At 44.1% G+C, this 144,179-nt stretch overlaps 5 protein-coding genes across 6 annotated transcripts in view; 1 reads left to right on the top strand and 4 right to left on the bottom strand.

The window, feature by feature from the left end:
- Nucleotides 1–42,441: 42,441 nt before the first annotated feature.
- Nucleotides 42,442–72,824, bottom strand: ncf4 (neutrophil cytosolic factor 4). Its single transcript, XM_030094406.1, has 10 exons — nt 72,701–72,824; nt 71,885–71,969; nt 71,643–71,802; nt 65,794–65,864; nt 65,287–65,414; nt 61,204–61,255; nt 51,238–51,336; nt 46,849–47,000; nt 45,426–45,491; nt 42,442–43,697 (listed from the first exon to the last, which is right to left on the bottom strand). The coding sequence occupies exons 1-10, from the start codon at nt 72,727–72,729 to the stop codon at nt 43,490–43,492; spliced, it is 1,050 nt and encodes a 349-aa protein (XP_029950266.1). The 5' UTR covers nt 72,730–72,824; the 3' UTR covers nt 42,442–43,489.
- LOC115390510 (parvalbumin-7-like) lies at nt 51,402–86,551 on the top strand. The gene is made up of 5 exons (XM_030094404.1): nt 51,402–51,493; nt 85,732–85,800; nt 85,906–86,035; nt 86,108–86,217; nt 86,469–86,551. Exons 1-5 carry the CDS (start codon nt 51,487–51,489, stop codon nt 86,492–86,494), a joined length of 342 nt encoding a protein of 113 aa, XP_029950264.1. The 5' UTR covers nt 51,402–51,486; the 3' UTR covers nt 86,495–86,551.
- A 1,246-nt stretch (nt 86,552–87,797) lies between these two features.
- On the bottom strand, nt 87,798–95,973 carry baiap2l2b (BAR/IMD domain containing adaptor protein 2 like 2b). Its single transcript, XM_030094806.1, has 14 exons — nt 95,920–95,973; nt 95,759–95,834; nt 94,894–94,980; nt 94,078–94,139; nt 92,608–92,679; nt 92,097–92,186; nt 91,744–91,875; nt 91,003–91,107; nt 90,679–90,781; nt 90,367–90,574; nt 89,820–89,885; nt 88,748–89,051; nt 88,623–88,666; nt 87,798–87,873 (listed from the first exon to the last, which is right to left on the bottom strand). The coding sequence occupies exons 1-14, from the start codon at nt 95,971–95,973 to the stop codon at nt 87,798–87,800; spliced, it is 1,479 nt and encodes a 492-aa protein (XP_029950666.1).
- Nucleotides 95,974–98,670: 2,697 nt separating this feature from the next.
- On the bottom strand, nt 98,671–138,233 carry LOC115391150 (extracellular serine/threonine protein kinase FAM20C-like). Its single transcript, XM_030095269.1, has 10 exons — nt 137,767–138,233; nt 136,449–136,624; nt 133,844–133,922; nt 133,314–133,406; nt 133,096–133,211; nt 132,746–132,926; nt 131,564–131,673; nt 99,237–99,318; nt 99,078–99,137; nt 98,671–98,929 (listed from the first exon to the last, which is right to left on the bottom strand). Exons 1-10 carry the CDS (start codon nt 138,231–138,233, stop codon nt 98,671–98,673), a joined length of 1,623 nt encoding a protein of 540 aa, XP_029951129.1.
- Nucleotides 138,234–142,356: 4,123 nt separating this feature from the next.
- Nucleotides 142,357–144,179, bottom strand: part of aurkb (aurora kinase B) — a 3,779-nt gene continuing 1,956 nt past the window's right edge. Inside the window, exons 4-9 of one of the 2 annotated variants that reach the window (XM_030094807.1) lie at nt 144,163–144,179; nt 143,905–144,093; nt 143,304–143,442; nt 143,066–143,214; nt 142,806–142,980; nt 142,357–142,712 (exon numbers count right to left, since the gene is read on the bottom strand). The exon at nt 144,163–144,179 is cut by the window's right edge and continues 29 nt beyond it. In XM_030094807.1, the coding sequence (XP_029950667.1) occupies nt 142,539–142,712; nt 142,806–142,980; nt 143,066–143,214; nt 143,304–143,442; nt 143,905–144,093; nt 144,163–144,179 (843 nt within the window). In that variant the 3' untranslated portion in view covers nt 142,357–142,538. Of the gene's footprint in view, nt 142,713–142,805; nt 142,981–143,065; nt 143,215–143,303; nt 143,443–143,904; nt 144,094–144,158 lie in introns of both variants that reach the window. The other variant, XM_030094808.1, reaches the window with a different exon arrangement.

The raw sequence follows: 144,179 nt of genomic DNA, 5'->3' as shown, positions 1-144,179 counted from the left end.
GTTTTATTGCATATTTTTATGGGCGAGGAAGTGAATCTCGTTGAGGACTGAAGTGATTTACTGTGTGGCAGAGATCCAGGATGAAGAGACTGCAATGCAATGAGACACGTATATGGATCAATTCTTAGCAGTAACAGTGAGTTCTTTAGCTTTTCAGTGACAGAAATAAAGCATTAAGTTGACAATGAAAGTGAAAAAGAGCATAAAGATAAATATGAAATGGAGCTGGTTACTTAGTAGTTTTCCAATCAAATTAAGAAAGAATTATCAGGGCTTTTATTGATTTATTATTCTAACTATTCAACAGAAAAAAGGCAGAATTGGTACACATTTTGACAGGGAAATGAAAATGTCAAAAATATCATGAAATAGTGACAATAATTGAAAATCAACTTCTAAAGGAACTTTAAAATGCGGACTTTTTTCAGATTATGTCAATATCAGTGATCAGTCCTACTAACTGACACATGTACTTTCAAAAATCCGGATTTTTTTTTTTCACTTTAGACATTATTCCAGCTGATCTGAAGTTATTTCACTGGCAGCACCATTTGAAACATGATCAGATGACCAGAGAGTGTATAAATGAAATGTTTTCATTAACAAACACAATAGCTACACATAAAAGACAAAAGATTGCCTGATCTTTACTGATAAATTATTGATTGCAGTGTGATTTCTAGAGGCTGTAATTCAATCAATCAATCAATCAATCAATCAATTTATTTTTGTATAGCCCAGTATCACAACAGTTGCCTCAGAGGGCTTCAAGATGTTACATTGGTCGGTAAAAGTAAAAACAGTGAATAAGCATAATGGTAATATGTCAATATTTACAGTAACGAGACAGAACGAAGCAACCACAGCCTTCGACCCTCACATCCGGCAAGATAAAACTCCAAAAACCCAGTGGGAAAAGAAGAAATCTTGGGGAGAACCACAGTATGGAGGGATCCCTCTCCCAGGGACGGACAGCTTTGGCAACAGCTAGCATGAGACAATAAGAAGTAAAGCCTAGGACAATGTTGAGGACAGTCCGTTGGACGGTCCAGCACAAGAACCACAGATCCCAGCAGTAGAATTCAGTAACCAGTCATCAATTTTCACAGTTTAAATTAAAAAAAAAAAAAAAAAAAAAAAAAAAACAACCCACAAGCTGATTTTGACCGCAGTATAATGGGTCTCATATTCCAGATGAAGTAGCATGTTTACCATCAGAGTTTCATTTGTTGTTTGTCAAAAAATTGAATGAAGTTTTCCCAATGAAGCAATAAAGTTAGGACTGAGTTTACTGAAGTACTGTAACTGCTACAACAGGGAATGAAAAGCTTCTTCATGACATTCTGTGACCAAAGAGTGAACATGTCTGGGAATAATTTTAATTCAGAAAACAGTCTGCGGCAGCCAAACACTGACGGACTTTAGAGGAAATCAGGAATCTGTCAGATATTGCATGAATAAATGAGAAAGGCATCCGTGGTTCTCATGTATGTTTCTTAGGCCACATTTACAGGAGGATTCAAGTGAAAAAGCAATATTTTTGTGTTTTTGTTTCAGGGAAATTTACACAGGAGTCTTTGAAAAATGATGTCCTTATATGCAGAAAGGGCAGAAGGGCTGAGAACGCTGTAATTACCCTGAATGCTGCTTACATGCTGTCAAGATATTGCATTTCCAGAGGCTCCAGTCACAGTTTTAATGTAAGCGAACCTCCAAACAGCAGAAAAGTTTTCTGTTTTCACTTGAAAATGTTGTCAGTGCTTTCGTTTGTTCTTCAAAAACTTGTTAGAGCACATTGCTAGATTCTGCCTTCCTATGGAGCAGAATCAAGGTCAACATGAAAAAATGGTTCGCAACTCTCAAACCAAACCGAAGGAATCAACATGATAGCTTCTTATTTAAATCATCTTCTTCACACACTGACGGCTTCCTCCCAAATCCACCGGGACAATAAAAGAAAATCCATCCTATAAAACCTCCCAACAAACGATCAAAGCCTATTTTCATCCAAATGGCGGCAGGAGAAAAAGGGCGAAAGATGAAAAATAGAGTATTTCCCCCCCAACAGACCTTCTCTTTCCTCCCCAGACTGAACTTGATTATGAATGGCTGCCCCGAGGAGAAGAGGAGGGGAGGAGGTGAAGGGAGGAGGGGGGGATGAAAGGAGGAGTGGGGAGGAAGATCAGAGGCTGAGGAATGTTTGCCATGGGGGGGGGGCAGAGCTAAACACATGAAACTTTGACTGTCCACATGCAAGTGCCTGCACACACACACACACACACACACACACACACACACACACACACACACACACACACACACACACACACACAAACACACAAACACACACACACACAGAATGCTTCCTCATGTTACTCTTCATCAGTCTACAACATCCTACCTCATGCTATGTCCCACCCTCCATGTTCTGTGTGTGTGTGTGTGTGTGTGTGTGTGTGTGTGTAATAAATCCCAGGGCGGACTGCAGTAGACACAGCTGTTTCACGCCTGTCCAGATGTCGGCGAGGGGCGAGAGAGAGAGACGAAGTGAGAGGGTGTGAGACGTGCACAGACCTATACTGTACACATCAAAGACAGCAGAGTAACACGCGTGCATGCATTTGCACACACACACACACACACACACACACACACACACACACACACACACACACACACACCACAGATGGCGTTGGGATTCATTGAGAGCGTCGGAAAAAGCTTTGAACTCAGTGAACGTGCTCCTCTTCCTCAGCGGCGTTTAGGCGTCGGAGGCTGCGGCCGTAAACGAGAACAAATCCAGCTGGACGCCTTCCAAGTTCAGCTTCTCTTTCTTCAGGTCATTTATTATATCGAGACGTAATTCATTTTTCATAAAAGTACAATGAATTTACAACCTTGAATGTGACGGAGGTCACACTGACTGTTCTTATAAGCTTTTATCTAAACACATATTTATGTTCAGTTGGTTTGATAAAATGTACTTTACAGCATTCATTGCTATATGATGAGGGTTTGTTTTGTGCATTCTTTCGTGGATAAAGCAGACTCACTGTATATTATACTTTAGTCATAATGTTTTCTTTTATTTTGAAGGTGTATCACACCTATTTTGTTTTGTGGAATTGCAAAAATGTTTTTTGCAGATTGTTTTTCTGAATGTGAGAAACACAGATATGTAAAATGTTTTACAACATATCATGTCTGTGTTAGTGGAGGTGTTCCAGATCCAAACCGTACATAAACTTGACGTTTGGCTGCGGACTAACAGGTGTGACGCCGCCTCCCGTCTCCTGAGCAGGTGGGTGACGGCGGACGATCACAGAGCCGCTCGCACTTCGGCCCTCTTCCCAGGAACTCGTTCATGGAGCAGCAGAGCGTGCCTTCCTTCAAGTCACAGCATGCAGGATGCACGAATAACTTTAGGGCGAACATTTCCATCACACACTAACAAACAGCAGCATGTTATTTAACATACCGGGCAGAAATACTTTCACAGGCTGCATTTTGTCCTCAGAATGATTCGTTCTCGGTCTGTTAAGTCTGGACGGTGGACACCACTGTCCCCTCCGCTTTCTGTCAGATACAGTTCTGAAAAGGACTGATCATTTCAATATGGAGTTCCACAAGGTTCTGTTTTAGGATCTATACTCTTCACATTATACATGCTTCCTGTAGGGAACATCATCAGGAAACACTCCATTAACTTCCACTGTTATGCAGATGATACACAGATCTACCTTTGTTTTTCTTTTTTATATTTATTTGCTACTGTGGTATTCTTCTTTGGGCTGCTGTAACAGTGAAATGTCCCCATCGTGGGATCAATAAAGTCTTATCTTATCTTATCTTATCTTATCTTATCTTACCTATCCCTGAAACCAGATGACACAGATGAACTTGTTAAACTAGAAGCTTGTCCTAATGACATAAAAACCTGGATGAGTCATAATTTTCTCCTCCTAAATTCAGATAAAACAGAATTTATTTTATTTGGCCAAAAACACCTGAGGGAAAAATTATCTAATCAAATACTGACCCTAGATGGTGACCCAGTAACACTGTGAGGAACCTGGGAGTGACCTTTGACCTTTAACTCCCACATTAAACAGGTCTGCAGGACCTCCTTCTTTCACCTGCGTAATATTTCTAAAATCAGGAACATGCTGACTCAAAGCGATGCTGAGAAATTAATCCATGCATTTGTTCCTCCAGAGTAGACTACTGTAATTCCTTGTTATCAGGGGGCCCCAATAACTGCCTAAAAAGTCTCCAACTCGTTCAAAATGCTGCAGCAAGAGTTCTCACAAGAACCAGTAGGAGAGATCATATCACCCCAATATTAGCTTCCCTTCACTGGCTTCCTGTTAAATCTAGAATAGAATTCAAAATCCTCCTGTTAACCTATAAAGCCCTGAACAACCAGGAACCATCATATCTTAAACAGCTATTAGTCCCATACTGTCCCAGGAGAGCGCTTCGTTCTCAGAGTGCTGGTCTGCTGGAGGTTCTCGGTTCTCTAAAAGTAGAACAGGAGGTAGAGCCTTTAGCTATCAGGCTCCTGTTATGTGGAACCAGCTCCCAGAGTCTGTAAGGGAGGCTGACACAGTCTCTGCTTTTAAGACGAGGCTTAAGACCTTTCTATTCAATAAAGTTTACAGTTAGGGGTCGTGTCTTCTCTCTCTCTCTCTCCCAACTATTATGTAACTGTTCTGTAAGGTGATGTTGGGAAAATAAGTCGTGGATTTATTGTATAAATCTGTGAACCTGTGTCCACTTCAATGGAAATAAAATGAACTCTCCCCCTCTCTCTCTCTTTCCACTGTGGGAGACCAAAAAGTCAGAACACTAAAACCCTGGACGAAGAGGCTGTCTCTTAGGTGGACTAGAGCCGTGATTGAGGGATGGCAGACAGAACATCAATCACAGCTGATCCATTGAGACAGCCTGGATCCAATGGGTGCAATTCTAATTGGGCATCAAACAAAACAGCTGCTCCACTGATTACTCGAGGAACCCGGACCCAGAGGGTGTAAGCGTTTACTGAACCCCGAGCTCCTACCATGTGGAACCGGCTCCCAGTTGTGCTCCTTCTCTCGTTTCAATGTAATTTCATTGTACTACTGTAATTTCATTGTATTGCTGCATGTCATTGATGATTGTTCCTCATGTAGCCTATGTACCCTGTGTTTATATATGAATTGTATGTAGATACAAGAAACTGTCTGTCCTATCTCCTTCTCTTTCTGTCCCCTCACACCAACCGGAACAGCAGAAAGCCGCCACCTCTGAGCCTGGTTCTGCAAAGGTTTCTTCCTGTTAAAAGTGGGTTTTTCCTTTCCACAGTCGCTTATGCTTGCTCATGTGGATCTGTTGGGTTTCTCTGTAAAAGTGTCTAGAAACGACCATGTTGTAACTGGCACTTCATAAATAAAGCTGAATTGAATTGAATCATTTCACCGTCTGTTAGAGTGAGGAGGTTTTTCCAGTTCTAGAGGAGAGAAGGCTTGATGTTCTTCATTGGCTACAGAGCTCCTCACAGGATTACCTCCCTGCTCATTTGTCAACACAGTTTCATAAAACGATTGCAGAGTCTGAGCGGGCCGTTGAAGGCGCAGAGGGGAATTTATTGAGCGATAATGATAAGACGTTCTTAACAAGGGAAAAAGTTACCAAACTGGCCGAGGACTCCAAGAGAAGGATCACAGGTGCTGACGGATCAGCAGCGACTGCAGGTTTTTATATAATCCGGGACTTGAGAGGCGCTGAGGATCTCGCTGCTATAAATATCTCAATATTTGGCCTGTGACATAAGGCTGGGAGGGCTCGGCGGTTCAGGCACCCTTTTGTGCAAACGTGGGAACCTAAACTGTGACAGCGACCACAGAAAGAGATAAATCGCTCCTGAACTGACGCCACAGCAGATCCTCCCACGAACAGCTCGGTGCTGACGGCGTCAGAATCATCAGCCGGGCTCACCGTCTGAACTGACAGCCTGAGGTCCATTCTTCTTATTTATTCTATTTTATTTATTTATTTATTTATTGCATATAAAGCACAACACTGTGCAGCTGAATCACCTGAACGAGTCGTCCTGAAGGTTCACCTTATTCCAGGTTGAACGCCGCCGATGCTGAGCGGAGGTGCAGCGTATTGTGTTTGCAGAAGAAAATTGGACTCATGAAACCCATCCATCACCCGGACATTATTTTTGTCTCATTAAGTGTGCAATAAATAGGTCGGAGCAATCTGAAGGAAAGGTCAAGCAGTTCACTGCTCACCAGGTTTTTAACCCCTTCCCTCCATACAACTGGAAAACAAACGCAGCAACCTCTTGACCATCAGACAGGACAACTGTAGACCACAAGTCGCAGTTCTTTTAGTGATCCGGCTGGTCGGGTGACTTTCAATAATCACACATCCCATCCAGGAATGCTAGATTTCTCCTGTAAATGCATCATTTTTGCATTTTCATTTCAGTAAAGTTTAGCATTCAAGTGTTTCCTGACACTTTGCTGATACTCAGATAAAGAGAGAAAGCAAATAAGACATAATCAGCCATTTTTACAAGTTATTCAGGAGGAAGAGAAGACAATCACAGAAATATGCTATAGAGAAAAACTCTTTCTAAAGTGGAAAAATTACGTTCACATCTTTGAGATAATCAGAAGAACTGGGAACGTCAGCGTTACCAGATTGCTTCCTGAATGATTTCCACAGATTGTCAACATGGAGATAAACCTAATCTGATGTTTTCTCAGTGTGAACTTCATTCTAACGTTTCGGTACAGAAAACATGTTGGTAAAAAGACTTCAGAGAAGCAGATCTTCAGCAGTAAATATCTCAGTGAATCTGTAATTACAAGTGAGGAGATCTAAACTTGAACGTAGTGATTTATACATACCGTTCAAATGTGAGAACGGTTTAAACCAGCTGCAGAAACGCCTCCCGTGTGTCTGGAGCTCGGCCAGCTGCTGTGATCAGGCTGCTTAATGTAGCATGTCATCAAACAGTACGAGCCAAAACGTCTACGATGGAAAATGATGGGGTGCATGAATGACTTTGCACTGTTCTAATAAGAATCAAAATAAAAAGATAAACCCCGGTTTAAAGCTGCTGGTCAAAGGTAGGATAGAGTTTGCATGTTCTCACTGTTGGCTGCATGCCTTCTCGATTAATTGAGTGATTAAATATGGGAAATTTGAGCCTTTGGGCTGACAGAGGCAATACAGGAATATAGAGAAGATGTTTTAAACACAGCACTTGTTAGATTCTGCTCAGATGAAGGTTTCAGATGAAGGAGTTTCTTCTCCAGCTGAAGGTCATGTTCAGGGTAAAAAGTGAAGGTTGTGTTGTATATGCAGGGCCTGTATGTCAGTATGTCCTGTTTAACGTGAGAAAAGCTCTTCTGGAAGCGAGTGAAAGAGGATCCGCCTGCCGTCACGTCGAGCTGTTGATAGGGGATGAGTGCTCTTTGGCTCACCGCGGCCCTTCACACACTCCCGGGCTGTCACTTTAGAAAGACTGTATCTGTTCCCCTCTTCAGGATGTTTTCAAAGCGAAAGTGGAGGCCCCCCCGCCCGCCCGCCGTCGTCTCTTCCCTGGTGTGTATGTGGGCGTACGTTCCCTCAGACGCACACAAGCACAGCGGCATCCTAACCTGCATCTGTCGCCGCTTGAAGTGGAAAGGAGAAATTGGTGCAAACGCAGCTGCATGCTGAGAAGCGAAGGCGGAGACACAACACAAAACACACATGAAAGAAACGAGACACCGAAAAGTTTCCTCGTTCAACCGTAACCGTCAGCTTTGAGGAGATCCGTGACGCTTCACTCCACGCCACAGAAAATCCCTTTTTACAGGTTGAGCAACATCTGAGCAACTATTACAGGTAAACACAGTCCTACATAACTTTTTACTGTCTTCACGAAGCAGCTGGTGTTCACTCACTCCAACGGAGGAACGCAGCAGGATCAGGACATTGAAAACTGCAGCGATCATAAAAATCTCTTCATTTTTGTTATTTATGATCAGCATTTACTACTCTGTGCTCAGAAAACTGTTTTCCCTTAACCAGCCTAGCTTTAAACCAAGCTTCAGTCTGATGAGGAAGTAGTTTTTACTGGTGCCAGGATTTAGCCTGAACAGATGCAGGTCCATGTATGGTTCTCTTTCTTAATGCTTATCCTGGCGGGAACGGGATCCTTTGCGGTATTCAACACACTTTTGGACTGGTTCAGATTACCCGGTCGTACTCAGGTTATTCCTGTTAAATCTTTCAAATCTGTCCTCTGGTGTCCCACAGGGCTCTGTCCTAGGTCCCATTATCTTCTGTCTCCTTCCTTAACATATTATCTGTAAGTACAGAGTTCCATTGCTTTGCAGATGACACTCAGCTCTACTTTTCAACCTGCTGACTCTGTTGCCTTCTTTATGAGTTTTATTATCATATAGTCCTCTCTGTCATTGTCACAATGGCCTTCATACTTGCACCATATTCCATCTAACTGGCAAGATAAAAGGACAAATGCTTCTTAACGACTACAGCTGTTTAATATGTCATGTTCATGCGAACCACAGAGATATATTACAATTAGAGCGCAATACAGATTTACTGTAACTGTCACTGTAATAACTTGTCAACTCCAGAGCTGCAGTAAAAATAGTCAAGCAAGAGAGAGAGCAAGAGCATTAGATGTTACTACTGAGAAGACATTTCTCAGAATGATAGAATACTTATTGAAATCAAAATTGAGAAGAAAACAAATCATCATCGTTTCATACATGTGCAGCCAGACGTCCTTGTCAAACTTCAAATGGTACAATGCGTGTGTTTTTAGCCAGGATTTAAAAATAGGGAGACGATTTATTCTTCTCCATGAAAAACTATTTGAGCAATAATTCAAGCTCAAAATTCATTGTCAACCTTGGGGTTGAATAATACTATAAAGCTTTGTTCTACTGTATGCAGATGATGACATTTTTTGCATTAACAGAATTCAGACCTTTAAATAACTTCTAAAAGTGTTATTTTTAAATCAAAATCAGCATTTTTCAAAAGTAAAATATAACAACAGTCCTCACCTATCCTTTTTTTTTTGTACTAAAATGCTTTTCTAAGTACGATAACCACAAATAAAAACATCACACAACTATGTGACAGTTTAAACACCAAAGACCTCCATCGATGAAAGGCTGTTGATTCAGCTTTGTCAAACCAGCTGAAAGGCAGGTCGGTCACGAGCTGCCGATCCTCCACCGCCTCCAAACAGCGCCGAAGGTGTGAGTCTCTCCGCAGTTTATCCACAAAAGGCCCATCAAGGGCAGCGGCTCATTGTGCGCGCAAACCCTAATTACAGCTTGGACCGTCATGAAAAAGCTTCCGCTCCGACATCAAATACAAAGTCAGAGAAGTACAAAGGCTTTCATTTTTTCCCCCTTTGTTTCAGATGCCAGCGCAGCAGAACGAGCGCAGCGGCGAGCAGGAAACGGCGGACAGATAACGGGATTTAGAGCGAGCTGGCAGAGAAACGGAACGGGATGGAGACAATAGTGGAAGGCGAAAAATGGCTCAGCGAGACAAGGGGACAGACAAGAATGAACAAAAAATGGAAACATGATAAGGATGACGAATGCGGGGCGGGGGTCTCCACGTATGCATCGCGCCGTTAGGCCGAGGGACGAGACGAAACACAATCCAGCTGTAAAACACCGACTTCTTCCCGTTGACTCCATAATCTGACCGCCTCAGACAGTGCGGGGCAGGAGGGTGTTTTCCTAATTGTTCTCACTTAAAGTTAACAATAGTCTATTTTCTGTCACTCTGGACAGGAGGCCGGCTCGCCCACACCCACGTCTCCACACACCGAGTGTGTTTGTGTTGGATATTTCTGTGGCGGTTATTCAGATGACAGGGATGGCATGCTATAAAGATAACAGTTTATTCTTAAGCCTGCATGCGCGTTACCAAGAAATCTGGAGTGTGTGTGTGTGTGTGTGTGTGTGTGTGTGTTCCTGTTTGTCAGTGGATGGGACAGACAGTTCCTGTGAAGGTGAGGATGCCTGTGTGTTTCAGTTTGTACGTGTGAGTTTATTTAGAAAAGACGTCTCCGTGTTTATGGTGTGTTTCTCCCACACGATATCCGCTCCTACCTTTGTACTTGGACTCCAGTTTCGTCTCTGTTATGTCTCCAAACACGGGACGTATGAAGGACGGGAGCAGGATGACGAACGTCTGTCTGTTTGTTGAGACGCTTTCCTTCAAATCTTTATGGAAAAAAGATTCGCCATGAAAAAAAAGAGAAATACACTTCATATATTTTAGAGTTCACCAATAAATCATTATAGTAGTTTGAGATCAAAGAGAATTGATTTTTATCTTATATGACAGAAAATCACCTGTTAAAAAACATCTATTATTGGATATTTTTCCATCTATGGTATGAAAAATGAATTCAACCCTAAATAACAGAAATGTTTAGAAAATAAGTCACTTCTGAAGTGATTCTGCAGTCAGCCCTGCTGGAGGCACAGATCAAAAACTTTCAGGTCTGCTGGCAGAAATCCAACATGAAGGTCCGGAGAGAGAAACACCAGAGACTACAGGAAGGGGACAGAATAATAGAGACATGGAAAGCAAATACACAACTGTGTGAAGAGGGAGAAAAGTGGAGATGCTCGGGGAGTAAAGCTCTCCAGTCATGTAAACCTCGAGCAGCTTCAGGAGAAAGTGATCTGAGCCAGCCTCCAACAAATACAGAGTTTTAAACCTGATTTTAAAGACTGCTGGATCCGTCTGTCAGGTTCCATATGAGCCTGATAGCTGGAAGCTCTGCCTCCTTTTCACGTTTGAGAAACTGGAGGAACCTCAAAGACGCCAACCTCAAAGCGCTGTGAGAACAAAGACTCCTGCAGGTATAATATAGGACTTACAGCTCTTTACGATGCGATGGACCCTGGTTGTTAAGAGCTTTATATGGCCGGCTGGAGGAGAGAAGATGATATAGGAGGGATTTGATCTCTTTTGCTGCAGCATATGGAATCCATTTTTAAAGATTTTTTGGACATATTGACGACCGGAAGCTTTTTTGATCACATTTGATGCAACCAAATCAAGCAACTTAGTGTAACACTCAAGATAAGCTTTAAGTTCAGACTTTCAGCCTTAATTTTTTAAGTCACTTTGTTGCACATCAACGATTGTCTGGAGGCTTGAACCCAACAGACACGGCTAGAGGTAAGAGGTCAGGTTTCATCCATAGTGATGTTGTGGTCGTCTGCTGAATTCGCTTCATCTCACACAAGACCTGTGACTGGACCTTTCGGTGGGGAGTCTGCATGTTCTTCCTGTGCTTTGTGTGGATGTACTTTGGGTTCACTGGCTTGAAAAAGTCAAAGATGTGCTTGTTGGGTTTAATGGAGACTGTCCAGGCTGTGTTTACAGGATTTCTTCGAGTAGGAATAGAAAATTACTGTTGACTTTTGGATGTCGGTGTTCAGAGCAGGTGAAAATGCAACTTTTTAAAAACATTATTGTTAATGTTTATAGCATATTGTTGTCTGCCTTTGTGTGGTTTCATTACTAGAATGATCAACAGCACCTACTAGTGGCTTAACATGAGAACTACATGATTTTCACTGTTTCTGCTGTTCATTTCCAAAACACTGCCAAGTAAAAATGAAAGAAATGAAGTGATATATAATCATCATACAATCATGTCCAGAGGTTCTTGTTGTAGAAAGCCATGTGGAAAATAAAGTAGAAACATGAATCTGCAGCTCTGTGCTGCTCAGTCTACCTGCTATCCTCATGCCTGGAACAGACGAAATGCTTTTTGTTATTAAGCGCTGTTGTTTTTTGGACTTTTTAATCGCCTTCACTCTTTTTTGTTGTTTCATTTCGAGTCAGGAGTTTTGGGTTGTTTTTTTTTTCCCCTAAAAAAAATCCCATCACTCACTGCCGTCCCTCCACAGACCCACAATACACACGAAAAAACAAACAATTTTCAGAGCTTACTGTAATCCACGCAAACAGATTTGTTTCTGTAAACCTCTTGACGTCGTCTTTTTTTATTCTCTCTCTCTCTCTCTCTCTCTACCTCTCATCCTCCACCAGGCCGTCTCCACCTCTTCTCAAATTCTCTTTCATATCTTAACAAGATTTAAGATCCACTCAGAAACAAAACACACACACACACACACACACACACACACACACACCCTTTGACACAAACACACAAGCAGACACACAGTATCCTCGCACCCACATCTCAAGCCAAGTTTTTGACAACAGACTCCGAGCAGTCTCTGCCTCCTCCACAGCCTCATAATTGACCTTCTGTGTGTGTCTGGCCATCTGTGGGACTCCTCCAGCCGCCCCGCTTCCACATTTCTGCTCACTGGGCCGTCGCCGCTCATTTTCTCTGCCCTCTCTTTCTCCTTCGCCGTCCGACAATCCCTTCAAACTCTGCAGTCCTAAACAGAGATGGCAGTATTGATCAATTTCACCATGAAAAAAAAAAAAAAGAAAACTGGTCCTCCCCCTCCTCCTCCTCCTCCTCCTCCTCCTTCTCTCCTGTCTGATGGAAAATTTACTGCAGTGAGATCCAGATGAATCCACTCATGCTGCTGCTCTGCAATGAGGGCTGCGTTATGCAGGTTTGGCGTTAAAGTTCTGCAGGAGAAAATAAAGTTCATTGTTTTTACAGATGTAACTTTATGCACAGTGATGCAGAAACACAGTGACGAATCTCTGCCACTGAAAAACTCCCTGGAATCATGAACACTCCGGCGTTACAGTCTTTAACCTTTAACCCGATCTGACCTGCAGGATGCCGCTCAGGGTGAAGACGCTGCAGGTTGCTGGTGACCCTGGAGTCTGTGGTTACGCTGATGATCGTGCTCAGTGGCACTGCGGCACAGTCGCACCGCTGATCAGCAGCGCCACCCTGTGGCCAAGAGGACCGTCAGGAGTCCAGAATGCTACACAGAGGGAACTTTGTACAGGATTTACATGCAGGACGACACAAGCATGAAGTGATTTGTTGTCTCTTGTTCTCAGAGTGGAACCTTGTTGTTCTTTAAGTTTAAATTCTCTAATCTAATTTCCACTGTTGTAAAATTGCTGAAGTCAATTCAGACTCCAGTCTTTGTAGTTAGTGCGCAATTTCTAACCACAAAGCCAACACCACTATGTGGCAGCTGCTTCTTCTAATGTCTCAATACACCATCTTGTGGTAAAATCTGGCACTGCAGGCCTAATCGCGCTTTAACGGGTATTCCAGCTGCACACCGGAAAACTGTCTTTGAGACGTTATGAGAACCATTTTGGACCATTCAGCCTATTTGAAGTTTTATTGATTTGATATTGAAAAAGATATTTCCTGCTTTTTGATACTTTTGGTGAATTTGTAGTCACTTTGTGGGATACAGGCTGCCAGACAGCTGTGTTACTCTGTAAAAACATCTGTATTCTAACTGAGCTGTGGTTTCTTATCGGAGTGGACGACTGAGGGCTCAAGGTGAAATTGGGACCAAAACATCGTCTCTGCAGCAGGGATCAGTTTGGAGGGAAGATATTTTGAATTGCCTTTTTATGTAACACTCACAGTCACCTGTGTGAAGGATAGTCCCGGTTCCTAAACTTGACCTTTTGCCCCTCTGGTCATTTTTCCATCCCGTTTTACTTTACTGTGTTGCTGTTCTTCTGGTTTTGATGAAACTTGCAAGTAAACAACAGAATAATCCAGAAAACAGCCCGTATACTAATCTTATTTCAGTTTCTTACTGTTGAAAAAAATATGATGGTAAATTCAACAATTTCACACATAATAGAACAGTTTGTACAAGTTTAAGCTCTCTGCAGTAATTCCCAGTGACAAGTTGCAACGCGATCATTTCTCTCTTTGTTTGAAATGTGCCAAGACCTGAGAGCTATAAAACAAACAAACAAACAAACAAACAAACAAAAACCCATCTAAATTCACTTAAATCAGATCAATGAATTCTAATATGTTGACTTTTCAGGCTCCAGTAAGCAAACATATTTATCTTTCACATGCTTGAATGAGAATGTTTAACTTTCTCTGTGCTGCATGTAAATTACAAATTTACATAATAAAGACAAAACCAGGATACTCCACTGGTCATATTAAGTAACTTTCCTGGAAACTAAACATGATCATTTAACTGATGATCACAACAGAGATGCTGTTTGTTTGATTTCTAAGATCTGTGAAAATAGTGACTCTTGTTCTATAAAATGTTCATATATTCACAAAATCACTTTTTGCTCAGTTCTTTTCCAAAATAACATTTATTGCCAGTTATTAATCCTGACTGATGCATTTATTTAGGATATATGATACACTGATACTGTATGATTATCAACCTTTGACGTGAATAACTCATCTCTCCATCAAACATTTTAGCAAAAACAGTAAGATATCATTTAAAAGGGACATTTTTGAGAAAATTTTGATTTGATGAAAATTGAATTGGGGCAATTTTCTCAGATTTATTAAATTTACTTTTGTGAGATAAATTCACTTAGAGAAAGCAAACCCAGCAGAACGTTTCCTAGAAAGATAAACAGCGCCCCCATGTGGTGTACGTTGAAAAAGACAACCTTACAAAGTATATAATCCAAACCAGTGCACATGCTCACACAACAACAAATCAACTTCCAAATTAGACACTAATCTGTGAAGGAAATTACAATTTTGGCATGTGAAGACTTGTTCCAATGTCAGACTGATGTGTTAAAGATGAGTGTGGTCTGGGGTCAGGTTAGGAGCACTCAAAGGAAACGCATGAAAAAAAAAAGTATTTTGTTCATATTATAACATGAAATTAAAAAAAAAAAAAAAAGCTTTCAATTTCTTATTGAATATTTTCATTGTGATAATAATAATCTTGATCTCAGAAAAAATTCTCATGTCTCGCCAACTGTATTTTCAGTACAATAATAATCTTAGCTTATCAGGAATCAGACAAAAAATGCTTGAAATATTTAAATTTCTGCGAAATAAATGTAAGATAAACAAAAGCATCGCTGCTGAACGAACAGTGTTTTGGACCACCGACTCATGAGGACCAAAAGTCCGACAACATGTTTCATGATTATGAACTTAGATCTGTACAGAGATCTTAGATGTTCAAATACATTCATGAATGTATCATAATTTTACATTTCTCTGTTACTTTGAAGAATAAACTGTGAAATTCTAATTTAAACTTGTTAAATAATTAAAAAAAACCATAAAATTCCAATTAAAAATAGTAAAAGAACTAATTAGCATTTTCACTAGAACTTGCTTGGTATCTTTATTGAAAATAACCACAACTGCTGTATTTTCATTATTTTAACATTTCTTATGAAACAACATCTGGAGAGAAAAATGAAAAGAGAAAAAGGGCGAGCGTCAGTTTATCAGCACGGCCAAGTTATTCACAGATTTATCTTTTGTTTTCTAATAGTTCTAAAGTTGATTTTAACAGTCATCGGCTGTTGGGACACAAAGAAAACCTTTTTGTTTCATATCGCTTTTCCTGAGTGATGTTATTGCTGATTGTTTTTACTGTTCATACTGTCTTGCTGTTTTCAGTCGTTTTTCTCATTGGTTTAATTGTTCTGTTGACTGTGCACTTTGAGATCCGCCCTCAGATATAAAGTGTGTTATAAATAAAATTAAACCTCTAAAAATTAAAAACTAAACCTCACCCTTCTGTCCAGGGGAGGCAGCTGCTCTGCTCGGGTTTAGCATCTTGGACAGCTCAGGGTGCAGCGGTACAGAGCTACTGTTGAAAAGAAAAGTCAGACAAGCTGATTAAGTTTAAGTCCAGAACTTCCTCTGATGAGAACAAGGGCAGCCAGATTTCCGAGGCAGTTTTGTCTGGATCCTGCAATGACCGTCAAGAAGAATCAGCAGAACTTCAGTCAAGTCCAAATGCAAATGTTGGTTTGCAGAGTTGTCTGCAGCTCATCTTATCGACTGCTACAGTACTTACTGCACAGAACACTGATCTGAAGGCCAAACATGGACTCATTCATAAACAGCAGTGTTATGAGACGATGATGTGAAGGCTGTGGAGCCGGTTCAAACTGCTCCCATCCTGATCAGCATGTCGGACACGTGCTGCCCTGACCCCTATAGGCTGAGGTATGTAAACGTACCTCTTCATGCCTCACTTTTCTCATTGCTGCTGCTGCCTGAGCAGCTCTTGGTTTTCATGGAGTTTTCTATCTCCCCAGCATCCGCCTGTGGTGGTCTGCTGTGCATTCCCTGTAAGATCTGTCAAGCAGATCATTATTCAGGGAATGATTAAAGTGAGCCTGATGCCAAACCTGCTGCAGTTCATGAACCCTCTGTGCTTGGTCCAGTTTTCTCCCAAGTTAAAAAACAACCTGCCGTATAGAGCCCATTCCCACCACTTTAAAAGATGGATTCCTAGAGGAACAAATTTTTAATATCATGAAAAGCGTTCTTCAAACATTTTAGTCAGAATCAAACTGTTTCTTGTTGGTTTCTATCCCATGATTTACAGTCATGTGACCAAGTAAAGGATGCTCTGCAGAGAGACGGTTCAGCAGCTCCTGAGCTTTCCCCCCAATTCCAGTCCAGACATTAGTACTTGTATAACAACACTCATTTACTATTTATTGGGACTTCCATGTGTTTTAAAACATGTAAACGTATGTGATTAAATGGTATAAGCAACCTGAAAAAACAAAATGTATATTTGATGTGATTGATGGTAAATTGTTGCAATTGCAAACCCAATATCCAGTTTTTCAACAAGTTTTCTTTCATAACTTTTGAAAGATTTTGTGTCATTTTGTGTGTTTTATACGGTTATATTGCATCAAATACAGATAAATGTACATTCTTTTTACATAAAATGATGTCATTAAAACCAATAACAGCATATTTCTATAAATTCAAGCATTTATTTATTTTAGATTATATATATTAGATATATAGATGTATTAGACAAGCAGCAACTATATAAATATTTCTATTTATTAAAACTGTGCATAGACTTCCAGAGAACCCATTAATAATTTATTTACAATTAGAACAGGAACACAGATGAGGTTATTAGTGGGGAAGATATGACTGAATGAAAAACCTTTCAGAGACGACAGTCAGAGACGTGGCTACAGGGTGGGCAACACCGGTGTTTGCCTAGGGCCCTGAGCTGAAGGGGGCCCCGAGGGACGGCTGACATCAGTCAATTTCAATGACAAATTAAAGGCGCTGCAACGACAGTGTGTTGAAAATCCCCCTCATGGGGCCCTTTTCCGAGTAGCTACTCACCGATTAGTTGCTAGTAGGGGGCCCCGACAGACGGCGAATATCAGCGACACAGCCCCCACCCCCCCCCCCGAATACGTTACAATACCTAATGGGGCCCCACTACTACCCGGCTTGCATTGGGATACAGTCAAGTCGGCTCAAACCAGCTCGGCCCAAAGCTAAGTCGGCCTATAGCAAAGTCGACTCCATGCCTCAAGTCTCATTTGCATATCTATGTCAAATTAGATGATGACGTCATTTAAAATGATACATTGTTGCAAACTCCTCAGTCAGGAAAGTTCTAAATGACATTTTCGTACAGAAAGAAGGAACCTGATTGGTGCAAAGTGAGTCACGTGAAGTGAAAGAGCTACAGCCACAGAGTCCTGACTCCTGATCATTCAAAGGAAGTACAGATATCTATTGTCATACATCTGTAGAAATGCTATCTACAGTTAGAAATCAAATTTGATTGGTGCCTTGTCTCATGTTGTCACACAGCGACATTTGAATAATTTAGATTGATTTGAATTGATTGAAAGTCCTTTATTTGTCCCACAGGGGGAAAATGCAGTGTTCCAGCAGCACAGAGAAAAGAAATATACATGGAATAGAAATGTGAAATGTGAAATTTACAAAGCCCAACCATACACAGAAAAATTTAATATAATTCAAATATAAATTTAAGACACATATAATTAAAAAAATATATAAACTAACAAATAAATTAAAAATAATTTACATATACATCTAAGACAGATAGAATTAAATAAATAACAGATATACAGTAACAGATATCAATTAAATATAATTTAAATATACAGTTAAGACAGACAGATATGTACGATATAATAGAAAGACGTGAGAAACAAAAAATTCACAGATCTGAATGGATGATGGATGATGATTAATGATTGCACCCCCCCCCTCCTTTTTTGATTGAGAGGTAAGTGAGAGGCTTGCAGACATGAGTCTGCGTGAGAAATACAATGTGTGGCATGAGTGCATGACAAAAGACCGAAATGCGTGACTGTCACACTCAGTGAGTGAGACTTGAGAGCCCTGCCAGTTTGCATGGGGCTGGGGCCGACATGACTGTAAGCCCTTGCATCAACGTGCAGTCAGCGTTGTCAAACACACAAAACGAAGCGGACATATCCCTCAGGGCACGCTAAGAGAAGAAAAATCAAGACGAGGATGAAAAGAAAAAAACATGATAGTCGTAAGTGAGAATGTGTAAGCTATGTGTGTTACATTATAAAGAAGTTAGTCCCAGTTTGTCCAAGGGACTTTGTCCCAAACTCCCAGTCATCCACCACCAAGCACCAGAAAAGTTAGCTACGTCCATGTAAAGTGATTTCAACCATTTTCTTCAAAACACATTAATAAAGTCTGTATATAATCATTCACATTATTTGACAGCATGGTTAACAACACACTTCTGTGGCATGACAAACTTAGAGCACATATTTACCTCTGCCAGCGGAGGTACGGATTATGACCACATTTTCACTGTTATTAACTAAAGTATTTATTGGCTGATCCTTCATCCTGGACTTCATTCATCATAATTCTGGGCCTGAGAGGCCCCATAGTCCCTCTTGCCTAGGGCCCCAGGGGGTCTAGAAACACCCCTGACGACAATAAGCTATGACAGTAAGACAATAATAATAATATTAGGTGTGCAGGGATCCCGGTCAGACGAAGGCTGATTCAGATAATTCTTTATAATTCTTACTTTTTGAGGAGTCAGATGGATGAACTGTCAGTATATTTTTTCATGTTTTCCACAATGTACTGGATCAGAATTTTTACTGATATCCTCCAGAGAGTCCAAGAATTGATTGATGGTCTGAAAACAGTCACATGTGGGAGTTTTCTCTCCCGTATGGTGATTAGATGTTTGTTTAGAAGTGTTTATCACTGCAGGCTCACTTAATGAATGTACTGTGTTGGGTCGCTCTTTTTGATGGCGAACCTTCTTGCAGAGATGAAATGTGATGAACAGGATGCTGTTAAACCAGCTGGACACGGAGAGAAGAGGCTTCTGGAAGACTCACTGCTAATCTGAGTTGTGTACATGAACCCAAACCCTCCCTTCATTCACACCGATGCTTGTCTGTTCAGGAAGCTTCTTTCTTAGTGTGCATCATTCTGTTTATTTTAAATGGTGAAAGGCAGATTTTAAAAAAGGGGATTCGAAAATAGTTTGGCCCACCGGGGAAACTCCTGCAAAACTTTGCAAAAGAAATCTCTTTGAACTCTTAAGACAGGTGAATGATAAATACATCCATTGGACAGAAAATAAGGGAGACATAAAAAAAATTGATTGAAGATCATCGTTCTGAAATAGTTAAAAACAATTCTTAAAGTTAAAATGAAACAGGAGGCTGTTGAGTTTGACTCAGAGGAGAAGAACTAGAAACGGAGCAGCCAGAAGATGATCAACACATATACTGAAGCCACCAGGTGAAGACCATCAAGCACTCAGGCTCAGCTGAAACACATCAGACTGGGAAACGCAGGCGGGAGGCTGAACCTGAGGTCAAGGAAGGTCAAGAAGGGTCAGGAAGGGTCAAGGAGCCCGAAACCAGAGACAGACTCAGAATCTCAAAATAACTCAAACACTTAATATGAATCAAACTGAGGTCTAACAGAAGCTGAAAAACCAATAACTTTATTTTCCTGCAGGATTTTAAACTCAAGTCATTTATAAAAGTGAGGAAAACAGTGTGTGTTAGTTTGACTCTCTCCTGTACTAAAAGCACGCTGACTTTTTGGGGACGATGGTCATTCAGCCCGCTGTTGTGTTTGATGTTGTAAACTGTTGAATGAAGATTCAGTGACTAATTTACAAAGTCACTGCATCCGTTCATCAACACAGACAGAGAGATGATATCAGTCATATCTGCCTCTGCTCATTCTATCAAAATATTGAGGAACAGAGAAACTGATGCAAAATTATTTGAAATCTGTGAAATTATTTGTAGTCTGGAGGAAAGTGAACAAAAAGTCAGTAAATGTGTGTGAGCTGATTTAGAGCTGATTTATCTCTTTATAACAAAGCTTCTTGGTGAAAAACCTCTTGTCTCAGCAAAGCCTCAAAGTTTCTATTCTGAACGGGTTTGTGTAAGGAGCAGCGATCTGATTTAAAATTTGGCAAATGTTTTCATGGGCACACCTCACCTCCATGCAGCTCATCCCACAAATGCACACTTATTATTATTGCGCTTTCCTGTGGCACATTTCAAAGAGAACGTTCAGGCGTTGGTTGTTGACAATGAAGAAATAATCGACTAAATATTCAGTGTTTGTGTGGAAGCAACGTTACAACCAGAGCCTCAACAACTTAAAAACAAAACAAACAAACAAAAAAAATCAAACTTACCAAGTATTGAATGATTATTTTGCTTTTGCAGTTTTGCCTCACATCAGGAAAATAACTGGTTAGATTCCGGGATAGACAATGTCTGAGTGGATTTTGCTTCTAATCCTCCTCCTCCTCCTCCTCCTCCTCCTCCTCCTCCTCCTCCTCCTCCTCCTCCTCCTCCTCCTTCTTCTTCTTCTTCTTCTTCTTCTTCTTCTTCTTCTTCTTCTTCTTCTTCTTCTTCTTCTTCTTCTTCTTCTTCTTCTTCTTCTTCTTCTTCTTCTTCTTCTTCTTCTTCTTCTTCTTCTTCTTCTTCTTCTTCTTCTTCTTCTTCTTCTTCTTCTTGCATTTGAAGACTTGGCTGTATGATCTCAACCTGCAGTTCCTCTCAAGGCCACCAGGTGGCAGCATTTCACAAAGCTTTTGCACCTGCTGCTCCAGTTTAAAGAGTTTCCCTTCAGGATGCTGCTCCTACAATCCATAAAAAGAACCCTTAAAGGTATTTTTAATACTCTTTATAAAGTTTTGTCAACTGAAACTAAACTGCTGGTAACATGAGCTATGAGAAGCTGTGTTTGAATTTTTCCACTTTTACCAGCCATTTATTTATTAGTGTGTCTTCAAAAAGCACTCAATGAAAGATTCTTGTGTTCAGATATTCAGGAAAGTGAAAATTAAGTTTACAAAAACTCCAAAAATAGTTGTTTTTACATGTAAAAGAAGGACGATGCTCTTTTGAATCTCATCTGAACCAGGTATAAAATTAAAATGATATAGATCTCTGTATTATTGATCCTCCTTCAAGGTCAAACTGATCAGATGCTCAATCATTAAAATTAGAGACACAAAAACTGAATATTTCATGGTGTTTCCCATAAATCTCTGTGTTTACGTCCTGTTTGACAGTGAAGGAGATGTTTTTATGCCACTGCCAGTGATCAGAATTCCCCCTCGCTTCACTCAGGGATCACAAAGGCATGAAAACTATGCTATAAAGGCAATAGTGAGGGACATGGCCCCTCTGGAGGTCACCGGAGAGCTTCAGAGGGCCTAAAAGTATGGATATCATTAAAACACATTTTTATAAAGAATTTGCTGAAGGAGATGTAATAATCTCATATAATCTGCTTCCCAATAGGAAAAGACTTTAAGTAAATTTACATATTTAAAGCTCCCGGTAATACGTGCTATCAGCTGAGAGAGCCTCCAAATATCTGGACACTCAGTTTCTCATAAATGTATAATGATCAGTCGTGCTCTATATCAAATGTTCCCAAAAAGCTTTAAAAGGCTCCAAACAGCATTTTATCAGCTCATCAGCGAAGCTCTCCTGTGTTTTCTGTTCACAGTCAGGCTTGTCCAAAAGCTGTTTGGATCTTGTAATAATGTGATTTTTTTTTTTTGCAAAAAAGCAATCAAAAAAACAACAGCAGTAAGAAAACAACAAGAGCTGCATCCGGATGAGTGCTAGGATTTGATTTATCTGCTCTACGAAGTGGAAAACTGAATTTATTATTATATTGAAAAAGAAGAAGCAAGGTGAGAGAGGTCAGGAAGGTCAGTGAGGTAAAGAAGAGAGGGAACCATCAGGGGAAAATTTAATACAATTAATGTTACTGAACAGCAGAATTTGAAATTTCCCTGTTTGTCTCGTCATTCAGGAAGATAAATAAAGACTCATTTTAATATTTTCACTACTGTTAGGTGTGTCACAGTTTACTCAAGGTTAACTTTGCTTGACTTGGCTCCGTTTACACAACATTTGAAGAGAAAACTCGTTTTTAGGTTTAGCGCTTAAAGTCCATGTAAAGCAGAAATAAATTTGTGTTATGACTTTGTCACACTGCATAAACATGTGTCATTAACCACTGAGCCAAATCTGAATGATTAAAAAAATAGCTAAGTATATAAAATAAGGTCTCAAAATCATTGAAAAACAAGCACTTCTCGAGGCGGGCCGCGGGGTTTATTTAGCTTACGAGATGCTATCCGAGACTCGAAAGCGAGCGGGAAAACCACCGATGCTAATGCGCTAGATGCATTTATATCGCTTCAGCATCCGGGTCGGGTTTATGCCAATGAGGGCCGCGTTACGTAACGCGGCCCTCATTTCTGACCCGCCCATTAAATCCTGAAAACAGAAGCGCTGGAAAAAGCCTGTGAAGTCTACCTCCAAAATTAAATCATAAATGGAGGAATGGCTTTTATATGTTGTAAAGAAAAACATTTATGAACTATTTAAGGTGTTTAGAAGAAAATGGCTGATTTTGCTTTACTCTGACTTTAATGTCCATTTACATGGAAATGAGAGAAGTGCTGAAAACGATGTGCTTTTGGCCAGGAGGTGGCGCCGTTGTTTGTTTGAGTGAGAACACCAACACTGAGAGAAGACAAGGTTTTCAGCTGGATCTATCAGGGCCGTTTCTAGCTTCATGGGGGCCCTAGGCCAGATGTTGTCTGGGGGCCCCTATTTTGTCAGACTGTAAAAAAGAGATTCCTAACCCTTTAGATGGTCTACTGAGCCGAGGCTACAGTTAAAATCAAACGTCTTAAGCGTTGAGCCACTCAGGCAAGTTAAACAGATAAAACTATAATACGAGGAAAACCATCCTCTATGTGTCAATAAATAAAACAGATTGAGTCTTTACAAAAAGAAACACGTTTATTTTAAATAAACTGGACAGAAGGGGATACCTGATGGCCCCGGGGCTTCCTGGCCAGGATGTTTGGACGATCCCTCAGGCTCGATGTCTGGAGCTCCGAAATATTTTAGAATTGCTCCTGCAAAGACAAAGTTCATTAGGCTATCAAGCAAAAAATAGATCCTGAGTACATATTCTGTTTTATTATTAGTGTTGTTGCAGTAATACAGAAAATTAAAATGACCAATAATATGTTTTTATATTAAACATTGTGATGTACAGTGTCCCTTTAAAGTTTGTGTCCAGTTACAAAGTTGCCACTTCTAAGAGTTTTCTGCAATAGTTTACAAATTGTACTAAAGTAATAAAACTGAGACAAATAAACCACTGCCACAGTCTGAAATAAGAATAAAATGCCATGAATAATATTTATACATCAATTAAAACACAATAATCAAATACATTTCTTGCATTTGTTTTTATTGGTTTAATCTTGCTTTATTATTTGCTTTATTGGCTTTAAATGATGTAGTTATTTTTATTCATACGCTTTAACTTTATTGGAACACACTTTGGTCACTGTATGTGTTGTAAAGGGCTCTATTAAATAAATGTTGATTGACTGATAGATTAAAAACAAACCTTTAAAATAGTTCTTTATATTAAAAACTAAACAAAACAGTAGCAGTTTTAAGAACAATGTAGAGATCTTGCCCTCCAGGCTCGGTCCCTAATTAGAGCCCTATACAATACACACTAAACTTAGTAAATGAATTATAACTAATCATAAAATAAAGTGTAAAGTATGTGAGACAACTTCGACTGAACAATGACAGATCAGACTGCTACAACAACATGCCCTCCTCTCCTCTCCTCTCCTCCTCTCCTCTCCTCCTCTCCTCTCCTCCATCCATCTGAATGAACGGGTCTATGGAGTCAGCCAATCATTCCCACGGCAAGACACGCCATGGGAAGGCTAACATTTATCCGAAGGCTAACATTTATCCTACCTAGCTGGCAAGTGGGAAAAATAAATAAACTTGCAGAAAAAAAAAAAAAAAAAAAAAAAACTTGGTTTCACCTCCACCTCTCCAGCCCACATCACCAACAAATGACTTACCTTTATCCTTTGAACGTTTTTCTTCCTCAGTCTTCTTTTTCTTCCGATTTTCCGCGCCGCTGGGATCATTTCTTTCTGATGCCATTATGGTTTGTTTTGCTGATGACGGGCAGCTGGCAATCATTCCCATCGTACGTGACGTCACTTGCTGCGTGACAGAGCGGTCCAACAGACTAATAACGCCACAAAAGCACCAGCCACAGCTTATCATTGCAGTTTATTATATCCAACGTTTATTTTTAAGCATATAAGAGATGTAATAAACACAAGAGCTAGCTACAGATAAAAACAGGACATTTTAATTATCCTCAGAAGAGGTTGAACATGCAGCGTTGGGGCCCCCAGGTGGCTTGGGGGTCCTAGGCATTCGCCTAGTTGGCCAATAGGAAGAAACGGCCATGGGATCTATACTGGAGAGAAGCCTAAACGTCGCTAAACATCTGGTAAGGTCAGAATCGTTGTTTTGCATGAACTAAAATACTTTTTTTTTCCTCTCATATCTTCCTATTAATGGACTGAAGCAGCTTCCAGATGCATTTCCAACAGTTTGGTTCAGAAAACAACTGACCTTTATTCACTTTTCATTTGGTTCTGGTTTGAAAATATCATGTATCACCTTAGAGTACTGTTTTTACCTTTAAACTTTTACTGGATTTTTGACTGATAGACTGATAGGTGATTTGAGGCTGTTTGTAAAGTTTCCAGATTCCTGTCGTCTCGCACAGCCGTTAGTATGACGGTAAAGTTTCTGTTCCCTTTCTGATCCGTCTTTCAGATTTGAAAGCGTCGCAGGTTCTTTCATACAAAGAGCTTGAAGCTTTTGACAAATTCTTCTCATAGTTTTCCTTTACCTGCAAACATCTCAAAGTGTTCCAATTACTTTCAAATTCCATGCAACGCGACTCAAGGTCAATGTTGGCAAAACTTAGAGATTTGGAGGAAGCGAGCCTGAAGGCAGCGGCTCCTCGCCGGAGCCTTTCTGAGGTGGCTGCGCTTCATTGCCTGCCTCCGTCCCTCTGGATTCGACCCACTCGGCCCCTGAACAGACTGACGGTGCAATATGGCATCAGAGTGTGGCATCAGCTGGGTGTGTGTCCAGAAAACCCGGGACTCATTTAACCCTCAGTGGCTTGACTCTTATTAGAGCCGCGGAGCTTCATCGGTTCGAGCTGCTTCTTCCTTCAGACGACGTCCCAGGTTCCGCAGCCTCGTTTGACCAGCATGTCTGAAACGCTGTCTGATCGTTTTAATTCAGGTCCTGTTTAACCAACAACGTTTCAGGAGGAAATGTTTTCGTTTACATGGCAACAGTTTGAGAATGATGTGGTTTTCATGCAGGTCCACTATGAGTGCAAATAGTGTTCTTATTGTGCATCATTTTCCACGGAGACGCTGCCAGAGCCTTTTCAAAAAGTTGCCTTTTCAGTGACTCGGAGCACCGCCGCCTTCCACCTTTAGATCAGATTGAAAATCTTCTTAACTGAAGGCTTTAATGCTTTAACTACAGTTTGTTCACAAAGGGCTGAAGACGAACTGCCTCCATGCAGCTGAAGAGAACTTTCCAAGTTTTCGTGATGCAAAACAAGTCAATACCAAGAGAAATCTGCAGATCAATCACAAATAAGCTCAATATCACCCTCTTAAGCCACCATATTGATCAGCCTGCTAAACAGCACCATAAACACTTGACGCCTAAAAAAAAGTGTAAATCAATGCAAAGTAAAAGCATGCAGACTCTTTTCTGTCAGATAACAGGTTGTTCTGTTTTATTCATCTCCTTTTTATCCTTTGTCAAGATGCATAAAAGCTCCTCCGGGGCCTACTTACTCACATTATGTATTTCATGTCTCTATTCTATCAAGCCCATGTTAATTAAACTCTTCAATTCGGGCATCGAACCAAAGGCTAATTAGGGAAAAAAGATTTGGAGACTGAAGACCCAGAAGAGCAAAAACTCTTGGCTTATTTCTGAATTTCAGGACTCACACAACTCAACCTGGCAGCATGTAAAATCTACTCCCAGTAAAATTCAGCTTGAGCTTCACGTTTCACGGCTGCGTTTTCAGATTAGCATGATTTTTTTACATGATAAGTTTTATTAAAAACCTGATTATGATGAATATGGTTTATTATCTTAAGGGTGAGGTGAACGGAGAACATGCAAAACACACGCTTTCTTACAAAGATGGCAGAAAAACTTTTTAACTTTTTTTTTATCATTTTTAAAAAAAATTGAAATCATTATTATTCACCATATTTTAAAGATAAATCATCGTGAATATTGTTTCATATACTTTCATATACTTTATACTCAATATACTTTCAACCAAAATTGGAAAAAAATACCCCCAACTGATTCAGAAGAAAACATAGTGGAAAGCAGTTCACAATGAATTTCCATCTTTATTAAAAGAAATAATTAAATGTGCTGAGTGTAGATTTTGTTGTATATTAATAAAGATATTGACAGAACGTAAACAAACAAATGAAAACAACCTTCTAGTTAATGCTACAGCTTCCTGTATCCATTTGTAATAAAGTTCTTAGCTGTGTATTCGATCAGTAATAAAAGTGAGAGATAAGTACTAATATTTCACCATATAGGAAGACACCGATGCAACATTTTACATTTTTAAACTACTTTTTAGAAAATCACAACAGAAGTGTAATGACATATTTGAGCGTTTGGTGAAATTTCATTTTAGATTTCTATCTCAAAAAATATTTAAAATATTTAATAATAGAGTTTTCTCATTAGAAGTAGTTTGCAAACTAATGACATGCTGTGATAACATCCCAGCAGGCTGGGAAACTCCGTCCTGTCAGGTAACATCCAGCATGCAGTCCAGACGTCTCCAGCTGTCAGTCCAGCTGACTGACTAATGGTAAGCCCCGCCCACTCTTCACACACCCCTCTCTCTGTTATTATCTCCAGCAGACAGCACCTTCACCAGAGGAGAGGAGTGAATCTTAAAAACCTAATCAAAATTAAAACTAAACCTGCAGTAGAACAAAAACCCACAATAGTCAAATGTGGACTGTTAAATATCCGATCCCTCTCCTCCAAATCCTGCTTATTGGTGACTTAGTAACTGATCATAATTTAGATTTATTAAACCTCACTGAAACCTGGCTAAGGAAGGATGAATATCTCAGTTTAAATGAAGCAACCCCAAATACACATGTCAACTATCATATTCCCCGAGAATCTGGCCGAGGTGGTGGAGCAGCGTCCATCTATAGCTCTAAACTTCTAATCAGTCCTGGAACTAAAATTAAGCATAAAACCTTTGAGAGTCTCACTCTGAAACTCACTAACTCCAGCTGGAAAACACAGAAGCCAGTCCTGCTGGCTGTAGTGTATCCCCCCCCTGCTCCATACACTGAACTTTTGTCTGAATTTTCAGACTTTCTCTCCAGTTTAGTCTTAAGCTCAGATCAAATCATTGTAGTGGGAGACTTTAATATTCATGTAGATGTTGACACTGACAGCCTTAACATTGCTTTCAGTTCACTACTTGATACAATTGGTTTTTCACAGAAGGTGAATAAACCTACTCATCACTTTTAAAGGTGCTGTTGGCAGGATTTTGCTAGTCAATGCTAATTTTTCTGTGTTTTCTTTGGACTAAATGTTAGAGTATCCATTAGGAGTGTAACGGTATTTGTATTCGTCCCGTACCGTCACGGTACGGGGGTCACGGTTCGGCACACACAATCACACGACGAATACACCAGTGAGTAAAAAAAAAAAAAAAAATTCCAACCTTAGATGGCGGTAATGAGCCTAAAAGCTGCCGGCAACCACCATTATCACAGAAGAAGAAGAAGTAGAACAAGCAGGTCCAAACATGAACAAACAAAGAAGAAAGTACAAGCGGAATGAGCGCTGCAGCGTGTGGCGGAGCGGATTAAAACGGGAGAGTATTTGTTCCGCATACGTTCCCTCATACGGAGTGATGTGTGACGTGCCAGTAAACGGGAAGCAGCACAGTCAAAAAACCAGCAGAGAACGCCACGGTGGTGGAAAAACACTTTTTTAATACAAAACCCCGACATAAAAAACATTGGAGAGGCGAGATGGAACCAAATCGCGCAACAGCGAGTTGTATAAAGAGCTCCATAGCAGAATACGAGCGATCGCTGGCTGGTGTTATGGATTAACTGGTTCCCGTGTTAACGAATGACGGCGGAGGTCTGTGTAAACACATGCTGATTACAGCAGTTGTTAAAGTAAGACTCACAAAAGACTTTAAACGTATACACTCACTGTAACTGTCGATAACCGACGTTCGCAAGAACGACTAGATGTTTCAGTCATTATTGGTCACAAGTTAACACGGGCACCAGTTAATTCGAAACATCGGCATGCGGCGCAGAGCTCACACCGAGACGTGCTGCTCCGCACGGCGGTGCTGCGGTCAGGGGAGCAGCCGCTCCTTCAGCAGCATATCATGGAGATTTTGGGACATTATTTGAGCAGATATCAGCAGATAAAGACTCTCTGCTTGGCGCTGAGGACTGCTGCTGCAGAGAGGAAGATCTGCAAGTTCCTCGTGAGACTTTGTCACAGGGTCCTTGTAAACGAGGATTCATCGTGGATGCTTTGTATGCTGTACATGAATACACTCGCGTTTAATACTATTGTTTACAATCGGATTGAAAAAACACCATGTAAACTGGGCCAATAATGTGTCGCATGGGAAAGCTTGGGAAAAATGTTCTGGTACATTTGTGAGCTTTTTTTACTTTTTCCCCACTGTACCGAAAAACGTACTGAACCGTGACCCTTACACCGAGGTACGTACCGTACCGTGGCTTTTGTGTACCGTTACACCCCTAGTATCCATTGATAATCCTTTAGGAGTGTAGCATAATTGCTCTACCGCGAGGGCGCAGCGTTTCCATCTGTCTCTGTTCTGAGCTGAAAAGGACTCTCAACAGCTCCAGGTATCTTTGACCAATCAGAAGAGCCCCTGAGGCTCTAACCGTGATGGGTTGAGGGGCGTTCCTTGCACGTTCTTGTGGGAGGAGCTTAACTTGCGTAAGGGCATGATGTCAGAGAAAACAGGACAGGATTGGCTGTACTGGGTTTCAAATCGCCATCTTGCTTAGGTAAACCTAAGCAAGATGGCGGAGATGCGGAATCCTGCCTACAGCACCTTTAATCACACCCTCCACCTTGTTCTCACCTATGGTATTGACATTGACCAATTAACAGTTTTCCCCCACAACCCTGTACTGTCTGATCACTTCCTGTTGTCATTTGAGTTTACGTTAACTGGTTTTAAAGTATCTGGAAAAAAAACTTAAACTTAGAAGATGTCTGTCAGAGGATAATGTGACCAAATTCAAGGAAATGATCCCTTCAGTATTAACTTCACTCCCATCTGTTGCCCCAATGGACAGCAGTATCAGCATTAGCATTAGCATTAGCATTAGCATTAGCAGCAGTATCAGCCCCACTCTGGTTGATTTAGTCGTAGATGAAGTGACAGCCTCACTCTGCTCCACACTGGACTCAGTTGCTCCCCTGAAGTTAATATCATGAACCCTCAGGAGACGAGCTACATGGTACAACAAACAACTGCAAACATGAAAAGATCAGCTGGAAAACTAGAGAGGAAATGGCATCTAACCCAACTAGAAGTATTTCGTACTGCCTGGAAAGACAGTCTGTTAACTTATAAAAAAACTTTACGTAAAACTCGAACTGCCTACTATTCATCTTTAATAGAAGAAACCAGAACAACCCCAGGTTCCTCTTTAATACCAGAGCCAGGCTGACAGGAAGTCACAGCTCTGTTGAGCCTCAGATCCCCTCAGCCTTAAGCAGCAATGACTTTGTAAACTTCTTTAATGACAAAATCATAACTATTAGAGATAAAATTGAAAGCACTCTCCCCAAAGTGGTCACAGACCAACCAACCACATCCTCAGATTTGTCAGTAGAACCTGACTCACAACTATTTAGCTTCCATCCTATTGAACTCTCTGAGTTATCCTCAACTGTGGCCTCATCTAAACCTACAACCTGTAAATTAGATCCAATCCCAACAAGACTGTTTAAAGACATTTTCCCCCTCATCAGTACATCGATATTAGATCAGATCAACTTATCTTTAGTAACAGGCTATGTTCCACAGGCCTTTAAGGTTCTGTTATTAAACCTCTCCTCTAAAGCCACCCTTGATCCAGGAGTTCTAACAAGTTACAGACCAATATCCAACCTTCCCTTTATTTCTAAAATCCCAGAGAAAGCTGTTGAAGTCAGCTTAGCGGCCATTTATATAACAATGACCTATTTGAGTCTTTTCAATCAGGTTTCAGAGCTCATCACAGCACACAGACAGCTCTGGTAAAAGTCACTAATGATCTTCTCACAGCCTCAGATAGAGGACTGGTCTCTGTTCTGGTCCTGTTAGATCTCAGTGCTGCATTCCACACTGTTGATCATGATATTCTACTACAGAGACTAGAATATACTATTGATTAAAGGTTCAGCATTAAACTGGTTTCAATCATATTTAACAAACAGGTTCCACTTTGTTAATATTAATGATGATTCTTCAGCCCGGATCAAAGTTAAATATGGAGTCCCACAGGGTTCTGTTTTAGGACCTATACTCTTCACATTATACATGCTTCCTGTAGGAACATCATCAGGAAGCACTCCATTAACTTCCACTGTTATGCAAATGACACACAGATCTACCTATCCCTGAAACCAGATGACACCGATCAGCTGGTCAAACTAGAAGCTTGTCTTAATGACATAAAAACCTGGATGAGTCATAATTTTCTCCTCCTAAATTCAGAAAAAACAGAATTTATTTTATTTGGCCCAAAACACCTGAGAGAAAAATTATCTAATCAAATACTGACCCTAGATGGTGTTGCTTTAACTCCCAGTAACACTGTGAGGAACCTGGGAGTGACCTTTGACCAAGACTTATCCTTTAACTCCCACATTAAACAGGTCTGCAGGACCTCCTTCTTTCACCTGCGTAATATTTCTAAAATCAGGAACATGCTGACTCAAAGCGATGCTGAGAAATTAATCCATGCATTTGTTACCTCCAGAGTAGACTAATGTAACTCCTTGTTATCAGGGGGCCCCAATAACTGCCGAAAAAGTCTCCAACTGGTTCAAAATGCTGCAGCAAGAGTTCTCACAAGAACCAGTAGGAGAGATCATATCACCCCAATATTAGCTTCCCTTCACTGCTTCCTGTTAAATCTGGAATACAATTAAAAATCCTCCTGTTAACCTATAAAGCCCTGAACAACCAGACCCCATCATATCTTAAACAGCTATTAGCCCCATACTGTCCCAGGAGAACGCTTCGTTCTCAGAGTGCTGGTCTGCTGGAGGTTCTAGGTTCTCTAACAGTAGAACAGGAGGTAGAGCCTTTAGCTATCAGGCTCCTGTTGTGTGGAACCAGCTCCCAGAGTCTGTAAGGGAGGCTGACACAGTCTCTGCTTTTAAGACGAGGCTTAAGACCTTTCTATTCAATAAAGCTTACAGTTAGGGGTCGCGTCCTCTCTTTCTCTCTCTCTCTCTCTCTCTCTCAACTATTATGTAACTGTTCTGTAAGGTGATGTTGGGAAAACGAGTCGTGGATTTATTGTCTAAATCTGTGAACCTGTGTCCACTTCAATGGAAATAAAATGATCTCTCCCCCTCTCTCTCTCTTTCCACTGTGGGAGACCAAAAAGTTAGAACACCGACACCCTGGACGAAGAGGCTGTCTCTTAAGTGGACTAGAGCCGTGATTGAGGGATGGCAGACAGAACATCAATCGCGGCTGATCCATTGAGACAGCCTGGATTCAATGGGTGCATTCAATTCTAATGAGGCATCAATCAAAACCACTGCTCCACTGATTAACTGAGGAACCCGGACCCAGTGGGTGTAAGCGTTTACTGAACCCCGGGCTCCTACCATGTGGAACCGGCTCCCAGTTCTGCTCCTTCTCTCGTTTCAATGTAATTTCATTGTATTGCTACACTCAAAAAAATAAACTTGGGCATGTCTTTGTTCATATAAGTAGAACTATGTTCACCTTAAATGAATTAAGAGTATTTATGTTTAATAAATGGTTCATTCATGTCTGTTGAACATGGATTTTTTTAAAAACTGGATGAATTAGCTTCACTCATGTCAATCCAACGAGAATAAGGTCCTTCAACGCAACATTGATTATCATGCGCATGCGCAATTGTGTCGCTGCCAGTGAAACAGTAAGTAATACAATATTTACCCATCAAATAATTTATTCCAATAGGGTAAGTGTTAAATTATAGTTATTAGACCTGTTTGAGACAATTCTCAGACCGATAGTTTTTTCCAGAACACGAGTTTTCTCATTTGTCTCAAAGTTAATAGTTGCTGAATATTTATACAACCATAAATTTCAACTGTCGGTTGTATAATCTTTGAAAAGTGCAATTTTCATGCTTTGTGTGGAAACTGGGGAGCCGTCCGTCGCGTCAAAACAAACTTGCAGCCAGATAAAAAATAATTAACAGGAGGTGCTCCGCCATGACAGATTCATGTCGTGTTCCTGCAAGTGCGCATGAGGGAGAGTGTAGGAAAGAGGTAGCGAGTGGACAAGGCAGGCTTGCTAAATCATGATTTGGTTTATCACACAGATTGTTTGGAAGTTCTGTTTTTTTTTCAGTTTCAGTTGTTAAAAAATCGCATATATACTTACGGAAGAGGATTAGCGCCACTGGAAAAAAAAAAAAATTAAGGTGAAAAAATGGTTTTACTTTTCTGAGTGTCAGAATTCATATTTTTTAGGTTAAAGTCAGAACCATTTTTGACTCTTTGTCTCAATCAGACTTTTTAATGTGTTTGTAATGTTAAAAATTGTAGCACTTACTCATAATGTTAAGGTAAAGGATTGGGGCCACTGGAAAAAAAAAATATGGGTTTCATTTTCTGAGATTAAAGTCAGAAGTTCTGACTTTATTCAGAACAGTTAAACAAAACTTGTTACCCTAATCCTCTTTTGTGTCACTGAGACATTTGTGGTGTTGTAAAATTTATTTTAAAAACAATGTTTGGACTACTTTTTCAACAATGTCTTCCTTTGTTTTCCAGAAATACATCTTAAAAGGGACCAGTGCCTCCATGCTTTAAAGATTTAACCTCCTCTCCATGGTAAGGTATTATATTCGAAACATTATTGCTTAGGTGTTAAAAAAAGTTAAAGTTTACTTAAAATAAAAGACTTGAAAGAATTGAGAATGAACTCAGACAATGTTGTCTACTTGTAAAAAAATACTAAAATGAAATCACTATATACAAAAAAATGTCGTCGTTATTATTTGCCGTCCACACCAGTCTGTTGGGTCTTTGTATTAAGCGTTTCTATTTCATTTCATCATTTGCTAATGTTTTTTTCTTCTTCTTCTTCTTTCAGTGACCTCTATGTGGCAGTGCAAACATTGTACAACCAGGGAGAGCAGCAGGTACAAACTACTAAAACATTACAGACTACACCACCATTACGGACGAGGCCAATATTATGTGTGCATATATGTAAATTGTCCATGCACGTTCAAGACATGGAGTGGACTTGCCACCCATGTCCATAAAGCTCATTCTTCTCAGCTTACTCAGACAGCTTCTAACTCTGTGACGTTTAAATGTGAGTTATGTGAATGTGCTGAACTCGCAAGTGAGAGAGATTTTTTTGTTCATATTGGAGCACACCTGCGAAGTAACGAGACAGTTAGTTGTGTGTTTTTTGGTTGTCCTTTCAAAACAAATGTTTACTGTACTTTTTACACACAAAAAGAGGAAGCATCATCCACACACACTTTAAGATTTTAAAGCCAGTGCAGTTAGATTGGTGGAACCAGTTCAAGGATCAGATCCCTCTGATATCGTGAGGGCTGGCTGTTCTGCAGATGTGTCGTGTGATGAAGTTGAAAATGAGTCATTGACAGAAAGCAATAGTGCTGTTGAAAACCTGCCAGAAGTAATTGAACAGAAAATAGCATTGATATTGTTGAAATTGGAACATATTTTTCATATTCCAGCAAGAGGAGTTGATGAGTTATTGGAAGAGTTTCATTTTTTGTTGAGTTCAGCTTGTGCACCTGTAAAAAAGCATACAGTTTCTGAAATTTTCAAAAGCCATAACCTTCCTATTGATGATGCTGTCATTGAAGAACTTGCCAATTCTGTGTGTGTTTCTAATCCTGTAGCTAAAATATTGGGAAAGTGTGGCCCTCTTGCCACATCTTACAAAAGAAACAAACACTATAAGCAACTTTTTAGGGTTGTTGAGCCAGTTGAGTATTTCTTATCTGCAGACCTAAGACAGTCATTTCAGTACATTCCTTTGTTACAGTTCTTGCAGGAATTATTAAGTCACAAAACATTACTGGATAAAGTGATCGAAGAACAAGTAGCTCAAGCAAATAGATTGGAATTGCATGGTGATCAGCGTGTTTACAGGTCTTTTTGAGCTGGTGAGCATTATAAAACAAATAGTTTTCTAGCTGTTAGGGAATTGAGAATTTCCATAACACTTATATTGACGAGTTCGAGATTTGTAATCCTCTTGGGACATCACGCAAAAAGCACAAGCTTTGTGGTGTATATTGGATCTTGGGGAATTTGCCTCCTGGCTGTCATTCTGCTCTGTCATCCATTTATTTGGCTGTGCTTTGTAAAAGTGAAGATGTGAGGACATTTGGGTTTGAACAAGTGTTGGATCCACTTTTGAAAGATCTTGTCGTTTTGGAGCAACGTGGTGTGTTCATCAGTCAGTTGAATGACTTTATAAAAGGGACTGTTAGCTATGTAGTAGCTGACAACCTAGGTGTTCACGGGCTGGCAGGTTTTGTGGAAAGTTTTTCTGCTGAACACATCTGTAGATTCTGCACAGCTAAGAAATCAGAAATTCAGTCATTGACTGCTGGTGTTTTTGAGCGTCGAACACAGCAACTTCATGAAGCTCATTTGAAGTGTGCACTGGAAACACAGAGTGTGTGCTGTGGAGTTAAAAGGAACTGCGTTTTGACTAAGAATCTTACCCATTTTCATGTCACTGCAGGATACCTTCCGGATTTAGCGCATGATCTGTTTGAGGGTATAATACCCGTGGAGCTTGCTTGTTGTTTTTCTATTTTGATCGGAAAAAAATAGGGGTGTAACAATACATGTATTTGTATTGAACCGTTTCGGTACGGGCCGTTCGGTTCGGTACAGGACTGTGCACGGGTGAGTTCACGGGCCAAAGTTTTTTTGTTTTTTTTTCCCCGGCTCACTGGCCGGATGGTGCGTGTGTTTACGTTCTGCCGCTAGCATGTGCAGCTACACCTGCAGCCATGATTGCTACTGCTAGCAGCTTCGTCCATGCTTCACATGTCCGCGTGGCGCATTGGTCCCTGGGACGTAATGTCATGAATTTCTGTCCACGGACGTCCGCGCGCAGGACAGATTTTGTGACCGCGTAGCGCGTATGCGCACGTCGCGCCGGTACACGCATGCGCCAGAGCGCCACAGCAAACAAACCATGACAGACGCTAACTTTGAAAAGTGAGTCTGTGAAGCGAACAGGCTGCAACTCCGTCTGAAGAAACTCAGAGAAAAGCTGGTGGACGGAGAGAGCAGACTCTGTCAGGAGGGAGGAGAAGGTCTGTCACAGAAGTGAAAGCAGTGTGTGAACTATACCGCGGCTGTCGGGGGGGGGGCTCACTTATTGGGGGGGATGCGCGTGCCTCAGAGGGAATATGTCCAAATACCCCTGACTGCAGCCCGCAGATCGGGGCGTGCCTCAACGTGGGCGGAGTTATTTATTTATTTTTTTTCCCCTTGTCCTGTTCAGCAGCTGGGGCGTGCAATATTGTATGATTGTAGCCTTTTACTATCCGAACAGATTTTAATGTTGTTTAATGCAGCTTCAGACAGCGTGAGGGACCTCTACTTTCTCCCTGATTAGACGTCACATTAAAAAAAAAAAAAAAACGCTCATACCGCAGGAATGGTATGACGGAAAATTTTAGTGGTTTTGAAACCTTGACTTTTTCCTACCGTGGTATACCTTAAACCCGGTAACCGGCCCATGCCTATTTGAGAGAGCATGGATCGTTCAATGACTGTTATGGTTGGAAGATTAGCCTTAAATATAAAATGGCAAACTTCCGGACCAAACTAAGAGGTATGGGATGTGCTGAGGTTGCGATAAATTTTCTGAAGAACAAGGCCTACAACACATCTCAAGCAGCGTTGAATGTGAAAAAGCCCAAAAGAGCAGAAGTCAGTTACTGTCCGGAGCACCCCAAAGGAGAAACTGTTGACAGCCTTGAAAATGAAAGAGTTGCTCTGCTTTCAGAGATCAAGAAGAGAAACAATGACCATGTAATTGCAGCAAAAATGGATACGACTTTCTCATTCAGGAGGCAAGAAATACTTCAAGAACAGCCTTTGGTTGCAGACTTCAAAAGCCGATGGCCAGCTCTGTTCACAGAGAAAGAGGTGCTTGTTTTATATGTGCCAAAGTTTTTTTTTTTTTTTGTAGGACCTCTAATGTGCACACAAGAATGGGAAGATAAATGCATTAGTGATGACCATTGTTTAGCTTCCTGATGATGTCATAATGATGACAGCCAGTATTTCATTGTTCATCCTTCCTGTGTTGTATATTCTTTGATAGGTGGAGTCCTCTATGCGTTGTTCATGTTTTTCAGATCGATGAGGAGTTCATGCGCGTATCAACTGTTCCTCTGATATCTCCGTTCTTTGCTGAACTTGACCGGTACACGCCACGCATGATGCAGCTCTTTCAACACAAAGGTGGGGTGGCTGGAAGAAAAATAAGACGGACCATGGCGAACGCTTCCAAGGTTTGTCTGGGTACACCTATGCTTAAAAGGCCTTCATTCCCTTGTCATGACAATTGCGTGATGATAAGAATTTTTTGTGCAGGTTTTGACTTAATCAAAGTATTTCATCCTGCTGAATCTGGATCCGCAGAGATTGTCTGCCAAGGCACAATTTCTGAAAAACAAGCTTCTTGAGTGAACATTACGGAGGACTAACAGAAGCCTTTGGGCAAATCTGTGCAATTTAGATTTGTTTGTTGTGTGACTCTTCAAGTTTGGAATTAGAAGTCCCGCAAGGTTTGTTGGGTTCAACACAATAAGCTGTATTGCAATACACTGAGTGATACCTTTAAGAACACTTACCAGAAGCTGTCAAAATAACAAGGATTGATGTCTTTTCGTTTGCCTAATTGACAGGGTCATTTACATTTACATATTTTATGTTGTTAAGAAAAGCTTGTGAAATGTTACATCCCTGACTTTTAAATATGGATGTGTTGATTACTTTTGCACTGTAATTTTCGAAACTTGAGATGTCAGGTTATGCAAGTCCTGAAAAAGTTTTTTTTTCTTCCCCCCTTTACATTTGTTTGCATCTATTTGTTAGCAGAGTTGCTGCATGTTTTTTGAAATTTGGAATTACAAGTCCTGCAAGGTTCAGTGGGTTCAACACAGTATGCCATATTACGATGCTCTTGAGAGATACCTTTAAGAACACTTATCAGAATCTGTCAAATTAACAGGGATTTATGTATTTTCCTTTGCTTAATTAACAGGGTTAATTACGTTCAGATATTTTATGTTGTTGAAAAAAAGCTTGTGAAATGATACATCCCTGACTTTTAAATATGGATGTGTTAATTACTTTTGCACTGTAATTTTTGATACTTTATATCAGGTTATGCAAGTCCTGAAGAAATGTTTTATTATCTTTACATTCATTTAAAGAAAACTTGTTCTAAATATTTGAAAACCTCAAAAGACGCAATTTATAACACTGTTAGTGTAGAGCGCGAGTTCTGAACTCCAAGCACTGGACATTCTGTTTTATTTTCATAATTTGTTGTTCTTTGTCTGTTTGCAGACTTGTTGACTATTGTCAAATTCAATAAAAAGAAATGTTAATGCATTTGGTCCTGTCTCTTATGATGTTGGTACCATGTGGTTATATTGGCATAAAAATAATAAAAATAAAAAATGTTAATTAATTCATTTAACAAGATCAAAACAAATTAGTCAGATGAAACCCATATTAGTTCATTCAACAAGGTTGAATTTTGGTAATTTAAAGTGTTTCACATTTATGGACTAAATGTGAATCAATTTGACTGGACTGACTAGATGCACAGATGCCCATTCAATGAAAGGCAAAATAAACTGATTGTACATATCCATATAATGCTGCACCAATCAATGAATTTGGCGTTTAAACAACATAGTAAGATTATTTGACTTAACTTGGCTTGTTTTGATGGAATATAGGTGGCGTGATAAAATCAAGTTCATCCAATGACTTATTTTTTTGAGTGTACATGTCATTGATGATTGTTCCTCTTGTAGCCTATGTACCCTGTGTTTATATGTGAATTGTATGTAGATCAGTGGCGGACCGTGCATTTCACACTAAGGCCTTCAGAACAGATCCGCCTGAACCAATCCACCTCTCTGTCAACACTATTTTATGTCTGTAAAAAAAAAAACTCTTATTATGCAGATATGCACATAAAAAGTTGTTGCACAGCAGATAGATACTTGTGCAGCCAGAATAAATGCCTTTGCTGAAGTGCACAAGTCTCCTACTACATCTGTGCACATACAATGAGCATCAACAACTTAAAGCGATACTTCAACATTTTGGCAAATTGGCCCATCTAGGGCAATTCGGTAGTCATTTAGAACAGCATACTTACTTTTTTTGTGAGGGCGAGCTGTTGTTTATTCAGCGGTGCGTCTGAGGAGAGCTTCACGGCGGACATAATGGAAGTGGACGGTACAGTTGCTTCCCTCGTCAAACTCATCAAATACACAATCCAACAACCCCAAAACACACTTTGGTGGACACGTTATAATCCGCACATTCACTACGCTGTGAAACACCAACAAATAATATTGTAGCATTACGACATTGAAGCAAATATTGGGAACTACTTTTTCTTTTGAGATCACTACGCCCAGACGCCATGTTTAGTAAGTAGTTCCGTCTTAGCAATCTTCGCAAAAAAACGCTCAATCTCGTAATTTTGCATTAATATTTCACAGCGTAGTGAATGTGGGGATTATAACGTGTCCACCAAAGTGTGTTTTGGGGTTGTTGGATTGTGTTGGATTGATGAGTTTGACGAGGGAAGCTACTGTACCATCCACTTCCATTATGTCCGCCGTGAAGCTCTCCTCAGACTCACCGCTGAATAAACAACAGCTCGCCCTCACAAAAAAAGTAAGTATGCTGTTCTAAATGACTACCGAATTGCCCTAGATGGGCCAATTTGCCAAAATGTTGAAGTATCGCTTTAATAAAACAGCAATATTATTTAGGAAAAGAGGAACATTTTACTCACCAAAATCCCAATTATTTGTAAACAAAATCCATCCTCCTTTCTTTCCTCAAAAAGAGTTCAATTGCTCTGTCATATAGATTATCCGTGCGTTTCAGTTCCATAAAGCCAGGGCTGAAAGTCCAGCTTGCCCTGTGGTATTTCTGGCGTAAAGTCTTCTTCTTCTTCTTCTTCCTTGGAATAATTGAGGTAGGCGACTACTTTTCTAAATTACAAGCTTAGAAGAAGAAGTTCCGCTGTTTATATTCTGCTGAGTGACCGAGCTGTGGACAATCACAAAAGTGATTGGCTACTGTTTTAAAACTTTGACTTCGGTGTCCTGCTGAAAGCGCGCAAGCGTCTGGCTTGGTCTGCCGCAGCTTCCGTAGTTCAAGGTGCGCGCGCAGACGTGCACTGGGGCAGTAAGAGAGAGCACTGTTTGGGCTCTTAAAATGTACTAAATGACCTCGTTAAGAATTAATTATGGACGTTACGCGCTCAGGACACTTGGATTACAGCGGACGAGCAGTATGAAGGAAAATGGGCACGCTTTGTGGACTTTATGGACCGTTTTTTCTTTCGGGCTCTGTCGGTCCCTGTTTGTTGACAATGAAAATCCCCTTGAATCTCCAGCTGCATTTGAAACATCAAAAAAGTGCTCCAGAGTGTTTCTCAGCATGAGGGTGAGTAGAAAATGAGGCCAAATCGTTTTTCGGGTGGAGTATTCCTTTAATGCAAATCCTTCATGTGGCAGTGGGTAAAGTTAGTTTCCTGCCCTGTTATTTACTGAAGCAAACTGAAGAGATGCCAAACACAGCAAAGCTGCAGATTTCAGACATGCAATGCAAAAATATTTTTGATGCATGAAAACTTTATTTTTCTTTCTGAATTATTCGGCTATTTTAACTGATTTGACAGGTTCCAGCCGAGAGCCGGCTCAGTAGCCTCGTAAACCAGTCCCGCCCACTCCTCATCCACACTTGGATTTTGGAGCTTGGGAAGGTCTGGGGACGAGGCAATAATACGAGAATGCGACGGAGCAGTGAAATGGCCGAACCAATCAGCATTGCCGCTTTTTGTTTTAAAATTTTTATGGCGAATTCCGAATTTGCTGGTGGCAAAACCGGAAGTGACGCCATCACTGCGCGTAGCTTCTTCCAAAACAGACATAGCGGAGATTAGAGATGAACATTAACTACTGTCAGTTGTCAGTCAAATGTGTAACCGACACCCCCTGCACAGAGTTTGTATTGGATTGTCCCACCCAAGCTCCACAATCCAAATGTGGATGTGGGCGGGGCTGGTTTACGAGGCCACCGGCTCAGAGGAAGACCCTCCAACATGGAGGACATAAAGACTGGAGGGAATATCACATGGACCATTATTTTACCAAAAAAAAAAAAAACGATCATGAAAGCTACGTCTTCTCAACTTTGAAAGCTTTTAAAGCTCAAACTGAAACTGAAAAGTCCTAACCTGCCGTCCTGAGAAGCATCTTGAAGCTCCTGAGGCTCGGCGCTGCTCAGGTTTAAAGCTTCTGTCAACACTGAGAGGAGAAGCTGCCGGAGAGTCGAGCTCACGACGACGGCAGCAGCAGCAGCGAGGAGCTTTGCTCTCTCTTTTTCTCTCACAACAAAGCAGAGGTGGAAGAAATCTGAGAGCTGAGCGCTGGGTATAGGAGCGATTGTGTTTATGAGGCCTTCTGAGGAGCATCAAGGTCAAACACACCGAGCCTCCATCGCTGGGAAGAAAGCAAAGCAGGAAACAGAGCCTGATGTATATCAAGTTATCAAACAGACAAACAGGCTCATCAAGGACTTTCCCTCGCTCTGATAAACTGCTTCAGTGCTCGAGTCTCGCCTCCCTCGTCTCTGTGTGGAAAGCTTTCAGTCCCCAAACAGCAGAACAAGCCTCTTTTAGCACAGGCGACTCATCAAAGCAGCATTAGAGAGGGCCGCACGGGAGCGGATCGCCACAGAAACACCCATTAACACCTGAAAAAGCACCATTTACACTCATATCTGCGGAGACGTCTCAGCTGGCCTCTCGGAGACAGAAACAGAAGAGGCAGGCTGAGATCGAGCTCCACTTTATCGTCGCTTTGGATGCTGGTCGAGAACAGCTTGACTCCGAAACGATATAAAGATGCTTTCATCACCAATCAGCATGCAGAGATTCGACTGTTTTCCAGCTGTAATGCTGAGTCTGAGCTGCTCAGTGATACTCAACTTTTAAAGAGGCGCTTAAAACGGAATTTGAGGGGAATAACTCTGCATTAAAGATGAGGAAAAAAAAAAGAAAAAGAGTTGTGGAAGCGAAGGCGATATGTGAATTTCCCGAGGCGAGTGTGAATGAAATGCAGACACATGGAGGAAATGTGAATGAGGCGGGAGGAGCCAGAGAAACTACGAGGATTTAATCCAACGTCCGGGAGGAGCTTCAGAGCATCGAAGGGGTTATTATCAACTCTGCAGCGTTCAGGGCGACGCAGACTGCTGCAGAATAAAGTCTGCTTCATAAACAATAACCAGAGGTCGCCTTTTCCCAGGGTTAAATAGTAGAAACAAGAAAAATGCATGGATCTGAAAATTAAAAATGAACTCACTGTTCATCTAACGAATTTTAATTGAAATGATAAAAGAAGCATCAGTGAGAATTACAACAGCTGGACACCAAATCTTCAGACAAACAGGAGTGTTGTTTATGAACCGCAAAGGAAGAATTCATCAGCAATATCAGGGGTGTCAAACATAAGACCTGCGGGCCCAAACAGGCTCACAACAGGCTCCAGTCCGGCCCACTAAAATGAGAAAACTAGCGTCAGCCTCAAAGCCACGAGAGTCAGTGTTTTAAAAAAATGCATAATAAAACGGCTTTTTTTTATTATTATTATTTCACTGTATTTTGCACCAGAACATATCATTAAAGCTGACTTCATGTTGAGATTGTATCATTTTTTGTTGTAACTGTTTGTTTTTTTGTGACAATATAATTTTCATCAAATGTCACTGTTAATAATAAAAACCTGTTGGATTGTCAATATTTTGCTTTAAAACTTGTGTGATTTGCCTGAAAGTTTAGTTTTGAAGCATATAAATGACCTTTAAAGCAGTATTGTGTGCAGTGGCAGCGTTTGGAGTCCAGACCGAACACACTCTGTCACGTAAAGCCACTGCGGACGTAAACACTTCACTTCTCTCTGCAGCCTTTCACCACAGGGACCTTGAATATGAGCAAGAATCCAGAACTGCAGAAAGGACTCGGTTCACTCTGACGACAGCTGGATCTTACACAACTGGACCGGCCTGAGTTCAGGGAGGGATGTGAAATGCAGCATTGAACGGATTCTCAAGGTCGCCGGTAACAAAAAGCAGATGACAACAAATTCCTGCTCTTTCATTATAAAAGCTTTTTTATTCGACCAAAATGTGTGTTTTGGAGGAATCTAACAAAAAATGATACTAAGAACAAGTTTGTTCTTTAAAGGTCACTGACTTAAAATTCTTACACACACGTCGCCCTGTCTGTATTTATCATCTTCACTGAACATAATCCAGAGAGGACGAAGAATCCAGGAGAGCAAAACGCAGAAATGTTGATTTACAGGCTGAATGCTGAACTGAAATGCTGAACTGCTACAACGAATTAAAAAAAAAAACAAAAAACACCTGGAACAATCCTCACTCAGGCTTCCACATTGTAAACAGAAAGGTCAGAGGTCAGGGTGACGTGCAGTTGCCATGGAAACTGATTGACGGGCCGGTCGTCCTTGCCGGGCCGGCCGCGGCTCTCCCGGATCATCAGCTGCACGTCGTCGTCGTCCAGGATGCGGATGAGGTCGCGCTCGTGGTCGCGGTAGTTCAGGGCGATGTCGTCCACCTTGAAGACGTCCCTGGAGGGGACGGACCGAGACGGGGACGGGCGGGGGTTAAAGGTGGAAGATTAAAACCACCGCCGCATCCTGCCTTGTTGATAAGTTACAGATTCTCCCTCCCTCCCTCCCTCTCTCTCTCGTTCTCGTTATCATTGCTGAGCTATATTAAAACTCACGGCCGGGGTGTCATCCATCCAACTCCAGGGCACAATAGTCCTCAACACACACACATTCACACACACACTCCAAAAAACAATAATGAGCAGATAAGCGGCGGAAATGAGGTGATATGAATGGGGTGGGCTAATCATCGCTGCGCTCACCTATCTAAATTAGCAGATAATGAGAGACAGAGGGAATGAAAGAGAGAAAGATGGAGTAACGAGCGCACGCTTCCGGAGACGGCGGCGCTTTGGGGACTGAACGGATTGAAGGAGGGAGGTTTGTTTGAGGGGGGATCTGGAAGTCTAACAGAAACTAATCTGGCCTGTGTTGATGCAAACACACAGTCAAACATCCTCACTTCACACACAGGAGCAGCCGGTAAACTCAAATGTCTGCTTTTGGATTGTGGGAGGAAGATAAAGTATGCAGAGGAGAACATGCAAGATTCCAAACAGTCTGGATCTGAACAGGAGAATTGTCACGCCCCGTGCCCCTGCGGCCACGTGGGGGCGCTTGGGTCCTGTTTGGTGTTTGTCTGCCCTCATGTTCTCCTGCCTCGCTACTGCCCTAATGTGTGGCACCTGTGTCCTCCCCCTATTTAAGTCCGGCTCTCCTGGTGTGTCGTGTCGGCTCCTCGTGGGTCTGTCTGCGTGCTTCCGTGTCCCTGCCTGCATGTCTGCTCAGCTCAGCCTTCCCGTGTCCCTGCGTTCCCGTTCCTGTTACCCACAATAAAGAACTGTTTGAACTCCGCCTGGCTGCCTGCGCGTGGGTCCTTCCACCTCAGACCGTGACAAGAATATCTTCAGTCACTTTTATTACGCCTTTAATCTGGTTGTTCTTGAGGTAAGTGGGCTTTTAGAAACATATCTTTGACACTAGATTCTTCTGTCTTCATCAGAAAAAGAAAGAAGAAACCAGAAAATACCAATAAAAAGAGACAATGTGTCGTGAAAAAAAATAGAGTTTACTGTTTAGAAGCAGAGTCTGAATCAGCTGAAAGGTTTTGGATTCATTACTGTTTGTTTCTGTTGATAAATGATTGTCTTAGATGTTAAAGTAGAGTTTGACGGTACAAGGATGCTGGAATCCCGAGCAGCTTCATGAGTTTCCATGTTTAACAACACTGCAGTTTCTGCACTAAATGCTGTTTTTAGAGATATTTTTGCCCAATATTAATTTCTCCATGGAGACATGAAGCATTGTGCTTCTGAAAGCCGTCCAGAAACTCCAACACACACCGCTCAGGTGAAATCTGACTAATCCACGTAGGACTGAGGAACGACGCCTACTGCAGGTCGCCGGGTCTCCAGAACCCAGAACCCGTTCTCTCTCCGGAGCCCGAGACACAGATGCTCCTTTAACTGCCAACCTTTCCTTTTCATGTACCATTAACACACTTTCTGGAAGGTTCACTAATCCTCTCGCCGGTGTGAGGCCGTTTCCTTCTCCACAGCTCAACAACACAAATATTAATTGCTGCTAAACATGCAAAACAAACATGACAGGAAAACCTCTCTTTAAAATCAACAAAAACAACCTCAAGAAGTGAAAAAATGGGAGTTTTTTTTGGTGAATTATTACCTCATGCGGGCCAGAAGGTCCTTGTAGGTGGGCTGGATGCTGAGGTCTTCCTGCACACACACATCTCTGTTCAAAACAGAAACACACACAACTCCAGGTTAGGGCGGATGACCTGGATTTGACTTTCACTCTCAACAAAGTGATGCTTTTTCTTAACATGCACGGTGTGAACCTGCCTGGTTTGCTGTTATTATTCCACAAATAACACTGCTAAGAGAACATACAGTAGATCAGGGCAATCAGGCCAGAAAATACTGAGTCATAATAACATTCAAATTTAAAGGTGTTCTTTGTTGTTTTCACAACACCAAACTATTCCTATGAAAAATTACTACAATCTCAACATAAAGCTAAAATTAAAGACACATTCTGGAGCAAAATACAGACAAAAATGTTTTTTTTTTTTTGAATAAGTGTTCTTTGAAGTTTTTACATTTTGTTTGATTGCGGCCGGTTTTGGGCCACGGGTTTTATGTTTGAATCCACATATTAAAGCAAAGTTTTCTCTATTGATTGAAAGTAAATTCATGTTTCTGGCTAATTCAGACCACACATTTTTAAAATCTACATAAAGCAGGTCACGTATGAAGACAGAGACACTCAAACATGAACTCAGAAGTAACATTTTCATCTAGTACTCTGCTCTTTCTCAGTTTTCTGAATGATCTGGATGTAAATGACGGCTTCGGCGAGTCTCTCTGAATGAGCTGCACCAGTCACACCTGTTCCACTGGCGCTTCGATGATTTAGATTTTTGATTTGTTCGGAGTGTTAATTGCATAATCTTTATTAAACAATCAGCTTTCCCCCACTCTTTATGGCTTTTTAATCACAGCGCCGCCTCAAACGTTAGCAGCTTCCCTCGACAGGTTCACAGCAGACAGACAAGGAAACACGACCGCCGTTCCAGGATCCAGTCTTCAGAGTTTACCTTCATCAGGACTCGTTTCAGTCTCCAGATGCAAAAATGCAGCCTGGCTCCTTCCTCGTCTATAAGTATGATCTCAAACCAAACACTGATTCGTCAGTGCAGCCTCACTTAATGTTATGTCCATTTCTTTTCTTTTTTTTTAAAGATCAATTTAGAGCTTCAACTGAACATCCGCCATAAATCCGCTTCGCCGTGAGGAGTTTTGATGTGAAATACTCATCAGCAGATTTCAAGCATTTTCCCATCATTCATTTGTTCTGCTTCTTGTGTGTAAAGGCTGTGAGTCCTGTTATTTCCAATAAACTCTTATTAAGTACAAGAGGGGCCAGAGGAAATGTGTAATCCCAGCACTGTGCCTCATCCTGATCATCTCTCAGTTATTGAAGAGTTGCAGATCAGCTGGAAGCCCTCCGAACCCCTCGCAGCAGGATGCTGAGACGTGGCTTCCTGTTTCTGAGCCACGTCTCGTTGGGTCGGAGGCGCCGGACAGACCTGGTGTCGACTCCGGAGGGGGTGAGCAGGAAGCAGCGCAGGCAGCTGTACGGACGGCCTCCGCCTTCGCCCTCGGAGTCGCTCTCCGGGAGGGGCTTGATGATCTTCACAAAGGATTCTGGGAAGATGCCCGTCTGATTGTTGACCGTCCCCTGAAAAGAAGGACGGAGACGCAGAAGAGGAAGACGGACGATGAGACGACGGGTCGGTGATTCACTGGAAGCTGCATCCAGAGAGACGTTCTCGGGCTCATTATCCCGCTCATCATCTGCTGCCGACGGCAGAAGCAATCCAGCCTGTTTTACAACACCTCTGGTGTGAGCGCGCTCGGCTGCAGAAAGCATCCAGCAGCTTCTCACATTCACACAACAGCCAGGCGTCCTCTCAGAGCAAAGAGGCTTTTATTTCATCCAAACGCTCCACAGTGATGAAAACGTACAGAGAGGCTCTATAGAAAAACCCCACAGCTGAGGGAAACAGCCCTCATGTAATAGGATTTGTTTAAATACTGCTTTATTAAATTTAAGTTCGTGGGTTGAAAACTAAATTTACAGTTTCTCATATTGTTACAGCTCCCAGGCTGGAGGAAAGTTAAATAGAGAGGTTATTATACAATAAGAAGGGGGGAAAACATAAAATACTTAAAGCAATGAGGGAGATTTAAAGGTGAATTAAAGCTCTCAGGTTCCCTGCAAAGATGCAATGAGTTCGACTCTTTTAAATTTACAGTAGATGGTAGAGCTGATATTAAAATGATTTGTTGTGCCTCACATTAAGCAGCACATTAGCTGTAACTCCACCATGCATCTGCTCGACCACAGTCAGGGAAACGCAACAGCTGGACAGAAGCTGCTGAAGATCAAACTGACAGAACGGAGGAGAAAAGCTGCTTTAATCGACTTCAGACGTGACATGTTGGTGCCAGACGAGCCTGTCTACTTGGATTTTAACACACAACCTTTTCTAAGGCTCAATAATATCCAGAGAACTGCGCCTAAAGGCCTTCTGGATGCCAGAGGTCAGAGGTCAGAGTCATGAGTTTTCGGAGGCAGTGGCGCACAGGCTGTGATTTTTTTTGGATTGTAATGGTATTTAATAAATACTTGTATCAGTACTCGGTGTCATTGGGCACGAGGATGAGTTCACCGTCCGTCAAAGTCAACAGACGGCCATAAAATGAAGTACCTTTGTGATCTGGGGGGGACGGGATAATAATATCATGGACAGTCGACAAATCTGCAGCATGACAAATGAATCTGGAGATCCATCCTGGAACGAGCTCAGTGAAGAGGCCGGTGAGTCATTTCGTATGCTTTCTCAACCAATCTTTTCAGGAAGCCCTCGAGTGTTTTCAGACATACTCTTTGTCTTTAAGTGTTTCTAATGTCAAGTACTCAGGTGAAATCTCTGCGAGAGTCTCAGAGTCATTTAACCAGGCGTGACAGAGCTCCTCCAGATGCACGGAGAGCGTCACTCCCAGTCTTTAGAGCCTGAGTGCTTCGCCTCCAGCCAGTAAGCTGAGTCTGTTTCCTCTGAGCGCAGAGTGGAAGAACAAGCGGAGCATAAGCGCTAATTTCTCAGCTCAGCCTCTCGTCTTACTGCCGGCCGCTGAGCAGCATCACCGCGAAGTCGGCTTCTCGCTGGCAGCCCCGCCGCGGCTGCAGCTCCCAGTCTCCGCAGGACACAAACCGCTACTTTGTTCCTTCGCTTGAATCGTTTACCTTGATGCGCCCGCACGCCAGTTGGATTCGTCACGTTTTCCACCCACAGCCGCTCTGTCCGCCGACTGAATTAAAGGCACTCACTCAACTTTTCACAACTTTTTTTAAGTGTTGCGTTAACCTCTCCCCACCTCCCCCCCTAAAAAAAAAACAAACCCAAGCACTCACTACCACGGGCACAACGCTGCCAGGAGACAGAAAAAACACAGCGAGCTCTGCTGTTGCATAAGGTTTCGCGGATCAGATCCCTGGATCTGTGCTGAAAGCCAAGCGCAGGTGAAGAGCATCCTCCTCCTCCTCCATGTTGGTTCTCACTCCGTCCCTCTCCCACCACAGCAGCTTCCACCTCCTTCCTCTCGTTCTCTCCCACTAACTCGCTCCCTGCCTCTCTCTCTCTCGCTCTCGCAGCTCAGCGCTTCACACGATTCCACCCGACACGTTTCCTGACCTTTCTTCAAAAATGAAATAAAAGCAAATGGAAGAACGGGCGCCGCCTGCACCTCGGTGGAGTTTCGCCGGCGAGCAGCCGATGGAGAGTCCGTTTCTGGACGGCACTCGTGGAACGTGACAGGCTGTAATCAGGTCACCGGCTTCATTAAGTAATTGTTCCTTAAACAGAAAGTAGAGCAGGACGCTTCCAGTGACACCAGAGGCATCCCGCGGTCGCCGTCGTGGACGATTCCTGTTTTAATCTGCCTGTTTTTAGATTTATAGTATTCTATAATTAAGCGCACTGCTCCAGCATGTGACAGGAGGCTCCGCACCAGTGTGGCATTTAATCAGGTCAAGGTTAAAGGTCACGGTTAGGATAAGACAGAGGTTAAAGTGATAATAGAAAAAAGAGTTAACTCAAGGGTTCTCAAACTGGGAGGTGGGAAGTGGAAACACGCCCGTGTAGCAGAGTTGGCTTTTCCAGACTATATATAAAGCTTCACCAGAAATACCAGCACCATGATGAGAGCGCTGGGTTTTATTTCCAATGGAAAAATGCTGCTCAGAATCAACACGTGCATGAGCAGAGGAACAATTTATTGCAGCTGGAGTGTGCATGTGCAGCAGCAGCATTTCAGCATAGCTGCGTTTACGCGACGTTTGAGTTCCTGTATTTGGGCAGAAGGTTGCAGGTAAGAGTCGACATAACATGGAGACCAGCTTTAATTTTAAAGTAGATTAAACACATTTAATTCAGTATGAAGCAACAGTTAGGTTATGGTTAGAATAAGTGTTTTTAAATGAGACCACTAAGACATTCATGGTGGTTTTACCATGATTGGTAGTTGAATAAGTCACTGTTGTGGGTGAATTTAGAGTTCAGTCTGGAGGAAAAGACTGAAGGTCCTTCGCAGATATGAACATCAAGTTTCCACTGCAGTCTGTAAAGTGAACAGGAACAGTATGTGGACACTCAAAATTATTTAACATGAACCGGAGTGTTCACTGGTGTTTCAGGTCATTTTTATTCACTTCTCATCCCCATCATGTTTCAGGAGGAAACAATGGAACTAAACACAAGTGGCTTTTGATCAAAACGGCTCACTGTGACCAGTGGTAAAAATAAACCACAGGACAAAAGATTCTGCTGACCAGAGGTTTCAGGTCCAGGAGGAGGAGGAAGCTGGGACGGGGAACACATCTGGCCGCTCCCTGTGAGAGTGTCTCCACCTCAAAGAGGCCGGAGCACCGGGGACCGGCGGAATTAGAACCGAGGCCCGGTCCCGCACCGTTCTGGGATCCAGTGGGTCAGTGATCCCTGACTGTCAGTCCACGAGCGAGAAAATGAACCCCGGCTTGATCCCAATGAGGAGCAAACTCCATGAAAGATGCAGCATCACAGTTAGTCAGTTCACTAATGCTTTTTGTGAGAGTTCGGGCTTCAGCTGCTCGTATCGACCACTTCTAGGCGCTGAACAGGTGAATCTGATGTTACACGACATGAGCACCGTAAACGTGTCACGACATTTCCCCACCAATCTCCCAAATGGAGACGAATCCATCTGCCGCTGCCCTCCTGCAAGAATTCAGTCACGAAAGCATCACGGAGGTGGTGAAGTGAGGCGGTAAAAGCAGGAGTTGGGCCGGCGCTCGGCGGGCCGACGGGCAGAAGTCTGGAGTCGAGCTGGGAGAAGAGCGCCGACGCTTTCAACGGCCCGAGAGACCGGATGGGAGGAATACCTGGGGATGGAGATGTAGTGTAGAAGCAGATGGGTGGACGTGCACGCGGCTATGTGTGGGCGCCTACACACACACACACACACACACCAGTGTGTTCATACATTAGCTGGCACATATGCTCCCTCCATACAGAGTCACACTACTACAGCTACTTCTCTCTCCATTCAGCTTTTCTCTCCTCAGCTTGATTTCTGTCAAACTATTCTTCATTTCACTCCTTCTTGAAGATGATATTTCTCTTCCTTCTTATCCATCATCCTTCCATAAAGCTCTCCCCTCCCTTCCTCCACCATCATGCCTGCTTTGAGTTGCTTCTTTCTTTAACTCTCTTCTCTTGCACTCCTCTCACTCTGTCTCTATTATCCATCTTCTGGCTCCCACTCTCCTGCCTCTCGCCTCCTCTGCCTCACTTCTCTTCCTCCCTCTCTCTCTCTCTCTCCCTCTCTCTCTCTCCCTCTCTCTCTCTCTCTCTCTCTCTCTCTCTCTCTGTTCTTACCTCCAGCCAGTCTGCGTTGACTCGTCGCAGCAGGAAGATCACCTCTCCCCTCTTCAGGTTCAGCTCTGCCTTGCCGTTCCCGCGAAAGTCAAACATCGCCTGAGACCCACACACACACACACACACATACACACACAGAGACACGCACACACGCACAAAAGAAAGAGCACACGCACACACACGAGTTAGTGAGTGAAGAGAGGAACGAGAGAAGAGCGGCACGGACGGAATCGACAGCAAACAGGAACGATGACGGGTAGGAAGGACTTTTCACACTTTCTGATTATCCATATTTGAGTCTGTGATTTGAAGAAAAGGACATTTTCAAGCAAAAAGACTGAAGTCTGTTGTGGGAGCAGAGTTTCATGTGCAGGTGTGGATAAGACAGAATGACAGAGTGGAGAAAGTGATGCTGGGAAAGGTTGTAAAAGCTGCACTTCTTCATACCGGTGGATGCATGGAGGAGCGTTACAGTACTGTATATCAGGAGAAGTGGTTTCTAATCCAGGTCCTGGGACCAGAGGATCACACTGGGCCCGTCGCTTTACCTGATCTGAGACTGTCAAAAGTGTCATGCTTCTGGTGATTCCTTCGTCTTGAAGTTTCCTGTTTTTGCACTATGGGGAGTGTGTGTGTGTGTGTGTATCTGCCGGGTTTTGGCTTCACTGCATTGTTTGAAGTTTACTGAAGTTTACTGTCACATTCGGGAGCCGCTGTGAGTTTGACCACGTTGATGCAGTCATGCACGTGACCGTCCTGTGTGTGAGTTCAATATGTGGACGCTGTGTGGGCTCGGCTGGTGTTGGTGCGTCTGTGAGGGTGCGAGTAGGCATGACGATGCTGGAGAAGTCAAAAGTCGCGCAGCCTGAGGAGGCAGTGCTGCACTGCAAAGGTGTGTGTGTGTGTGTGTGTGTGTGTGTGTGTCTGTGTGTGTGTTTGGAGGAGAAATTGGATCATCTATAATAATGGTTAGCATCAGTGCATTGAGAGTTGTGCCTCAGAGGAGTCGTTAGCGGTGTCTTAACCAGCCGCTGTCGTTTTGGAAAGAGTCTCACAACAACCTGCAAACTCCAGCTGCAGGAATGTTTCCTGAGCCGTGGAGAGAGGAGCGCACGGAGCGTTGTGCACGCAGCATCGTGCACGCAGCACTGTGCACACAGCGCTGTGCACGGCACCGTGCACGGCACCGTGCACACTCCTGCTGGAATTCAACACAAGCAGCCCAAGAGGCGGCGAAACTCCGAGAGAGCTGGAGAATCAGAGAGGAACAGCAGGACCAAAAAAAGAACCAGGAGCGGTTAAACCAGTGGGAGGGAGGTGAAGAGAGGAGGAGGAGGAGGAGGAGGAGGTAAAAGAAAGAGAAGAGGAGGAGGAGGAGGAGGAGGAGATAAGAAAAGTTGAAGTGAAGCTGATACTTGACTGCTGCCTTTGTGTCGACGGTTTCACACTGACTGAATGTGAAAAGTCCTTGAGTGCAGAAGCATCACCTCTGTGACGACAAACCGGACAAACCTGGACTTTCACAGACTAAAGCGGCGCTCATCAATGTCTCTGACGATACTGGAGACACAGCTTGACATGCTTAACAACATAATATCTGCCATTTCAATTAGAAGTGGTGAAGACATTAGTGCTGACCAGAAAATTAATTCTTCTCCGTTTCTGGCTTCAGGATGAAGATAGAAGTGTTCTCCACTTCAGACGTCAGTTGAACGCTATAAAACTCTCAGAATAAGAAGCTAAAGAAGAGATCGACTGAGGCCGAAGCTTTCAGACTGATTCTCTAAATGCCGGCGCAATCTGACATATTTCAGACCACTTTGCTATTTGGACAAACACAAAATGATCAGAAGTTTGAACAAATGTGAAGGTCACATCAGAAAACCCGATCAGAGAACCCTTCCGGTTCTCTGCATGGGATTAAAACTTGTACTTGGTTAAAGTTCATAAAAAACCTCGCTCTGACAATGTTTGATGTGGAAAAACTAACGGTGTTTTGACTTTGTGTCATTTTCTGCAACATAACCTCCACAACGAGTGGAAAAGTCTTTTTGGGGCTTCTGCAGCTCTTTGTGTTGCTTTCAGACTTCAGTCGTTCTTCAAGCCAAATGCACCACAGCTTGTTCGCATGTGGTGAAATGGTCACGCTTATTTTTTTTTTTTTAAATCAGGGTCAGATTGCCCCATAATGCTTTGCACTGTGAAGTCATGGTCACATGACCCCACCTCCAGTTTCACCCAGAGGTTACGGTCTGGACTCAACAAATTCATCTCCAACATCTGTTAACTTTCCACCGACTTGGTAGAAAAAAGTCATTTTTATCAACTTTTCGTCCTTTGATCCGATCGACTTGAGCACGTCTGAGAGCAGCGCTGCTTCCTGCTCTGACCAGTTATGCATCACATGGTGGTCTGTAGCAGAGATGCACACAAAGCTCTGACTGGCGTGGCGTTAATACCAGCTCCAGACCATAAACAGGGTCATCCCGACTCCTGCTAACAGATGTGACCAATCATATACGAGAGTTTACATCTTTAGTGCTTAACCGGATGACAAGCTGCTCTCAGTGCTACACTGTGTCTGAGTAGCAAGATGTGCGCAACAAATGCATGCATGTATAACTTCACTTTAAATCCAAAGAATGCGTTTAAAACACTGTGCTTTTGTCCTAAAATCTGGTTTGAGCTGTTCACTAACGCACTGGACCACACTGATGTTTATTTTAAACAGCATGGGGGCTGGATGGATCACAAGACTAACATCTAATATAACTCATGGTTTCCATGGATACTCTGAGGTCCAAAAGGGGGCTCTATGGCAAATATTTTTTGGAAGAGGTTTTCCATTGAAATCAGAATAAATAGAAAAGTGAGCAGCTGCATGTCAAGCATCCAACGATCCCTCTTCTGCATCGCTTCCTCCTCCTGGAGCTAAATTCCAGGAAGGTTCAGCAGTTCATCGCTGACAATCAGCCTCATGCAGGAGGACCAGAGAGAAAACCAAATCAAACTAGCGACCCTGTTTACGTGACAATGTTTTCAAGTGAAACTGAAAACCCTGGTTGGGTCTTGGGTGTCTGTTTCCATGGCGACGATGCTCGGAGTCACTGAAAACTCAACTTTCTGAAAACGCTCCTCGTCTGTCGCCGTGTAAACGGGGGAAAACGCAACTTTCGGATAACGCCGGGGCCCCGTCTCCGTGGAGACGTGGAAACACTGCCACTGCGTGTGTGCGCCACAGTAATGCGTCGCCGTCTGCACGTGAACAAGCAGCTGGATAACAACAACCATGTCTGCCTCCAGAGCGTCACGACTCCCAGTCCAGATCCTCCTGCTCATCCAAGTTTTCCAGGAAGAAAAGAAACAACGAAAAGAAACAAGAAACATAAAGAGCTGAACAGAGATGAGGAGATAGATAAATGCTCACATCATGTTTGGTGTTTGTGTTGGAGACAGTCACTTATCACCTCTCGCACAGTTTCACTTTAGAAATTGCAGCCAGCGGCGGGTCGGCGCTCTAATGAATCTGCGTCTGGAATAAAGCTTCAAAAATAGCAGATCTGAAGACTCTCACACTCAGAGTGTGTGTCCTCAGGGTCGGGGTAATCTCAGCAGATTGTTAATCCAGCTCCCTCTCTCCCTGCGTTCATTAATCTACCATCCCTCCATTTCTTCTCTCTCTCTGTTTATAAGATTTATTTAGTACAGTTCATTACATTCCTCTCTAATAACCCTCCATGTATAAAACTTTAAACTGTTAAAAGGCTTTTGCTGCCCCCATACGTGCCTTTTTAGCTGTACTGCATCAATATTTTCTCAGTGGATGTTTTATTGGCTGAAGAAGGTGAAACACACCAGGAGTCTGACTCCACTGCTCTGAAAACACTTGTTGTGTTGTGAATATTTATGTAGAGCAGAGGGGAACAGATTACTATCACATAAGTAGAACGAAAAAAAAAAAAAAACTGACAAGACAACACAATACTTCGAATACGTCAGCATGCAGAGCAGGAATGCGACATGCAATATGTATGAGGCATGTTTCACATCTCCAATGACAACATGTTGAGCATGAAAACTGCTCTGCTGTCGGTTTCGGCCATGTTTCGGCGTCATCCAGCATATGCAGCATGAATTCACTGAGTGCTTCTTCTTCTTCGGGGTGTTCAAGGACAGCTGCGAGCGTTACTCATCGGCTGTTTAGAAAAGCTCACGGCCCCGAGCACAATGACTGCGGCTCGGCACAGAAAACACAGAAAAGTGTTCCTGACAGCCAGAAACACGCTTTGGTCTTTAGACTGAATGGAAAGAGTCTGATCAATTCAAATGTGATCCATGAAATCAGAGCGCAGCGACTCGTACTCTGAGTCAGGAATAAAAACTCAAAGGAGGTTTTACTTTTCGTCACGTCATTGTCCTTGAAGTGACTGGATTCATGACACTTTTCTGATATGTGACTGTATGATGTCTTTCTGTCCGTGTTAGAGAACAGAACTGAAACAAAACACAACATTTCAAACTAAATACGGAGTTATTTAATCACCTGCTGTCGATCACTGAGCTCCCATATGTCTCGTTCAGAGAGCTGAAATAAAAAACATCCACGGTGAAACCAGGGAGTGTCATTTTGGGGCTTTTATGTAAATTCATGCTGATAATAACTGGGTCATAAATTTTTAGTAGTGGCTCGAAACAAACAGGGCAGTCCTGAGGGGGTTTCACGGTAACAGGAGGTCAGAGGTCAACTCCAGCCTCCAGCAGATCTCAGCAGAGCCGAGCCGGTATCATGTGACGACAACACACCCTCAAAAAGTAGATTTACTGAAACATGGTCGGAGAAAAACCGTCTTTTACTGTTAAATTTGCTGTAAAATATCATCAGTCTTTATGTCATTCATTTGCAGAATTAAAGAGGAAAGGAGATGTGAGACGGTTACATTTTCATCTCCATAAATCCTCCACACAGGTCCAACACACACACAATCCTCAACATACATATATATATATATATATATATATATATATATATATATATATATATATATATATATATATATATATATATATATATATATATATACACATACATATACATATATATATATATATATATGTATATATATATATATATATATATATATATATATATATATATATATATATATATATATATATATATATATATATATATATATGTATACATATATATATATACATATATATATACATATATGTATATATATATATATACATATAGTATATATATCTCATAAAGTATATGTGTGTGTGTGACTACACACTACTACTTGTCACTACCGTGCACTGAGCTCTGATCGAGCTCATTTTCCTCATGAATCATAATGTCGGGACGTGTCTCGGTCTTTAAATTCAACCTTCTGTCAAACCGTGTTCGTCTCTCTCGCTCATTAACGGGATGAAAACATGAACAAGTCCTCTCCGCTCACTGGAATTACGCCTCATTAAGACAATTATGTGTAAGTTTAGCAGTGGCAGAAGCAATTACATTACCAGTAATACGGCCTCATTTCTCTGCTCATGAGGCTGAAATAAAGCTCCCTTCACTGTTAAAGCAGCGCTCGAGCAAGGAAACGATCCACAGCCGCAGCATATAAAGCTTTGATCATTGTGATTATTACTAATATCATTAGGAATTGTCTTGTGTTGAAAATGCTCCACAATACATTTGAAGACTGTTGGGATCTTCGTTTGCAGTGAGGAGTCATGACGATGTACATATGAGTCCATCGGTACATTTAGTGTTTGGTACTTTCTGCATTTATGCAACAGTTGTATTTTCTGACGTTTGTCCATCGATGTGTTGTGAAACATGAGATTTTCCAACAAGGACAAACTGGAAGCTGAACTTCTGGAGGAGAAACGACACTGATAAATCACCGACAGTCGTCTAAAGACGATCTTCAGGAGAGATTAGAAGATCAGGTTCTCTGAACATAAGTCAAGAATTTGAAAGCTGCTTTTGATTCAAGTTTAATACAGAAACGGCTTAAAAGACACTTCTTCCACCTTTGACTCATTTGTGGTTCCAGGAATGTTTTCACTTCTTCAAACACACAACAGGATGAATATTCAACATTCTGGGCTCATTCACACAGAGTGGATTAGCAGCTCTCTCCATATTTTGCCCTCTGACTGTTCTGCCGTCCTGACTGAACCATTCAGGACTGTTCTCCCAACTGCAGCCTTCTGTGTCTCAACTTTGAACTTCTTGCTTCTGTATTGTCAGTTAACAGCGTGGTTAGTGCTGCTTCATGAATGCTGGAGTTAAAAAAGGGTAAAAAAAAAATGGATTATATAATCAAAACAAAAAAGTTTTCTCACTTTAGAACTTCATGTTATAGTCAGTAAGAGGTGGACCTGGATCAAAAGATCACTACAGTTTTCACAAGTGCAAGCCTCCAAACAGCACCCGTCAATGAACGATGTTATAAACGCTGCGTTATCTAGAAAAAAGTTGAAATTCAATCAAAAATAAAGGAGTGTAGAGGAAATCACAGCAGTTTGAGTTTAATGAGCATCACACTCTTTTTCTGAATGAGCAGATAAACCTTTCCACTGAGGGAATCTAATGCAACGACACAAATAAACCCCATTTATTTGAGCGACATTTTGAGTGAAAACGCTCCGTTTGAGTTTTCGTTTCAGAAAAGTTTAACTTTTACACTTCAGCGTTTTGAAAACGATGTCCGTTCAACACAGAAATGGCAGAAACGTTAAAAACGACGCAGGCGGCGTCAAGAGAGCAGAGGAACGTCCGACGTGATGCAGGGGCAGCGTTTCAGGAAAGTTGCATCTTCCTCTGTTTCCGTGGAGACGGCGCGTTTCTAAAAGCTTCCACCTTGAGAGATGTTTTCAAAAAGTTGCGTTTTCGGCGGCTTCCAGCATCGTTGCCGTGGAAACAGACGCACAAAACACACTGAAGGGTCTCGGTTTTCAGCTGAAAACGCCGTGTGGGGCATTAACCTCCGGAGCTGTGAGAGACGCTCAGAGACGTCCCGCAGTCCAGGATCAGCTCCATGTCTCTTTTTTCTCACCAAGGTGAGTCTTTATCTAAAGCGGCATCTGATTCCTGCTTTAACGGCTGGATCGGGCTGGATTAGGACCTGCCTGGTTTTCAGTTTCTACCTCTGTGGGGTTCTGCTTTCACCTCGCTCTAATTCCTCCTGTCAGACGCAGCGGCCCTCCGGCGAAGTCCTGCTAACCGGCAGCAGCCTGTCCCGTTGACCTTGTTTGAAGCTGGCCGCGCGGCGGCCGTCGCCCGTTAGTCATCCTGCTGCTTGGGCCGAAGCCCGAGCTCGTCCCAGGTGGAGCGGAGCGAAGCGCTGAACGCTCCTCCGGCTCCGCCATGACAGAACCATCGGGGCTATCGGCCACCTTCACGTGCCGAGCAGCACATGCACGCACGCACGTGCACGCAAACGTCTTTTTTATTCCGAGCCCGGAGAGAAAACGAGAGAGAGAGAGAGAGAGAGAGAGAGAGAGAGAGAGAGAGAGAGAGAGAGCAAAAATAAACGTTGAGTAGGCTGACGGCTGCATGAGTGGAGCGCAGCGGAGTTTTACTCCTGTGTGGGAGACGGCGAGGAAAGGCGAGAGCGAGAGAGTGTAAAACCAAGTTACTGCTCTCAGCTTGGCAATAAAAGACCACTGAGGTGTGCAGTGTGTGTGTGTGTGTGTGTGTGTGTGTGTGTGTGTGTGTGTGTGTGTGTGTGTGTGTGTGTGTGTGCAGTTTGTGTGTGTGTTTGGAGAAAGGTTAGGAAAAGTTAAATGTTTTTTAAGAGCACACGGTTCAACAACTACACAAATAAACACTTCACCTGCAGACAGATATGGACTCAGATCACTGCTGTGTAATGTGCAGACCTGCACACACACACACACACACACACACACACACACACACACACACACACACACACACACACACTCACACACACACACACACACACACATATACAAATGCAGCCTGACAGGTGTCCATCTCAGAGCGTCCGCTGTCCATGGTGCTGAAAACTCAGATAAAAAACTCACTGGCTAAATCTGTACCATCTTTGATACAGGTTAAATATTAAATGAACACAGCTGGTCTAAAATTACACAATCTATTCAGATATAGACACAGTTATGACACACACACACACACACACACACACACACACACACACACACACACACACACACACACACACACACCAAAATCCTATCATCACCTGTCTGCTTTACAAGCTACAGAAACACAGAAAAAAAAAAACCTGCAAGTTTCTTACATTTCAAACGATTGTTGGTTTCTGTCCACTGCCTGAATCATCAATAACTGCTGCTCCAGCAGATATTCCTACTTCTCTCTAACAACCAGAACGACCACGATTTGGAACGTTGTAAAGAGTAAGAAACGCAGTGCGTGAAAAACAGCTCGATTACAATTTGACTTGCAAAGTTATTTCAAATTCATCAAGTTTCATATCAGGCAACTAGAATAATTCGGCTTTGAACAGTATATTCAAAATGAAGAGATAACAAGGTAGAAGTCACATGGATGAAATCTGGGTTTTCTTCAGCTTTCGTTTTGCTTTGTTCCTTTAAATGACAGTAAAACTGATCGCTTTGAGTCTACATGCAGGTGGAAACGGGCCGTTTCTATGATCTGGTCGTGGCGTTCATGCACGGTAGAAGTGTTTCCAGTGACATTTTCCATCGTCTCCTCAGACACATATGATGCATAAAGTCATTCAAAAAACTGCAAATTTCAGAAAAATGAAACTAAAAAAATCTCCTTTTTAAAGCTTTAAAAGAATATACTGTATTTTCTAGACTATAAGTAAACATGCAACATGAAGAGGATTAAACATAAGTTGCACTAATTTTTTCCGTGCACAGACATAAACGCACCGTAAACCATCCCATCCCACGACCAAAAACATCTGATCAGACGCTTGATTGAGTATAAAAATAACATTTTGCGCTCCTGCTGAGCTCGAGCATGTTTGTCTCTCGCATCGTCTTGGAGAGAAGAACTTCTTCCCTCTTTTGTCAGGAAGTGAGGACAGTGAGCGACAGTTCAAGGGATTTTCTAAGAGGAAGAAGTTTCCCCACCAGATTTCATCACAGCTGCTTTCAGGTCTATTTTTGCACCATAATAACAAACTCTCCAGTAAATGACGGTAACGTCTTAGAGCTTCAGGGTTTGTTCTAACAGTGCTCTTTCTCTCGCCCCTGATTCATGCCACTTGTGACTTTGTTGTTTTTCCTCATTTAGTTAGTTGATTGTTGTGCTTGTGACTTCTTCCCTGTGGCCACAAGCAGAGAATTAAACCTACTGATTTCAGAGGAATCTCAGGCCGTATTTCCATCACGTATGCATGAAAAACGCCAGGTTAGGACGGTGCTGACCGTGCAGATAGAAAGGCTATTTCACGTCTCGGAGGAGGATTTAATTGGAAGGTCGTCTCCGCATTATCGTCTGACCGGACCGCATTCACACCTGCCTCAAGACCGCACCTGAGACGCAGCCTCAAAACCCCGCAGAACGCAAAGAGAGTGTAAAACAACACGGGAATAGAGATGAGACGAGCTGAGAACGAGAGACGGAGGCAGCCTTGGAAAGAGTCGAGTGAGGCGGATGAAGAAGAGACGATGGTGAAACGAGGATGGAGGCAGCGGAGGGAGAGACAGAGATCCAGAAATTAGGAAAAGAAGTGAAGCAAGGCGGAAACTATCGATGGAGCCACAAGGAGGAAAAAACAAACAGATCATCTGCATTGATCGTCACGTCGGGGAGACGCTGTGTGTCACGAGCCGCAGTCATGTGGCGTTTCTCGGGGTGACGCGGTGCAGCGCGCGTGGTTGTTACCCTGTGGGTGTCCATGGCAACGGTAACCAGAGCAACAACAACAAAAAGAAGCACACACACACACACACACACACACACACCTCAGCCCTGGGAGAGGAGAGGAGGTCCATCTTCGGGGATTTCACTGTTTTCCTGAAGAGGGAAGAGAAGGAGTGGAGATCAGTTTCAGCAGGAACAAGATGGAATTACATCAAGTCTGAAACGTTGCTTTGTAAAATAGATATTTCCGACGGTGAGAACACAACATTCGACTATCGTTTATGGAATATTTTACATTTTCACTTGAAAATGTTTAAACGAGGCCTCGGTTTAGCTTGGTTATACATTCTCAGCCACGACCGGAATCAACGAACAGCACCTTTAGTCTGTCCTTGATCCAGACTCGACTGGAGATTCGGGCTAAATTTCCATTTTATGACACTTTTTAACTCACATCAGCTGTGAAGCGTGAGCACAGGAGATCTTTAATTCATCAAACTTCAGGAGTACTTTTCCTCTGAGGTGAACGTATCAATCAACCTGATCCCATTTTCAGCTCAGGAGACGAGAACGTTCTAATAAAGATCTGCAGTGATGGATCACACATGGAGGGGCGGGGCTAAGAGCCCTGGAGCCCCCGAGTCGGAGCCTGACCATGGAAACAGCACAGTAGCGTCTGCATTGGAGACAAAGCTATTCGTTCAAATCAACACCAGAGGATTAAAAGGCACATTGATAATTTCTCTCAGTGCAGGATGAGGGATGGTGGCTGCTCTTCCAGTGCTTCTGATGGATGTGATTGAAAGATACACTTCCTCAAACAGAGTTATTATGAAGCTTACAGTCAATTAACTTGATGCAATCAGTTGAATCACAGCTGCTTCAGCTGCAATAATGCATGGAAACTACTGAAACAACAGTTTGTTTTTTAACCTTAAATACCGCAAACTCTGTGACGGCTGGTTTCCAAAACAACGCCAGCATGAAATGAAAGGTCAAATGTCACATTTCTCAACCCACGACTGATCCACGCTCATCAGAAACAAGAGCAGAGGAAGTATTGAGATTGTAACTTTGCATAATTTCCTGTTGGGAGACTACCTCTTTAGCAACCTGGCCTCCAGGAAATGGGCCAATCAGAGGAGGCATTATGAAGGAGGAAGTAGACCGTAGAGCAGGGTAATGAGCCTCCATGGATTCTCCTCACATGCCGGCATCCCGCCTGCACTGCCCCGATTCATCCATCCATGAACGCGAGGGGGAAATATTTTCCCCTTATCTTCATCAGGACGAGATGTGAGTCGCTCAGGCGGCGATGGGAAGTCACAACTCCGTATCACCCGATCCCGGGCTGGAAGGCCACCGCCGACCCAGAAGCTGCATGTCACAAAACTACAACCGCGAGGACGAGCAACAAGCTGCCGCTTCACCTCTGAAACTCATTATTCTGAGTCTCACACACCTAGATTTAATAAGAACACCCTGTTTGCACAATGTTTTCATGTGAAAACACAAACAATTTCATTTTTTTTCCCTTTCTTTTCCCCCAAACGGGAAGTTTTTGACAACACTCAGACTCCGTCTCCATGGAAACAGCAGACACACCACATAATAGTTCTTCTTCACAAGCACCAGTAGAAAATACAGACAGTAAGAGTGTTTTTTATCGAGAGTATCGTGACTCCCGTCCAGATTCTCCCTGAATAACAATCCAGCGTCTCCCTGTCCGGAGGAATCCCTGAACTCGCTGGATTGAATGTTTACAGCAGATTCTTCTCGGCGAAGAACAATCAAAGCCTCAGCTCAGGAATGTCCGGCCGTCAGGGATCATTCATGTATTGATGAGTCAGTTTGATATAAATGTGTCAGTCCAGATAAACATATGGTTTAAAAGACAAACCAAAATAAATAATCCTTCGGTTTTGGAGCATCGTAAAACTCAGCGAGGAGCCGTGTGAAGGAAGTCATGTTGAAATAACCGCCGTCGTTCAGGCAGAACGGTGACTCATCTGGAAGACGTCTGAGTTACCGGCTGACTAACAAGTGTCTCCATACATCCCGGTGATTCTACATGGCAGCCGCTCCCGCCGTCACTTCCAGCTCGCCGCCCGGCCGACGTCTCCTGGCTCGACTGGTCTGGTCTGGTCACCAGACACACACCGACTTCCTCTTTCTGGGACTAGCTAACGGTTTGGTGATGTCGCAGACATGAAACAGTTTTCCTGCTACGACTAAACACATCTTCAGTTGATGGTGGCGGATGACATCCTAACCCTCTGAGTGCAACCTGTCACTTCTGCAAGTAAAATGAAAAGCAGCCCAGCAGCATGACTGCGCCTGGCACAGCGCTCCCATCTCCTCTCCTTCCCTTCGCTATTGTGAAAAGAAGGGAACCTTGAAGACGCTTCAGGTGTAAAATGAGTCATTTTCTTCTACTATCTGGCTTAATAGTTCTTTTCTTCTTCCAAACAGCAATTTTCTCACTTTTACGCTGAATAATGACGCCGATCAGTGCAGAGGATCGTCTTGATTCTGAGCTGGAAACAAAGACTCGAGCGCCATTCATCTGAAGTTGAATCAGAGACATTAGGAGAGGTCGACGATTCTGTTTCCAGCGATTGAAACGATTTCAGTGTTGACAGATTCCATCAGTGTTTTACGGACGGGGAGATTAACGGCGGTATCTGAGGGACAGATCGCTCGTCAGGGAACAAAGCCAGAATGTTGAAACTGAAAGTAAATGGTGATTTACAGCGTAAAGGTTACAGCTGACTGGAGCGTGGAGGAGGATCCTAACACTCTATATTGATCAGAGCAATCAGGAAAAGATCACAGAACCTGATATGATTTGTTCTGGTAAGATGCACCAGCATCCTAAAGCAGAGATTCAGAGGAAGAAGAAGACAGTAAGACTCATTTCTCAGAGGGTCATGAGATTTTAACACAGCGCAGGTGATTCAGATTTACTGTTGAAACTCTCTGTGACCTTGGCGGTGACCTCTGCACTGAAGGCTGCAGTCCTCACCGGGTGCTGCTCCGGAGGGCGGAAATGCTTGCATAAGCAAAAATCACATGCAGTGTGTACATGTGGTCAGCTGAACTCCCACACACACACACACACACACACACACACACACACACACACACACACACACACACACACTCTTCTTGGAGTGAATACTGAACAATTTGTGGGTCTGAGCCAAGTTTGCAGCTGAGACAAAGATAGCCTTCCCTCCTCCTTCACACCGCTTCTACTCCAACATGATTCTCTACTTGTGTTTTCCAATCACGCAAAACTGAAAACACAGCAGCAAAAAAAATGAAATCAGGAGAGCACAAATCTCCATCCCGGGATCCGTTCAATTTCCTCTCTGTGTTAATTAATTTGTGACCGTCAGTGATCGGTTTGAGCAGATAACAGCAGAGCGAAGGAGACGTTATTAAAGGCAGCAGAGTTCCTGTTTGATCCTCCCCGAGGGGAATCATTAAATATAATTAAGATTACGGTGCGTACCTGTATCACACAATAATCTGCGCTCTGCGTATCAGAGAGATTCCTCCTGAGCTGCTAATACTGTCAGAACATCTTGATGAGAATATCTGAGTTGGTGGTTTTGGAGCTTCACCTTCATCCTACTGACTCTGGTCATGAACAGTAACTGTCATCCACAGTGACGCAGAGCTTTTCATCTCAAACCAGGTGTTTCTTAAATCTACCTCTGTTCACGTTCACATCAGAGAGCAGTGGTAGCGGCGAACGACCAATAATATCATCATCATATCATCCTGATGCAGCTGACAAAGGGTCAAGTTACCAAACGAACTAGTGGGATTAAAGAAAAACTGACTTTTACGAGCTTTTCACATTGTTAGTGTGTGATTGAATCATAAAAACTTCAGTTAAGTACATGTTTTTCTTCATTCATGCGTATTTGAGTGATCTATATGAATATTCATTTTGAGCTCCATTGCATACAGAATTACTAATATTTCATGATATATAAAAGCACTCCGTGGTGCTGAACTGGTTTGTTATTGACACAAGATGACTTTGAAAGACACGGAAAAGCAGGATGCGGCTCCTTCAAGACAAGAAGGCCCCGTTTCCGTTGTTTCAGGAATGTTCCTCGTTCACACGGCGCTGTCGGGCGGGGCGGGGGTGGGGGTGTAGCGGGACTCACACTTTGCGGGTTCGAGGGCGGAGCCGCCGCAGCGCTCGGGGCTGGTGCTCGCTGTCCTGCTCGGTCTGGTAGAAGAACATCCGGAGGCTGTCGTCCAGCAGCAGCCATGCGGGCAGGCCCAGCAGCCTCTGGGAGACAGGAGAGGAGACAGGAGGCGTGTGACGGACGGAGCAGGGGAGGAGCAGGGGGGGGGTGAGCCTGACGGAGGCAGGAGAGTGAGGCGAAGAGAGGGAGCCACGTAGGAAGCAGAGAAATCGTGTTTTCCGGGGTGAAACATGTCAAAAGTCCCAAAACTGCAGTTGTTCAGACGCGATGTGGGCTCAGGGCCGAGCAGAGAGGAGAGCGGCGACGCCTACATCTGCAAACTGCTGCTCAAACAGCCGAGTCGCTGCTCATCCACCTACAGCCGCTCAGCCCGCCCTGCTGTGGGCTCCGGACCACCGGCACGCCAAGAATCCTGCACCGAGCTCGCAGCGAGGAAGAGGAGCGAGAGGGAAATGCCTTTACCTTCATGTACGTGTTGAGCTCAGGGATTCTGCTCTCTGCGATCTCCTGTTTGTTCCCAATGAAGATTTTTCCTGCACAGACGAACACATTTTGATCAAGAAATTAAAATACAAGACAGCATCAGTCCTCCGTCACACATTCCGCCGAACAGCTGAAAATGACAGTCCTGCCAAACGGCGATGAGATCTACAGATCTGGATGTTCTTCACCAAACATATCGCCGCGATGAGGCACGGCGCAGACGGCCAGCGCTCTAAATCAGGCCCCGGCCATCCATCCAAACCGCCCGGCGCTGCCGTTCCATCAGATTTAGCACAGTCCTAATGAGCCTCGCCCGCTTCGTCCAGGCGGAGCGATTACTCACTCAAACTCACTCGTTTACTCACACGTGTGTTTCCACACACCTCCTGCAGGACAAACACTCTTCTGACCTCAGATATATCATGATATGAAACATCAATGTGTCAAAAACATCATTCAAGATCAAGCCAGATAATAAGAGCGGTGTAAAATGTGAGGGCAGCTGAATTTCAAGCACAGACTGTCAGGATGAGGCACTTACATGACTTCTTTATGCTAAAAAAAAAATCAGTTTTAGATGTATATACTTCCCATGATTTCTTTTTCTATCCCTACCCCCCTCCCTCCTCCTCCCACCCTCTGTCTTTCTTATTCCCTTCTCATCTTGATGAGATCTGGCACTGCAATTAAACCCATCACATCTAATATTATCCAGCAGACTCCTCGGTGGCAGATGCTAAATCAGAGTTTGTGGGAAAGTAGAACTTTCCTGATATAGCAAGGAGCTTCAGGCCTCCGGGTCCAGAACGGATCTGCTAAACGCAGCAGTCCACTTCTCAACTGTTTCCACCACCGTGAGGCGCTCCGGGTCCACTTTCAGCTGTGACGGCTCACTCGAAGGACAAGAGTTTGTTCAAAAACAATATAATGTAAACTGGAAAAACTTCGCAAAGGTTTCTAGTTTTGTGGGAAAACAGTAAATCCAGCTAATGATACCCAAGTGCTGAAGAATAAACCATTCAAATGGCAAAATGAATGAGATTTAATGATCTTTAAACAGCGCAGCAGAGAAAGGAAAACATGCTTCACGGCGCTCCGACCACTTCCTTCAACATCCAGCCCAGAAAACCTACTGGTGCACAGGGAGAACATGCAAACTGTACACGGAAAGGCCCCTACAAACAATCAGTAATGCTAAAATTGGAGGAAACTTTGTTTTGGCCAATGTTAATGTAATAAAGACAATGTAATGCCAGTGTTGTAACAATATAGTTCAGATGTTTCCAGCCACAGCAGAGAGAGAGCTTCACGGTGTGTTTCCTCAATATTTCAATCCAACATGTTCTTTTAAGTCCATTCCTTTTTAAAGAGGCTTTTATATGATGTAAAAGGATTTTTTATTTTGATATTAAGATATGTAACCTGGTTTGTAATTCTTTTAAACTGAGTTCTATGTTAGTTTTTAACATGCGGGCCTATCTATATGCATATATAAGGGGTGGCTGTGGGGAGCATCATTCTGTTTCTTTATTTTCCACCCTGTAAGGCATTTTGCGCTGCATTTTATAATACAGAAATGCTGAAACATTGATTGATTGAATGTATGAGTATAAAGACCGCCTAACTAAGCAAATTGCACAAAACCTGAAGAACAAACAGTTGCATTATTACATTCTGGAAGGATTCTGTTTGATGCTACTCCTTCATATAATACCTGGTTTCGGGGCCAGATTGATGGAAAAATGTTATTTTGACAATAATTTGAATATCTTAAAACAATCTTGGCAAATTCCTCCATTAAAGGCTGAATTACAGTGAATATGGGCAAAATTAAAACATTATTGGCTTTATTACATTAAAAAGGGAGACAATCGTTGAATTGTTGTCAGGTATTACAGACACACACACACACACACACACACACACACACACACTCCACTTCGTCTCCACGGCTCCCCAGTCAATGCTCTCGGCCCCCGTTTGAAGCCCTCAGGCTTTATTGGAGCAGATGTTCGTTTCCAGTCTGAGATAATCAATAGCGACAGTGACGGAGGACTTCTGGGAAAACAATGAGCTGGATCAAACTGGAGCGACGAGGACGAGGACGAGGAGGAGGACGAGAGGACAAACGTCCTGAGCAGCAGCCCATGACTGACGGCTGGACATCAAATGATCTCGGAGCTGAAATGTCAGGGTTTTGGGGGTTTTAGGGTTTTTTTCAACTTTTCATGAATTCTAAGAATTAGTCCTGATGAAACTATAAATTTGCATCTTTTCATTAATGTTGCATTTGAAGAAGCGAGCCTGACACTGAGTCTGATCGGGTTTGTTTTTGCAGTACTTTTCCACTCGTTCTTTAAAGCCTCCTCTCTGTCTGTAGCCTGATCTTTATCAACGGCCCACCGACCTGAACGACTCACCTCACTTCCCCACGTCTCCAGTTTCATGTTTCCTGTCTTTCTTAACGTGACTTTAGAAATACTCGCCTTAACGTCTCTCGGCGTAAAGAATAGTGTTATGTGACGTCTGTCCATTGGGGGGCAGCAGTGAGCATCGCTTTCACTTTTTAGTCTGCATGTAGTCTCGGGCCCCATTAATGCAGCAACGTTTCAAATTAAAATGCATCTTGTTCTCAGAAAAGTTTGACATTTATAATACAGGAATGCTGAAGTCATTCTAGTTTTCGTGTTTCTGTAAAAATATTGTTTTCAGTCGCTCAGAACCTAAAAACACTACTAGAATACCGTAATATGAATCGTTCGCCACAGTAAAAAGATGTAAAACTACAAATAAAAAGAACATGAAGTGGCCACCTTTGAAATAAAAACGCATCGAGACGTTATGTCAATCAATTTTTATTTATTTCCTAATTTTGAAGTGACTCATGAGGAAAGATGGCAGAGTGGGAGACTGCACCACCTACTGGTGGAACGTTGCATTACACAGATACATTCAGTGTAGCTCCGTTTGAAGACCGACACCCTCAAGACAACTGAGCTGATATCAGGTCACTTTCTTTAAATGCTTTGAGAAAACAGCTGTTTCTAAAAATCACCGACATTAAGACTATCAGCGTCTCCTGTGTACCACTTTCTGAAATACTGGACTCTCTATTAATTGGACAAATTCAGCAGAGACGTCAGTAGTTGTGTGTGTTGTGATGTTTTCAAAACGCGTTTTTTAATTTAACTGTTTAAAAGTAATTTAGATCATCGTTTCTTCAAATATTAAGATTTTACATGTCTTTACATGTATTTTTTTTATCAAATACAAACTTTTTTATGAGTCAGTCTCGGATTTTGCTGCATTCATTGTCAGGCAATGTAAAAAATTAATCATTTTATTACTATTTCTTCAAGCTTTTTGGGTGAATTCGTTCACTGTTTTTTCTGCTTCACATTTTATCACATCAGCAAGCTGTTAAATCAATGGTTAGAAATCCCAATTTCAGTGAAAAGTCTGTGCAGAGAGTCACAGTCAAAACATTTAAATAAAATGACACTTAGATATCCGAAACAAAAAAGTCTTGCTGGAGGATGGGAGGGTTAAAGGATGCGGGGCCGGGGAGACGGCGGCGAGAAACTCTGCGACTCGTCTGCATCGTCATTCACACTCTGAACGAGTGTCACCTCCATAGCTCCCCCCGTGGGCGGGAGCAGCGATAAAATGCACACAGAGACAGTCTGACAGGTGAAGGCGTCCAGAAACCAGAAAAACTGCATTCTGACAAACTGCAGCGAGAGGAAGGAACCAGCAAGAGGTCAGGGGCCTCCTGGCCTTCAGAAGCACATGTTCCCACAAGGCTCGCCTCAGATCTAATGAGACACTTTGACCTTCATCCTCAGAGTTAATCAGGTCGGATGAACCTGTGTGCTAAATGTGGAGAGAACCCCTGAAGGCGCTCTAAAAAAACACTAATGAGAGCGAAGTGGACAGAACCGAAATAAACCCGGCAGGAGCAGAAATAAACCCACGGCGCTGCGCTCAGGTTTACACTCATGTCGTTCACATCTATTAGTTTTCACTCTCACAGTGACCTGCAGCAGTGCCTCAGCACATTCCTAAAGCCCCTCCTGCTCGCTGGGGTGGAACTGCTGGTTTCCTCTGCAACAGCGAAAGTAGAAATAATAATAATTTATCTAAGATGAGAAAGAAGCTCATAAATATCACGATGACAGCGGTATTCCCGTTCGGATGACCAGAGGACCGTGTTGCTTCCAGCTGCATTGAGCACCATTTTTTAACTCTTCCCCTCGAGTGTGAAGAGACAGAAACGTCCCGCCCCGCTAGATTCTGCCGTTTGGCGTCGCGTAGCATCCATAATTTCTCCACTTTGACTGCTTCAATCATGTTATTACAGAAGAAAGATCTTTATGTTCTCCTCTAACACCACGCTTCACCACAACAGACGAACTCTGAAGCCTCCTCCTTCAGCAGGACACAGTCGGCCTGTGTTTTCCCCCGTGGCGTTCATCTGTCCTCCTCGTCCATCTGCTCCTTTCGGACCGTCTCATCTCAGCTGCTGAACTGGCCTCATGCGACAAACCAACCACAGTCACCAGTGGTGTGATTTTTATTCCGAACACTCAAACATCACAGCGTCTGGTAAAGTATCATGTTTCCATCAGTAATGACTGTTTCAGCTGGAGGAGTGTGTCGTGTTCATATGGTTACAGGCGAGAAGAGGGAAGAAGTGAACAATGGAGGCAGAGGTGTGAGGCGTTTTCTATTGTCTGTTTCAGTTCTGCAGTTTGAAAACATGTTGATGTAGAAAAATCCTCATAATCGTCAGACTGCATAAGGACGACGCCGCGGCACTCACACCACAGCTCAACTACAGCTGCACACAGGGAGAACATGCAGACTCCATCCAGAAAGCCAGAACTCCTCAGTGTGAGGACAAAGCCACAGTCTGCACACTAAGCCAAACAGAACGGGATCTGACGAGCGGTAAAGTGAATCGCGGATCGCGTCCGACACGCTGCTGTTCAGACGGGTTTCACTTCTTCCAGCCAGATGGAGGAAACGCCGCCAGCTGTCACCACAAACTCAGCCTGCTCCCCTCGCCAGGCCTGAGGCCGAGCGAAGGAGCTGGAAGGTGAAGGTCACAGCGGGAGAGTTCGCGGCGCCCGCTGCCTGCAGACTGCCGCTCACGCTCCATACAGCTGCAGCAGACGAGACATCGACCAATGACTGACTGAAAAAGACTAAAACCGAGAAACAGGAAAACAACGAGGAGGTTCAGCCCCATTCAGCTCAGCTGATGCTGAAAAGACTCGACTGTGTTTGGCTGTAGGACCAAGTAGAGCAACGACAAGAACTGAAAGATCAATTAGATGAAACTGCTGAGCTATTTGGGACGACTCAGGAAAATTATATCAACTGAACATTTGATCGTGTTTTTGCATTAATAATGCATAACAGTGTTGTTTCTCTTGTCCCTAACTTACAGCAGCTGCAGTTCTCAAAGTGTTTCTGGTAAATTTATTGCTTTTGGTTTTGATTTCTGCCAAAACTGTGAACATACGAGGCCTGCAAGAATGACCTTTCCCAGATAAAAACCTGTCATTGTGAATGTGTGTGTGTGCGTGTGTGTGTGACCCCCGCCGCTCTTTGATCACCTGGTATCACACACCGGCGCCGCTGGCAGAAAGCCAGCGAGCGAAATGAGAAGTCAGCGAGCGGGAGCGGCCGCATAGTTTGTCTGCCGGAGATCTGCTCGCCTGTCACACTCCAAAGAATCCAGTGACGTAGCAGAGCGCCAGTTGAGCTTTGACCGGACTGAAATCACACACACTCACACACAGATCGCGTCGCGCCACACACACCTGGAATGGAGGGCAGCTTGCAGGTGTTGGGACCCGGCCTGTCGGGGTTTTCGGGGGAGTATTTCGCCTCCAGGTTCTGGTGCAGGTTGAAAAACTCTCGGTACCTCCTGTAGATCAGATATTTGCCTCCTCCTTTTGTCTTCACTTCGATTATAAACCTCTGGAATACGGAAATAAACGGAGATTAATGGAAAAACAGACGAATGGGCGCTCAGTTTTCAGACCGTGTCCTTCAGACTCACATAGTAGTCGATGAAGCCCTTGACTTCCTCGATGTCGGCGATGGTGGCCGTGATCGGGATGTTGTGAGGGAGCTGATCAAAGTCGCTGAGCAGCAACGACAGATTGGAGATCAACGTTATTCAGTGCACAGACAGGAGACTGTGGGAAAAGGTGAAGATAAAACTTCCTCTGGTCTGTAAGAATATCAGATTTCTCTGGAATTTCCCTTTAAAAAACATGTAGTACATGACAACGAAACAGCTGCAGCTTCTCACCGATAACTTCTGCTTTCTACTATAAACTTTGATGAGAAGTAAAAACTGAACATCACTGAATTATTTTCTTCTGCACTCACATTATATACAAAAAATCTAAAGTTTTCAACTGTCCTGTGGTCAGCAAAACTATCTTTTTTTATTACCATCTCATCTTAAAATATTGCAGTACTTTGAGTTACTGTACTTTTCATTTTCACTTCAGGTATTAATGAGAAGATTAGCAGTAAAAAAAGTTTTACATGTTTTAATTTATGCGTCATTTATGCGTAATATCGCAGAAATATGTGACAATTTCACCGTTTTAACACTTTATGAGATCTTTGTAAAGCTGAATTTATTTTATCGACTTTAAAATGTAATAAATAGATAGTTCTTAAATGGTAAATGTATCTTCTTCGCAAAAGGCGAGGTCGTAACTCTCATGTAAACACCGTGCGTGAGTCAAGAACGCGCGTATTATCATCTTCACTCTTTAGTGCGACAGAAAAGACTGAAGCTTGGGCGCATGGACCCTACAGAACAGCGCACGAAAACCACTTCGGTGTAGAGAAAACTCACCTTTCGTCCCGAATCTGCTGCAGCGACATGGTGCTTTTGACGCGCGCTTCAGCCTGCGGAGAAATGCGCACCTCTACACCTTTTACGCACAGACGGCAGCTTGTTGGCGCGCGCTCTGGAGGGGATTGAACCGACTGACTGTAAATCTGAGGAGAACAGTGCGGAAGCAGGCAACAGGAAGCGACAGTTCCCCACAGCGCACGTGCGTTTATTTGGCACGAGAGCGGAATCTGCGCGTTAATCTGACAGCTGTGTTTGAAATGGATCGATAGAAAGAGGAAGGAAGAGCGGCGGGTTTCAGGAGGGGGACGCAATCTTCTCTGGTTCATGGCTCCTAAAAAAAGTGTTTTATTTTGTTTTGCTTCGGCCTTTACTGCTTTCGAATGGCCTTTATTCACTTTGAATTATGTAAGATAGAAAAACGGTTAACTTCCCTGCAGAAACAGCAGCTAAAAGGTTTTTTTTAAGATTCCAAACTGTAGTTTTTATTGAAAAGAAAGAGAGAGAGAGAGAGAGAGTACAAAGATAAAACACTTTGTGTACTGACTCCACCAGAGCCCTGGTCTGGGAGCTTTCGGCAGGTAAAACTCATTTTGTGGAAGCAGAGCAGGAACATCAGCGGAGTGTTGTATCGCCGTAACCTATAGGGGGCGCAGTAGGAGGAGCTGCTGTGGTCAAAGGTTCATAAATTCAGCAATGATTAATGAGATGGAAAACCCAGAAAACAAACATTGCTGAGTGTTAACGTGACTCGCAGATTTCAATCATTTGCTTGTCACATGGGTGTGTCGTATTTTTAATATCAGCTTTACACTCACTCACACCACAATATATAAAGTCAAACACTGTCTTTGCATCATTGCTTAGGAATCGTTTCGCTTTCACACAGCGATGTTTTGAAAACTGTGTTTATTTACTTGAAAATGGCAGAAACTGTGTAAACCATGTTGTTTTCATGTTGAGCCTCTAGTTACGAGAAATATTTACCGTGGTGCACAACGGCACTGGCTTCAGAAAGGTTTTCCCTGTTTATATTTCAGCCATTACTGTTGAATCAGACCATGAATTACAGAATCAAAACCCAAAAATTGGTTTATTATGTCAAACTCAAGATGAAAACAAAAAATAGAAGATAAATAAATATATGACAAAATAAAATCCCTGATGCTTCAATTGACAAGTCAAAATCAATGTGTACATTGATATTTAAATAACACCAAATTCTTTTTATTTTACTTTTAAACACATTTGGCTTTTTACATTTATTTGCATTTTTCTGTCAACTATTATTTTTTATTTTACTAAGCAATTTATTTAACAATGACTTTAATTTGGACTCCATTAAAAGAAACGCTCAGACAGGCTTACAAATGTTAAAGATTTTATAAACTTTAATCACAGCTAATTAAAAAAACAAAACAACAACCAAAGTTAAACGATCCAGTTTGTCCATTTTGTCTTGTAATACCAGTTTGTACCACCAGATGACGCAGTGAGTCACTCTCCCACCTGTTCTGCATGAAGACTGTGAGGAGCGACGTCTCACTGCTGCCACCTGGTGAACAACAGTCGCACTACAGACCTCAGAGTGGAAACAACCTGATTCGGTAAATAATTGTTTTCACACTTGTTGATCGACCGTACTGACTGTGGCTCATCAGCACCGCGTCACAAACTCTACTCCAAGTAATATCAAGTAAAACTTGTCTCCGGTTGGTCTGAAGATAATTAAACATGTATTGTTTTTTTTTTCAGGCGTAACAGTGCCAACTCAGCTTCAGTGAACGAGCGTGAAAATGTTTCTAAAAACAGAAACACTTAAAGTTTTCTCTAGTCGAACGGTCTGTCCTTTCACTGATCATCCACTCATAAACTTTACACTTCCGCTGGTATAATTTGAATAAAATACCTTCAAAATGAGCCACGATTCTCATTCTCAGGATGTTTTCATGACCTAAGTTTCCCTGAAGCAGCTTTTTATGATTCACAGAAATAAACCCTCATTTCGACCTGCAGCGCTTTAAGCAATGCTCTAATTAACCTTGTATTTAAAACGAACAGCTTTATCCTATTTCCATGAAAACCTGCTTCCCTCTGACTGTCCAGTCCCTGAACCGAGTAACCTGTCTGCTAATGAAGACTCTCATGAGGAGAAATGTAGAGCTGACCCTCGTTAAGTTTCTCTCTTGGTGTTTCTTTCTTGTCTCTCTTTGCTCTTTAAGACTCAGAATCCTCAGGTTTTCATCCTTCTGCCTCCTTTTAACATCTAAGTTGTTCATCTTCCTCTCTCTAAATTTGTCTGGTGTTTTGCTTTGTTGTTTGGCTGTGTCGCCGACAGCCGATCACACTGATCTTAGTTCACGTATTAGCGCTGCCGCTCGTTCAAAGTCATCGACAGAGCTGGCAGGAGGGAAACAGAATCAGGGTTCAGTAATTATCCTCTGAGTGGCGTCCGGCTCCGTCCTCTGCACCTATCTATTCAATGTCAAGCCTTCGCCTGCAGCGTGTGCCGACATTCTGTCCTCTTCCTCCCACTTTTTATTTAATCTAATCAGAACACACACTCTGAATCACCAGATTAAACACACACACACACACACCATGACTCAGGTTTGACCTCTCTAATGCTGACATTCCAATGTAAATACGGGAAGAAGGCAGGTGATCGGTGAATTTCACCTGAAGGGAAATAGTTCTGTGGGAAAAATAAATAAATATATACTGCTGAGGTTTGAGTTTTTAACACTAGATGTCAGTAAAGGCGTGAAAGAGCCGAGCAGGAGAGGACAGACATGATTTCTTGAGAGCTGGCGATGAAAGGCGGCTTATTCTTCTTTATCTGATCTGTTGTGTTTCAGTTTCTGCTGGAGACTCAGCAGCAGCAGCAGCATGGAGGGAATTTATACCCTCAGAACAAACAGCACCACAAACAGCTGTGGGTTTCACGTAAAGAGACACAACCTGCAGCATGTGAGGCTTCACACTGCACCACAGCAGCAGCAGCAGCTCTGGATTCACCAGTACAGCCTGTAAATACAGTCCTACAGAGGTTTACCAGCGTGGTTCAGTGCAGTGCAGTAAAGCTACACTGACGGCATTAGAGAGTGTGTGTGAGTGTGTGTGTGTGTGTGTGTGTGTGGGTGCAGGGGAATGTGTGTATTGAGAGTGTGTGTTCTAATATCCTTCTGAAACAGAAGCCTGCTGTAAAAAGCGGGGCAGATGAAAGGCAATCGGCCTTCAAGTCGACAGGAAGCAACAGCAGAAGCGCCGCTGACAGAAAGTCTCACCGAACACACCGGTTGTTTACCGTGCTGACAGCCGGTTGCTATGGCGACCAGACCAGGGGAGCAGGAAGAGGCTTTACGGTGTGTGAGGACGCAGAGTCAGCAGCAGCTCATTTGGAAAAAAAAAACAAAAAATAAAAAAAAACGCGATAATAAAGGATTTTTATGTTTTTCGACAGAGCTGACGGTCTGATCGGCTCGCTGTCAGACGGATCTGTTGTTTAATTCAGCTGTTTGGAGCAGAGGAGCATTAAAACATGGCTCCAGGAGCAGGGCGGCCGCCCTCCTTCCACTGAGGCTGGGATTAGCTCCAGGCTGATTCAGGCTCCTCTGTTTCCCTTTATTAGCAATTAAAGCTGCAGCAGGAAGGACAAAAACAAAGAAGAAGAACAAACAAACAACAAATGAATTTCTTTTAAAGTGGAACTAAAGTTCGGCCTCAAACTGTCAGGAGTGTTCCTGAGAGCAGCCCAATTATCGCTGGACTCAAACCTCACAGCCCTCCTCGAACCGGCTCTGGTGTGAAAATACGTCTCAGCTTCACGTCCTGCGGCCGCAGCAGCATCGTGGAGTGTGTCTCAGTAACTTTTACATCACATTTGCTTCTAAAACAACTGATTTAAAAAGATTTAAAGCTGTTTTAAATATCGATTATCCGTTTTGGCACCGATTCACTCGCTTTATCATTCAAATAATTTACATCAGGGGGTCAAAGTTAACCCAGAAACACACAGAGCCACCGGAGCGCGACACACACAGGAACACAGACGGACCGGAAACCAGAACACACACACACAGGATGAGCGATTTAAAGTGCGGCCGCCAGGTGACGACGATCACACGATCAGGAAACAGCAATCAGACAGGAGGAGGAGATCATTTACATGATCAGAAGGAAACAATGGATCAATAATGTCAAGTAAAAACACAAGAGAACAGGATTTAGAGAAAAAGAAAAAAAAAAATCTTGTGTGTTACATTCAGACCAACATCTCTGCTACCACACACACACAAACACACACATTTTCCCTACAGCGTGAGAGTCTTTATGGGCTGTAAATATATAATACCATCACTATTAAAGCACAATCATCAATATTAAAGGTGCATTAAAACTCATTTAGAGAACAGCATTAAACGCCGCTTTTGTTTTGCACAAACTGGAAACGATCAAATAATGTGAACAATGTTCTGCCTCATAATTTACAGGTTGGCTGCATAACAGGCCGAACTCCCACACACTCCCACACACACACTCCCACACACAGCGGCCATCACACCGGGGCTAAATATACCCTCCGACTGGGGCCGCTGGAGCACATTCACCACTCCGCGGTGCGTTCAGGGCCCAGTGGATCTCCAGAGGCTGAGATCCAGAGCAGGATCTAACCGGAGAAGTGAGAACCAGCTTTTACTAAACCGGTGAAATTCAAAACATCAACAAAACCCGGGTGCACACGGCCTCGGGTCAGCAAAAACATGCTGGTTCAGTAAATCCAGGAGTTTTAAACCGGTTTTGATTAAACAAAGAGAACAATTAACATAGCTCAAGCTGATAAGAAAATTGATGAGCTTGAAAAATAAATAAAAAAATCTCAAAGTCAAACTGAAATGAAGCCGTCACTTCTCAGAGAAAAGAGATTCAAACTCGGCCCTTTATCTGTAAACTCACAGTCCTGTCACACAGCTTGGTTTTAAGCTCAGTCAGTCACTCGTAGGACTGTATTTTCTGCTGAAAGCTGTTCTCGCTCTCTGCACTGACTTTAATCTTGCATTTTATTTTCTCTGCATTTCATCACATTTCTTCATGTTTCAACAACAAAACATGAATTTTTAAAGCTGCAAGTTTTTCACAAAAAAAACAAAGAAAAATAAAGAATCATAATTTATCAAATTGTGTTTTATTGATCTGATGGTGTAGACGTAGAGCCTCTTCCTCACTGCTTTGATTCAACTGGAAACAGAAGAAGCAGAATTTAGCTGCTAAAACTCACTCCTGCCACCCAGTGTCCAAATGAGGTATTACTGCAATTCTGTAAACAACCAGAGTTCAGTTTCACTGCACTTCAGATGATAACCCTTTATATTATTGGTAAATAATATATCCATCTACAAAGCACATTTACACAAGAACTGGAGCTCATGAGTCGTAGCAGCGTTTCAGAAAACTTACTTTTCCCCCGTTTACACACTGTTTACCAAAAGTTCCACCTTGAGCCGTTTACAGAACTCAAAACGCCGTGGAAGTTTTCCCTTTTCATTGAAAACAGATAGAAGTCGTTTCCTAACTTTCTCTTTGTGATTCATACATTGACGACAGACTTTTACATCATTTTCATGACCACAGTAATTTTAACATGTTAGACAAAAAAATAAATAAATAAATACAGATAGAGGAAGATAGAAGAATGTTATGTTGGAAATGGAAAGGTATGTTACTAATCTTTCAGTTGTAAATAATATACACATGTTAGCTTTATGATCAGTTTTATTTCCTGTCCATTTGGTGATTCTCCATTTCTGCCCCCTCCTCCACATGTTGTTGCCCCCCCCCCCCCCCCCCCCCCCCCCGCCTTCAGCGAGAGGTCATTCAATACGGAGGAGGTATCTGAAGAACTGGCCACCAACATTTTCTTATTTGCCGCTTGTTTTTGCTCAGTGCTTCCCTCTGAATAAAAACTAACAGCGTCCGGAAATACTTCTTCTCTGTTATTTTGCTGCACCTCTCATGTTCAGCTGTGAAACCAAAACGAACCACAGAGGGAATGAAGAAAGAGAAAAAAAAACAAACAAAACTCAGAGTTTCGGTCTCGGTATGAAAGTTGAAAGTTCAGACAGATTTCCAGCTCCCTGCTAAACACAATACAAACCTGGGAGATAAATATTTAATGTTTAATATCCAGCACGGTGCGTTCACCGACAGCTTTTATGAAAGTCTCCCTGGAGCCCTGAAACGGCCTCGCAGGCCGACTCTTTCGCCACATGAACGGACTCCCCGATCGGCCTCCACTCTCGTCACTCAGTAACAGATGAGCGGATGAATAAAAGAGGTGGGGAGGAGGCGGAACGCTGAGCGTGGACGAGAAGAAGTAACAGAGAGGTCTGAAGGATGGGAGAGTTGAAGAAGGTTCAAGAATGTATAGCCAAGCGCCTCCTAGTGGCTGGATGTGGAATAGCGCTGTTAACTGAGATTAGCATGCATAGGAAGTAACTTCTAGTCACTAATCATGAAAGCAGAAATAAACAGGGGAGTCTGTTTTTCTGCCTATTAAATTTTTAACCCTGTAACGCTTTAAAAACGGCGTCCGTTGGAACGATGTAGTTCTCATGTACGGCCATTAGTGGGTGCTGTTGCTTATTTTTGTGATGAAACCACACCAGAGAGCAACATGCGGTAAAGAAGAATGAAACAAGTCATCCACAAGATCTATGCATGTGCCATATTCTGCAATTTTTTATGAATGTTTACCCCCGAAAAATGTGCCGGCAGGTTCTGAAGAAAATAATAATAATTCCTGCAATTCCGGTAGGGTCCCACACACCCTTGGTGCGTTGCCTCTCGGGCTCGGAGTCGGACCCTAATAAGAAAAGAGCTGAGATCAGCTCCAGAGATCCAGGAGGAGATTCGGTGAGTGAAGAAGACGGATGGAGGCTAAACTGCAGCGACTCTGCATGAATACAGTTCCTCAGTGGTTCCTACGATCGGCGCTACATTAATGAAAGACAACTGTTGGGTTTGAAGGTTCTGATTAACAGACTGAGCTTCAGCACTTTAAGATTTATAACCCGATGAGAGGTCTGATAAATTGGGTTTTCTAAAGCTGCAGGCAGTCGCTGTTATCTAAGGGATCTGGTTTTTTTTTTGGTTTTTTTTTTTGTAAAAAGTGAGACAGCAAGCATCACATTTCTGACAGATTCCAAATAAAAAGTGTTAAAAAAAGAAGGATTTTAATGGAATGCTTCACAGAAAAACAGGCAACAGTCTGCGTGGAGATCATCAGAACGTTTTTTTTTTTTTTTTTCTGTTCTTGTAATTGTTCCTTTCCTCTGATTAACTCTCCTCGCCTCACTCCGAGACACATTAATGAGAAAATCCTGACTTGTTTTTAATAATAAGCTCAGCTGAAGTTATGGAGATGTGTGTGTGTGTGTGTGTGTGTGAGAAAAGAGAGTGTGATTTCTGTGTGCGTGTTACAAGATGGTGTCTTGTAACAAACTTTAATTACTTTTCAATTATAAAGTTGATGTTGAGGAAGAGGAATCGCTGTCCTTCTTCCCATTTCCCCCTTCTTCATATTTCCACAGTTTAATTAATGTGGGTTATTTTTCACAGTGTGTTTTAGGAGGAGAGGTTATCCTCTAACACACACGTTTTTAATGTCTGTGTCAATGTAACTGGCCGGCCACAACATTATGACCACACACACACATAATACCGCTGTATAGATTTACCTCCCACAGTCCACTGCTGCTCTGGTGGAGCATGATGTTCACAGAGTGTTGAGCTGAGGCTTCATGAAACATGAAACCCGCTCATTTCAGGTTCACAATGGGATCAAAAATCATTGAACTGTTTGTTTATGTAGGAGGACGCGCTATCCTATCAGAAGTGTCCAACATAAGGCTCGCGGCCCAAAACTGGTCTGCAAGAGGCTCTAATCTGGACCAACAAGCCACCATGCAAACACTGAGAGCCTGAAATCACTGCTGGGAGACGAGCATTAGCCTGAAAGCCCCGCTGGCAGGGTGAGCTTGTAAAAACATGCATTTTACGAATTTTCTTTTTTTTTTTTTTTTACTATTCACTGTGTTTTGCACCAGAAGTTTTCATTCAAATTGGCTTCATGTTGAGATTGTTGTCGTTTTTAATAGTAACTGTTTAGTCTTGGTTGGTTTTGTGAAAATATACACATTTTTACCAACAAAGCAACACTTTAAATTTCAAGAAAATTTTACTGATCAGGCCCAGCGAGGTTGAAAATGCATGTGGCTGCGCGACTAAAATGAGTTTGACCCAAAGTTTCTCACCACATTAAAGCGTCACGCTGCCTGCACAAGGCCTCCCTTATTCCCATCGTATATCCTGCGTCCTTAACTGCAAGATAATCCACCCAAACCACTCTCAAGAGGGGACAGAAAGAGAAGGCAGGGCAGAGGGGGCTGTGGCACCGCCCCAGTGTGTGTGTTCAGGGTGGGTTTTTTTTAGAAGCAGCTATAAAAGTGTCGTCCCCCCTCGTCTGAAAGCTTGTCCCTCTGACTGTCCATCCCCGCTGCTCTCGTCCACCTGCATCCAGGTAGGAAGGACAAGAGACGCTCGGCGTTGTGGCGGCGAGCAGAGTGAAGTCAGACCAATCAGAGGTCGTCCAGGTGCGTTCGGCTGAGTTAACTCTGTTTCTGTGACAAGCAGATATGGTGCAACTGAACGCAACGGCTGAGCTGAGCCGAGTGTATAAATAATAAAACTAGACTTTCATCTGTTTTTATGTCAGAAATCCACCTCAAGCTTCAGTAAAAGCACATTTTTTAAAGTTTATCAAGAAAATTATGGCTCAGTTGAGATTACTGAAAGCTGGATATGTAATCTAAAACACTGATTTCATTTTTTTTTCTCTTGATTTTAATGTAATTTCACCTGTTTGAAGTTGATTTGTTCACTCGCACAAAGCCACACTCAGCATTTTTTTTCTTCTGTTAGACTCCATTGAGGAGTCTGCTGTAATGCATTTGAAATAATGTGACAATAGAAACACCTAAAGACAAAGTCCAGTCAGGATAAAAGCTGCTTCATACAGTGTGTTATGAAGCCACAATGTGTAAAGTTTGGTTATTTATGGCAGGATGTTGAAATCCTTGGCTGTACATCAATGAATGAGCACTGCAGATGCTTTGATTTTCTTCACTGACTTCCAGAAAGTGAACGCTGTGTTACTGCAGCTGCTCATAGCCTCGGACAACTTTCAGCTCAGAAAGTGGAGCCGCAGCAGAGTACAGATGTTTATGAGGCTTTATCATGTGTGAGTTGATGCTCCAATGCCAGAGATTCTGAGTGTATGTTTTCTTTTACCTTGTATTGCAGCTGTTCAAATGAACTCTGGTCCATCCCATAACTTCACTTCATCTATATTTATATCAACATTTCCAGTGATGTGTTTAAAAGACACTTATTATCCTGATCGTTCCGTTCAGTCATGACCACAGTGAGTGCGTCAAAGTGTCAGTGCAGATCAACACCAGAGGAGGATGTTTTGTTGGCTGGTGAGGCCTCAGTAGCAGCCGCACACAGACTCGGCACCGTCTTAAAACGAGCATGAAGCATCGTAAGTTTTCCCTCAAACGAGGAGCCGGGACTCCTTCTTAATAAAATATCATTTATGAATAAAACACAGGACTCACACTCTGTTGATCTGACTCTTTGATTTCTCCACCAGAGCAAACTTTTCGCCTTCTGAGGCTACTGTTGGCGAGAAAACTGTATTTATCGAACCCAGCCAGGCAAGAAATGATTCGATTCCAATCACTGTTGATAAAATAAGACCTTCGCGCTCTTCACTGGTGGATAACTAGCATCGTCACGCTTCGTGGACTGCATGTTGAGAAACAGTGAAGGAAAGTCAGAGGAGATGGATGCAAATCAGATCCTGATAACAATGATGAGGGAAAAAAAAAAAAACTCCTGTGAGTTTTGCATTCAGCTGCAGGAATGTTGTTGACCCGCGGATGCCCGAGACGCCAGCTCTACACGGAGGGAATCTTTACTTTTAATGACACTGACGGGACGCCTGGATCCAGAACAGGTTGTTGTTCCCGGGCTGGAGCTGCCAGTCGCTGAGCTCCCTTAATGAGCGGAGCAGGAATATGAAGAACGGGCTGCTTCTGCCTGAAATCCTCCAGGAGGAATCCCGGGCCTCACGGCATCAAGGCCGTCTATTTAGAAGACACGATGTCAAAGAAGAGGTGGGTGGGCGAACCGTCAGTCCACAAACGACAGATAGACGCTCACTAATTGGCTTCGGCTGCCAGAAGTCAGACGTTTGGCAGGTGTGGAGGAAGCTGAGAGGCAGGAGACGCTGGTCTCATCTGCCGCTCTGTCCCTCTGCCAGCAGTCTGCAGAGGTCAAGACGGAAAATCTTCGGCTTCATGTCAACTTTCATTCAAAAGAAATGAACGCTGAGTGCCGAATCCTTTCAATGAAAATATGTGAAATGACTCCTAAATTAAATCACCCACTGATTCTGATGAAGGACAAAGGTGTTATGTTGGAGACGAGCCTATGTTGGGTGAGTCAAATATAAGGTCTGCAGGCAGAGGCGGAGCGGGGGTCTCAGTACAGAGGGGGCGGAGCATTCTCGACGGGCCCTTATGATAGTAATTTTACCATTCAAACAAAACCTCATGCTACCATCAAATAACACACTAATGCTCACTTTTATTGAGCCAAGCAAACCTGTATGCCTCAGTAAGCAGAATAAAGTCACAAACCAGTTCACGAACTTGTTCTGAAGAACAAATACACATACGCGCACACACACATACACACACACACACACACACACACACACACACACGCACGCACGCACGGACGCACGCACGCACGCACACATGCACACACTCAAATGCAGCCTGACAGGTGTCAATCTCAGAGCGTCCGCTGTCCATGGTGCTGAAAACTCATTAAAAACTCACTGACTAAATCTGTACCATCTTTGATACAGCTTAAATATAAAACGAACACAGCTGGTCTAAAATTACACAATCTATTCAGATAGATATAGACACAGCTATCTATGTCTTTTGGAATTCACGTATATTAGAAATAAAAAGACTCGGCGGTCTCTTATAGTTGAGAGCAACACAAGGCACATTCAAATAGGCAGGTGTTTAAGACCACAGCATTCTGATAAAGATAATATTTCTGAAGGTTTCACTGACTCACCAGTGGCTCCGATGTTAGGTTTTGGGTAGTACCGCTAGCGGCTAGCATAGTGTTTAGCATACTGTTTAACTTCCCTCCAAAGAGTTAGGGTTAGATCAAGTGCAAAAGAAAAAACTCGTTCATGCCGCACAGCCAATCAGCGCTGGCTTACAGCTCTGATGCATTCATGGACAGTCGTAATGTAAGAATTGGTAAATTGGAGCCCACAATCACATGTTTATACCTTCTCGCACACACCGCACATTTTATTATAATAATTTATTTCCGATTAAATGTGAACACATAACTTGAAACGGGGCCCTATGACCTTGTGGGCCCTGAGGCGACCGCCCCCTTGCCCCCACTCTGGCTCTGCTACAGCCTGCAGGAGACTCTGATCCAGTCCAACAAACGGTAAACATTTTAAAGAAAACTGTGGTCGTTGTTTGGTCGTTATCTTGAAGCCCTCTGAGGCAACTGTTGTTGTGATCCTGGACTATACAAAAATAAATTGATTGATTGTTTGGAGCAAACGTTTGTTTTATAGACCTTGTCATCAGGCATACTCTGCACCACAACAGAGAACAACTTTAAAGTTTAATTTAAAAGTTATTATCAGAATATTTTACACACCTGAGATGGAACTGAGATGTATATGACCCCTGAAATAAAATGAATAAAATAAAGCTTGACACCCCTGGCTTATGTTCTGATTTGTGCAGGGAACATAACATTTTTTTCTGATTAAGTAAAATAAGAAATATTTGGCACCAGCAAAGAGAATAAAACCAATGAAATTAATGAAATCCTTTCAAATTTGTTTAATTATATTAAATCCTTGAAATGAGATCTCTGTACTCCCACTGTTTTCAATATCACATACAAGAACAACTAAATAATACTAAGCTCATCAGGCTTTTCACTATTCCAAGCATAAATCACACAACCCACCAAACAACAACAACAATTAAAAAGCAGCATGAAAGAAACTAAATCATCTTCTTTTTCAGAATCCTTCAAAATTATCCACACAAACACTTTCAGATTAAAGTTCTGGGAATTGATCTCTTTGTGCATCAGTGTGAATAAATTAAGTGAGATGTGACTAAAGGTGTGTGTGTGTGTGTGTGTGTGTGTGTGTGTGTGTGTGTGTGTGTGTGTGTGTGTGTGTGTGTGTGTGTGTGTGTGTGTGTGTGTGTGTGTGTGTGTGTGTGTGTGAACAGTGAAGTGTGGCAGTGGAGGGGGTTGAGAGGCTGTGGAGGAGCAGGTGGAGCAGGAGGAGGGTGTTTGAGGAGGAGCGGCTGCATGCTGGAGGATCAGATCAGTGTCCTGCTCCTCTGTCCTCCTCCCCTTGGTGCTGAAGACTCAGCAGTTCGAACCCCATCCAGCTGCTTCCAGCCGTTTCTCTGGCTCCAGCTGGTTTTCTTCCCCCTGCTCCTCGTCCTCCTGGTTTGTCTCCTCGCTGGAACACGTGTCGTCTCAGGCTGCTCTTTTCCTGAGACGCTCACATCTGAGACGAGCTGCAGGAGATTTTAATGAGATGAGATGACTGGAAACGGCGTGTGTGTTGATAACCTGCATGCAGACGATTGTATTTATGCCCATGGCTTCAATTCCAAACTCTGGCTTTTAATCAACCACTCGACCGCGCCAAGTGCCTCTGAATGTCCCTTCTGGATGTCTCTGGATGTCTCTTCAGGACGTCCTCAGCGTCCCTCAGAGTCAAACCTCTCCTTGTGTGTTTTGTGCGTCATTGGCTCCCAACAAACAAATACATGCTGTTAATGTTTATCTTCTCTTCTCACGTTTCCTGTCGTCTGTGTTTCTTCCTCCAGCTGGTAAAATGGTAATGACGGATCTTTTAAAACCCGAAGACATCAAGAAAGCCCTCGATGCTTTTGCAGGTTTGTGAAAAGTTTTTTTTTTTTTTTTTTTTATTCTTGTCTTGTTTTTGTGCTCGCTGCTCTCCTCTCTGTTAAATTCGAACCTTTCTGTTTTACCTTCCGCAGGTGAAACATTCGACCCTACAAAGTTCTTTGAAATGTTGGGAATGAAAGCCATGACGGCCGAAAACGTCAGGAAGGTCTTCCAGGTTCTGGACGTGGACGGGAGCGGATTTATAGAAGAGGAGGAGCTGAAGTAAGGGACTGGCGGCCGACGTAACGTCAGGTCGACTCTCTGCTCGCAGTAACCAGGTCCGCTCTTCCTCAGGTTTGTACTGAAGGGCTTTTCCAAAGAGGGCAGAGATCTGACCGATGCAGAGACAAGAGCGTTCCTCATAGCCGCAGACAAAGACGGAGACGGGAAGATCGGCGCCGACGGTGAGGGAAACGAATCAGGAATCGGGGACAGAACCATGAGGATGTTAGATGTTAGAAGCTATCGATTACCCTCATTTCTCTGATCCCACAACAAACAAAAACCATGCTGCTAATAGTTAGGATTCTTACGAAAATGTGTGGTTTGGTCGCCACAGACATAGTTTTCTATGTCTTACGGTCTAAAACAGCAGCAACATGTGACTTGTGTTGGTTTTCCTTACACTTTCTGCTTTTTGTCTTTGTTTCCACAGAGTTCGAAGCCTTGGTGCATGAGTAGAGGAAGCCAAAACAAGCCTCCCTTCTTCCTTCCCCCTCTTCATCCTTGCATTCATTTTTTTTTCACCTCGAAACTCGTCTTACCTCCTCTGGACCCCCCAGCAGGCGGCGCTGACAGGGGGGGTTTCCACCACAGGCACCCCTCTCACCTCTCATTTTTTTCTATATATATTTAACCAGACACGCTGTACGGATCCCCGAATCCTTCCCTGGTGATTTCATGAGGATAGTCTGTGCTCTGAAAGCAGCTGGTGCTAGTGTTGTAGATGGTGTAGATGTTTATGAAGACTCCTTCAATCCTGATTTGCTTTCCTCTGTGTACTTTCGGTTGTGCATTTTTGTCTTGGTTGTTCACACAGCGGAGCACTCTCCTCCCACGCCTCCTTCTCATCCACCTCTCCCCTCGCCTCACCTCACCTCACCTCCACCTCCTCCACACTCCCGGCCTCTGATCAGATCATGTTAGTAGATAAGATCACATATATAAGGAGAGCTTGTGAAGAGTGAAGAGATCTCAGTAAGAAATGATAATAAAAGGAAAACTGGAGGAACCGTCTCTTTACTTATTGTCACTCGGGGTGAACGCGAAGGACACTGGACACACATCGCCGGACAAAGAGGATGGCAAATCTCAGCTGAATATTTGGGAAATGATGTCTGCTCACTTTACAGAAGATCAATAGAACCCACTTTGGTTCTGTCCATTTCTTCAGTGAAGCCATGATCTCTGTAACGGTCTTTCTCTTTCTTCTCCCGCCGCTGACTTTGGAGGTGAAGTTTTAATTCTGCTCTACATTTAGAAAACAGCAGTATTGATCTTCGACACTAACATCATTCATCCTTTTCCGTTTCACCATAAAAGACAAACTCTATCACGAAAACCTGCAGGGAAGTCTCTGCTCAGATAAAATGTTCATATTAAACATAAAACAGCACTAAAGAGAAACCGATTCTCTGACTTTAAACCACTTACAGCTCTACGAAAGCTAAACGACGAGGCTGGTGTCAAATTACAGGCACTTCATGCTGCCTGTCAGCAGACTCAGTGCACCTGATGAAGAGGAACTCGCTTCAGAAAGAGGATGGGCTGCATCAATGTCAGAACAAGATCAGCTTACTGAAGTGTGAAAACTGAAATGCTGCTTTAGAGTCATGTACAAAACGTTGTCAAAACTAGTTTTTCTGTTTTCTTTTGGTAAAAGAAACCTGGTTTAACACTGTGACACTTGTTGTGACCATCCGGATCCTGGCCCCTCCCCCGCCAGCAGAACCCGATCCGGCCGAGCGGCGGTGGCGGCGGCGGGTCAGTGGATCCGAGGAGCGGACCTGTCGTCGGTCGTGGTGGGGCGAAGCTTCACGGTGGCGAAAGGGTTCGTGCCTCTGAAACGGGAGGATGTCGGAAAATGTTACACAATACCCCGCTGCACGCTCAGCTGCCTTCTGCCAGCACAAAAGAACCACAGTCACACACACACACACACACACACACACACACACACACTGGACGGTTTAGGAAAACCGACACCCTGACCCCGGCCTGAGGATGACGAGTCCTGACCAGCGGTAAGGAGTCAAGACTCTGTTCTCTTCAGTATTTATACGCTGAAACGTGGTTTCGTGAAGGTGGACACCTCTGAAACAGCAACTGGGGATGTCAAATATACGGCCTGTGGGCCAAAACCGGCCCACAAGAGGTTCCACTGCAGCCCAGGAAATGACCAAGCAAATTCTGAAAAACTGCAATGAAACCATTTTTCAATGCAGTTTTCTTGAGGATAGTGGAACTAATGCAACACTGAGACTGAAGCTAGCTATCTGATTGCTAGCAGACTAGCGTTAGCCTCAAAGCCATGCAGTCAGGGTGAGTGTGTGAAAACATGCATGTAAAAGGCTGAAAAATGCAGCAGTTCTAGAGTTTTTTTTTTTTAACATTTCACTGAATATTGAAGCAGAAAATATTAAAATTGGCTTTCTGTTGAGATTGTTGTCACTTTCTATGCTAATTGCAAAAAAATAAGCAAAAAAAAATACTTTTTCAAAACTCTGATTCAACACTACAACAACAAATATAAACGACACCAACACGTGGTCGATCCAGGAGCAAACGGCTCCTCCACACTGACACTCACCTGGGAAACAGAGGGTTTTCGGGGTTCCCGTGCGGCATGAGAGCCTGGAGGAATATTTTAAATCATGTATTGCCGTCAGTTTCCCTGAAGCAGACCTGCAGAGAGCGTCGTCCTCGGATTCCTACCTGGACGTCAGAAGCTGATTCGGGGAGCGGAGAGATGGGCCGAAAATCCATGGAGCCCCGCCGGACGCCGTGTGGAGGGGGAGGCGGCGGCGGGGGCGGCAGAGGGTGGAGGTCGCCGTGGCTCTTCGGCTGCTCCGCCTTCCTCTCAGGAATGGGGGAGATGGGCCGGAAGTCTACGGAGGCCCGGCGGTTGGGCGTGGCCGGCGGCGGCACGTCGCCGTAGCTCTTGCTCTCGGACGGGTCTGAGTAGGTCTCGGTGGATTCCACCAAGTTGTTCATGCTGTGGCTCCTCAGGGAGCCTCCACTGTGGAGTTAAGACCGCTCCTTTAAATCAGATCTTCTGTTTACATCAGGACCATCAAACACATCTTAGTTCAGGAGCCACAAACAGACCAGTCTCCTCTTGAGTGGGCTGGGCCAGTAAAGAAACACTGAATTATCCTTTAAAATTAAACTTTTAAAGTTTTTCTTTGTTGTGGCGCAAAGTATACGAGATGAATATGTCTGTATTTTTGCTAAAACCAAAACATTACTTCAAAAAATGAATCTAATATCAATATAAAGTCAATGTTAAGGATACATTGTGGTGTTAAATGTCCAAAAAGTTCACCTATAACTATGGTATTATTCATGGACCGCATGGCTTTAAGGCGAGTTTGATAACGACCAGTTCAGTTATCTTTCATGGCAGCTTCACGGATATCTCCACCCGGCTGTCAGTGTGGTGTTGTCTATAAAACCTGTGCTTTCTTTGAAATTTGTAGAATTTGCTAGTTGGTTTGGTGTTTCGGATTTGAACTGGTTTTTGCTCACGGGCCATATGTTGGACAACGCTGGGATACATGAACTCAAAAGGTCAATTAGAAGATTCTGGCCTGAAAGGGTCCATTTAAAAAGAAATGTAATCCAAACATTTCTGCCGATGCTCACTCCCAGAGGCCCCGTCTCTCTGACTGGGGTCCAGCTGTCCTTCAGAACTCCTCTACATCACGATACAGCCGAGGTTAAACTGGACTCTGTGTGGCCTCTGAACTAAAACCACAGTTTGTTTTTGCGTTGAGGATTTTCTCACCTCGCGGTTAAATTGTCTGAGAAATCTTCCAGCGGCGCTACGTACGCTGCGGGGAACCAGCCTTGACTGGAGACGAGCAGACAGGTATTCATGAGCCAACACTAAATTCACATCTTCTTGTTTCACCAAGACAACAGGTTGTAAATATTCATGCAAACACTTTTCAGACTTGAAATATATCTTCTCCTCTACGATGTCTGTAAACGGTAAACTTTCAGACTGCAGTTTGACTTAGCATTAATCATCTTCTTATTCTTAAGGGTCTAATTCTGTGAAGATGAATCGATTCTCTATCTCAATATGAAAAGATTACATTAGCAGATGTGTGGGCTTGGTAAACTACACATTAATATTGTGACTCAGCTTTTACAAACTGACATTTCTCTTTTATTTGAAACATAATTTTGCTGAAACTAATAAACGAAAATGAGAAATTGTTGAAGAAATAACTTCAACAAGTAAAGATGAAATAATGGTGATCATAATGTCGTTGAGCAATAATGAAAATGTTGTGTTTGTGCCTTAATGTTTGTTTCCGTCCACCCACCGCAGGCTGCTGTCGGTGCGCCCGTACAGCCAGCCGTTCCGGGGCTCCTGAACCAGCACGATGACCGTCTCCCCCCGGCTGAACGGCAGCAGCTTGGGGTTGGACGAGGAGGGGTGGGACACCAGGGCCCTCATGGCTCGGCCCCCCCCCAGACCCAGAGACTCCCCCACCGAGCTGGAGCGGGAGCGGCTGGGGAGGGGGGATGGAGCTGGAGGGGGAGGAAAACAGGATCAGGATGTGGGAATTTGAGGCTTAGGGTCAAATTTTATGATTAACTTTGTTCGAGGTTCGAGTTGAAGTCCCCCTGTTCACCTCTAGAGGGCACTCTGCCCAGAGCCTGCTGCTCCCGCCGGGCCCAGGACATGTCCTCTTCTCTGGCCACGGTCTGCAGCAGCGAGCTGACTGAACCTCGCAGCTGAACACACACAACACAGTGTGTATTGACGTGTTGAGTCACTCAGGCTTTATTCATGAAGCACTAACTTCAGAGCAAACCAGTGTTGATGTTATATTTAGAAGGAAAGAGTCAAATAATCCACACCAGTGATTTTTACCACTGTAAACACAGGAAACCTGAGAAACACCCCGACAAGATCCTCATTTCATGAATCTGATGGACTGAACCAGGTGAGGAGCCGGTACCTCCTGGTCCAGATGGGTGGGGGTTCGAGACCTCGTCCCTCTGGTCTCGTTCACTTTTTCCTTCCATCCGTCTGCCTTTTGGAGGAGCGAAGCGCCGGTCTGAAAACAGACGAGGGAGGCGAACGCCTCATTAAATCTGAACCTGATTCTGGCAGCGACAAGATTAACACATACGCTTCAGTAGAGGAGACAATCGGCTCCGAGACGTGACTTCAGTGTGAAAAGCAGGTAATTAACACACCGTCGTCCAACACTGAGACTCTCAACGCCTCCATCGCACAAAGGAGCCCGAACACAACCAACCCAGCTTCACTGCAAATCAGCAACACCTATAGAACACCTACTGATGGACGGACGGATGGATGGATGGATGGATGGATGGATGGATGATGTAAGGATGAAAGATGGATGGATAGATAATCGACGGATGAAGGATGGATAGATGGATGGATGGATGGATGGATTAATGGATGGATGGATGGATAATAAAAGGATGGATGGATGGATGATGGATTAATGGATGGATGGATCACGGTGGTGCCTCCATCTTGGAACAGACCATATTCCAGCTCTTTAACTGGAGTCCATGATGTAAAATAAAAAGCCCGACCCAAAGTTAAACTTACAGTTCATTCCACTGTTAATTCCACCGTCAGAGAAATGTGTTTGCTTTAGGACCGTGTGTGTGTGTGTGTGTGTGTGTGTGTGTGTGTGTGTGTGTGTGTGTGAATATACCTTATTTATTAGAAACAGCAGTGACTGAGTGAGGCCGCAGTGTTTCTCTGCCAGGAACCGATACCTCCTCTCCTCCTCCTTCAGGATCTCCTGCTGGCTCTGCCTCAGGTATAACATGTACTCACTGTTCTCCTGAGCACGCACACACCCACACACACACCCACACACACACACACACACACACACACACACACACACACACACACACACACAGGGGAGGGATACAGGAAATTACACACATAATTCAGTATAGCTGCAGCAGTGCTGGATGCTGTGAGTGTACGGTGTGTACATCATCTTTGCATTGTGTGTGTGTGTGTGTGTGTGTGTGTGTGTGTGTGTGTGTGTGTTACCAGTGAGTCTCGGAAAGTTCCCCGTCTGAGCTGTTTCTCCAGCGTCTCGGCCTGATTCCTCACCTCCAGCTCATAAACTCTCCGGCTGCCCTGCAGCACAGCGGCGCATTAACGCCAAAATATGTCTTCCATAATGGATGCAGCAGGTAGCGCTTATAGTGGTGGTGTTAATGCGCTACATCCCTCTCTCTGCTGCTGAGGCGGCACACCCTCACTCCAGCTCCAGCATGGGGGAACTCGTTGATTCATTCAACAATACGAAACTTTGTTTTATGCAGTTCATAAACATTACAGCTGGTTTCTTTCAGCGAATACGCTCGACCACAAGAAGACCTGAACGGAGTCATTCTCCGCCTGTGTTAAAGGATTCAGAGTCAACAACAGGCAAATCAAAAATGTTTAAATCTGACAAATGACTAACCAGACATTCATCTTATGTCTGTTGCCTGGATGGAACCAAACTTCAAACAGGTAAAGGTCACACGGGCTTTTTCCCATGCTTCCAACTCACATCAATGTACTCCTCGTCCAGCTTGATATTCTTCTCCATTGCTTGCAGGACTTCAACCTGAAACCATCGAAACTGCGACAGAAAGACAAGACAAAGCGTCGGCGTCAGGGAACCTGCCTCATTGATCATGCAGCGGTTTTCATTATCGCGTTTATTGTGTTGTTCCACCAAATCTATATGCAAATGCTCCCTGTCCTCAGGCCAGCTTGTTATTCTCCGGCTATGCTTTGATTATACACTCCACTGCAAACGACCACAATTAAGCACAGGGGGTTGGCGTGCCAGCGAGAATTTCAAACGAGCAGTGAAACGCAAAGAGAAAACTCATTTGCTTTGAGGACGCGGCCATCGGCTCCCCACACAGCGCGCTCTCGAAGCACTTCGAAGGTTGTGGCAAGTTTGGTCAAAGACACATTTCTGTAAGAGCTCAGGTTTGCAGCTGTTTCATTATTTCTGTCATCAACCAGGTCAAAGCACAGATTTACATTGTGATTTGTGAACTCAACGTTTCCAGAAAGTTGCGTTTTCTCCTGTTTACATGACAACATAGTCGGAGGATTTTCAAAAGGATCCATCTTTAGTAGGAATTTTTCCAGAAAGTTGTGTTTTCAGTGTCTCCGAGCATCGTTGTCATGGAAACAGACCCAAAATACATGGAAAGATCTGCATTTCTGATGTGTACATTCTTCTTCTGCTTTGATAATTCCTGAACGCAGAGTATCGTGCAGCAGCACTGTCGAATTCTGATTTTATTTTCTGAAAGAAAAGAGCCGAGAGTCTTGTCAGACCTGCCGACTGATCCAAACAGCATCAGTAGGAGCTCAAAGAGCTTGAGTCAGAAAAGTAACAACGGCCGCAAAGGTTATGATGAGAGAGTCTTTGAATTCCTTTATTTTCGGTAGAAGATGAACCTTGACAAAGGTCCATCAGAGCAGCAGACCATCAGCCACACAGAAAAGCATTATTACATCTGCAGTGAGCGGGAGCTCCGTACTGCGGAGGTGTTCGTCACCTTCAAGAGAAAAATACCGAACAATACAAGTGAAAAGAATCTCAGGTCAACACAAAGGCTGAAGCTTCAACTGGAGGGCCCACCGCTCTGTAGACAGAACAACGGTGAGAGCCCAGGAGAGTCCCGGTCAAAGGTCAGAGCAGCGCCAGCGTCCCTGAAGACGTCCGAAGAACAGCCCGGCGCTAAAGCGCCTCATTCAGCTAAACTGTGTTTGAACAATCGCGCTCAGAAGAGTGGGAGAGTTTTCGTGAACAAAGATTTTCCCAGGTGAGTGAGACAGTTTCAAAGAAGACTCGAGGCTGTCAAAACTCCCAGAGGTGCTTCTACAAAGTCCCACGGCGTCGGGCCGGAATATTTATGGAAATGTGATGAGTCTGAGCCTAAAAAGCTATGAGAACTTTCCAGACGGCTTTTTCACATTGGTGAGGTTAAATTTAAAATATTAGAAATATACTGACCACTCCCTCCATCTCCGCCGTGAGTCTCCTCTGTGTTTCTGACATCTGGATCAGGACGTCGCCTGCATGTGGAACAGAGACCCGTCAAATCCCAGCTGTCAGGGTGGATTTGTACGAACATGCATAATGCAGCAGAGGTAGGACAAGTTCTGGAGGCTTTTCACTCCACTTTGTTTGTTGAGATTTATCTTTCTAAAAAGACTTCCAGTCCATCTTCGTGGGACTGTCGGTGATTTAAAGACAGTTTCAAGACGACCGGAGTCATCAGGAGGTTTTTGGCCGTTGAGCCTTCTCGGCGCCGCCGCCTCTGTCCTCGTCCATTTCCATGAACCGCGCTTCAGCTAATGAATTGGGTGCAGCTGAAAGACCGTCCTAATTTATAATTCAAGGGCCGCCACTCGACCGGGCCCCTCGTCACGCCGCGGCTGCCTGACCTTCTCGGTTGGCCGGCCTGGTGGAGCCGGCAGCAGCAGCACACACACTTTGAATGGCAGCGCGCTAACACCGTGCTAATTACCCCGAACGGCGTCATCGCACATCGCACGGGGTCGGAGTGAAAGTGAAGCTGGTGGAAAACGTGCGCTCAGGCGTGCGCTCGCTTTGGAAGCACAACGACTCGCAGACAATGAGAGAGGAGGGTGGAGGAGGCGGGCGCAGAGTTTTATCGGTTATTGGGGTTTTTCGGTTCTAACTTCTAAGAACTGGAAGGAGGACTTGACCGTCACGACAGTTATGAAGGGTGAAACCTGCTCAGTCGTCACTTCTAATCGATAAACACACACACACAAACACACACATTTGAACACACACTGTTACCAAGTGAGCGGGATGAAAGTGTGTGGAGTGCCTGGTCGCCCATCTTAGCCACCGCACTGAAGTAGGCCTCACTGCAAACAGCGAGAGCTGCGGTACACACACACACACACACACACACACACACACACACACACACACACACACACACACACACACACACACACACACACACATAGAGAAAGGACATTAACAATGGGAGTTGGATTGTGATTATGGTTGACTCTAAACTCGAATGTTTACTGTAAATCTTGACGCTCTGGAGGAGAACATTGTAGTTATTGTCCACCTATTCACACGAGAGCAGAAAAACTATTGACTACGGCCGTGGTGTGCATCTGCAGCAGTGTTAGGTTTGTGTTTCCAGATAAGCTTCTTTTCCCCCCCTGTTTCCAAAGAGATGAGTTCGAGGATTGTCAAAAAATTCAACCTTGGGAGCCATAAAAAGTCTTGTAAACGGGGCCTGAGTCGATCAATTTGAGTGTTTTGCAGTGATCACCCATAAGTCTGACAGTGCTGGAACGCCATATGTGATTTTGTGAGAAGTTGCGTGCCAGTCAGGATAGCTTTACGCCTCTGCCCTGCTGCCCTGTGACTCACAGCATGGTTCAGTTTTATCCCGCAGAGCTGCATTAATCATGGATGCTGCTCTCCCAATTAGCAACGCTACACGTATGATAAAGGTCAGACCGACGTGGAGAGGAAGGATTCCTGAGGTCAGACCAGCAAACGCAATGTGACGCACACAAGTGTTCAGCAGATACCGCGACCAGTCTGACCTTTCTGTCACTTTCCACAAGCTTATATTTAATGTATCTCTGTATTATCCAGGAGAGAGAAGACAACACAAAGTCTCAAGCTGTCTCACCTTGGAAAGCTTTGACGTAGCTGGTTCCGAGTGCAACGAGCTTCTCCAGGCCCGGGTTGAACTGCTCCATCAGGTTCTGTGGAAACATGGAGAAAATCCTCACTGAGGCCCTGAAGAATCGACCAGCAGCAGCGAAGGAGAAGCCGACGGCGGGAACTCACCGAGTAGATGGTCAGAGTGGATTTGTGGAGCTGGTCACTGCTGACTCCCGACATTATGGCTGCTCTCAACGATAATATATCAAAGAAAACCGAGAAGACACCTTGGAAAACGCTGTCAGAGACCGAGCGAACTGCTGCATAAAGTCTGTGTTCCCATCCAAAGTTGTGAAGACGTTTCCTCGGAGCGTCTTCTTCCTGTCAGAGCAGTGAAAGTCACCTTCACTGCGTCTCGGGCTGCCGTTCAGAAGACTGATCACACCTGCCTGATGGAACGACGCTGCTTTCTCCTCGCCCTCTTTCCCCACGTCTCCCTCAGTCACTCATTAATGAGCTCCTTTACCGCCCTTGTCATCGGCAGTTTTCATGGAAAGAGGCGAGAGAGGGAAGACAGAAAGGAGCCGGTGTCATCGATACGACCGGGCCCGGTGAATTATTGATCGCAGGCCTGAAAGGAAAGGAGGCGGCGGGCGGCCAGCTGGTCAACCAGCTGTGACGTCAGCTCACACCTGGAGGGAGGGAGCGCCGTCGCCACGCCGCCGCTCAGCAGCCCCCAGAACACTGGAGTCTGGTGGATATGAAAGATCATGATGACTCTGATAGAAACCTGGTCGAGGATGTTTTACTTCAGACACACAATCTTTATCACAGTTTTAAGAATTTTTCATTGATTCAGTGTTTCAGTCCTAAATGAAACTGTCACACCTCAAAACAACCCTCAGAGTTCTCTGATTCTTTAAATGAACCAGAGAAGCTGATAGCATCAGAGATTCATTCAATTAAGCTCATTCTGGACAGAAAACTGTCATCTTTAGTGGGTCGGACTGGGAAAAACAGCAACATAAACACCTTTAAATTTGAAATTTGAATCAGAATATACATGATGAAGATGTCTGTATTCATTTCCTTTAATAATTTTGTTTTGTTTTTTGTTTCCCATTAATATAATCTCAACATAAAACCAAATTTAATGGAACCTTCTGATGCAAAATAAAGTGAAATGTCCAAATATCTTCTCCTATAGCTGTCAGACTGCGCATGTTTTTACAAACTCACTCTGACAGCGTGGCTTTGAGGTTAGTTTGACAGCAGCTATAAAGAACCAACATTACAACTTCCTGGACTGAAAGAATTTGCACCCAACATCCAAAAGTCATGGTTTGATCTGTTCAAATTAGACTCATACAGCAGTATAGCTAATGAGTTACAGGAGACATGGATGAACATCTTGTGTCTGAACTCTGCAGCGATTCTGCTGTAAAAGTTTCTCTCCTCAGAGCGACACCTTTGAAGACGACGCCTCCTAAAAAAAGTAAGCTGATATATCTGCGTTCGCCAGCAGCGGAGAAGTGAGTGTTCCATTTTTAAAAGCGTGACACAATCCCACACTTCCTGCAGCAAGCAGCCGCTCATGTTACGACCGGAGTGACGCACGCACGCACGCACGCACACACACACACACACACACACACACACACGGTTCAGCGGGGTGAGCGGGCCTGAATGAGCCCAGGGCTGAGGAATGGAAGGACTTTGGTTTTTTGTTTTCTTCAGACCAGACGGTCCTGCCTCCTCCCTCACTCCTCCGCTCAGCTCGTCCCACTCCGGCCATTTCACCACATCTCTGAGCGCTTTGTCAGGTTGTTAACTGTAACTTCATTACAGCATGTTTCAGCTTGGTGCCAGCGCTCATTAAGGTTATGAGGATGTTTTCAGTGAGATGCTTTCCAGAGCGCTCCACACAATGAGCCGCATGCTGGTGACAACCAGAGAGCCTCCGCCTGTCACACAGAGCAGAGGCGAGTTTGAGGTGAGGACATGAAATATTTCACACGTGCATTAAAAAATCAGAGGGTACAATTCAAAATATATGAGAGGCTTTTGATGTTTTTGTGCTCGGTGGTTGAAGCACACCGAATTCTCTTTAAAAGAAACTCGACTCCCTTCCTGTCATGTGAGGTCAACCTTTGTTACGAGAAGCAGAAAAATCCTTCAGAAGTTTAATTGTTTGTCATATTTTTAGTGTCTGAAAGTCACATTTTCTGATGAAACAAAATAACAGGAAACTGAAAACTCGCTTCTACAAAGAGTGAAAAAGAAAAGTTTTGAAAACGCCTCAATTCTGTCTCCGTGTGAAAAGGGGAGAATGCAACTTTTGGAAATGCTGCCGATGTGCATTCACACTATGACCGTATAGTGAACAGTCGCTCCGCTCCTGTTCAGTAGATGGACGTTGGTACTCGTATTGTGGAGAGTCACTATAAGACGAGCAATCCCACCTCGTCGTCTGTCCACACAAATGATTATTAGCGTTTATTGTTCTCTCTCTGCCTGTGGTTTTATTACAAAAAAGAGCTCCTACTAGTGGCCCAATATGAAAACTACATCGTTTAAAGCGTTTTTGCTGTTTTTAAAATGTTGCGGTGTAAATGCAAAACTTGAAAAAAAAATTGTGTTTTCACTTAAATGTTGTTTGAGTTGATTGTTGACATAAATTAAAGGATTTCTCAAAACCTTTTAGTCCAATTCATGACAACACACAAACCTTGCATCCTATAGCAGTCCATTTATTTGCGCTCACATTAAATTCCTTTATTTTTTGGATCAGAATTCGATTTCCTTTTCTTCACTTTAGACACTACAGTGTTGTGCAGTCCAGAACAAATAGACCCAGCGTGGAACAAGAACACTTCCAACTTCGACAATGTCTCTAAAAACCACATAAATACACGGCCGAGCGGCGAGGCCGGCCCGTCATGCAGGAGCGAGCGCGTCTGGCAGATGAGGAAGGTCATCGTAAACGACCTCTTCGCCTCTCTGCTGCTTCTGGCAGCGACTTACAGTCTTGAGCACGGCGTTCAGACGGCGGTCCAGAGCCGCCAGGTGGGGCTCGGCCAGCAGGGGCGCCACCCGGTGGAGGGGGTCGCGGGACAGCGAGGCTCTCATCACGTCGCTCAGGCGATACTGGGGCGTGGACAGGAGGAGCAGGCGGAGCCAGGTGGAGCGGCGGATTCTGAGGAAACAAGAAGAGGGCACAACTGTACTCAATCAAGACAAGAACATGAAGGAAAAAGCAGAAAAACAGTATGAGGTGTTTTTAATCTGTCATCTTCGAAGCGAGTGAAAATCTCCTGTTCTGTCGTGCGACGCTGCTCCCGTACCTGCAGCACTGTTTCAGCGGCGCCAGGATGGACGGCTCGTCTTTGGAGTGGCGCCCGAATCTGCAGAGACAACAGGGACGCGGTTCTAGTCCTGCTAACAGCTGAATCAAGAGAAGACTGGCAGCCGACGCCGAATCAGCAAACAGCAGAAGCACTCACGCTCTGCCGTTGTCCAGGTGCAGCAGGAACGTGTCGTTTCCAAAGTTCTCAAAAGTTTCGTAGTGGTGCCTGTCCATGTTACCTGGAGGAAGATGGAGAGGAATTCATTATCGTGCTGAAAGACATTCTTCATATTCTGTTCTTGTTTGTGTGGGTGCGAAGAAAATCGACGCCCAAAATCAGATTGAGTTCTGTCTGATTGTGATTCATCGCTCTCCTCTTGCTCGTGGGTGAGAAAGCATCACGAAAGAAAGGAGCGAAAACTCAACAGGATGGAAGTGCCATTTTATTTGAGGGTTCACATTACGCACACGTTTCAGCCTGCAGGTAAAAGCAGATCAGGACGTTCAGAGCGAGCTCACAAGTCTGACTCCTCTCAAACTGCACAGAGCAGGACTGAGCCTGGTGTGAAGCGGAACCATCGTGACGATGTTGGCGTCCGCCAGTCCACAATTTCCACCGTCTCCGTCTTCATTCGCATAGAGCGGACAGCGGTAAACTGGGAGCTGAGCGCTGCTTGGTCGACTCGCAGCCTGGATGTTGCAAGGATCTGAAATGTATGAGCTTTTACAGGATGCGGCGTTGTGGGCAGCGTTCCTGATTTCAGCCGTGATGCAGAGAAGTGGCAGCGAGCAGGACCGGGAGGAGACGGCGTCCTGCAGGGCTCCGGTCTGCGAGTCCCATGATGCTCCTCTCAACTCCAGGCCACACAAACAAACAGCGTTCAGAGGAAATGAGGCGGGGTCTGTGTTGTCATGCAGAACCTGAAGGGACAGAGAACGGCGTGAGATACGATGACCTGTGAATTCTAAATGAAGACATTAATCCCCACATTAAAAAAAAAAAACTAGATTATTTTTTAGTTTCACCTCAAAGCGCAGCGTTATATCACTGACACATTTGCGATTTTCTTGTGCAGCCTGCCTGATCGCCGCCACCAGGAAGCTCCCAGCCTTTCTGAAGGCAGCTATTCGATATGCGCCAGGCGGATCAGAAGTGCCGCGGCGCCAGAGATAAGCGCCGAGCAACTCTGCCCTCCTCTCCAAGCGAGACAAGTCGGCGAGATTCAGCAGGGAGGAGAAGGTCGGCGGGTATCGAGCGAGCCGTGAGAGGAGCGAGGACACCAGATCAATGAGATCATCCCACTCAGCCTGGAGAAAGTCACGGAGGGGACTGCGAGGAGCGGCGGCTGCATCTGTAACTCCGCCGTCGGCCCAGCGAGCGAGGAGACTCTTCAGGGCCTGCAGTCTGTCTCTGGCGTGGCTGAACGCCGGCCCCGTCTCGGCGGGGAGACGTCCGCCTGTTCCCGGAGGACACTGGGACGCCCGCAGGAGCGCGTTCAGACTGCGGCTGTTGGCGCTGCTGATCTCAGCCGCCACGGCCGGCCCGAAGCCCAGGAGAGCGGCGTCACTGAGTCCTGATTCCCCGAGGCGCTGCTCCAAAGTCTGCAGCAGCTCCGACAAATCTGACGATACAAAACGCACAACCAATCAATATTTCATACAGAACAACAGAGCTCACAGCATACTGATTTAAGTTCATGTCTTTATTGAGAGCATCTTGTAAAATATTTGTTGTTTTCCTCATTTCTGTTCTGCTGTTATTGCAGGAATGAATCTAAACCCTGGAAAGTGGCTTTTGGTTTGATAATTGACAGTAAACAGTTTCACTGAATGAGACTGCAGAGGCTGCAGATGCACCCCATAATATGTTTCTACCGAAGCCCTGAAAGTGTTTCTCATCACTCTGTAACATTTTAAAGGTCAGCTATAAAACTAGCAAGTCCCAGGAGAACATGGACGGAGAATCGAGTCACTCTGGAGGCGGCCATTGTTGTTCTTGTCCATCTGAGGCACGAGACACAGAACAGTCACTGACTGTTGCCGAGCAACGTTTCAAAAACGCTGCATTTTCGTCCGTCTACATGGAGATGGAGCTGGAGCATTTTCAAAAAGCGACTTTTTCAGAGTGTCTGAGTACCACTGTCATGTAAACACATCCAAAATGCAACTGAACCTTTTCTACTTCACTTTAAAACGTGTTAACTCAGTGTGACAGCAGCAAGATGTGCTCAGATCACAATTCTGAGTAAAATAACATCTTCTGTCACATTCCCAGTTTGTTACCGCAGCAGCTGGACTTGCTGATGATCTCTGAGAGGAGGTGCGGTCCGCTGCCTGAGAGAGGGAGCGCTGTGTCGAAACAAATCTCGGCGACACTCGCCACCATCTGAGAATCGGCAGCGTCCGTCGCATGGCCGCCGTGCACGAGACTGACTGTAGGAGAGGAGACAACGACACAGTTAAAGCATCCAGAAACTTAATCTGCATGGGAAACATGCAGTGACCAGCTCACCTGCGGTGGATCGTAAAGCTTTAGCCTTGTCCCGGCAGAGACTGACGATAGATGTGAGGGAGTCTGCCAGAGCCAGCAGGTCCTCCTGAGACCTCGGTTTTCAAAAATACAGTTCAATTTATGTTAGAAATGAATTGTTCTTAACAAGTTGATGCAAAAATGATTCGAATTGAAGCATTTTATCACAGAACATCGCTTCTGTTTCACATTTCCTCACCAGGAGGAGATTCTGTCCCGGCGTTTGTATTTACAGGCTTGTCTCTGCAGCAGCACAGAGTGGAAGATGGCAGCGCGGAGCAGCAGCTCCGTGTCGTCGGCCGTGACGCCGAGAGGCCGGCTGATGGACAGCAGCTGTCGCAGGGAACAGCTCAGCTCCTCCGCCAGATCCCAGGGAGGGTCGCAGGTCAGCGTCAGGGCGCACCGCCGCACGGCCGCTGTTTAATGAGAGAGAACTGAAAAATCAGGATCATCGTGATGAAAGGAGCAAGACCAAGGCTCAAAGTTATTCTAACAATTTAAAACTTCACACTATATGATTTCTGTATCATATTAGGAAAAGAACTTATGCTAAATGTGAAAACAATCTCAACATTGCATGTTTTAACTGATCTTAGGAGGAAAACTGGCAGTTATGGAAATTTAAGAGACATACCAGGTATGGACTGAGGTGCTGTTTCCTGAGTTATAAACCACAGTCGGAATCGGGGGTGAATCAGACGCTTCTCCTCTGCGGAATAAGAAACCATGGAGGCAAATCAAACCCATTACAAAAAGAATGGATGCACTGAAACCGACAGCAGTATGAGGTCTGATAACAGAACAGCGTGCTCCAACTTATGGACTCATAACAGATCCTCGATACGACCCAGAGAGTTTTATGTGACGTCTCCTGTCAGCAACTTCAACAGCAGGCAGACAAGAGAGGAAGAACAAGGTTTTATATTCTGTGGAATATCAAGAGGAGGCAAGAGCTCGTTCGTACGACCAGAGATCTGTGGACCAGCAGTTAGTCTGGTTTGACACTTTAGTTTAACTGCTCAGTGGATCCAGGAGGACTTTACTCTGAGCCGTGCTCCATGTTGAAGAGTTTCAAGGCTCACACACCAGCTATGCTACATGCTAATCACCATTAACGTATGACACAGAAGAATACTGGAGCTTAGGCTTAATGGCATTTCATAAATACTTGTATCAGTACTCAATATTGGCAAGTAGCTACAGGTTGGTACTCGAACATGCACTCGACTTTTAAAACGTGGCATCAGTGCATCACTTATAAAAAAAAAATTGCTACTGATAAAATATTTTGACTGAAACCCACCTTTGGAGAAGGAGACCAGCTGACAGAGTCTAGCCACGACTTCATGATCCCACTGTTCCAGCAGATGACAGTGATTGAAAATCAACCAGTGGCCATCACTAACAGCCTCTTCCAGGAGAGAAATGACGAGTTTACTGTCACAGAGTTCTCCGAAACTGATGGACTTCACCTCAACCTGAAACACATTCAGATCTAAGATCAATCACTACGATAATTATTGAATCTGAATAAGCAACGAATCAATAGATTTGAGACGCTACCTCAGCAAATCCAGACAGCTGGTTGATCAGACGAAGAGGATGGATGTTTATCTGCGAGGTTCCGTCTGGATCGGGCAGTGCCAGAACGACCGGCCCGCCGTGTTGGAGCAGGTACTTGGACAGGGCCTCGGGGTTCCCGGCGTGAGGGGCCTCGGCTCCTGCTGCTCTCCCAAAGGGGCAGAGGGCGCAGGCGTTCACGTCATTCGCTACTCCCTCTGAACAGCTGGGGAGGACCGTCTTCCACAGCAGGGCTCGCTGCAGCAGCGACAGGTGGGAGTGGGAGCGGCAGGGAACCGTCCCGACCACGGTGCAGGAAGGGAAACGCAGGTACTGCTGCCACTGCAACGGAGAAGCACGGAGAGAGGCAGCCAGCCCTCTGAATGCTGGGATGCTTTCCAGGCAGAGGAGCTCAGAGTGGGTTTGAGGGGAAATCCAGCCGGGCAGGTCGGGGCTAAACTGCCGTCTCTGTTTGGCTTCGGCTGGAAGATCTTGGATGTCTTGGAGACCCCTGAGGAAGGCCTGCCTCTCGGCCTCACAGCAGAGCTGACGGTGTTCGAGCAGAGCCAGGGACACCAGCAGCTTCAGCACGGCGGCGTGACGCCGAAACAGGCGAGGCCGATACTGCACCAGCAGCCGCGCCGCCATCATGTTCCCCATCTGCGACACCAGCCCCGCCGTCCTGTTCCGAGCTGCGTACGACACCAAGGACCTGGTCTGTCCGCTGGAGGCCTTCAGGATGGTTTCCATGAAGCCGGGTAGAGAAAAGCTGTAGGCAGGAGAGAGGCGGGACACCTCCTGCAGCGCCTGGTAGAGCGACGCCGCCAGGCCGATCAGCTGGCGAGGAGCCGCCAGCAGGCAGTCCAGGTCCTCCAGCTCCTCCTTCAGCTGCTTCACGTCGGCGAGCAGACTCTCCGTGGCTTCTTGACAGACGGCCACACGGGGAAGAAAACCTGGCTGTTCGTGCAGGACGGTGTCACACTGCAGGATGTAGTCCATCAGAGCTTCCTGGAAAACAGTGATTACAGTGAAAAGAGCTGGAAACAAGGAAAAAAGCAATGTGTATCCCTGTGATTCTACAATGACAGCAACAGCTGAATTCTGTTCAATTAAAAGTGGATTCTGCAGATATTCTGGAAAGAGGTTCTCGACTTAATCTCTACATTTTCAGGAAGGAACGTTCCAGCTGGAGCTAAAACATGCTTATTGCACATATACCCTGAGGATTTTCCAGCAACTGTAAAGGAACGTAAACTAATTAATTTTTGTTACAAGCTAAACATGTAATTGCCTGACAATGGAAGGAGATTCAGAGACCTACGTCCGGCCAATAGATTACAGAGATGTCGTCTAATTTGGCGCTGGAAAAAGTGACGTACATGCCAAGAGGAAAGATCGAGGATTTCGACAAGATGCGGGTCTTCTTTCCTCACCTTCATGAAGAGCCTAAATGTGTAAACTCCCACAACTGGACAAGGACTGTCGTAATTATTTTTGTGACGCCAAAAGATCTTCTAGTAGTTCCAGGACTGGAGCATTAACATGGTGAACCAGAACCAGAGATGAAGGTTGTGACTGAATCGTGGACTTATGATGCATTGATCGACGCATCTTTGTGCTCATTGTTTGTTGAAATATATGTATGTTAAATATCCTATGTACATACTGATTTAATCAATATTTTATCTTCTGTAGATCTTACTGAGGGAGGGATGAAGGTAGATTCTGAAATTCAGCAGGTAAAAACAGCCCGAAAACCTGAACTGCATGAAAAAACATTTCAATTCCAAAATGTATAAACCTGCAAAAGCACTGAGCTTAAAGGAAAGTTTAAATCAGACTTGGAACTACATTCATGCCCAGCTTAATGTTTGAAAAAATTTAAATCCTATTTAAAGTAAAGCAAATGTCACACAAACATATTAGTGCACACATCTGATCGTCACGTGATCTGGAATGATGAAGCTGGAGTCTGAACGACGCTCAGCTCCGCTCCGCTCACCTCTTCGGCAAACAGTTTTTCCTGCAGGGACTGATTGTAATTCAGGAGTCGCAGGCGCTGAGTCAGCGGGTTAGAGCTCTCAGACTGCAGCAGCTGTGTCAGCATCAGCTCCCGGATCTCCTCTGAGCTCAGAGAGAGGTCAACCACGTGCACTTCAGCCAGGATGGATGGGTGGATCTCTGGCGAACACCAGTGAACACATGTTTTTTTGGAAATACAAAAAAGTCCTTTTAAAAAAGACTATGTCAGTATCGAGTACGCTTCTTGTTCTGGGATCAAAGATGAATCAAGATTATAAGTCTGGAGTAAGAAAAATGTCAGGCAGCAGAGTTTTAAAGGCTGGTGCTGTGTAGAGTGTGCTGCTGCTCACCTCTGAGCAGGAGTCTGACAGGCAGCTCAGAGCTGAGGAGGAGGCAGAAGGCTGGAGGCTCTTTAGAGCCTGGACAGAAACATCCAGCAGGGCGCGCCAGTAGGGCCAGGAAGTCTGGACCGGGGGGAGCGCGTTCCACATGAGTGACCAGGACTCGCAACCCTTTAAAACCAAAGATGACACAATTATATGGTGGAAATGTAATGCATTTCTGTCTGGTTTAATCCAGTGTGAGTTATTGCACCAAAATTAACAAAAGAATTCATTGTATGCCAATAATTTTTAGCAAAAAGAATGTATATGCAATGTTTTCACATTGAAATTAACCTCAGTAACACAGTGAGCTCAGTGAAAGAGCGCTGAAGTTACTTTTAGCTTCTATCACTGTGGCCTGGTGAGATGACTGATCCATCCAGAGTCCTGGACATATATACTGTATTTGTGTCTCTGGCTTTCCTTGTGTCTCCTTGCTGCCTCTCGGCCAGGTTTTCAATGTAAATGAGAACTGATTGTCAACTGACCTACGTGATAAAATAAAGGTGAAACAGAATAAAAATGATCCATAATAAAAGCAATAAAGGATTTCTAATGTGGTGATGTTAAAAGGTGTGGGGTGTCTGCTGTAAAGATAGCTCACCTCTCTGAGCAGCTCGGCCCAGCTTGTCCAGCAGCTCTGGATCATCCCCACAAACAACCACTTCAGACTCCGTCTCTTCACCAAGCTGTGGCGTCTCCCCTGTAAAGCAAACGTTTCAAATCTTCTCTGACTTGCAGGCTGAGAAAACACAGTTTGTAATGGCCTGAAGTCATTAGAGCTGAACATTTCTAGTGAAGAAGGTACAAACCTGTGAGCAGGAAGCCTTTCGACCTGATCTCCAGATGCTGCTGTGTGTCTGCCAGCAGAGGCCAGCGCTGGACGAAGGCGCCTCTGTAGCCCCACAGCAACAGCTTCACCAAAAGCCTGGCGGACAGCGTGTCCTCCAGCTGCAACTCGTCCAGGCCGAGAGCCTGGCTCAGAGGCAGCGGCAGCCCGGCGCTCACTGGGATGGGAAAGCCAGGCGGCGGGGAAGCAGGCGGCGTGTCTGAGCTCTGGAAGAGCGAGGCTCGGGGGTCCTCTGGGTTTACGCTGATGCTTCCCGTAAGGAACAGCTTCTTCCACTTGCTCAGAAGTTCCTGGCGCACGTCGGGTCCAAACGGGCCTAAATATGAGATGACTGCAGCCAGGATGAGAGCATCGCCTGCTAAACTGAGGCTGTGTGATTCTGCCTCCTGCGGGGGAGAAAAGAGAGGATTCAGTGACGAGTTCAGGCTGACGTGGACGGCTCTGTATTTGAGAAATCTTCATTACTTGAGCCGCAGCCCTCCAGGAGTTAAGATGCATCTGTGTCCGCTGAGCACATGCAGAAACTCCTCCACCGACGCTCTGGGCCTCCTGCAGCTGCAGCGCCTGCTCCTGCAGCTCCCTTTCCACCAGCTGGAGCCGAAGCTCTGCCTCCTGGAGACGATCGGACGCCTCCCTCTCGCGCTGCGTGGCCAGGTACAGCTCCCCCTGCGTCTCTCTGACCTGCACCTCCAGGCGCTGCTTCAGCAGCTGCTGCCGGCGCAGACGGCAGCACTCGTGCACGGCCCGCAGCCACCGGCACAGCGACTCGCAGGCCTTGCTGACGTCCGCCACCGACTCCGGCACAAAGTGGGGACTGCAGACGATGTGTTCCAGCTGCTGCCGCTGCTCTCCGGTCAGGCCGAGGTGGTCAAAGAACTGAAGATCCTGAGAAACGGGAGGAGATGAGCAAGAAGCAAAACACTCCGTTTATAAAGAGCTGAAAACTAGGTTACACACACTGTGGTCACCCACACACTATACACTGAAAAATGCTGTTTGATGGTCTCCAACAGTGGTCCTACTGTCCAACAGACCATCAAACTTTTAGGTTCTTTTGATGGTTTTTAAAAAGCTGAAGGGTCTTGTCCTTCTAATCCCAAAGATTTAACCCTCAGGTTCTGCAGCGTCGGCCTTTTAATCATTCCCATCGTTAATACAGGAATCTTAGACTTAGCTTAGATTTTCCTAATAGTAATATATATCATCTCTGTTCCAGTTTGAGATCTGTAAATGACTGGGTCAGAGGTAAAACTTCAGTCTGGATGGGTGTTGAGACAGCATTGTCTCAACACCCATCTTGAGGGAAGATCAAATATAACATCCATGTTGACCTCAATCCCTCTGTTTTCACCCTGTAAATCATCTTGTGCTGCATTTGACTGATCTGTAAAGCTGTTTTTCATTCACCACAAAAATCTAAACTAACAAACACACCGATACATAACTGTCATGGTTTGGTTTCATAACCTCTTCTAAATGAGCTGCTGCGGTGTCGAGATTCCAGGAGATATTTTCACACACCTGGAAGAAATTGGGCTGTCCGAGAAGTTGCCTGGCACTGTTCCAGCCTGGAGGTCGGTTGAACAGCAAACAAACGGCATCCAGGACTTTCACCACTCCGTCAGGAGGATCTCTGTAGTGCCGCACTTCCTCCAGGTCGGACGGACTCAAACACTTGGCGATGGAGAAGCCGGACACAAACACAGGGTTCAGCTGGGGGAGAAGCAGAAATCATTTTCCAGACGGATGTTTTGAATTGTTCATCATTCATCAAACACACAATAAAATAACGTCAAAAATGATTTTCCTCTTTCATTTGAGGATTCATGGGAACATTTGTATTGTTTTTGGGTACAATTTTTTTTTAATTAAAAGAACAGTTTACCAGTTTCTGAAGACTGGCAATCTGCTCCTTCAGGTGACACAGTTTGTTTGCCTGAAATTCACAGTTTTCTCTGGCTTCTTTACACAACTTCTTCTGATGATCTGTAACTCCAAGGAGTTCTTTCTTGTGCTGCAGGATGGAGCAGAAACATATAATTAAAAAACTTCAAAAAGTTATGAAGAGATCTGTAACCTAACAGATGTGTCAAAAACATGTCCAATCACTCAAAATAATTTACTCAGATCCTGACAGATGCTAATTAAAAAATATGCATTTTTGTAACAAAGAAAAACTAAACCTATCACCAGCTGCACGTTATTTCTCTTATTAAGTCTCTGAAGTGTAATAAATCAATTTACAAGGTCACTAAAGTTTTCTCTGACTTTGAGAAATTGCAGCTCATGCCAGATAAACAGAAAGCGATTCCACTGAAACATCACAGTGTAAATTGCTCCACGTCACCTGCTGGGAGTCATTAATCTTGGTTTGCAGTGATATTAAGCGTGCTTTACTCCGCTCAGCTGCTTCATTCAGGACGTCCAAATGACAAAGAACGGTGGTGAGTCTGGAAAACAAAACACTTTCATTTCAGACGAGCGTGTGTTTTTCTGCAGGAAACATAATATGACGACAAAGCAAAAAGAACTACACACTCCACTGCGATGCTGAATACCTCTCAGATTTTCTCTGCCTTCGCCGGTGCAGGATGTTGTAGAGAGAACCAAACTGGGCAAACAATCCTAGATAGGTCAGAGGACTGAAAGGCTGAGAGTTCAGAAGGACAGAGGCGTATTGACAGGCGGACTGGTGGATTCCTGCCACAGCCACAGACAGGCCGGCCTTCCACTCCTCTCCAACCTCTACCAAAGAGAAGTCCACATAGAGAGTTAAAAACGATGAAAAGTGTTTAGAAAATACATGTTTCTGGTATCACTCACTTGTATGTTGATGCATTTTGAAACACTGTGTTGCAACTTCCACCAAAGTCTGTTGGGACCACGGCTGGTACACCTCGACACAACAGCTCAGCTTCACTGCCTTGGGTATTTGTGTCTGGAGCTGAAAAAGTGAATTAATTCAGTCAGATAGGCAACATAATCACCTGAGCTTACAACTTTTGGCACCCTGGTTTCAATGAGTGCACAAAGGCTGCTGGGCTTTTTATTGCCTTTGGTCAGGGATATATGCGTTGTCTTTCTATTTTTACTTTTCCAATTTATTTTCCAGTTTTATACAAAACATAGTATATGCAACAGAAAGAAATAGGTTGAACAGGAGAACAGGAATCCTCACAGTGGCAGGTTGAGGTCTGCAGTTCGACATTTCACGGCTGTCTGCCGTGATGTGAGGCATCAACAAGAACACGTGGATGTTTCTGTGGGCTCGGTGCAGATGCCTAAGACAGGAGAAATCCAGGCTCACTTACAGACGCTTTCCCTTTGCATGCACTGAATACATCAGTCAGAACGGCTTGTAAGGCCCCGTTTACACAGAACACGTAGCTTCTTTTTCTATTTTCATTCCAGAAAAGTTTCAACATTTTGAAAATGTCCATTTATACAGAGAAACAGTGGGAACGGTTTACTGAGCATGTCAGGCCATGAGTTGATGTCAGTGTTGTTTTTGTGAAGAAACCACACAAACAGAGACAGAGAGAGAGAACAGCACGCTACAAACACTGACGACGGTGAGTACATGGAGATCTGTATGAATAGATGTCCAAGTTATACTGCTGATGGTGACCTTCAAATATGAAACTATCAAGTCTCAGGATAATAGGAACTTGGAAATGTTTGTGTAAACAAGGCCTTATCGACTAAATGTATAAAGATGTTTTATTTCTTAACATAATAGCGTCATATTGAACTTAACGGATAACACAATGAGCACAGTGACGATAATTCTAGTGCAAGCTTACTTTTCAAGCATCCAACTATTCGTAAGACATCTCCTGGAGTTATTCACAGCCGCTGCTCTAGAAACAAGGTTCCTGAGCTCATTGTCGGGGAGAAGCGCCGGGTAGGCTCTCTGGGACATCGCCACCAGTAATTCTTCCCTTACAGGCGTACTGATTTCCTCATGGACCAGGATAATGACTTTAAACTCGTCCGCTCTAATTAGATTTCCAGCTTCTTGCAGGATTTCATGCAACTGAGTTTCATTGCCGGCATGTACCTCTATCAAATGACAGCCTGTCAGGTAAGCAGCCGCTCGCACAGCGGTTTTACGGCCTGTTCCCCGGCTTGATCCCATCAGCACTCCATGGCCTCCAGGTATGAGCAAAGTCCTGAGGATGTGCAGCAGCTGAGCCGCTCCCTGTCTGTGCACGATGTATCTGCTCGTGATGCTGCCATCATTATGAAATTTTAGTGCTTCATCTTCCTCTTTTCGGTCCACGAGGGCGCACAGCTCTTGCAGCAATGCATCAAGGTCTTGCTCCTGATAGGACCAGCTGCATCCATGATCAAGCACCTCGGACAGCTCCGGGCCATAAACAAGCCCAGTTATGACATTCTCATCAACCTGGACCGGCGTCGGACGGCTTTTTGAACTCGTCTTTTCTGCGCAAGACAGATGAGAAGACTGGGTCACTGTATGACCTTTCCGATTTGAATCCTGGCCTGTTGGCTGACAGCTGAGTGTTGTGTCCGTGGGCGGTGTGTGAAGAGCAGGACCTGCTTCACTGGCTGAACCATCAGATTCTTCAGAGTCGGCTTCAGCAAATAATTCATTCCCATAGTGTGTTGCTGCTGTTGTGGCTATGAGCGACACGAGAGTTTGCATTTCCTTTTCTGAGCTCAGCCTGTCGCTGAATGTGCGCATACATTCGTGCATCCAGAGGTGCACTATGTTAAGGACTGAGGGTGGAGGCCTGGTGGAGGATTGTGAATTCTCCCTTTCCTGGATGCATCCCCTCTTTGAGTTGTCAGACTGGTGCAGGCACATTCCCCAAAATACCTTCTGAATGTCGTGATGGGAAAAAATGAGATGTGGCTTCTGTGTCTGGGACTGGAGCTGCTCACATACTGCACGATACAGACTTTTAGTAGCAGTCACGATACAGTCGGACAAGTCCTTCCCACTGTGCCGAGGCTGAATTTCTTTGAGCGAGATGTTGAGGTGAGAGCGGATGGGCAATATGATGTCTGTGTTAGGGAGCACGAAGATAGAGAACAGGCGTGAAAGCCGTGAGAATATCCCATTGCTGTGATGATAACTGAGTCCAGAGGCGCAGCAGGTCGCCATGGAGCTGACAGCCTCAGAGCTCAACCAGTTAAACTGATAGCTGTCAAACACTACAATCTCTCTCTTGGAAATACTTTGTCGGAGTGTCTCTAGCGCTATTGATTCCTTCCCAAAAACACCTATGAACAGAAGAGGAAGATAAACTCAGTTATACGGGTTCACACAGTGCAGAAAACACATTTAACACCGACTGATTCTCCTGCACTCACCACACGGAGCTTCATGCAAATCATCTACAAACAGGAGCAGGTTTGGCTGTTTGTCCAGGGGTCGCACAGCCTCTCTACACCTCTTTTGGTGACTGACGCTTTTGAGAACGGTGCGTATGTCTCTGGAGGTCAGGAGTGGACTGGCTGGCAGGCTAACGTGTGGCTTGTCAAATGTCAGCAAGTTTTTGCACAGAGTGCTTTTTCCAGAATTTGGCTCTCCTACAAGCAGCACTGGCTGGTTTGCCTCCAGCATGAGATTCATTAGATAGGTGTATTTCTCATACTGTCCAAAAACAGAAGACATAAGCAGCTTTTATAGTTTGAATTGTAAGATTTCTCAGTTTAATAAACAGCATATAGTTCAGTATAATTGTTAAAAAATGTAGGACCGACCTTTTGGATGATCCAGCTTGTCACCATCGTGTTCTTGGGGTTCACCTGGGTGTCGATGCTAAAGAAATGGTCAAATACACTAACGTTCTCAGGAACCATAATCTTGTATCGGCAGGCAAACAGAACTTTGCGAACCAACGTGTCAAACTCTGCCCAGTGGCTGAAACAGCAACAAAGGCAAACTGGTTACAGATGAGGGAAAGTATGTATCAATATACATTATTTGCATATGTATCATTTATAATATGGACTATTATATAAACCAAGGTGGTTCTCTTACCGAGGGTGCAGATGGCCGCCAAATCCCCAAATGTATGCCACAAGAAAAATGTCTCTGGTGAGCAGCTGATGTTCACTTTGGGTCTTTGTTCCTGGTGTTTTGGCTCCATGAATGTGTTCACCTGGTCAAACAGGGAAATATGTTTTTGGCGTAATTGTGCTAATATCACACAGTTATACATTCAAAAGTAATGATTTTACCTTGGTTGTGTATTTGTGGGATCTCTTCAGGTTTTTCAACTTCTTTCCTGAAGTGCAGCAAAAGAGCACGAAGGATCCTGGCGAATGACATAACCTCTTGAATTCCACACGGAGGCTTTGAACAGTCTTTTCTATCAGTTTGGATTGCAGAGGTAAAAGTTTCTTGCGCTGGCGAGCAAAGAGTGCCACGAAAAAGATCTTCAGCAAGACAATTCCACATTCTCATGATTCCTTGATCCAGGTTGTGTTCAAAAGCGAGAGCGTCCACTTCACTCTTCCACACAACTTTCCACAGATCAACAGATGTGAAGAAAACCAGGCTGCAGCGGGTCACTGTGGACGGACTTGCACGATGCAGATCCGTCATCTCCACCAGCAGCCTGAAGTTTGATTGAGGTGCCAAGGTTTCGCCCGATGGAAGGCTCAAGCGTGGATCCTGATTGGAGCACAGTGTGGTTAAGTGATCCAACCAGCTCGGCTGCCCTAACGGCTCCCCATCCATAACCAGCCACCTCACTGCTGGTGTATCGTGACTTCCCATCCCGTGGATGTCGGTCTCAGGGTGTGTGTGATCATGTTCTCTCAACACCTTCGCAACGGCACCATCTCGCCATCCTCTCCTTTCACAGAAGCCACCAAACAGCTCATCACGGGACATGGCATTAGGAAATAAAACTAACGAGTTAACAAAACTCCAGCTTGAAGCAGAGGTTTGTTGTCCTGCCTTCTCAGTTGTTTCATCATTCTCAAACACATATCCCCTTGACTTGGCAGCTAAACTGTTGAGTGCTCCAGCGAGGGCAGAGTGACAGGTGGTCTTTCCACTACCTGAGGCGCCGACAAGGATAACAGCCGGAGAGACTTTCAGGGCCTGGTAGAGAGTCACGGTACTACTAATCATTTCTGAGTCATTATGAAAATGCATTCGCTGTAATTCTTCTCTCACTGCATCTTGCAGTTGGATCTTTTCCGTCTCTTCAAGAAAGTATTGAAAATAAGGGAACTGACACACTATGGGGAATGTTTCCTTGAAAATGGTGTAGAACTGGGAGTCCTTATTGTGCTCCGGTATCAAGACAGAAAGAATTGCTTTGACAATAGCTGTCTCTTCCAATAGACCCTGCACAACAGACAGATGAGATTTGCGTAACTTGGAGAGCTTTTCAATTTCTTTTTTATCTGTTTCTTTCAGGCTTTCAGGCATATTTTGTGAAGACGCACGAGCTTCGGCTGTAAAGTATGCCTCATTTGACCTTTCTCGTCGCTGCATAGTTTGATATAAATGCATTTTGGAGGCAGAGATTATCTTTTGTAAGACTCCAAGAAAGCCATTTCGACCAGCATAGAAAAAATCAGGTAGTGAGTGTGAATCTGTGGCCAGGCCGAGCAAGGACACCAGACGGTGGCTTAAAGACACGGCCTCCGAGAATCCAATTGAAGTCAGCATTACCTCTGCAATGACCCTGTGGTCTGGACATTGTAATGCAATGGGTCTCGTTGCAAATCGCAGACTGTTTGGAATACCGCATGAACACCACTGAGATGAGATCAGAATACATCCATAGCTTGGGCTGGCAGGAATGCTTTTCCCAGCAAACTCCATGTGGTATTCTAGATTTTGAGCATCGCCAGTTTTGTCGTCTGGTTTCTCATTCCTGCTCTGATTCCTTCTGAGCTTGGAGAAAGTTTGCTGTATGTTCGACAGCTGCTGTCCCAGTACTGACAGGACACCTTGGGTGAGTAAATTCACTGAGTCCAGAAGAAGACAAGCTCCTGTTTGGAGAGCACCGCGCAGCATCTGCTGAATGACACTGAGCGTCATGTTTGGAAAACAATGTGCAACGACAACTTGTCGCCCCAGAGCTTTCCCTAAATGGACTGCAGTGGTTTTCTTTCCAGACATGCCAGGTCCACTGACCAGCCCACATCTGAAGTCTGCTAAAGCCAGGAGAATTCCCAGCATTGCCTTCTCTGTGGATGGAGTGAAGCCGATCATTAAATCTTCTGGACCAAAATACTCAAACCCATATTGGAGGCGGTGATTGAAAACATCGATGTGACACGCTGTGCGATCACCGTCTTCCTGACTCACATCTTCTGAGCTTATGGAATACTTTATCAAACTTAGCCACTCGAATGACGACTCCAGTGGGATCTGTACTTCCATGAGTCGAGCTAGCTTCTGTGATTGATTCATTGTTAAATGAACTAATGCATGCAGGCACATCATTCTGTACTTAGAGGTCAAAGACCCACTTTCCGAGCCTGTGACTCCACCTCTTATGGTACAGCCCAGTTCTCTGAGTTTTGCTGAATTCAAAGCTTTCATATGGTTCAACTTCACAGGACTTGATTCTTGGAAAGCTTGGACCACAGCACGGCACCACGCTACCTCTTCAGCCACCAGCACACATTGAAGAGGAAAACCAGAAAGCTCGACTAACACAGTCTGTGCTTTCTGTGACCTGTCAGTGGTGCTTGGAGGACTTTCTTTTCCTGCTTTGACACTTGTCAGATCGTGACTGGATGGTTCAAGCTGCTCACTAACAGCAGCACATTGTTTCATGAGCTGTATCATGGTCAACTTTAACTGTTTTTCGAAGGCCGAAAACCAAAGTAAAGCGTCAGGTTTCGGTTCCAAAGGATTTGGGAAAGAAATGTGCTCCTGAAGGCTGCCAAAAACCCCCAGCACCTTCATTTGTCTTTGGCTTTCACAGGTCTCCATATTTGTATTAGATTGTGTTTCAAGCCACTGCACCCCTCTAAAGCATCTGCGTACAAACCGCTGCAAGACTAACGGTGTTGAATGAGAGGAGAGTAGTTCCATTACTTTCCTGTCTCTCAAAAACCAGAGTCTTGGACACCGATGGCAGACTGCATCAAGGAGATCAGTCATCTGGTTGGATATGGCCTCCATTGTAGACAAACCATCCAACAAAACGTGGTAGAGGCTGTTACTGCGAGCGCTGTCTTTTATCTTTACGGACAAAAAGTTCAACACACGGCGCTCAGACGACACCGTCTGCATGATTCCCCTGAATGTCTCATCGACTTGCAGAAAAAGCTGCATCTGTGAAAAATACAAGCACAAAACACTTTATGCTAATTCACAGAAAGGTATATTTAAATACTTTAAAGGCATTGCAGAACCGGTTTAGTTAGTTGTGTGCAAGGACATACCAGGTCTGCTCGTTCATCACTAAACGATGTTTGACGAAAGATTTTGCTCATGAATGCCCACATCTGCTGATATCTTTGGAACAGATCAAGCAGCTTATCTATAAACGTTTTAAGAAAGAATAGAAGTTCACAAATCTTTGATCTGTTCCTCCAGTTTTAGGCAAACATTGAATTGGTTTTTTTTTTCAATATACTTTCTGAGCCACTTACCAAGTTCTTCTAGCGACTGAACCATGTGCTTCAACTGCAGCCTGAAGCCAACGCTGTGTGGCGACTTGAACATTGTGGACAAAATCATTAGATCATTCTCTATCTCAGCAAAGTGTACCTCCAGACCTGCGTGAGAAACACTGAGTACAAATCATTTGAACAGAGTTGCTTCGATGAGTGTGTCTGCATTACACGGCTGCCGGCTTTATTTGCTGCATTATTCCGTCTCACCAATAATTCTGACTCTGGCGTCATGGCAGGATTGTTGGCCGACGGGTGGAGAATCTGAAAATGTGCCTTCTGTGGCTTTTTCATTCTCTCTTAATCCACTTTGATTCTCACACAGTCGCCAAGCAGGGAGTTGAAACTCCTCCATCTGAAGGAGTCTGTCTTCCCATCCTCGACAGAGACGCTGAAATGCTCTCTTCATGTTGTTCTCTGTTTGAGCCTCTCTGCAGATCTGACGCACAAAAAGATAAATCAAGTGTCTTGAAAGTCAGTTTGTTTTTATTTTTCTTTACCTTGTGTTCAGATTTTACTTAAGCTTCAGTATTTAGTTTAGTTTAGTTTAGTTTATTTAGCACATACAATAAAATATATCACATAAACCAGTGCAGAAAAAGAAACAGTGCAGGGAGGAGCGGGCAAGCCTAAGGCTTATGAAGAGCCCCCACCTAATACAATTATGCAGATATCGTCAAAAAAAACAAAAAAAAAACAACAACAACAAATAAATAAAATACATAAAGAAATAAAATACCAAACAACAAAAAGTATCATAAACTCTCATGCAAAACAAAAGAAAGAAAGAGGAAAAAAAGACAAAAGAAAAGAAAAATGCTGTTGACCTTATATGGACATGCTCATAAAAATGGACATTTTTGTTGATCATTATAGGCAACACTGAAAATAAACTAAAAAGAAGTTAGCAGTCTACGGAAAAGCTAAAGTACAGAGCTCTCTTGGCTACACTTTTGAATTAGATGCTCTCTTGCGCGACTTTTGAAGATAGATAAAGATCTACAATTGTTGGCAATGTGGTACCAAGTGTTCCAAACTTTGACACCTCTATACCTAAACAAAAATTGGCTTCTAGATTTAAGACATTTGGGCGGATGTAGAGCTGAGGCCTGTCGTGTTGAGTAAGAATGAAAATGTCGTCCTAAAATGCTCAGGGACCTTGTCATCTGAAGAAAATATCTTGTACATAAAAATGCATATTTGATAACTGTTAATATCATAAATAGTGAGAATCTGGAGATTTTTAAATAAGGGAGCAGCAGTAGCGTCCCAGACAGATCGAGATGCAAGTCTAACAAAGCGATTCTGAAGAATTAAGATTTTTTTAAGAGTGGTTGTAAATGTACTCCCCCAAACAATATTACAATATGAAAGATGCGGATAGATTAGACTGTAATAAAGAGTAAGAAGACACTGTTTACTAACAAGTTGGCTAACTTTCCTTATTATATTGCAGAATTACTATTACAACACATCATTAGTAGGGTACAACTAACCTGTCTCACGACGGTCTATTCTTATTATTGAGATATATATTTTTTCTCCTCTGCGCTCACCTTTTCAATCAGCATCTCATTTGTTTTGAGTTCAGGAGACATGAGATCACCGACAGTCATCTTGTTCTCGGGGACATACGTTAAGCCCAGGCCTGAAAGGGGGAATATATTTTCATCACAGAGAATATGTTCACAAAGAATCCCCTCCAGTACCACGGACAGCGAATCCAACCTTGAAAAACCGCTTTCCAGTGCCTCTCTGTCAACGTGGAGCTCTGCAGCCTGGACAACACGGCGAGCTGATGGTTTGAGCTGTCCAGGACTCCTAGCGTCTCCTGCAGGACTGCATCGTGAGCAGGAAGGCGGCATGTTGAAGACTCAGCTTGCTCTTTCCACTTGATCAATTTCTCCTGAGCTTGTGAAACTTTAGCCTGACAGAAGAAAAGCCGTGTAATCATTAGTAGTGCCGATACAGAAGCGGTGTTCTGGATGAGCTCAGATGTAATGGGTTAACTTTCTATTGATTAATCACAAATGCTTCAATATGTAAACTGCAAAAAAAAAGATTCTTAATAATTCTAAAAGCTCATGAGCAGTACATTCATGCATGTGTGTGGCTGTATGGAAGTGTGTATACGTGTAAACTATTTCACCATTGATGCAAATGCAAACCTCCTGCCAAGCATATTTTACCATGTGATGAATAAAAGGTGGATGATTTGATGTTTTTGTACCTCACTAAGAGGCTGCTGGTTCCATTCCTCCAGCCATGTGGAGTACGTAGCCCTTATTGCCCATAACTCCTTCCGGGCAACAACCTTCGGAACGTCTGTGGTTAAAACAGTCAAATCCAGCGGGCGTCCTGACGGAAAATACAACGCAACATATCGAATTGTCAGCGTATGACAGTTTAGTCTGTCATGGACCAAAGCAACAAAACTGCTACACTTTGCAACCAATTAAGCAAAGTGGCAACATGTCTGTATCACAGACAGAGGTTTAACAATCCAAGAATAATGACGTTTAATGTGAGGAGCAACAGCAGAAAAACAAGATTCCTCTTGGTTTATTTCAGAAGACTTTAAAGTTTGCCCGAATCTAAAGTGCTCGATATAAGCAGAGTTTGATAAAACTTCTGTGTGCAGGGGGACGAGGCCCAAAAATCAATACAGGATGCTTTTGATCTCCAGGCCCTGAGGTGGTACTGCACCGAAGAAAGCATGCAAAGAAGCAGCAATGTGTGATTAAAATATAAAAAGTCACCTCCCTCTCCGGTCTTCAGCCAATTCAGTGGATGGAGGTTAATTCTGATTTGAAATGAATTTGCTAAACCGCGGCCACAGACGAAACGTGAGCAGCCCTGTTGACCTGAACTCACCTTGCAGGTCTAGACTGTTTCTGCTGAGCTGCTCCAGCTTTGCGCCAGCACTCTGCAAATGTTCACACATGGAGTCCAGCGTGGACAGCATCTGTTCAGCGTCTTGTGCTGGATCGAGGAAAGGCTGGGATGTTGCATCGGAGACGTTACTTTTAATGTAATCGACCGAATGCGAGTGCATGGTGTCCAGAGCGTCGGTCACGGAAGGCAGACGGCGGCGAACGAGGCTTCCGGCTCGTTTCAAGAGGGGAATGAAGAAACCCCACAAACCCAGCATCTAAATATTTAACATAAAACAAAAGGAGCACACACACACACTTGAAGTGAAACTGTTCATAAATCATGCACTAAACATGCAGTGGTGTTTTTTTTACATTCCACATTTGCTCTTGTGCCTTCAGACCTTCTCTCTCAAAGCCAGCTCCTGCTCCGTCATCCTCCTGTAGTTCAAGCAAACAGTTTCGCTGAGGGAGAGAATGTATTCCAAACGTTTCTGTGTGACTGGCAGCATTTTTCCTGATTCCCTCACCTGCAGAGAGAATCAACATTTTATTTTCTCAATTATTTTCTTTTTTAACTCTATTACAGGTTTTTTAACATAAGACCCATAGATTTTTTTTTAAAACAAACACAACCCCGAGACCTGAGCTGATGCTGCCATGAAAAAGGGCTCCCGAGCTTTAGCCATGCCGTCAGGGTGACTCTGTAAAAGCATGCATAATGCAACTGTTTTTATTTTGATATTTCATCGTATTTTGTACCGGAAGGTATCACGAAAATTATGTTGAGAGTGCAGATCAGTTTCTCTAATGATGGTTTAGTTTTGAGAAAATATGTAGTCATTTTGTATAGGTACTCTGCACCAAAACAGAAAAAAGTGAAAGGTTATAACGGCACTGTTTTCCCGGTCCGGACAACCCTCAGGTTAAATTGAACGGCGTGTGGCCTCTGAACGAAGGTGTTTTACACCCCGGATCTATCAGCTTGGTTCATGTTTGAAAAAGAAAACCCCACAGAAACAAATTCTGGCGCTACATCAACAATAAACCCTTTGAAGGGTAAATGATGGTCACTTCTGTATTCAACCTCAAAATAAATGCTAATTTAGGGTCATGGAAATGGTGCCGAGCACATGATATGTAGAGATTTATTCATTAGAATTATGAAAACAGACACTTTTGCTTCACATTCCTGTTTTTGCTCCAACATTTGAACAGTAATGATTTCAGGAGAAGACAAAACGTTCATTGTGTTTTGGGCGCCCGTTTACACGATGACTTTTTGATGCTAATGTGCACCACGGCTGCAGTAAATAGTTCCTCTGTGCATGCACACACCACCATGATTGGTGTTCACAGCATGTAACACCACTCTACCATGTAAATATGGCTTCATTACTGAAACAAAAAACAGCACCCACTAGTGGCCCGACATGAAACCTCCATAGTTTTCAGTGTTTCAGTTGATTCCATGCAAACAGACATCACTTTCCAAACACTGCTCTTTAAACATGAAACTTCACTGAAATGAAAACACTTTCACTTGAATTGTTGCTGTGTAAACAGGTCTAAATGGTATTTTAAGATCTAAGAAACATTATGTGAACAGGCGGTATATCACTGTCTTTTTTCCTGTTTTTTTTTTTTTTTTTTTAAGGCAAATATTCTTCAGGTACAAGGAAACTCCCCACTATTTCAATCAGTGCTCCTCAAAGGATTATTCCAGGTTAAGTGCTTGCAGGGATTCAGAGAACTGTTAGAGATCAGAGAACCTCAAGCCTGAAGTTCAGAAAGCAGTGAAATACAACCAAACGCCGAAATTTCATCAGAAGCCATTAGCACAAACTCTCACTTGCTAATGGCAATTATAAAAGTACACAGCGGGGGTCCTTACAAGTTCAAACTGAAACGATGGCGCAGCTAGCCTTAATGCTCAGAGCATCACCTGATCATTGAGGGATAATGGAATTTAAAATCAGGACACATCGACTCTGACAAGGCAAAGACGCTGGGATGAATAATTCAGCCGGAGTGAACGTGTGAACAAAGAGGAGTCTCAGGAGGATCCGAATGTTCCGTCAGCCCCGCATATTAAAGTAAAACTAAAGGAACTGTGATTCTGCCGTGTACACGTTTTTCCTTTTTCCTGCAATGAATTCTAATTTCTTATTTATCATGTTCTGTATATGCATTGAATGCATAACTTGTTTTCTGACAAGAAAACAAACTGGAAGCAGAGAGAGAAGGTGCGGTATTCACCCTGTGAGCAAACTGAGAGAAGGCATGCAGGCCTGCTGGTTCAGACTCCAGGTGGTCCGACGTCTCCTCTAAGTCTGACATGAAGCTCGCTGAGTGAATCTGGATCTGAAGGGTCAGATGCTCCAGCACTTCCTCATCAATCACCTTCAGCTGCTGTCCTGAAGAAACAAAGGCAAAAACAAGAATCTTATAAAGTAAGAACTCTGTCTGCTGCACCTGTCAGCGGATGGTGCGTTGCAAGACAAAACTATAAAAATAATGTATTCAAAAAAGTTTATTCTTACTCCGGTGTTCAGACTATGTTGTTGTGGCTGAAAACCAGAGGCAGAGCGTGGGTCTCAGTACAGAGGGGGCGGAGCATTCTCTACAGGCCCTTATGATAGTAATTTTACCATTCAAACAATCCCTCATGCTACCATCAAACAACACACTAATGCTCACTTTTATTGAGCCAAGCAAACCTATATGCCTCAGAAAGCAGAATAAAGTCACAAACCAGTTCACAAACTTGTTCTGAAGACAAATACACACACGCACGCACGCTCACACACACACACACACACACACACACACACACACACACACACACACAAACACACACAAACACAAATGCAGCCTGACAGGTGTCAATCTCAGAGCGTCCGCTGTCCATGGTGCTGAAAGCTCAGATTAAAAACTCACTGGCTAAATCTGTACCATCTTTGATACAGGTTAAATATAAAACGAACACAGCTGGTCTAAAATTACACAATCTATTCAGATAGATATAGACACAGCTATCTATATCTTTTGGAATTCACGTATATTAGAAAAAAAATAGACTCAGCGGTCTCTTATAGTTGAGAGCAACACAAGGCACATTCAAATAGGCAGGTGTTTAAGACCACAGCATTCTGATAAAGATAATATTTCTGAAGGTTTCACTGACTCACCAGTGGCTCCGATGTTAGGTTTTGGGTAGTACCGCTAGCGGCTAGCATAGTGTTTAGCATACTGTTTAACTTCCCTCCAAAGAGTTCAGATCAAGTCGCAAAATAAAAAACTTGTTCATGCCGCACAGCCAATCAATGCTGGCTTACAGCTCTGATGCATTCATGGACAGTCGTAATGGAAGAACTGGCAAATTGGAGCCCACAATGCGTATACCTTCTCGCACACACTGCACATTTTATTATAATAATTTATTTACGAGTAAATGTGAACACATCACATGAAACGGGGCCCTATGACCTTCTGGGCCCTGGTGCGACCGCCGCCTTGCCCCCACTCTGGCTCCGCTACAGCTGAAAACTGATTCTTGAATCTTTCTAAAATTGGATTTATGTTGTGATTATAATCATTTCCAGAGTAATTGTTTGCTTTTTTTGAACATATGGACATTTTCATCCTGATATACTCTGCGCCACAACAAAGAAAATCTTTGAATTTTAAATTCAAAGGTTATGATTTCACGATTCTACCAGTCCAGACCACTCCAGATTAACAGAAGGTGTTTGCCGCCCCTGGATTTCTCCCACTGCAGACATACCGAGCGTTTCCTTGGCCCTGTTGCAGTAGATGATGAACACCTGGTTGGTGGTAGAAACTGAGGAGTCCAGCCTGTCGATCATTTCCGTCCAGTTCCGTATTTTCCTGATGAGCTCCTCGTACAGTGAGGCCGGCTGACCGTTCATGGCCTCCAGTGAAGCTCCGCTCCACCGACTGGCAAACGAATGAACGTCCACCAGCCAAGAGCATCGCTCACAAAGCTGCCGGATCTCCGCTTCGGCTTCCTGTTGAGGGAACAGTGGGGATTCTTCGATGTGCAGAGAAAGACGGGAAAACGGCGTCAGACGGTCTCACCTGCAGGATCCCGGCCTGCTCCTCCTCAACCCGTTCTGTCACGTCATTAACGCTGATGTGCCACTCCAGCTGTGCTCTGGAGAGCGGGGAATAGCAGCCCTGCAACCTGCTGCCGTGCACGGTGAGAGAACCCTCTTCCGGCAGCGTGACCTCTCTCTGGGCTGACCTCTCTCTGAGCAGGCGAGCCCTCCGCCCATCATCGCTCTTTTCTTCTTTAGGTGGAAACATCAGTCAAATTCTGTGAACACTGCTGCTCTAAAACCACACAGACATATTGTCAGTACCTGTGATGTCGGTGTGTTTCACACAGCTGCTGTCACACACCAAACCCTTCGGAGGGCGGAAGTCACTGCTGCTGATCTCCAGGAAGAAGCCACAAGATTCACACATCTTCCAGAGACAAAAGACATCACGAGTTCTCATCAACAGATACAACTAATGCAAAACACAGGCTATCTAGATGCTCTGCTTTTCTCGTTTGGGTAGGGTTTTTTTTCTTTTCTTCGAAGAAACTGTGCAGTATGTGTTTAATATGCTCTATGTTGATGTAACACTGTGGGATGGCCTTGTATAACTGTGCAGTTTCTGTTTAAAAGCAAATAAAGGTTTGAAGACAAAATACGAACAAAACCACTCCATCTTTCTGCTTATGGAAACATATCCTTTTTCAATTTGTTTAATTTGAGTTGCCTATTCATTCTTTTAGTGCAAAGAAAAAAACTTCTTAAGGAAGTGCTGAGCTTATCGAGCACAGAAGTGATTTATTGCTTTATACCAGGGGTGTCAAACACATTTTACTTCAGGAACCGCGTACAGCCCAATTTCAGCTTGAGCAGCAAAATAGTGCCATAATAAACTTTAAATTAAAGTTTTAAAGCTTTCCTCTGCTGTGGTGCAGAGCATACGTGAGGAAAATATCTTTATTTTCACAAATAACAAACAAGTACTCCAGAAAATTACTATGCTCTCAACATAAAACTGGCTTTAGAACACAAGCCTTATGTTTGACACCCCTGTTTCAAATTCTTTGTTTACCATTGAAGATAAAGCACAATCCAACTGACAGAAATCACCTGGTGTCAGTCATATGAAAGCAAACAGCGATCGATGCGTCGTTGCCTCTGCAGCAGTGTAAGTGCATAAATTACCTGGACGACAGAGCTGCCAGCGGAACGGAGCGCCTGACCCACTGCTTGCTGGAACAGACGAACCGGTGGCTTCACCGTCAGCTCCTCGCCGGCAGCGACACACAGCTCGGCGCCGAAGAGGCAGCGCTGCTGGGACTTCATCCTCTGACAAACGAAAAACGTCAACAGGCTTCATTTATTCAAATATGATATGAAGTCAACGTCAGCTTGTCTGTTTCCAGGCTTGTTCTCATGTATTCATCATTCGGACATTTTTTAATTGCATATTTTGTTCAGAGGAAGAAACTGGACATCGCGGTTGCTGTCGGTACCTCGACAGCATCCAGGAAGGAAAAGGCGCCTTGCTGAACGACTGTAACAAGACTCTGCACGAGCATGTGATGGACGAGGGCAGCGAATGTTCCCAGCTTCAGCAGGACGCCTTCAGATCGTGCCAGCTGCTGCTTCAGCTCCTGCTGGTGGGCCAGCAGCAGGTGAATGGGTTCAGGGCTCCAGTTTGGACTTTGAGCAAGCTTTATGTGCAGCTGAAGCTCCTGGTGAGTCTTATAGCTTTCATTTTTAACCTACAGGCAGAAAAAAAAGAGTCATAAGAGCATGGATTAGTAAAGATGAAAGTACAGAGGAATTTCTTCTGCTATGGAAGTACCGTGTTCAGGATGGTAGTACGACACGCGGACAGCTTCTTCAGAATCTGCAGAAGCTCCTGATTCCTTCGTATCAGTAGCTCCCTAAACTCGAGCAGTGTGTAGGTTTTTGAGTCGTCCAGGGGAATCCACCGAGTCCCTTTCAGTTCTGCAATCAGACTGAAAAAGACAGCATCATACGAGCTGAAGCTGGATTTGTGAGAACGAGGTTTCTCCGACTTCATAGAGAAAGCAAACATAAGTCAACTGACTGAGAGGGAGACAGCAGGTTTGATCAGAGCTCTGCCTAACGCTCTCATCTTCTGGACGTTTCTTAGTTTATAAAGAAAGTGTGTTTTTCATCAAGCCCCATCATCTGGAAACGTCTGGTCATCAGAGTTTGTGACGCCTCATGAACTCATCTGATGTCAAACCAGTTTACAGGAAACTTAAAATCTAAACATGCTACTGAAACCTAAATATTCCAGATCACAACCGATCCAACTTTCAAATCCGAACATTTCTTATTGCACCAAAATTTATCACTGGCATGTCGAGAAAGGTGAACACGTTGAACCCATCCAGGGCCAGGTCTACGCAGGGGCAAGAGGGGGCCTGGCCCCCTCAAATAAATGTTGTGCTCCCTCAAACTAAATCCCCCAAAATATATTAACACAAGCACACACCGCACCATCCTCGCTCCGACGCTACATGCGGACCCCCACCCCACTGAATGCACATTTGTGCCCCCCCATACACTTGATATGCCCCCCATGAGACGAATGTCTGGCAACGGGTCTGCAGTGACCAACTGCTACTCTGCACATCAATGGTCAAGGTCAAGGTCAAGGTTTATTTCTATAGAACATTTAAAATACAGTAAACACCATCCAAAGTGCTGCACATGTTGATAACACCATAAAGACAACAGAAAAATGCAAAAATGGTGGATTGGCTATTTCAGCGCCACGGACAGCGCCTTGGATTTATTGCTAAACAGCAACCCACTGTTACTTCACCACAACAGTCAATTTGCTATATCAGCAGCACGGACAGCAATTGGAATTCATCAATGAATAGAGACCCACTGTTAATCTTGACCAAAATTGTGGGTTTGGGTATTTTAGCACCGTGGACAGTGCCTTGGAATCCTCATGAAAGAGCGGCCCACTGATTTTCTGCACCACAATGGTGGATTAGCTATTTCAGCGCGATGCACAGCATCTTGGATTTTTACCGAAACAGTGACCAACTGATACTCTGCACCACAATGGTGGATTGGCTATTTCCGCACCATGGACAGCGCCTTGGAATCATCATGAAAGCGAACTACTGATATTCTGCATCACAATGGTGGATTGGCTGTTTCAGCATCATGGACAGCGCCTTGGATTTTTAATGACACTGCGATCAAGTGATACTCTGCACCACAATGGTGGATTGGCCATTTCAGCACCATGGACAGGGCCTTGGATTTATCTGTAAACAGAGACTTAATATTAATCTTTAGCTGAAGCTAACAATAACCTCTAACCGCTAACTGCCTCACCGACAGCCCCTGCAGGCTCTGCAACAGGCCTGGGAACGCACTGGACGCGGAAGCGCCGCACACGGATTTTCTGATCGCCTCCCATGTTAACCTATCTGACTGCCCGCACACAATTCGCAGGGGAGCGCGGCTCGCGCTCTGCAGCGTGCCCGCTCTGTTCAATTTTTCACGAGAGCCACAAGCGCCGAGAGTGCCATTTGTCAAGCTGGATAAAGCAGATCAGACCAGACAGGAAGTCGGAAACAGAAAAGGCAAGAGAATCCGGTCAATTTTCAAAATAAAATAAATTAAATGACGATTAGTTACGGACGGTGTTGCTCATCCATCTATAATTTGTCACTTGGGTCTAATCACAAGAGAGATGGACACAAACACAAACAGACATACGCACCCAATCAAACAAAACCACACACACACACACACACACACACACACACACACTCAGCGACAGAGATTCACGTGATGCAGAAAAAGAGGACAGGAGGAGAAAACGGCGGAATCTTGAGTTCCAGGGCTTTCTAACAGTTTTTGAATCTTTTCAATCGGACAAACGGATCAGGAGTTATATGCATTACAAAATCCATGTTTTTTCAAAACAATTTTTGGTATTTTTTAACCGCAGAGAATGGAAGCACATACGAGAGGCGTTCAAGTACTCTCGGAAACTAGAGTCAGCCTACATTGGCTCCCAAAGCTACCACTACGCTAATGTGTAAATTTAGCGGAAGCTAATTAGTCCGCTAATGTTTTTCAAAGTTAGCTTAACAGCTAATCCGCTAATGAAAATGTTAGCTTCGCTAATTAGCAGTTAGCTGATTAGCAGACTGCGCCCACCACTGACGGTGGATTAGCTATTTCAACAGCATGGACAGCGCCTTCGATTTTTCATGATACAGTGACCCAGGGCCGGGTCAATACAGGGGCAAGAGAGAGCCTGGCCCCCTCAAATAAATGTTGTGCCCCTTCAAACTAAATCCCCCAAAATATATTAGCACAAGCACGCACCGCACCATCCTTGCTCCGACGCTACATGCGGACCCCTGCCCCCGCTAAACACACATTTCTGCCCTCCCATACACTTGATATGGCCCCCATGAGACAAATGTCTGGTGACGGGTCTGAACCCATCAAAGGATAACTGACCCCAAAATCAGAAAACACACAACAGAGATGATCAAAGTACTTATAAAGGAGACATGAGGAAGGACTTATCGCTCTATAAAAAAGGTAATATAAAAAAGAGGAATTTTAACAGCATCATGTCTCGTCTGGCCATGAACAGCGCTGATTCAAAGTCACGAAGATGCGCTTGTGTCAAAAAGACAATCACTTTGCATAATCCCAGAGAGCACAACAGACATAAAGCCACAGAAACGATCTGAAGGAATAACTGATGAAACAGGCCATAGAGAGAGAAAGGCTGCCTGTTGAATCAGAAGCCTGTGGCAGGACTGAGCCGCTGAGCCAGGCAGCAGAGCTTTTCCCAACCATCCCCTTATTTAAGAGCAAAGTGTCAACAAACTTCAAACAGATGTTTAATACTTAGATTTAGGGACTTAGTTAAAGGGATACTTCAACATTTTGGCAAATTGGCTGTGAAATATCAATGCAAAATTAGAGATTGAGTTGTTTATGCGAAGATTGCTACGATGGAACTACTTACTAAACATGGCGTCTGGGCGTAGTGATTTCAAAAGAAAAAGTAGTTCCCAGTATTTGCTTCAGTGTTGTAACGCTACAATATTATTTGTTGGTGTTCCACAGCGTAGTGAACGTGCAGATTATAACGTGTCCACCAAAGTGTTTTGGGGTTGTTGGATTGTGTATTTGATGAGTTTGACGAGGGGAAGCAAAAATACCATCCACTTCCATTGTGTCCGTCCCGAAAACCTTCCCCGACTCACCTCTGAATAAACAACAGCTCGCCCTCACAAAAAAGGTAAGTATGCTGTTCGAAATGACTAAAGAATTGCGCTAAATGGGCCAATTTGCCAAAATGTTGAAGTATCCCTTTAAATCATTATATATTTGCTTTTGTTTGGGTAGACGGTTATTAAAACCCTTTAAAACACGGGGTTCCATGATGCTGCGACAGTTAGTTTGAACTCACCCGGTGAACAGATGAAGGGCATTTCTGAACTGAGGAACGCTGAGGAGCAGCATCTCCTGCAAATTCCTACACTTACGCTGGAAAGAAATGCTGCGAGCGTTTTTGTGCCACCTGAGGTGATGAAGAATGAAGCTCAAGGTTAAAATAAGCAGACAAGCCGACTGAATGACGCAGAGTCGGCGGGTCTCACCAAGAGAAAGCTTTCTGCAGTCTGAAGTTCCTGAAAAAAGAGATTTCCTGCAAAGCCGTCCACTTCTCAAACTCGGAGTGCCACTCGGCCAGACTGGTGAATCCGCCATAGCCCTGCTCGGTCACGTGCAGCACAGCGGTCGGGGAGAAGACGTAGTGCTCCGGGCCTGCAGCGCTGGAATCAACCACTGTCAGGTCATAGGGTCTGTAAACAAACAGGACATCACTGTGCTGTCAAACCTTAATGCCGCCAGTAAATATCCGGCTGAATTCTACGACCTGCGAGTGTCTCGATCCACTTCTCTCAGGTAATAAAACTCCACATCCTCAGGGCCTCTTTGCTGGCCGAAGAACTCAACGAGCTGGATGCCGGTCAGAGGGAACTTCCCTTCTTTTCCCATCAGGGGGTTTTTCCTCTTACATGCTGCGACTGCTTTTGATTTGTGTTCCTCTCTCACACTGAAATAATAAAGGCAGAGTGAACATGAACAACAGTGATTCATCCCAGGCTCAAAGAGGGACTCAGATAAGGTGGTCATGATTATGACACAGATGTAAAAAATGTGTTTATATCCAAGAAGATTTCAACAAGTTTCAACAAATTATTCGAGTCATAACATGAACCAGCATGCTTTATTATTTTAGTTCCAATATTGAGTGGCCAAATGTTTAATGTGTTTGAAGATGTGGCCTCTGAAGTAACAGGAGTTTGACACTATAAATGCATAAAAACAGAGTATTGATTAATTACATACCTTGATTGACTTTCTCTAACAGAGCCTAAAGCTGAGGCCGTCAGTCGAGCTCCTTCAGTCCATTTTTTATCCGCTGCTGCTCTTCCAGGCTCCACCCGAGCGACGAGATGCGGCAGCTCCAGCAGCGACGGAGGCCAGCCAGAGGTGACGTGGCTGAGCGGAGGCCTGACCGCCGAGGCGGCTGAAAGACGTGCCTGATCCACGCTCAGCGGCGGGAAAGTCACTTCAGCACTGAGCTTCGATTCAGATCTTTTCACGGCTTTTCCACAAGTCAGAGAGGATCCACCAGGGGACGTTTCCTCTGAACGGGCAGCATGCATGCTGCTGATCTGTTTGTGATTTCATGAAATCACAAACTTTGTTCCATCAGGTCACATGACTCGGTGTAAAATAATCTGGAGGCAAAAACACACGAAGGTTAGAATAATTGACATGATCAGGTATTTTGTATTTTCATCATGTCAGTGCAGGAGTAGACGCTCCTGGTCTCAAAGGACCAAAATCCTGCACGTTATTCATCACAATCACAATCCGAAACCATGGAATCATGAAATTATGCAGGATTTTGAGATTACAAGACCAGGAACACCCACTTCTGTGTCACATTATAGCTACACAGCTTTGTATTGTACCCTCAAAACTTAGTGACATCCCTGTCTGTCAACATTAACACTGTGAGCAGAAGCAGAAAACATTGGTGAATCACAGCAGTTTGATTCTTGGCTCTTTCAGAGTGATTATACAGAATTTAATGATTAACATTCCTCATATTCCTCATGGACGCTGATTTATGTAGCAGACACACCATTAGTTTCCTCTTTCTTTATTATTATTCTCGTTCTAAAAGAGCCTGCAGCTTGCTTCAATTGATAATACAAGCTTAGAAATATCCTTTAAATCTTTATAGTTTCCTTCAATAAGAATAAAGTTGAAAAGAGACGTGTTGCTAGCAACGCTATTGTTTTCTTAGCTATTGTGCTAAAAAAAAAAAAAAAAAAAAAAAAAAAAAAAAACCTCCGTGATTGTAAATCAAAGTCGTTCTCTCAAACTTTCCTTCCTGGTTCAAACCTGCTGCAGTCGCGGTATTAATAGAAACAATGTGAGTTTTCAATCCGAACAAGTCGCTTTTTTTTTTTTCTTTTTTTAAACAAAATAGTTCCAAACTAAGTTTCCTTACCTGTCTGTGTTGAAGTGGCCGCGTTGTCAGGGAGACGGCTGGTTGCCATGGTAACAGTGCAGCCGGCTCGTGCAGCGGGAAAGCTGGTCGGACCAGCCGTAAAGGTCAAGTGTGTTGATCCTGAACTCTAAACCGATCACAGCCTCCTTTAACCTCAACGCTCTGACAGGTTCGTTTGTTTGAAGAAAGAAAAATAAAGTGGGGGAGGGGGGGTCTAGACCCCACCTTCCACTGGAAACATTCAGAAACTCACTAATTATTAATTTAATCTTCCAATCTTGGTGATAAACACTTGTTGGAGCAGGAAACATGACAGATGTTCCCACTGAGCCAAAAACTGGAACCCTGTCCATGCTAAACCCCTGCGATGACAGAGATATGAGGGTGTGTAACAACTTAGAGCGTACTAATGCTCAATAATGTAATAACTCTGGCCTTTCTGAGTGTAGTAAAGCGAATAACATAATAATGTGCCAATCATGTAATGAAACAGTAAAATAGAAATGTTACTGCAAACTGCACAATAACTGCAAAAGACTTCCAGTAACTGCTTCCTGTATGATTAGATTATTCATTAGATTAAATTTTGAGTGTTTTTTTTTTTTTATGTTACTCAATCATGACAATTTATCAGATTTTTGACCAAATGATAATGGATCAAATACATTATTACACTATTGGCAAATTATTGATTTATCGGCTTTATCACATTAAAAAAGGCCAAAATCATTAGATTATTGTCTGCTACAGGGGGTCTGAACTGCAATTCCTCAGAAGAACGGTTAACTGCACTCATTTGAATTTAAAGTAAAAACCAAAACCACGTGTCACATAAGTAATAAGTTACATTGAATAAAGTCTCTTTCAGAGTTCATACTCATACTGCAATGTTTCTGTTAGACCATAACGGGTCATTTTCATTCTACAACTTTAAAGTCTCGTGAAGGTTTCGCTTGTCTGACCCACAGCAGACGAAAGAGGGAAACCCACCCATGAGGTAGTCCAGTATGATCATGTCCATGAAGTCCACCAGCCGAGTGCCTCTGTCATACGGCGCGACCTTCTTCACCGATGAGCAGTAGTCAGGGTCGGTCTCCCACCTGAAACCGACGGGAGCCACAGCAGAGGAAACAAACAACATCAGATAGCAACTGCTTTAATGCCACATTAAAATCATTCTTTATTTAGGCAGATTATTGTGTTTAAAAAAAAAAGACTTGTAAAAGTGAAAGACTGAACTTATTTACTTAAAATTAAAGAGTAAAACTTCTGAAAGACATACAAATAAGAAGAAGTACAGAGCGAAAATTAATTTTTAAACTTATTGGCATACAGAGCCGTAATCTCCAGGCTTTCTCTGTGGCAGTGGTGAGGACACACACACACACACACACACACACGATTCAGCTTGTATCGTAATGAAATCAGGGACAAATTAGTTTCTGAATAAAAAATAAATAAATGAACTTCACAGAAAATTAACTTCACATAAAACCACAAAAATTCCATTAATTTCCTTCAACTTTAAATGATTTTTTTTTTTTTAAATAGAAAAATAAATTGTCAGCGTTCAGCCGTAATCGATGTAACTTGGTCGCAGTTAAATTCAGTGTGAATAGCAGCACTGATCCTCTCTGTGTGACTCTGAATCGTCCTCATGCTGGGTTTTAGTAAATCTGTGTGTTCTGTATCCTCTGAAACTGAACTGGGGTCACAGGGTCACATTCAGGTCAACTTTGACAGAAAGTAGAAGATACCCTGCAGTACGGACAGTCCATAACAGGGTGAAAATACACTAGAACTGAATTTCTTTTGGATGTTTTCTCCTGTCTCCTGCTCGACAGGCCGTTAAAGGACAGGATAACGTGGTAAACATGACTGATCATTGATCTTTTTTAATCCAATACTGCCAAAATGGACCTTTAACCTATGAGTTTCTGAACAAAAACAACTGAAACGTGTCAGACGACTCATCAGACCACATTATTCAGGCTGGTGACAATAATTTAGGATAACATGGAACAACTGAGGAAATACAGGGTAGCAGTAAGACTTTGTGAGCCTCCAGAGAAAGGCTGGGAACAGCTGACATGTCAGGTTTGAGACTGTGAATTTGAGTGTTGAGTGAACTGAGGACTGAATTAAAAGACAGTCGAACCCGAGCCCACTGACTTGGCCAGCTTGCTGCGGCTGTAGGAGCGTCTCCACGGAGACCTCCAGCTGCGGCGCGGCGCCAGGGACAGGTCCGGCAGCATGGCGGCCAGGGAGGCCTCCAGGGCCCGCGGCCGGCCGCACACGGCATGCTCCGTGGAGCAGTAGTAGCTGCACTGGCCGTAGAAGCACACGTTGCCCACTGGGGGGCGCCAGAGGAGTGCAGAGCGGGAAAAGAAGCCGGGGAAGGAGAGGGAGAAGAAAGTGATGAAGGGTGTGGATGCTTATTGACTGAGCTGTGAATTAAAGGGAAGTGTGAATGAATGCTGGGGGTTAGGGCGTGGCGGCGGCGGCGGCGGTGACGCTGCTACCGGGGGAGGTGAAGAAGGTTCGAGCCAGCTTGCGGTCGGTGGTGACGTCTTTGATCTCTTTGACTACGTCCACCAGCCTCCCAGACACAGGAGGGATTCTCCTGAAGCCCAGAATCCTGCAGAGGCGGGAGGAAAGGCCGAGTCAGAGGCTCAGATTGAAAACCGCTTCCTGAGTTTCTGCTGTCCCGCAGCCGGCTGGGGGTAAATGGATTTCTGACCTGTCGAGGTGGAAAGCTGCGATTTCTGCATTGTGTCTCTCAAAGTCGGAGAAATAGAAGAGGTTGTAGTTGGTCTCGTCGTCTCTCTGCTGCCTGTCCGGGAAGAAGCCATGACGTGTTCACGATGATACCTGCTTCCTGTCGGGAATGCTATTAGAAAACACTCCCAATGTCTTCATGCTCGGCTTATCAAAATAACATGTACACGTTTGATATTTTTCACGTTAAACTTCATTAGTTACACCTAAACTGAAGATATCTGCATTGAACTGCAGAATTCTCTCCGTAAAATGACAAAAACCCAGAAATTCTTCTCTTTGTATGTTTTTAAAGCGTCTCCCAGGCGGATGAGAGCTGGTGTGACTTCTTCAGATATCGCTATTCAAAATGTGAGAGATTCACCAAGAAAAGAAAAGCAAAAAAAAAGGCATTTCTCAGCTGCCTTTAGGTGTTAAACTCTTTTCTTTTTACACCTGTGTGGAAGTAGTAGTTTTGTGCACGTTGTGTCACGTTTCCCATGAGCCACTCACTTCATGGGCTTGAACATGGCCTGGCCGTAGTTTGGAAACGATATGACCAGCTTCAGCTGCGTCCCCCCGGACTTCTGCACTGAAAAACAGCAGTGAGAGCGTCACCATAACAACAACAGTGCACACACACACACACACACACACACACACACACACACACACACACACACATGCCCGGTGTGACAGAGGACATGTGCGTCAGCGCTGAGCTAATGAACACAGGTCATGTCGAGGTCATTACATCTGTTCTCTCACATTCAGCCCTTCTCTGCTATATTTAGCGTGGCTTTGTATTCATTCAGTGATTCGAACACATTCTTCAAAATGACGTGTTGAAGTGGTTCACCGAAAAATATCAGGGTAACACAAAACAAAACACTCGAGGAGCAGAGATGGCGTCACGCTGACGGCTTCATGCTGTAATTAAATACCTGCGACGAGCAGAGGCTTCAGCGCATTGGGTTCAGAGGCCGGACTGGTAAAGCGCTGCCTCAGTAACCCTTCGATGGAGACTTTAAACTTTAACGCTTGTCTCTGTTGTGATGAAAATTCCAATATTTTCACAAAAACCAAACAATTAATCCAGAAAATGAACAACAATCTCCAACACAAAGGCTCTCCAAAAGAACATCATCATTTCAGTCTACGTTACTGAAATGCATAAATCAATCAGAGTAAATCCAGTAACATGAATAAAGGGAGAGCGGGGAGAACTTTAGACAATATAGGCGTGAAAGCGGGCGCTGAAACACGTTTCCTGTGTTCATAGAGGCCCGTGTGAATTATTCATTCATACGTGTTACTGAATTTTAATAATGACTTCTTTATTGATTCCTTCATTTATGGATGGTGAAAGTATACATAATTAAAAAGGTGGAAAAACAAGAGGAATAGTGAATTAGTGCTATAAGATCAAATCAGATATGGATCATATATACAGTACAGTATATATATATATAGGAAGATGGATCTCCTAAAAAAAACCATTGCTATAAATAGTCTATCTGTGTTGTATTTTTTAAGGCAGTCTGTCACTTATAAGCATTTTTAACAGAAACAGATCAATATGTTCATCAGTCTGAAGCCACAGTGCTGGAAAGTGGAATGAATAAAGTAAGAATTTAGTTTCTCTCATATATCGCACCCTGAGTCTCACTGCTGAGAATCCAGCTCACTGTAATTCAGACGACACCGACTGATCCACACTCAGAAAACATGCTGCTGCTTTCAGATCCTCCTTCTGAGCTTCTGTGACGGAGGCACAAAGCGGATTTACACAGCGGGAATGTGAAGCCTCGTTCATTCAAACTGTACGTTAGGTTGAATGAAGTCTCAATCACATGCCGGCCCAGAATACTGAGGGAAAAAAATGGTATTTACAGCAGTGTATAATGAAGCGAGGCCGCGTCCTCTGTGAAGAGAGGAATAACATAATAAACCTCATTCAAATTAAAAACGAATTCTTCAGTTCGCTCAAGATTGTCCTGCTCCGGACGCTCTGCTCTGCTCTGCTGTCGTCAGGAGGATTATGAAGGTAAACCTGACAGATATTGCTACTGAGTGCCTCAAACAGAAGATCCTGAACTCTGTGCAGCAGAGATTTTCTGAAGGTGAGCCTTTCACTGGACTTTATGTTTCCACTGGGATCCAGAGAAGAGCAGAACTCTTCATGATGCTTCTAATTTAAAAGATGTGACTGGTCTGATCATTTGAAACTGTTCATTTCACGTGCTGCATTTACAAATAATCACATTTTGAAGTTTATTTCATTGAAATAATTAGAATAAAAGCTTTGAGATCTGCAGTCGCTTTTGTTTTAGCATGATCCATTCTACAAAAGTGACAAAAAAAATGGTGAAAGAATCACTTTTACAGCAGTGATTCATGATCTTCCAGTAAAGGTACGCTGCAGAATGAAAACAGTGAAACACCAGGTTTAACAGCACTGTTGTTCTTATCATTGTTTAATTGTTGAAGGAAGTAAATACAGATGGTAAAGATTAAACTGTCTGGTAAGATTTTGTTAGGTTGTTTTTGCATTTATCCTCATCCCATGTGTCGCGAGCCGTAGGAGCGGACCGGAAACGCAGAAGGAAATGAGGTGACGATCAGAGCGACTCTATATCTCCCCCTGCAGGCTGGCACTGGCAGTGAGCGGTATAGGAGGAGCAGGATAAAGTTTTATTCCTGCATTTTGAGCTACGTTGTCGCCTCTGATTCATGTGAGAGAGACGCTGTTCTTTCATCTCCACTGTCAGCATCAGCTTTATAACTCACAGCCGAGCCTTAATGCGGAATATTCTCCCGTATCTCAGTGACCTGATAGATGTAGAAAGGCTTTTCTGATCTGACAGACGCTCCTGATTGACCCTGACAAGCGCGCTGCATGATCAGCATGTCGTCCGTTCATGTTCCATCATCCTCTGAGCCTCTGAGGTTCCTCCCCAGCTCCGCCGTCGCTCTCATTTCACTCCAACTACAAAGTCGCTCCACATCTGAGAGCGTTGCCCAAAACCCCGGCTGTCGCACAATCCGTTCAGAAAAACACCGCGCCTTCGCCTGTCCGACTCTTCGGCCGCGATCTGAAAGGAGCGCCGCGTCCAACCTGCGCTGACGATGCGGTGCGTGGCGAGCTCCTGGACCAGGGCGTCCATGTTGGGGTCCCGGTGGGGGTACAGCTGCCAGCGGGAGATGGCCAGGTGGAAGCGCAGCCACGGAGGGTGGCTCTCCCGGCTGCTGTTCCAGGCCACGTCCTCGTAGCCCTCCTGGCTCGCGCTCACCCTGGAATCACACCGAGACGGGAGAACCGGCTATAAAGGCCATCAACGTCATGTCTCGACAGTGTGACTAGTTAAGTTTCTGCTGAATGTTCTTCATGTTTTCTTTAATTTATTTAATTGGGTTTTAGTTCAGAGCCTTAAGAAAACACGAGAGCGTCTCGATTCAATGTGACCCAGTGAGGTTGACAGGGATTCATCATTACCCATCATTCCAGTGTGATCTTATACTGGAGTCTGCCAGCTGTTCAGAAGATGCTCAGTCGAAGGGTTTTCAAAGGCTGGTGTAGATTTCCAGAAGATTCCAAAATCACAGGCGTGAACTTTGAATGTATCTGTGAGTCTTGATGTACAAACTGGATCAGAAACCTGATTCCATCAATCAGCCCGACTCACAGCGTCAATAGAGAAAACATAACGAAGATAAAAACCCTCTCAACTTTCTCTCAAGGATGCGGAGCGACGGTTTGATGTTAATTCGACGCTACAGAAAGAGCCAACGCCGATGACTCATTCTTGTAGGGAATTAAATAAAATATATGAAAAATGACTGGTTGTGTGAGCGTTTCAAGGAGAACGCTAAGTGATTTCAACCTCTCCGCTTTTTCAAAAGAAAGAAAAACCCACAAGAACTTTCTTCTATTTGGCGACTGACATTTTATATATTTACAAATTCATTTTTTTAAAAAAACCCAATTAGCGTGGCAAACGGGAGCGACTGGTTAAATGGGGCTCATGCTGATTGGGAGTGAGTTGCTGGTTGTGTCTCCAGCAGGATGCTGAGATGTATTTCAGCTGCTCGCGTGTCTGCAGAGACGTTAACAAAACCCAAAGAAGCAACACCGTCACAAATACCAGCCGCCCCCGTCGACGGGAGGCGCTGCTCCCTGCAGTCCCGCCCATCTGCTGGAAATCTTCTGCTTCACATGTTTTCCAGAGAAATGCACAAAGAATCCGAGCGTGACGTTATGATTGGAGCTGAGAGTGGAACTTTTAACCCTCTTCCTTCCTTTGACTAGATTGGTCTTTAACCACATCCTGTATGTGTTCCATGAAGGGATTATTCTGTGTCGTATGCGTCGTCGTGGAAAGTTTCTGGTTGAGAGAAGAAGACAAGCGGTGAAACTCCCACCGCTTCATACTGACCACATCAGGGAGCTCTTCTCACTCGTCTTGACCTTCGGCTTGACCTTGAGCAGCCGGTCGTCCGCGGTGACGGCAGGCCCGGGTGTGTTGTACAGAGGATGGTCAAACAGCGCCTCCAGCTTCGACAAATCCGACTCCAGAGACTCGGTTTTGTTCACCAGCTCCTTCCTAGACGTTGCGTTCTTGCGTCCTTTCACTGGCAGGGCCTTATCGGCGTCTTCCTGGGAGGATCGTCTCTGTTTGGCGTCGGTGGGCGGCTCAGCGAGCGCTCTGACTCCTGCGGCGGTGTGGGTGGTGCGTGCCAGGCCACGCTGGGTCGGCGTCCCGGGGGACGGCGGCGGCGGCGGCGGGTCACAGGGCTGCCGGTGAACGCAGAGCGAGACCAGCGCCAGCAGGAGGTGGAGGAAAACGGTGACGAAGGCCAAGGACAGACAGATTGTCCTGGAGCGATGGCGCGTTCGCCACATCGCCTTGCTGGAGGGGAGGAAGAGGAAAACACACACAACCACGCAGGGAGAAGAGTGTTTAGAGCTGAAGCTGAAATAAAAGCATCAACTTGGCATTATGAAGACCGAACACGCGTTCAGCCAGCTCTCTCACATCATGAAAAGAAATCAATTCATTTGCATCCTCCGACGGCCTTGGCTTCCTCTTCTCTCGTTGTACAAATCATTCAGTACCGGATTCACGGAGAAGCTGTTGACTTACATGAAGTTTCTCTCCCTCATGAGGCTTCCCGGCGGCTCGCTGCTTTTCCCCGCGGACTGAGAAGAGACTGCATGGGGATCCCGCCAGTTTTAAGCTAACTGTTAGCCGCCGGGATGAGGACGGGCGCGGCGCCAGGTTAGAGTGATCTGGACGGCGGTCGATGTGTTTACTGTGCGTTTGTTTGGTCTGATGAAGCATCTCTTGTCAACGGGAGCAAAGGCCAAACCCCAGAGGAGCTGATTCACCTGTTGCTCGCTGTGGAATCAGGTAACCGTACGTTTTATTCGAGACTAGCCGACGTCACGTCACAGAGAAACCCGGTTTACATGTGCTTTTTGGTCGTTTGCCTCCGTTCTGACGGATCTATTTCTGCAGCGTGGACAAACACGCCGCTTTTAGACGCCGCTCCAGTTGGGGCCCTGCCACGCTGGCAGGAACAGATCTGAAATGTTTGGATAACCACACACACACACACACACACACACACACCACGCCAGCCTCTGGTTCAATGGTGTCAAACTGATTTCAGCACAAAACAATCAGACACACAAAGAAAAATAAAATCCAAACTTTGAAGAAGTTGAAAATGTAAGAGGAAAAAAAAAACCCTCAGAAAAGAACATTTTGTATTGTTTTGCTTTTTTTTATGATGCCTCCGAGCAGAGAGAGCATTTGATTTGTCGCGTTTTGCAGCTTTCGGCATCGATGTTTTTCTAAAGTCTTTATTTTGTCACTTCATCAATTAGGAGGTTTGGTTCCGCCTCGCCGATCCGTCAGCTCAGGTCTTGGCGTCTAGACTCACTGCTCGCTCCGAAACGCTGCAATCCCCAGGAAATGAATTACAAACAGCCGTTCGTTCTATTGAAAAATCAAAGTTAGTGTTCTGTTTTGGGTTTTTTTCTTTTTCCAATTTGCCATCTCATTTTGTTTGCAGTTGACAGATTCACGCTGCAGCCACTGATTTACTCCTTTCCTATTTTCCATGAAACAGAATTCAGTGGGTGTCTTTCCTTTAGCCAGTATTTATTAAACTAACCGCTGCAGACCAGAGCAGCTGCTTTGGGAATGCTCTGACCGAGTTGACCTGATAAAATTTAGTCAAGCTGCTATTGTATGACGAGTTTTCAGACCAGCATGGATAAAAAAAATTGCTCATTGAGGCTCCGTTTACACTGTTTTCGAGTGAAAATGGAAAATTTCCATGGCGTCTTGGGTGTTCGGAGTCACTGAAAACATGATTTTTCCAACGAGTGCTTTTATAAATCTTTTTATGCTTTCTTGAAATACTGTCCATTAAAAAACTGAGTGGAATTAAGTTTTGACAGTGTCAACTGCCTATATAGGAGCTCTCTTCAACACAAGCACAGAGTTAAAACCGTGAAGGTCGCCGCCGAGCGACCTTTGATTCAGACTGCAATGGAAAAGCCCGGCCTCCTCTGCGTGACGCTCATATTCTGAATTTAAAAACAGGATTTCACAGCTGCAGCAAAGGGTCAATCAATACAAAAACTTTTATATGAAGTTATAAATAACGACGCGGCGCTCGCCGCAGAACGATCTTTATCCGTAATTTCAAGACTTTTCGAAACGGAGTTCTGCCGTTAGGAGATCACTGCTGGGCTGCAGTGTTAGAGCTGAAAACGTGAAGAAGAGGGAGCGACGTGCACGATCAGACACGTGCACGGCAGCGGCCTGAGCCGTTAGCCCGACTCTCCCGATCTGGACAAACGAAGCGAGACTCGCCACACGTGATCTGACCGCCTGAGACGTGTTGATGCCACGCGTGAACGTGAACATGTGTGTTTTCTGCTTTATTTCCCACAGTGCACAGCGTACGCCACGTTCTGTTTTATTATTTTCATCTATTTGGAACAGCTGCTACACGCTGCCCTCCCCCACATTATTTATGAATCTATTACATCCTTTTGTGTTTTGGATTTCTTCACTGAATTTAAATGTGTTGAGGAGAAACTTTTTTACCACTTCGTCTCCTCCTCACTTATTGATTTGAATTATTCTGTTTTTAACAAGGGACCGGACAACGTGTCTGCAGTCACTGTGATGCATTAGCAGCCTCCAATAAATTAAACTTCTGTGTACTGCTGTCTGTTTCTCATTGGTTCACAAACTTTTTTTATGAGGAAAACCAAGAGAGAAAGGGCTTTTCTCACCTGGGTTACAAGTTTCTTTAAAGACGATAGAGCATCTTACTCCCATCATTATTATTTAGTCCCTTCACGACATGATATGTGAATAAACATTTAACTTATGTTTACATTATTACATGATTCATCAGTGTTCGTTCAAAAGGAATTTAAAAAAGGCAGAAGTAAAATTGGGAAAAATAGCAAAACCATAAGAAAATGATAGAACAGCTTAAAAAAACCTAAAATGTCTACAATTTCTAACATAAGAAAGTGAAATATGGCAGGAAAAAAGCATAGAAAACTGTTTCGAGGTAAAATGGCTAAAACAGCTAAAAGTTCAAAAACTGTCAACAAAAAAAGCTTGAAAAGAACAAAACTGTTAAAATCAGGCACAAAAACTGGTTCAATGTAATAAAATGTTATATATCCTGAACTGTAGTTAAAATTTCATGAATGCATCGTAAGATAGTTTTTCTTTGTGCATCAAAACTATACATGAGCTGCATTCGCCTCATTTTAATGGTAAAATGTTCTTTATGGCTCCAGAACAACTAGACTTGAAGGAAAGTCACTGAAGTTATGGTCACCACACACACACACACAAACACACACACACACACACAGAGCCGTGAATTAACTGTCATTAAATCCCCTTTATGTATAACAGATTTAAATATCTGAATTCAGTAGAATATCGTGTTTAAGATTCAGTTGGTTTTACCTAAATGCAACCGAGGGAAGCGTTGAGAGTGTGTGTGTGTGTGTGTGTGTGTGTGTGTGTGTGTGCGCGTGATTCCGCCTCCCTCTCCAGGCAGGACGAGACGTTTCATGTTCCTAGCGCCGGTTCGAGCTGAGGCTTTGATGGCGGGACCCCGGGCCGCGCCGCGAGTCCCGCAGGACGCACGAGGCCTGTGAAGTGCGCGCGCTCCTTTAAAGTCTCGAGCGCGGCGTCGGCGTCGGCGTATGCGCGCTCGCCCGCCGCCGTCCACGTGAGAAAAAAAGACGCCGCGTTCGGCAACACGCACGTGTGTCACCCGCCTGCTGGGGGAGCGCGCCTGGAGCTGGAGAGGTGGATTAAAAAGATGGAGTTCCAAGGTTTTTCTTATGGTCTCACAGGTGGCGCCGTTCATTTATTATTCAGCAGCGTTCAGAAAACACTGACGCTCTGCAGATCAGCGTGAGCGCTGTGCAAATGAAGCTAAAAAAAATAAACTGAGAAAACCCACAGTGGGATTGAAAGCTGCTGCAGAAGGGAAATTATAAATAACATTTTTTGCATTTGTACATAAGTTTCCCCTTATTAAAGAAGCTCCCTTGTCTGTTTCCTTTTAAAAGTGAGTAAACAAAGGCTCGGGACGGTTTCAGCAGCCGGAGCGCCTCTCTGAATTAATCCAGGGCGGAAAGTGGATTAAGCAAGGTGAAAACTAGAAAATGGAAGACGATTATTCATTCAACCGTCATTCATTCACCGATTTGTTGAATCACTCTTCTGTCACAACTACATTCCTGCTGCAGTGGGAGAACCGGGAACGGCAGCCCCAGATTACCGACAGCTTTCAGATCTGCTGCAGGACAACAGCAAGAGCTCGACAGAGAGGTCTGTAGTCCGAACCTCTTCATGAGACTCATGTCAGAGACAGAGAAACCGTTAGAATGACCCGGAGCTGAAGCGGCGCTTCAATGTGGCATCACACAAACTCCCGTCAACTTCAGAAAAGACGTTTATTGGAGGGAACTTCAGGCGAGAACAACTCAAAAGAACAAGAATGGAACAGGAAACAGACGTGACAGAAGACAGAAGGATAACTGTGTGAAGCGGTGAACTGAGCCAGCGGCTGTGAAGTGAACCCTGCTGCGCTTCCTCGAGTCTTTGGAGGAGTCCAGATTAAAAACAGGGCGGGGCGGGGCGGGGGGGACTCAGGACGTCTTGCCGGGGTAGCCGGGGGGCAGCAGCCGGTGGGAGTTGCTGCGGACCCAGGGGTGGTCCATGACGCTCCTCAGGGGGAGGCGGGCGGTGGGGCTGTGGCGGAGCAGCTTCGAGATCAGGTCCCGGGCGCCGTCCGAGACGTTCTTCGGGAACTGCAGATCCACCTGGGGGGAGACGGGGGGGGGGGTGAAACTACTGATCCATCCGTCTGCGCTCCGCCCCGGGACATGCAGACAGAGCTAAAAACCGACACTGACCTTTGTGATCCTCTTGTACGTTTCCGTGTGGCTGGCGGTCTCAAAAGGAGGGTTGCCCACCAAACACTCGTAGCAGAGGACGCCGATGCACCACAGGTCGACCTTCTCGCTGTGCGTGTGTCCCTCCACCATCTCTGGAGGGAGGTAGTCCAGCGTCCCGCACATGGTCCGGCGTCTGCGGGTTTGGAGAAGGTCGCGGCGTTTCAGATGCTGGCTGCGATTTTAAAAGATCTGGACGGGAGGCGAGTCCGGCGGCTCACCTGAGAGACGGCGCGTGAACCGACCAGCCGAAGTCGGCGATCTTCAGCTCGCCGCGGTAACCCAGCAGCAGGTTCTCGGGCTTGATGTCGCGGTGGATGACGTTTTTCTGGTGGCAGTACAGCAGCGCGTCCGATATCTCCTCCATGTACTGAAAACGTCCAGAGGTTGAGAAAACACCATGAGTGAAACACATGCGATCCTGCGGCGCCGCGGCGCGGAACGGAAGGGTTCGGTCACCGTGGCCGTGCGCTGGTCGTCGAACCGTCCGCATCGCTGCAGCTCTTTGTACATCTCGCCGCGCGGAGCGTACTCCAGCACCAAGAACACCCGCTTCTGGTCGTGGAAATAATTGTAGAAGCGAAGGATGTTCGGGTGCCTGAAAGAAATCAAAACCACTTCCTGGGATTCTGTTTGAAGCAGTATTTCCACCACAGACATTCCTAAACACACCGAGCAGGACAAGAACAGAGACCAGTCCTTTTTTCAGAGTTAATGCAGAAATGTCATGCATTTTAATGCTACGCTGTAAAATCTTTAAAGCCATGATCATCAATCAATCGATTTAATGACTATTAAAGCTTCTTAAAAGCCGCTCAGAACCCCAGTCCATCATGAGCGACTGTGACCAGAGTTGTCTCTTCTGATGAGCTCGAGGTGATTTTCTTCCATTTTTATTTCATATCATGAGCCTTGTATCTTATTCCACATCGTTTCGTGAGTTTAGCATTTCGTTACACACTCTTTTTGTTCCTGATACCGGAGGAAGGACCTGGTCCAGATGGACTAATCCGTCCACATGAGTGGAGAATCAAACATGAAGGGTTTCGCCGTTACTAACTTGAGATGTGACTGGATCTCGATCTCCCTCCTGAGCTGATGCTCCACGCCTTCTTTCTCCATCTGCGACTTGAACAGAACCTTCAGCGCCAAGATGGCTTGAGGTTCCTTCAGCCGGGCCAGGTAGACGTTACCAAACTTGCCCTTTCCAAGAGGCCGGCCGATGTCGAAGTCGTCGATGCTGATTTTCCTGATATTGAAGATGGAGCGGTCACGTTCACGTTCGAGCTCAGCTGAAGAGGAGCCGCTGAGGACTTACCGTGAAGCTGAACTGGA

This window comes from Salarias fasciatus, chromosome 6, assembly GCF_902148845.1.
Source record: "Salarias fasciatus chromosome 6, fSalaFa1.1, whole genome shotgun sequence".
Classification (NCBI taxonomy): Eukaryota; Metazoa; Chordata; class Actinopteri; order Blenniiformes; family Blenniidae; genus Salarias; species Salarias fasciatus.
Note: the sequence above shows the minus strand (reverse complement) of the source record. Positions and strands in the feature narration are given on the sequence as shown.

Bases quoted from the DNA above. Each gene is read 5' to 3' on its own strand.
- baiap2l2b (XM_030094806.1), bottom strand. From the start codon at position 95,973: ATGTCGGGAGTCAGCAGTGACCAGCTCCACAAATCCACTCTGACCATC. The intron at 94,981-95,758 runs GTGAGACAGCTT...TGTGTACCGCAG, and splicing joins CTACGTCAAAGCTTTCCAAG to CTCTCGCTGTTTGCAGTGAG. The intron at 91,876-92,096 runs GTAACACACACA...GTGCGTGCTCAG, and splicing joins GAACTTTCCGAGACTCACTG to GAGAACAGTGAGTACATGTT.
- ncf4 (XM_030094406.1), bottom strand. From the start codon at position 72,729: ATGTCGCTGCAGCAGATTCGGGACGAAAG. The intron at 65,415-65,793 runs GTAAAGGCATTT...CCTGTCTCCCAG, and splicing joins AGCTCAACACGTACATGAAG to AGGCTGCTGGGCCTGCCCGC. The intron at 45,492-46,848 runs GTCTGTCCGGCG...TGTTTTGAACAG, and splicing joins CCCTCCGGAGTCGACACCAG to AGATGTGTGTGTGCAGGAAG.
- LOC115390510 (XM_030094404.1), top strand. The intron at 85,801-85,905 runs GTTTGTGAAAAG...TACCTTCCGCAG, and splicing joins AGCCCTCGATGCTTTTGCAG to GTGAAACATTCGACCCTACA. The intron at 86,036-86,107 runs GTAAGGGACTGG...GCTCTTCCTCAG, and splicing joins ATAGAAGAGGAGGAGCTGAA to GTTTGTACTGAAGGGCTTTT.
- LOC115391150 (XM_030095269.1), bottom strand. From the start codon at position 138,233: ATGTGGCGAACGCGCCATCGCTCCAGGACAATCTGTCTGTCCTTGGCC. The intron at 99,319-131,563 runs GTGGGTTTCCCT...ATCTTCCTCCAG, and splicing joins CATACTGGACTACCTCATGG to GTAACATGGACAGGCACCAC. The intron at 99,138-99,236 runs GTGAGTGCTTCT...TTGTCTCTGCAG, and splicing joins CACCTGGACAACGGCAGAGC to ATTCGGGCGCCACTCCAAAG.